The sequence below is a fragment of the Rana temporaria genome, chromosome 4 (genome assembly GCF_905171775.1).
Source record: "Rana temporaria chromosome 4, aRanTem1.1, whole genome shotgun sequence".
Lineage (NCBI taxonomy): Eukaryota > Metazoa > Chordata > Amphibia > Anura > Ranidae > Rana > Rana temporaria.
The window spans coordinates 11180972-11325150 of NC_053492.1; the positions used below are offsets into that span (position 1 = coordinate 11180972).

A 144179-nucleotide genomic window follows, 5' to 3' on the forward strand; every position below is an offset into this window, starting at 1 on the left:
GGAACTGGTGACACCACTTTCGTACATGGGGCTGCGACTTCCACTTGGCTGCACATATAAGTATTGCGAGATACAGTTATTTCAACACAAAACAGAGCTTATACGCTTAAATACAGTATTTGTAAATCTGACAGACTGTTTAAATGTGAAAATCAGAGGTGTTCTGTCACATTAGCAATAAACAGTCCGTCGAATTTCCAAACACTGTATTTAAGTACATAAGCTCCGTTTTATGTTGAGAAGAACTGTGAAATCTAAAACTCTGGTGGGTGTAACAAGATTTGTCTTTTTTTTTTTTTTGCTGATCCGAAAATGATCCGATCCGTGACTACTGATCCGAGGATCGATCCGATCCGTGAGTTTTTTGATCCGTTGCACCCCTACAAGACAGCGACCATGTGGCAACTATTACACTACACAGGCAGCAAATGGGCAACCATAACAATATGCAGCCAACACGGATGGAGTGCAGGGGTCAGGAGTATGGAGCATAGAGCCCCTTACATTGCTGGTCAGGAGGAAGAAAACATCCCCCAGCCTGTGATGAAGAATATGTTCCATCATTGGTGTCAGAGGGAGGAAAATACTGAAGGTTTGAGGGAAGTTGAGGGGCTGAGAGGGGTTAATAAAGCTGAGAGACTTTAGGGGCCTCTGAAGGGGTAATGTCACTGTAGGCCTCAGCTAGACTCTGAGGGACAGAGGGGTAGTATCTGGGTCTGTGATGGCCCTCCTACCCCACCAACGTTTATTTTTAAGACCTTACAGAACTGGCAAACGTAACCATCTTACCATCTCATTTGTTAACTGATTTATTTCAGAATACCAAGTAAAATGAAGAAGGACATTCCTCACTAATTGGAGTGCACTTGTTGTTAGAGGAGGTCGGTTTCTGAAGCAAAGCTGTTTAGAAACAACACCAACCCAACAGAGAAAAGGGAATATCTGATCCTGTAGGCAGAGAGTGTCCAAGGACCTCCAAGATGTAAGGAACACTAAATATATTCCCATGGGGGCAGTAGTTCTTAAATGTACAGCAACCCTCCTATTACCCCCCTCACATCCACATCCTATTATTGTGTGACCGATACCATCCAGATAATTCTTACTTTCATTTCCCAAAGTTATCCATCTACAAGGAGACCTGTATGGATCAAATGACAACACCAATGAAGATGGAGGAGGACCGGAGTCACATGACTGAGAAGATACTAAACTTCACCCTGGAGATCATCTACCTGCTGACCGGAGAGGTGAGGAGGATTCTGGGAGGTCACATGACATCACTCTTATCTCTATTAATAAAACACAGACCTGACCGGGGAGGTGAGGAGGATTCTGGGAATGTGACGTGATATTTCTGTTTTTGCTTGAATAGTATTTTCCTCCTGTGAAGTCTGGAGATCATATGACCGTCACAGTGCCTTCACCTCCCTCTCTGACATCTGACATAAACATCAAGAAGAAGATTCTAGAAGTCACCAAGAAGATGATGGAGCTGCTGACAGGAGAGGTGAGCGGTGCCGGGAATTCTGGGACATTATCCAGTAACAGAAAAGGGATGTGTCTGGATGGTGACTGTATCATTGTGTGTGTCAGGTTCCTATAAGGTGTCAGGATGTCACTGTCTATTTCTCCATGGAGGAGTGGGAGTATTTAGAAGGACACAAGGATCTCTACAAGGACGTCATGATGGACAATCAGCCGCCCCTCACATCACCGGGTAAGAGGAGACTTTATTGTAAAGGAGAGAGCAGTACGGAGGCTCCACCTAGATCCCCCATCATCTGATAAACACATAGAAACAATGTATTCAGTCAGTGTGTGTGTTTCCTACAGATGGATCCAGTAATGGGAACCCACCAGAGAGATGTCCCCGTCCTCTGTATTCCCGGGATTCCACACAGGTTAATATTAAAGAAGAGATACAAGAGGGGGAGGATGAGGCTGGTATAAAGGAGGAGTCAGAGTTTCCAAAAGGACACAAAGATCTGTACCCGGACACCATGGTAGACTCGTCCAGCTACAGAAACCCACCAGAGAGATGTCCCCGTCCTCTGTATTCCCGGGATTCCACACAGGAAGGTCACACCATCCCTCACCATCATCAGGTAGATGATTGGTAATTATTTGTAGTTATGATTTATACACAGCATGTATAATACAATTAAAGTTTATTTTATATTCAGAGTGGAAAACTCAGGGATAATAATATTGATGTAAAAAAAGAGGAGGATGAGGAGTATGGAGTGATGGAGGAAAGTTATGAAGGACAAAAGGATCTCTACAAGGACATTATGATGGAGTCACCTAATACCAGGAACCCACCAGAGAGATGTCCCCATCCTCTGTATTCCCGGGATTCCACACAGGAAGGTCACACCATCCCTCACCATCATCAGGTAGGTGGAGTTGAAGGTCGGGAACATAAAGTGATTGAACGCTCTGACATGTGGAGATGATGTGTGGACTCTACAAGATGATATTTGCTATGTGATCTCACATCATAAATACTTCTATTTTACAGATGTTATTTTCTGCCATTCTGTTGGTTTAGGGTGAAGATCTGATGATCATTAAAGTTGAGGGTGAAGTAGAAGAGACGTATGTGAGGGATGATCAGCAATATACGGAGGAGGATGGAATGATGAGGACATACAAAGAGGAGGACACTCCTACAGAGATCAGCACAGGTGAGCCAGAATATATTCTGTTATCTCCGCTCTGTTACTGCACACTGATTGGTCCAGAGTAGGGAGGGAGATGAGTGATATCAGCCAATAATAGGTTAGTATTAGTTACTGATACCCGTCCTGCATTTTCGATCTTCTCTCTCAGATAAGCCCCCTTCTCTGTGCTGCAGACACAATGTAAGTACTTAGACATGGTTTATGTAGATTCTGGGGTTCATTTGGCAGTATTAGTTTGTGTTTCTTTCCTAGTTTAGTATCACAGCTATAATAACACAGATTGTGCCTTTTCGAGGTTGGTCCCTATTCTTTGAAAAGACTCATAGCCACATTTTAACCACTTGAGCCCCGGACCTTAAGGCAGCTAAATGCCCAGGCCAGGTTTTGCGATTCGGCACTGCGTCGCTTTAACAGACAATTGCGCGGTCGTGCGACGTGGCTCCCAAACAAAATTGGCGTCCTTTTTTCCCCACAAATAGAGATTTCTTTTGGTGGTATTTGATCACCTCTGCGGTTTTTATTTTTTGCGCTATAAACAAAAATAGAGCGACAATTTTGAAAAAAATTCAATATTTTTTACTTTTTGCTATAATAAATATCCCCCAAAAACATTTCCTCATTTTAGGCCGATACTTACCTATTTACCTATTTTTGGTAAATAAAAAAATCGCAATAAGCGTTTATAGATTGGTTTGCGCAAAATTTATAGCGTTTACAAAATAGGGGATATTTTTATTGCATTTTTATTCATTTTTTTTTTTTTATACTAATGGCGGCGATCAGCGATTTTTTTCGTGACTGCGACATTATGGCGGACACTTCGGACAATTTTGACACATTTTTGGGACCATTGTCATTTTCACAGCAAAAAATGCATTTAAATTGCATTGTTTATTGTGAAAATGACAGTTTCCGTTTGGGAGTTAACCACGGGGGGCACTGTAGGAGTTAGGGTTCACCTAGTGTGTGTTTACAATTGTAGGGGGGTGTGGCTGTAGGTCTGATGTCATCGATTGTGTCTCCCCTATAAAGGGGATGACACGATCGATGCGCCGCCACAGTGAAGCACGGGGAAGCCGTGTTTACACACGGCTCTCCCCGTTCTTCAGCTCCGGGGAGCGATCGCGACGGAGCGGCTATAAACGAATAGCCGCGCCATCGTCCCGGATCGCTCCCCGAGGGAATCCGCCCGCCGCACGCAGCGGGGGGGGGGGGTCCCGATCGGACCCCCGACCCGCGCAAAGGCAAGGACGTATATATAAGCCCACCTGCCTGTCCGTGCCATTTTGTGGACGTAAATAGTCGTGCGGCGGGAGTTAAGTGGTTAATATACAATACTATTTACAGTCTTGCCAGGATGAGACATAAGTAGTAACATAAAAACTGAAACACTTATCTTTCCATGAGGAAATACTGCTGTAAACTTTCTCCATTGTTGTTATTGTTCTGTTTCAAATGCAACTTTATGCATTGACATACCACCTTACATTGTAGGTGAGGTTGAAAAAAAACACAAGTCCATCAAGTCCAACCTATGTGTGTGATTATATGTCAGTATTACATTGTATATCCCTGTATGTTGTGTTCGTTCAGGTGCTTATCTAATAGTTTTTTGAAACGATTGATGCTCCCCACTGAGACCACCACCTGTGGAAGGGAATTCCACATCCTTGCCGCTCTTTCAGTAAAGAACCCTCTACGTAGTTTAAGGCTAAACCTCTTTTCTTTAAATTTTAATGAGTGGCCACGTGTCTTATTAAACTCACTTCCGCAAAAAAGTTTTATCCCTATTGTGGGGTCACCAGTACGGTATTTTTAAACTGATATCATATCCTCTCTCAAGCGTCTCTTCTCCAGAGAGAATAAGTTCAGTGCTCACAACCTTTCCTCATAACTAATGTAGCGCTACCCCTGAAGGAGCCGCTGATTTGTTGTTGGGATCGGCATATTAAGTTACCTTGGTGTGGTCTAGGGGTGCAGTTGGGGAACAAAGTAGTGAGCGAAGTTCCAGACAGTGAATAGAGGTTTTCCAATGCTTTATTTCCAGGCCAACACTGCCAACATTAACTTCAATGGGAAGAGAAAGGTTGATGAAGAGAGGGAGAAAACTTTGCAGTATCAGGCCTGGATATGAACCGAGTATCAAATTATTGTTCGTCGCCACTCTAGCCAGAGTGGGTGAAGTGCCCCCGGACAGACCCCTATCTCAAGCCTGGCAGCCGAGGTGTTACTTTAGATTACTGGGAGGAACAGATCTCTCTCACAGGCCTGGCTCTAGGGCCTCTGCCATAGGCCTATTATTTTAAGCGAACTGAATAGATGAATGGAGCGAATCCTCCCAGTAGATTTCAACAAAGGTCACCGGAATGACAGCAGAACGTACCTGTCAGCATTCCGGGTAGTAGATTCCCGATTGGTTCATTCGAGCCCTATTGGACAACCTGCCTCCGGGTTCTTCTCAAGCCGACCCCCCCCATCGAAAGGCACCCAGCCTGGGATCCTCTTCAATAGAACTGAGGATCCAGTAAGTCACTGAAGTCCCCTTTTACCTCCGAATGAGGTTCTGTGTAGCTTGCAATTTTGGCCAGGTGGGCCGCGCTGGCGGGGTCCATGGATGCGCACACCCTGAAGGTGGATGCCGCACCTGGAACCGGCACCCCACGAAGATTTTTTAGCACATGACCCCTGTCATAGATATACTCTCCCCTATCATGCCCCGCGAGGGAAAACTCCTCTAATTGGCTGCTGGGGAAAACTTGCTCTGCCAGAACCCCTCTGGTGCCAACTGCTGGCCAGGGATGGCACCGCATCCCTGGAGTACAGGCTGACCCAGTGGACATTTCTGGAATGACAGAAAGTCCCAATTTAGTAAATTGTGAATGGGAGCAACCTAACTCTCCCACTCCCCACTAACTTTAGCGTAGTGCCCATACTGAAAGTAAGGGGGCGCTACATACTCCCCCCACTTAAAACGACACTGTCCCCAGTGTCCTAAAGCATTCGAGCCCGAATGCTAGCCTGATACCTGCTAACCAGACAGAAAAAAAAGGAAAAGAAGGAAGGATAGAATTCACACATTGTATTGCAATATTTAAATGGCATAAGACATACAACATACACAACCCTATCTATCTAGCTGCCCATTCTCCGCAGTGTTGATAGTAGGTGGGTCCAGAAAAAAAAAACCTTTATAGGAAAAAATGCAAAAAAAACCCATACAAAATACACATCCTAAGATATCAAAATATCCTGTTATTTATTTACAACCTCCAAAGTCAGGAGATATACACTCGAGCCCGAGCGCAAAGCTTCCTTCCCTTCAAATGTTTCAGTATAATAAGTGCTGTAAGGAAAAATACTCTGATGCAAGAAATATGAACATATTTATTTTTTTCTCTGCAAAGCAACAGTGCAGAACACTGCCCCTAGCCGTCAGTGCGCTGGTACTGCGGCAGTTCAAATTTAAAAGGTGAAGAAGTGGCAGCAAAGGGAAGTAAAAAAAAAAAGGGAAATAGTTATTTTCCTTGCTGAATTCTCTCCAAAGCTGTGGTAAAGAGGTTTACAAGGTCCAACTCTAACTGACTGAACCCAAACCCCTCCCAAGAGTCCTTTGCACGAAAGTCTATGTGGATCTGGAGGAGCAGGGGGGAAAGGGGAAACACTGAGAAAAGTTCAAAACAGAGTGGGGGCATACTTGTCCGTAACTTCCCTTCAGGTGAGTGCCTATGTCAGGCAACACAACAAAAAAACTCACTCGGCCACATAGGAGAAAGGGCCGGTAACACCGACATTGGGCGCCCGCATAGGACGGCATGTCCCGGGTTGGAGGAGCGGTGAGTGAAAGAAATCACACAACACAAACTCACCAGCTCCTCAAGGCAGACACGCAGTGCTCGGTCCACAAGAAGCACTCCGGGCAGGGCGCTTCTTCTTCTTTCTCCTCGTTGAGGCCCAAAATCCCCCAAAGCCCTGTTGTTCAGGAAACCGTGGCTCGAAGAGATGATCGGGCAGGTCATTACCATCTGTCTGTGATCCGCTTGACCAAAACTCGGGATCGGAGGAATCCTTCGCTCCAGCAGGGAGGTAGTTGAAGGCCTTAGTTGGGGCAGTGGCCGGATCAGGCCGATGAGATTTTCTCCACGCATCTAAATCAATTGGCCGGGGAGGCCTTTCTCCCATAGCGATACACCTGATGGAGGCTGCGCTGATGGAGACGGCCTCGCGGATGGCCTCGGTCTCCACGCATGCTGCACGGGCCACACAGTCACTGGCATTCCCTATCCCATCCAGCGGGCTTACGTTCTGAGGGTGGGAGAATAAGGCAGCCGGCAATGAAGTCTTAGTGGACGGGACAGTGGTACTTTCATCACTCGGGGCCTCCGACTCACGTTCTCCTCGGAGGGGAGAATTTCTGGTCATGGGGCCTCCACCTCCGCGGTGACCTCTCCCGGGTAACGATTCACCCGGGAATCTTTCGGGAGACCGACAGACGGGACGACATCGAATAGAAGTGCCTGGCACCCACGACACCGGGAAAAGGGCAGGAGGCGGACAGCCAACTCCTGGCACCGATGTCAGGCCAGGCCCAGCATTTCCGTCCCTTCGTAGGACAGTAACGCAAACTGTCCTTTAGTGGACCGCCGTATGCCCGTGTCTGTCACGGGTACTCCGTGCGGGACAATCACAGAGGGTATCCCTGGTGTGGTTATCGGGCGTCTCAGCCCAGCAGGGGCAGCAAGGTTTGTCCTTTCAGCAGACATCTCTTTCACAATCTGTCCTCCACTTAGGAAATGGTAATTCTGCCGAATTGGCGCAAAAATGGGCGTTTCCTGCTCTCTTGGCGCGAAATCCCACTGCACGTCTCACGCAGGGGAGGGTGGCTCCTCCCACTTGGAAGAACTTGTCCTGACACGTTGAAGGCGCGTGCCGTGCTGCACGTACGCCCAAGCTTAGCGATGCAGGGTTAACTCCCTCGCTGCCGGACAGTTCAAAAACACGATACCAAACACTTTTCGCTCTCCAATAAATTGTCACTCACTTTTCTTGTTGCCAACGGTAACAGCCGAATCCCCGATGAGCCCCCACATGTGGCGCTACCCCCGAAGGAGCCGCTGATTTGTTGTTGGGATCGGCATATTAAGTTACCTTGGTGTGGTCTAGGGGTGTAGTTGGAGAACAGAGTAGTGAGCGAAGGTCCAGAATAGAGAATAGAGGTCTTCCAATGCTTTATTTCCAGGCCAATACGGCCAACATCAACTTTAATGGGAAGAGAAAGGTTGATGAAGAGAGGGAGAAAACTTTGCAGTATCAGGCCTGGATATGAACCGAGCAATCCTGCTCGCAGTAGTATCAAATTATTGTTCGTCGCCACTCTAGCCAGATTGGGTGAAGTGCCCCCGGACAGACCCCTATCTCAAGCCTGGCAGCCGAGGTGTTACTTTAGATTACTGGGAGGAACAGATCTCTCTCACAGGCCTGGCTCTAGGGCCTCTGCCACAGGCCTATTACTTTAAGCAAACTGAATAGATGATTGGAGCGAATCCTCCCAGTAGATTTCAACAAAGGTCACCGGATGACAGCAGAACGTACCTGTCAGCATTCCGGTCACTAGATCCCCGATTGGTTCATTCAAGCCCTATTGGACAACCTGCCTCCGGGTTCTTCTCAAGCCGACCCCCCAATCAAACGGCACCCAGCCTGGGATCCTCTTAATAGAACTGGGGATCCAGTAAGTCAGCCTGCAATATTGGCCAGGTGGGCCGCGCTGGCGGGGTCCATGGATGCGCACACCCTGAAGGTGGATGCCGCACCTGGAAACGGGACCCTGCAAAGATTTTTTCAGCACATGACCCCTGTCACAGATATACTCTCCCCCAGCATGCCCCGTGAGGGGAAAACACCTCTAATTGGCTGCTGGGGAAAACTTGCTCTGCCAGAACCCCTCTGGTGCCAACTGCTGGCCATGGATAGCACCGCATCCCTGGAGTACAGGCTAACCCAGTGGACATTTCTGGAATGACAGAAAGTCCCAATTTATGGATGGGAGCAAAATAACTCTCCCATTCCCCACTAACTTTAGCGTAGTGCCCATACTGAAAGTAAGGGGGCGCTACACTAATATCCTCCAGACCCTTTATTGGCTTTGTTGCCCTTCTTTGTACTCTCTCCATTTCCAGTACATACTTCCTGTGGACTGGTGCCCAGAACTGGACATCATACTCCAGGTGCGACCGGACCAGAGTCTTGTAGAGCCGGAGAATTATCATTTCATCTCTGGAGTTGATCCCCTTTTTAATGCATCCCAATATTCTGTTTGCTTTGTTAGCAGCAGCTTGGCATTGCATGCCATTGATGAGCCTATCATCTTAGACCTAGTCTGTCTGGAAAGTATGGTCACCTTCTAACTTGGCACTATCCACAGGCAGCTTAATTCTTCAATAAAACACAGAATTTGAATCCAACACAATTTTACTTCAGCTAATTGCAATACAGAGGATGTTTTCCAGTTGTTTCAAAAGTTAAAAGACTCTGAGTTTCCTAAACGTAAAGTGCTAATACTAACTGAGGGAACATGGAAGAAATGGGAAGGGTCTAAATAGGACTAAACTAACTAGCACAAAATAGGAGGGGAGGATAGAGAAGCCAAAATGATATAGTAAAGTTGTTGTTTCCCAAAACTGCCACTAGGTGTCAGGATACTGCAAAACAACAATGCAGTTCAACACAACTCAGAATATTACATAAGAGTGAAGAGTTTTTATCACCAGAAGCCTAGACCTATGGCCACTTGTTCTACACTAGACAGTCTGCAAGTCTGAAGTTTATTATCAGAGACCACTTGACCCCAGTGTCAGTGCTTGTAGTTGGGTAAAGAGCACCTCCCATTCACCATTGGTTCCTGCTCTTCTGATAAGGCTGTGTAAATGTAGAAGTGATCTTAGAGGAGGAACAAAGGCCCTTTTACTGAAGAGGGGAAGTCACAGCTGGTTGGGACATCCACAGAGAACATCTGCTCACTAAAATCTACCTGATCCAGATGGAATCTTGATATAAGTGAATTAATCTTCTTGTATCTATTGATCATGTTGTTTTTATATTTTCCAGGACACACCTACGAGGAACCCTCAAAGGATCATCTCATTTTATCTCTAAACTGTAAAATGGAAGATGAGGACATCACAAGAGATTGTGCTGGAGAAAGGCCAATGAGCTCAGCTATGGATGGTGGACTTCACAGTGTGGATAGACCATCAAATCCCTCTGACTCTGAGCAACCTCTTACTGTGAGGGATGGTGCCGGAATTCAGGGGGAGGAGAAATTTTCCAGTCCTGAATGTGGGGAAAGTTTTAGCTCTGCATTAGGTCTTACTGTACATCAGAGATCTCACACGGGTGGAAAGCTACATTTCTGTTCTGAGTGCGGGAAATGTTTTACTCGGAAATCAGTCCTAGTTACACATCAGAGATCTCACACGGGGGAAAAGCCATATTCCTGCCCTGAGTGCGGGAAATGTTTTTCACAAAAATCAATACTTGTTAGACACCAGCAATCTCACACAGGGGATAAGCTGTATTCCTGTCCCAACTGCGGGAAATGTTTTTCACAGAAATCGGCTCTTGTTAAACATCAGAAATCTCACACAAGCGAGAGGCCATATTCCTGCCCAGAGTGTGGAAAGTGTTTTATCCATAAGTCACACCTTGTAAAACATCAGAAATCTCACACGGGGGAGAAACCGTATGTGTGTCCTGAGTGTGGGAAATGTTTTTCAGAAAAATCAGGCGTTGTTAGACATCAGAAATCGCACACGGGGGAGAAGCCGTATTCCTGTCTCCAGTGCGGAAAATGTTTTACACGGAAATCACACGTCGTAGTACATCAGAGAACTCATTGAGGGGTGTAGGGATGAGTTGAACATTCCTGTGTTCTGTTTTCAGGAGGTTCACTGAACTGCTCCAAGTTCTGAATGTTATTCCAAACCCCACTGAAGTCAATGGGAGCAGAAACTTTAAAACAATTCTGACGGGCGACATCAGCTGTTAGGATGACGGGCGACATCAGCTGTTAGGATGACAGGCGACAGCTATTCAGGCGACATCAGCTGTTAGGATGACGGGCGACATCAGCTGTTAGGATGACGGGCGACATCAGCTGTTAGGATGACGGGCGACATCAGCTGTTAGGATGACGGGCGACATCAGCTGTTAGGATGACGGGCGACATCAGCTGTTAGGATGACGGGCGACATCAGCTGTTAGGATGACGGGCGACATCAGCTGTTAGGATGAAAGGCGACAGCTATTCAGGCGACATCAGCTGTTAGGATGACGGGCGACATCAGCTGTTAGGATGACAGGCGACATCAGCTGTTAGGATGATAGGCGACATCAGCTGTTAGGCTGCATTCACACCTTGGCTTACAAAATCGCGGCGTTTTGTCCCACGAATTGCGGCGACAAATTGCAGCGTTTTGTACCGCGATTTGCGGCGACAAACCGCCGCGATTGTGAATGCAGCCTTACCCCCTCTATGGAGATGGTTCACATCTCCTACGCCAAAAGCCGCCTGAAAAAAAGGTCCGGGACTTGTTTTCAGGCGGCAGGCGTTCGGCGTTCAGCGTGGAGATGTGAACCATCTCCATAGAGGGCAATGTGTTCATCAGCTGTTAGGATGACAGGCGACATCAGCTGTTAGGTTGACAGGCGACATCAGCTGTTAGGATGCCAGTAGCCACACAGTCATTGGTTGTTATTAACCACTTCAATACAGGGCACTTTCACCCCCTTGCCAATTTTCAGCACGGTCACAATTTGAATGACAATTACTCAGTCATGCAACACTATACCCAAACCTAATTTTTTTATAATTTTTACACACAAATAGAGCTTTCTTTTCATGGTATTTAATCACTGCTGGGTTTTTTTTTTTGCTTAATAAATGTGAAAAGACTGAAAACGAAAAAAAAGAAATAAAAAATCTTTCTTCTTTCTTCATGAATTTAGGCCGCAATATGTATTCTGATACATCGCTTTGGTAATAATTACCCAAATCAATGTATATTATTTAGTGTGTGTGAAAGTTATCGAGTCCACAAAGTATGGGGTATATCTGAAAATTTATCAATCCTGATGCACTGACGGCTTATTTCATTTCTTAAGGCCCGAAAATGCCAGAACAGTATGAATACCCCCCCCAAATGACCCCTTTTTGGAAAGTAGACAGTCCAAGGTATATAGTAAGAAGCATGGCGAGTTTTTTGAAGTTGTAATTTTTTTTTGAAAATTAAGAAATACATTTTTTTTTATGTAAAAAGGGGGGAACTAATGTGCAAATCTACCTAACCACGGGCAACTAGGCTAAAATATAATAAAATAAAATACAACTAATAAGCAGCAGCCACGACTAATAGTGCTCACGCACTGACAATATATGAAACAGGGGTGGATGTAGTGGCGCTTACCAAAATAATTAATTAACAAATCCTGATAGTAAAAAAAGGTTATCCACACAGCAAATCTATGAATCCAAATGGCTAATAGGTCAAGCCACCACCTGCTGTGGGTGTGTAAATGTTCCACTCAAAATAACGTCAAGGAATACCACCCAACACCAAGAATTAGTGTGGAAGGTATTAAGAGTGGTGAATAATGAATCCCTAATAAGGTAACCAACTGTGCCAACCTCAGCACAATGAAGATGTACAATCACCATAAATGATGATAATAATACTGCAATCGAATGCGTGAAAATCCAAACAGTGCTTCATCCAATTTAAAGGTGCATAGTGCAAAATTAAGTATGATACTGAACAAATATTCCATAAATGCAAAAATGTGTAGAAAAAAATCCTAAAACATATTGAATTAATAAATATTAAAAATCAATATCCTGCGCAAATGGGCATGCCCAAAATTAAAAAGTGTAAATTTTTTTTTTTATATAAATAATGATTCCAAATAATCAATGGGAATCACAGTGCAGTGTTCAAAAGTGTCCGGTGCACAAACCGTGCAAAGATGATAAATATAAAGTCCAAAGAAATTCCAATCTATAATAATTCTAAAGTGAAAACAGTGCTCCAATCAATCCTTCAGTGCTTGATGCTGATCATGCATAGGTGCTTGTAAATAACACCGTCAAGGCTTCCCACAGTGTCTGGCAGATAGTGTGTTCCAGCCCCTTACCTTAGGAGGGCTTTTAGTAAAGCCTGTGTGTATATATGATCCCACAGCCAGCCTGCTGATTCACTCCCATACACCACGGCTTCATACGGGTTAGAACGATGTCTCTCCAATGAAAAATAAAGGAAGGGAAGCCTCCATAGCATAAAATCTTTATGATTTAATCAATAAAAAGCAAAATAACACTCACAAACAGCTGAGAGTAAACAGCGTGTAGTATCCTTGTGTCTCCGCTCTGCGGCCGCGAGCGGATGACGTCACCAGCAGCTCTCCACGTCCTCACGCGTATCGTGACAGCCAAACGTCACTTAATCCTATGAATCCTATGAATGTGCCATGAAAAAAAAATATTAAAAGCCAGCAGCTACAAATACTGCAGCTGCTGACGTTTAATATTAGGACACTTGCCTGTCCTGGAGTCCAGCGCCGTCCGCAGCAGAGGATGATCGATCGCTCGTCACTCTGCTGCTCTCCCGCCATCCTCAGCGAGGGAACCAGGAAGTGAAGCGCTCCGGCTTCACTACCCGGTTCCCTACGGCACATGCGCGAGTTGCACTGCGCCGCTGATTGGCTCCCGCTGTGCTCTGGGAGCCGAGTGTTCCCAGAGCACAACGGGGGGGGGGGGAGGACGGGAGGTGACGTCATGCCCGCAGTTTTTTCCGAAACTGTGTGGCCGGAAGTGGGTGCAAATACCTGTCTTTAGACAGGTATCTGCACCCCCCTCCCCCCTGAAAGGTGTCAAATGTGACACCCGAGGAGGGAGGGTTCCGATCAGCGTGAGTTCCACTTAAGGGTGGAGCTCCGCTTTAAGAAGTTTGAGGACCCCTGGGCTAGGCTGTGACCAGTGATGTGACTCATGACATAAGGAGAAGAGACCCTCTTTGAGTGGCCGGCATCTCCCCCAGGCCAGGAGCGGGGGTCTGAGACTGTGACGTCACCACCACCACCAGAAAAAGAAGAAGCAGCCAGCAGGGATTACACACTAGCAGGTATGATTGATGACCATGATTGATCATCATGTTGTGCATGTGTGTGTGTGCCACTGTGCCAGGCCCAAGCAGAAGCAAGCAGCCAGTTAAATGTTATAGTGTTAAATATGGATTATATATGCACAAATCACTTTATTACACTTTATTTATGATATCTATGGCTGCTTGTGCTATGCATATTTATATGATCCATATTGAGCACTATATTTGATTGGCTGCTTCTGCTTGGCACACATGCACAATCGCACATGATGATGACTTTAAGCGATTGTGAGTGTGTGCCAGGCCCAAGCAGAGGAAAGCAGCCAGATAAATATTATAGTGCTAAATATGGTTTATATAAATATGCATAGCAGCCATAGATGTCATAAATAAAGTGATTTGTGCAACAGGCTCATTAAAAGGGGTTGTAAAGGCAATTTTTTTATTTTTTAACAATAACAAACATGTTATACTTACCTCCACTGTGCAGCTCGTTTTGCACAGAGTGGCCCCAAAACCTGGTCTGGGGTCCCTCGGCGGTTGTCTCGGCTCCTCCTTGCAAGAACTAACCCCCTTCATGCGTGCTCTCTGGCGTATGGGTTAGTTCCTTGGGGCGCGCCCCCGTGATACAGGGCCTTGGGGCGGCACAGGGAGTAAATACGGGCCTGATCATAATTGATATCAGTGTGATTAAATGAGTATCATATTTGGTATCAGTGGGATGAAATGAGTATCATAATTGGTATCAGTGGGATGAAATTAGTATCATAATTGGTATCAGTGGGATGAAATGAGTATCAAAATTGGTATCAGTGGGATGAAATTAGTATCATAATTGGTATCAGTGGGATGAAATGAGTATCATAATTGGTATCAGTGGGATGAAATGGGTATCATAATTGGTATCAGTGGGATGAAATGGGTATCATAATTGGTATCAGTGGGATGAAATGAGTATCATAATTGGTATCAGTGGGATGAAATGAGTATCATAATTGGTATTGGTGGAAAAAAATAATTCCAGTCGTCAGTGTAAGTAGGATAAAATAAGTCTCATCTTTGGCATCGGTGAGATAAAATAAGCCCCATTGTTGGTGTTAGTGGGAAAAATTAAGTCCCATCATTGGTGTCAGTGAGAAGAAAGTCTAACCCCAGCCCAGCATTGGTGGTACTTACCTGATCACACACCCCCTCTGCCTCTCTGATGATGTCGGAGTTATACTTTCACTGGTATAATTGTAATGCCTGGTGACGGAACCCAGAAAGTGTTCCAAGAGTCAACACCTCACTGCCACTCTGCACAAAATCCCTTAACCGCTTCCCGACCGCCGCATGTAGATATACGTCGGCAGAATGGCACGTACAGGCACATTGGCGTACCTGTACGTCCATGCCTTTCCGCGGGTCGGCGGTCGGATTCCCGCGGGGAGCGATCCGGGACGACGGCGTGGCTATTCGTTTATAGCCGCTCCGTCGCAATCGCTCCCCGGAGCTAAAGAACGGGGAGAGCCGTATGTAAACACGACTTCCCCGTGCTTCACTGTGGCGGCTGCATCGATTGTGTGATCCCTTTTATAGGGAGACTCGATCGATGATGTCAGTCCTACAGCCACACCCCCCTACAGTTGTAAACACACACCAGGTGAACCCTAACTCCTACAGCGCTCCCTGTAGCTATCTCCCAAACTGCAACTGTCATTTTCAGAATAAACAATGCAATTTAAATGCATTTTTTGCTGTGAAAATGACAATGGTCCCAAAAATGTGTTAAAATTGTCCGAAGTGTCCGCCATAATGTCGCCGTCACGAAAAAAACGCTGATCGCCGCCATTAGTAGTAAAAAATAATAAAAATGCAATAAAACTATCCCCTATTTTGTAAACGCTACAAATTTTGCGCAAACCAACCGATAAACGCTTATTGCGATTTTTTTTTACCAAAAATAGGTAGAAGAATACGTATCGGCCTAAACTGAGGAAAAAAAATTATATATGTTTTTGGGGGATATTTATTATAGCAAAAAGTAAAAAATATATAGAATTTTTTTCAAAATTGTCGCTCTATTTTTGTTTATAGCGCAAAAAATAAAAACCGCAGAGGTGATCAAATACCACCAAAAGAAAGCTCTATTTGTGGGGAAAAAAGGACGCCAATTTTGTTTGGGAGCCACGTCGCACAATTGTCTGTTAAAGCGACGCAGTGCCAAATTGTAAAAACCCCTTGGGTCATTTAGCAGGTCCTTAAGTGGTTAATTGGTGAGATGAGGACGTACTAGCACAGTAGCCAAAATCCTGGGACTGTCCCATACCTCCCAACTTTTTGAGTAGGAAATGAGGGACACTTATCAGCAAAAGTATGCAGGTATAGGACACGCCCACTAAAGTAGAATTGTACAGAAAAATAAGATTGGTTAAACCCATGAGTGCTTTTTTTTTACCACTATTATTCCTTTATATTGGCTTTTGGAATTTACAAATGCAGCGATTTAGGAATTGGATAAAAGGTTTAGCACTGGGAAACACTTTTTGAAAGATAAAGAATGCGTTTTTTATATACAACTATATAGATCAGACCAAAATGAGGGACAAATGAGGAGGAATGAGGGACATGGCTCCAAATCAGGGACGGTTGGGAGCTATGCTGTCCTGCAACATTTAAGACAGTTGTAAACAATACAATCTGTGTTCGCACCATGAGATGTTTCTGCGGTTGCCATTTCTCCGAGCTCCATAAGGTGGTGAACTAAACTATAGTAAAGCAGGAAATCTGTAAGGAATACAGACAGGAAGTGATGTCAGGTACAGACAGGAAGTGATGTCAGGTACAGACAAGAAGTCCCGGGTGAGAGGTGAGTTGGGAGGAAGTAGTGAGAAGACATTGCTGGAAGGTGGCAGCAGAGGAGGTAATAAGATCTTATTTTCTATTTACACCCAGTAACCCCGTCATGTCCGTCCTCTCCTCCATAGTCACTGTGACGTCTTTTATCTCCAGCAGATGATGATATACACACATATATAGTGTGGAAACCTAGATTAACCCCTTCAGGGTCAGAACATTTCCCCACTTACAGGGCCGGAACATTCTCTTCATTTTAGAATCGCTGTAATATTTGCCAAGCAACAGCTATCTACAAATGCAGACGCTAGAGGGAAGCAACTCCCTATACATGTGCCAATTCCCACTGAGGGCAGCTCGCCTATTAATCCTTTACATCTCCAACCCTAATATTATACAACCAATAGAGTCCAAATAGTTCTCTGCTATCTGTCTACAGATATCACACGATCACATCAGTGAGGATGGAGGAGGACCAGAGTCACATGACTGAGAAGATACTAAATCTCACCCTGGAGATCATCTACCTGCTGACCGGAGAGGTGAGGAGGATTCTAATGCCCCGTACACACCATCACTTTATGTGATGAAAAAAAATGACGTTTTTAAAAACGTCACTTTAATTGACTGTGTGTGGGGAAAAACGTCGTTTTATGTCTTGTAAAAAACGACCAAAAAAAATTGAAGCATGCTTCAATTTTATGTGTCGTTTTTCAAAAGTGCACTTTTTACTTCACAGAAATTGACCGTGTGTAGCAAAAAACGTCGTTTTCTAAGACGTTTTTTCATCCGCGCATGCCCAGAAGCTAGCTTCAATGGTAAAACGTGGTGGAACGTAACCTCACTTTGCAAGAACATTGTGAGAAAAACGATGGTGTGTAGGCAACTTCGTCTTTGAAAATTGAAGTTTCAAAAACGTCATTTTTTACTTCACAGAAAGTGTCGTTTTTTTTCATCACATAAAGTGATGGTGTGTACGGGGCATTAGAGGTCACATGACATCACTCTCTATTAATAAAAAACAGACTTGAACAGAAAGGTGAGGAGGATTCTGGGAATGTGACATATTACTATTTTTTTTTTTAAATAGCAATTTTCTCCTCTTAAATCTGGAGATCATATGACCATCACAGTACCTCCATGTGACTCCCTAAAACCTGAGAGACACAACATGGAGAAGGTTCTAGAAGTCACCAAGAAGATGATGGAGCTGCTGACAGGAGAGGTGAGCGGTGCTGGGAATTCTGGGACATTATCCAGTAACAGACAAGGGATGTGTCTGGATGGTGACTGTATCATTGTGTGTGTCAGGTTCCTATAAGGTGTCAGGATGTCACTGTCTATTTCTCCATGGAGGAGTGGGAGTATTTAGAAGGACACAAGGATCTCTACAAGGACGTCATGATGGACAATCGGCCGTCCCTCACATCACCGGGTAAGAGGAGACTTTATTGTAAAGTAGAGAGCAGTACGGAGGCTCCACCTAGATCCCCCATCATCTCATAAACACATAGAAACATAGGTAGATTCACAAAGAGTTAGGCCGGCTTATCAGTAGCAGGGCTGTGGAGTCGGTAGATAAATGTTCCGACTCCGACTCCTCAGTTTTATGTACTTCCGACTCCGACTCCCCGACTCCGACTCCTCTGTATTAATATGCGAATGTATTTTATACATTCCTTGAGGGAAAGAAACGCAACCTACCACAGGACTACTGGCTGGGAAGCCAACAGTCTACTGTATTGCACAGTTTAAGCAAAAGACAAACACAATGAAAACAACGTTTTATAAAAAAAAAAATGTATTAATCAATCAAGTGGCTGGATAGTAGCAGCAGGCATAAACATCAGGAACAGGATTTTTACCAGTTCAAAAATACAAACCACATTATTTGGTTGTTTTAGAACAAAAACAAAGCTTATCTATAATGAACCAAAAACAAAATCTGTAAAACCTAGAAATGGTTTATATTAATCTTGAAATGTAGTTATAGGCTTAGCAAATGCAAATCAATTCAATGTAGAGTTCTAAGGAAGAGAATTGCCTCTGCCAGATCCTCTTTCATAGAGGCTCTTAAGTCAGACTTTATTATTTTTAGGGCTGAAAATAATCTTAGAGAGGTAGTTGGGCTGCTGCTCCTTTGTGTGCTTATCTGCTGCTGAAGATAGGGCAGTGGGAGGATCCAGGAAGGGGCATTTATTCTAAAACATGATTTTCCTAGGAGAATCCCATAGTCATGTTTAAAGTTTAAGCTAACAATCGGAGTTTACAAGTTTTTATAGCCTTAGCTAAATGACAGCAGTTTTTCCAATGGTTTACAGCTTCAGTCTTGAACTATTGGCCCTCCATTCCCTTCACTTATACAAATGTCTCACTCTCTAGTCCTGCAAAAAACATATTTATTTAATCCCTTATCAGTGAGAGGCTAGGTTACACATGGACGCTGCGTTCCCTGTAAAAGCAGAACACAACACTATGGAAAGTATAAGTATTGCAGCTCCTAATTGTGCGTTGCGTGCCATATAGTGAAGCACATGAAAAGCATGCTTCTTCACGGTCACTTAACGTGTTCGTTTTGCGGTTACGTGAGGCACTGCATGCATTGGTCTTTATTCTTACAGTAGAGGAGTCATTAATTATAACTTTTTGTGAATTGGGACATTTAAACTTTTTTTTTTTTTAATTCCAATCTAAATTTAGTAGGAGTCGGTGCATTGTTTGCCGACTCCGACTCCGACTCCAGGTACCCAAAATTTCCCCCGACTCCGACTCCACAGCCCTGATCAGTAGATAAGCCGACCTAACTCCGAATCTACGCCGCCGTATGTTTAAGCTTATGCTCAAACAGAGATACACTTAAACAAAGCTAAGATAGGACGGCTTGCGCCGTTTTTCGGATGGCCGCTAGGTGGCGCTTCCATTGCGGCCGGCGTAGATTATGTAAATGAGCTTGTACGCCGATTCCCGAACATACGCGTGCCCGCCGCAGTCGAATTACGTCGTTTCCGTAAGGCCTTAGGCGGCCTAAAGTTATTCCACCTATGAGGTGGAATAACAATGTTAAAGTATGGCCGCCGATCCCGCCGCGAGGTTCGAATTTTTAACGTCGTTTGCGTAAGTCGTCCGCGAATCGGGAGTTACGTCGTTTACGTCCACGTCGAAATCAATAGGCCCGTACAGCGTACTTAGCAATGCGCACTGGGAAATGTAGGCGCCCGGCAAAAAACGTCAAAAAACGTGAGGTCAAGCCTCATTTCCATACAACACGCCCCCCTCCAACCAATTTGAATTAGGCGCCCTTACGCCCGCTCGTAACACGCCCCCCTCCAACCAATTTGAATTAGGCGCCCTTACGCCCGCTCGTTTTAGGCTACGCCGCCGTAGATTAGCAGGTAAGTTGATTTAGAATCACTACTAGCCTAGCTAATTTACGGCGGCGTAGCCTAAACACACTAGGCTACGCCGCCGTAAATTTATTCCACTGTACGTGAATCTACCTATATGTATTCAGTCAGTGTGTGTGTTTCCTACAGATGAATCCAGTAATGGGAACCCACCAGAGACATGTCCCCACCTGTCCCCACTTGTTTAATGCTAAAGGCTCTTCAAGGCTGAACTTTAAAACTCTTGTTTACCCAGTGCCTAGACTTTAGGTTATGAAAAAAACATACACCTCCCAGCTCTTTTGACAAGGTTGTGTAAATGTAGAACTGATCTGGGTGGAGGAACAAAGGACTAAAGATGGGAAGTTGCAGCTAGTTGGTTAAGTGAACAAGTCTTCTTGTATCTATTGATTATGTTTTTATACTTGTCCAGGACATGCTATCGGGGAACCCTCAAGGGATCGTTTTACTTTATCTCCAGGTTGTAAAATGGAAGATGGGGACATCACAGGAGATGCAGAAGAAAAGACAATGGGCTCATCTGATGATAGAGTAGTTCACAGTGTGGATAGACCATCAAATCCTTCTGACTCTGAGCAACCTCATGCTGTGAGGGATGGTTCCGGAATTCAAGGGGAGGAACAATTTTCCTGTCCTGGATGCGGGGAAAGTTTTGCCTCTGAATCAAGTCTTACTGTACATCAGAGGTCTCACACTGGCGAGAAGCTTTATTCCTGTTCTGAGTGCGGGAAATGTTTCCTTCATAAATCAGAACTTGTCATACATTGCAGATCTCACATGGGCAAGAAGCAAAACTCCTGCTCTGAATGTGGAAAATGTTTTACACGGAAATCACATCTTGTTAGACATCAAAGGTCTCACACAGGGGAGAGGCCCTATCTCTGCCCTGAATGCGGGAAATGTTTTTTACATAAATCAATCCTTGTTGTACATCAGAGGATTCACACAGGGGAAAAGCCGTATTCCTGTCTCGAGTGTGGGAAATGTTTTGCACATAAGTCAGGCCTTTTTACTCATCAGAGATCTCACACAGGGGAGAAGCCGTATTCCTGCACCGAATGTGGGAAATGTTTTACATGGAAAAGACTTCTTGATAGACATCAGGTATCTCACACAGGGGAGAAGCTGTATTCCTGCACCGAGTGCGGGAAATGTTTTTCACTGAAATCAACTCTTGTTAGACATGAGAGATCACACACAGGTGAGAAGCCATATTCCTGCACCGAGTGCAGGAAATGTTTTTCGCTGAAGTCAGTTCTTGTTAGACATCAGAGATTGCACACAGGGAAGAAGCCATATTTTTGCCCGGAGTGCAGTAAATGTTTTCTACACAAATCAGGCCTTGCAATACATCAGAGATCTCACACAATGGAGAAGCCGTATTCCTGCTGTGAGTGCGGAAAATGTTTTGCATGGAAATCAAAACTTGTTTTACATCAGAAATTTCACACTGGAGAGAAACCATATTCCTGCTCCAAGTGTGGAAAAGGTTTTACACAGAGATCAGACCTTGTTAAACATCACAGATCTCACAGAGGGGTGTAGGGAGAGGTCGAATATTCCTGAGTTCCTTGCTCCTAAGTTTTGAATGCTAATCTGGATCCCATTGAAGTCAATGAAAGCAGAATCTTTGAAATCAATTTAGTCCATTTCTAAGACTAAAGGGCAAGACATTGTCAAAGGGCATGGGGAGCTTGGCACTGCCCTGGGGGATATGGAGATGTATAGCAGAAAACTACAGACCAGTCAGCCTAACATCAATAGAATGTAAGGTATTTCAGGGAATGGTAAGGGACTCTATACAGAAAATTTTCTGTGATAAAAGAATAATAAGTGACATCAGATGTAGATTTATGAAAGCCTGTTCTTGTCAGACCAACCAGTAATTATTCTTTGAAGAAGGAAGTGAGAAATGGTGGAAGTCCAGTGGACGGAGGTTATCTAGATGTTGTACCTCCATAAACATTTATTTTATAAAATTAAAATCTGTTGGAGTTAATGAAATTTATGTACACGGATTTAAAACTGTTTACATAAACGGGTCCTGAGAGTAGTGATAAATTACTCATTCTCTGGATGGTGGGCCCAGGAGTTCTGTCTTGGGGCCAATGCTCTACAATTCGTTTTTTAATGATATAGAAGTTAGCATCAAGAGCTCAATTTAGGTGATTGCTGATAATACCTGTTGGACCTCCGCTATGAGGATTGATTACAATTATTCACTCTGGAGAGGAGACTCTTAATCAGAAATATAGTTACATTGTACAAATTCATCAAAGGTGACTCTAGTAACTGTAATAAACTTTATTCCAAAGTCCATGAGGAGGACATGCAGCCATAATTTGAGGTTAGAAGAAAGGAGGTTTAACCTTAGATTGAGGAAAGGGTTCCTTACTGTTAAGCCCTGTACACCCGATCGGTTCGTCTGATGAAAATGGACCATTTTCATCGGATAAACCGATCGTGTGTGGGCCCCATCTGTTTTTTATCCATCGGTGAAAAAAATAGAACCTGTTTTAAATTTTTCTTATGGATAAAAAAACGATAGAAAAAAAACGATCGTCTGTGTGGAAGTCCATCTTTCAAAAATCAATGCATGCTCAGAATCAAATCGACGCATGCTCAGAAGCATTGAACTTCATTTTTCTCAGCACGTCGTAGTGTTTTACGTCACCGCGTTTGGACACAGTCAGATTTTTGACCGATACGCTTATTGGGATATTTTTTTTTTTTTACCAAAAACATGTAGCAGAATACATGTTGACTTAAATTGATGAAGAAATTTGATTTAATGTAGTTTTTTTTTATTGGGTGTGTTTTATAGCAGAAAGTTAAAAATACGGTCTTGTTTGTATAAGTGTTCCAATGTATGTACATTAGTGTTGAGGTTTCTGTATTACTATATGCCTTATCTAAATAAAGAATTGGAAAAAGAAAAAAAAATACTGTTTTTTTTTCCATAATTGCCGGTCTTTTTTGTTTATAGCGCAAAAAATAAACACCACAGAGGTAATCAAATACCACCAAAAGAAAGTTCTATTTGTGGGAAGAAAAGAACATCCATTTTATTTGGGTACAGAATCGCATGACTGCGCAATTTTCAGTTAACCAGTTACCGACCGCACTATAGCCGAATGACGGCTCGATAACTCTGGGCGTACATTGACGTACTCCTAGATTCACACACCCCCTGGGGAGTGCACACAGGAGTATCCGTGACCGCCAATGAGAGCGGCCGTTTACCACATGATCGCTCTGTCAAATGACGGAGCGATCACTTGTAAACAAACCGGTGTCATGTCTGGTTCCTCTCTCCCCTCTCTGTACCGATCTGTACAGTGTGAGCGGAGAGGGTAGAGATCGGATGTAGCAGCACTGTGGGCTGGATGTGTAGTGCCCACAGTGCTTCTTTGTGAAAATCCATCCATCCCTCTGTATTAGCCATCCATGCTCATCCATCCCGCCATCCATTATCATCAATCCATGTTCAGCCATCCCTCTGTCACACTTATCCACCCATCCATGCTCAGCCATCCATACTCGGCAATACTCATCCATTCATACTCTGCCGTCCATACCGTCATCCATACTCATCAATCCATGCTCAGCCATCCATACTCAGCAATACTCATCAATTCATACTCTGCCATCCATACTCATCAATCCATGCTCAGCCATCCATACTCCGCAATACTCATCAATTCATACTCTGCCATCCATACTCATCAATCCATGCTCAGCCATCCCTCTGTCATACTTATCCACCCATCCATGCTCAGCCATCCATACTCAGCAATACTCATCCATTCATACTCTGCCATCCATACCGTCATCCATACTCATCAATCAATGCTCAGCCATCCCTCTGTCATACTTATCCACCCATCCATACTCAGCAATACTCATCCATTCATACTCTGCCATCCATACCGTCATCCATACTCATCAATCCATGTTCAGCCATCCCTCTGTCATACTTATCCACCCATCCATACTCAGCAATACTCATCCATTCATACTCTGCCATCCATACCGTCATTCATACTCATCAATCCATGCTCAGCCATCCCTCTGTCATATTTATCCATGCTCGGCCATCCATACTCAGCAACACTCATCCATGCTCAGCCACCCCAGCCATTCTCGGCGATACCCAGCCATACTCAGCCGTACCCAGCCAGGCACAGCCATACTCGGCGATACCCAGCCATACCCGATCATACCCAGCCATGCTCAGTGATACCCAGCTGTACTCGGCCTCTGTATGTGGCCAGGCTGTGGAAAAGTCTCACACATGTGGTATTGCCGTACTCAGGAGGAGTAGGAGAATCGATTTTGGGGTGTCATGTTTGGTATGTACATGCTGTGTTAGAAATATTGTATAAATGCCAACTTTGGCCCAGATCCACAAAGAAGTTACGCTGGCGTATCTATTGATACGCCGCGTAACTGCTAGGTTACTCCGGCGTATCTTTGTTTTGTATCCACAAAACAAGATACGCCTGAAGCTGGGCTAGATCCGACTGGCGTACGTCTTAGTACGCCGTCGGATCTAAGGTGCATATTTACGCTGGCCGCTAGGTGGCGCTTCCGACGATTTCCGCGTCAAGTATGCAAATCAGCTAGATACGCCAATCCACAAACGTACGTCCGCCCGGCGCATTTTTTTACGTCGTTTCCGTAAGGCTTTTTTCGGCATAACGTTACCCCTGCTATATGAGGCGTACTCAATGTTAAGTATGGACGTCGGGCCAGCGTCAAATTTTCCGTCGTTTGCGTAAATCGTTCGCGAATAGGGCTTTGCGTAAATTACGTTCACGTCGTCTAGGCATTGAGCGGGCGTAATTTAATTTGAAAATTCAACGTGATACTGAGCATGCGCGCGCATGCGCCGTACGAAAAAAGCATCAGTTACGTGGGGTCAAGCTTATTTTACATAAAACACGCCCCCCCTGTTCATCATTTAAATTCCACGCCAGGAGATTTACGCTACGCCGCCGTAACTTTAGAGGCAAGAGCTTTGTGAATACAGCACTTGCCTCTCAAAGTAGCGGCGGCGTAGCGTAAAAACGATACGCTACATTTACCTAGCTATCTGTCTGTTAAAGCGGAGGTTCACCCTCAAATTTAACTTCATACGAATCATGTCTGCAGCCTTAATACATACCTCTATCGTTGTCTTTTTTTCTCCGATCCGAACACTTACCTGTCTTCAGCCTCACTTCCGGGTCTTCTTCCCTGCGGGGAGTGGGCGTGTCGCTCCTTTTCCCCGACGAGGCGTAATTGGATGCTGTGCGCAAGGTCTCCTGGGAGTGACGTTACAACACTCACAGGAGACCAGCTCAAGTGAAGCGGGAACCGGGTCACATGACACGCAAAGCGCATCATGTGACTAGGAATCCAGGAAGTGTTTGCTTGTGGGATTCAAATTGCCCACAAGCAAAATGGAAAAGGCCAGGACTATTTTTTAAAAGGTATCCTTTTTGGCAAAAACGGAGCGGACGGACGTAGGAGCGGCTAGCAGGTGAGTAGTACCTAGCTAGCTCTGTTACCAGGCTTTGGACATCTAAAAAAAAAAGCCGTGGAACCTCCACTTTAAGCAGAGCAACCAAAAACTATAATACATTAATCCTAGCACCTACCTAGTAGGGTGCTACAGGAACATAATGTGATTGAACTCTCTGACATGTGGAGACGATGTGTGGACTCTACAAGATGATATTTTCTATGTGATCTCACATCATAAATACTTCTATTTTACAGATGTTATTTTCTGCCATTCTGTTGGTTTAGGGTGAAGATCTGATGAACATGAAAGTTGAGGGTGAAGTAGAAGAGACGTATGTGAGGGATGATCAGCAATATACGGAGGAGGCTGGAATGACGAGGACATTCAAAGAGGAGGACACTCCTACAGAGATCAGCACAGGTGAGCCATCATATATTCTTCTGTTATCTCTGCTCTGTTACTGCACACTGATTGGTCCAGAGTAGGGAGGTAGATGAGTGATATCAGCCAATAATAAATTGATAATAGTCACTGATATAATCATACACATTATTGTTTCTTTTTTCTCGGATAAACCCCTTCTAATTGCTGCAGACACAATTTATGTACGCAGACATGATTTATGTCGATTCTGGGGTTCACCTGGCAGTATTAGGTTGTGTAGCACAGATTGTGCCTTTGTAGGTTGGTCCTTCTTCTTTGAGACGACATACTGTATACTGATCAGCCATGACTTTGTGACTGATGAGGATATGTAATATAACCACCCAGGTGTATTCTTAGGTAATGCAAAATTATACTTCAGTGACCCGTCAGATCTGAGAGAGAAACACAAATTAACACACATTAAAGAGTTAGGAAGTGTATCAGAGTTTATCTAGTTTATTGAACACAGAGGGCCAGATTCTCGTACGATCGCGTAACTTTGTGCGGGCGTAATGTATCTGATTTACGTTACGCCTCCGCAACTTAGACGGGCAAGTGCTGTATTCTCAAAGCACTTGCTCCGTAAGTTGCGGCGGCGTAGCGTACATCGGCCGGCGTAAGCCCGCCTAATTCAAATTTGGATCAGGGGGGCGTGTTTTATGTAAATCTTATGTGACCTGAGGTGATTGACGTTTTTCCCGAACGGCGCATGCGCTGTCCGTGGAATTTCCCAGTGTGCATTGCTCCAAAGTACGCCACAAGGACGTCATTGGTTTCGACGTGAACGTAAATGACGTCCAGCCCCATTTACGGACGACTTACGCAAACGACGTAACTTTTTCAAATTTCAACGCGGAACGACGGCCATACTTATCATTGTTACGCCGCACTTATGCCACCATATAGCAGGGGTAACTATACGCCGGGAAAAGCCTAACGTAAACGGCGTAACTTTACTGCGTCGGCTGGGCGTACGTTAGGGAATTCGCGTATCTAGCTGATTTACATATTTAGACGCGTAAATCAGCTTACAGGCCCCTAGCAGGCAGCGTAAAAATGCACTTAAGCTCCGACGGCGTAAGACACTTATGCCGGTCGGATAGAATAGAAATCAATGCGTAACTGATTCTAAGAATCAGGCGCATAGATACGACGGCTCGGGTTAGGACTTTCGACGGCGTAGCGCCATGTACGCCGTCGTAAGTCCTCTGAGAATCCGGGCCAGAGTACAATATTTAAACATTTTGTAAAAACAGGGGCATAGGAGGGACTTCCCTTATCAGGATTACACATACATCATCTATTTGGCAAGCATCTGCTTCCACCCTGACAATGCAAGTTCCTTTTTTATCTCAATGATGTATGTTACAGTCAGAACAGAAAATGTATTCTGGGCTTAAACCACAAGAATGCACAGCTACATATATGTAAAAAAACACAGATGTTTCCCGCAGATAAAGACATGCCACAGTCTATGTAGATGAGAAACAGATGTTGCCTACAGATAGAGATATTATAGTTTTACTTCTTAACAGAAACGGGAAGTTTCTTCATGGACATGGCTCAACCACAAAACTGTCAAACTCTTTAATTCTATGTAAACCAAAAATGAGTTTTGCTATGGCAAAACTCTACCCAACAATATACAAATATATATAGATATATATCTCATACATATGTGAATTTAGAAATAGGAAAATAATTGTTTTATACATTCTCTTACAGTGACCACCCACCTAATATTTAGTAGGTCCTCCTTTTGCCTCCAAAACAGCCCTGACCCATCAAGCTATGGGGACTCCACTAGACCTCTGAAGGTATACGTGGTATCTGGCACCAAGCCATCAGTAGCAGATCTTTTAAGTCCTGTAAGTTGTGAGGTGGGGCCTCCATGGATCAGAGCTGTTTTTTCCAGCACATCTCACAAATGCCCCAATTGTATTGAGAGTTTGGTGGCCAAGACAACACCAAAAACTTGTGTTCCTCAAACCATTCTTGAACCATTTTTGCAGTGTGGCAGGGCACATTATCCTGCTAAAAGAGGCCACTGCCATCAGGGAATACTGTTTCCATAACGGGGTGTACTTGGTCACTACAATGTTTAGGTAGGTGGTATTTGTCAAATTTTAATCGCTTGAATGGCAGGTTTCCAGCATATTGTTTCCCAAAGCATCACACTGCCTTTGATGGCTTGCCTTCTTCCCATACTGCATCCTGGTGCCATCTCTGCCCCAGGTAAGTGATGAATACATACCCGCCCATCCACATGATGTAAAAGAAAATGTGATTTATCAGGCCAGGCCACCTTTTCCATTGCTCCGTAGTCCAGTTCTTATGCTCACGTGCCCATTGCAGGTGCTTTTGGCTGTGGACACCCTTACCAGTCTGTGGCTGCGCAGCCCCATACACTACAAACTATGATGTGTGTTCTAACACCTTTCCATAAGAACCATCATTAACTTTTCTGTTATGTTCATGGATGGACACAGCATCTCTTCTTTATTCAAGACCAAACAGTGCCAGCTACAGGAGTAGGACACTAGTTTCTCTCCTGCCTGCTCCATCTGAGCCTGCCCCTCCTTCCTCCTTGCGGGTTCGGCTATCTGGGGCACCTCTTGGCTAGGGGAACTGTGTTGCTGCTTGGGGGGGGCACTGCCTGTGTTTTGCTTTTCCTCTGGGGTTCAGGTGGCTTAGTTGCAGCTGTCATGTGGCTTTGTACGGCCCGCAGCCATGTTTTTGGAGCCATGGTGGTCATTTTTCAAGTGATTCCGGTGGCCATCTTGGTGTTGGCAGGCACTGTGGCCATTTTGCCTGGGACCGGTGCCTATCTGTTTGTGTAGCCTTTGGTGGTGGTCAATTTCCTTCCCCAGTTGATCTGAGGGTGTAGGGGCGGTCTCAGGGATTCCTGGTGCATGTCTCTGTGCATGACCTGGCAGGCAGTGGCACATGGGTGCCTTCTGGCGTTCTGGTGGTGGGTCCTCCCTGGGGGTTCCCTCACTCTCTGCTGGACTAGCCTGGGGGTGGTTTATTTTGCGCTATTACCTTTTGGGGGTCCCTTTTTGCAGTAATGTCTACTTGGTTGTGCTGGTGCATATGGAATCTCAGGAGCGTGCTTTGCCTCCAGAGTCCCTCCCTGAGCTGGTGGGTCCTTTGGTTCTTTTGGATGTTCTCTCGGCTAACCTGGAGTCATTTGTCTACCTGTGTGGAGGTGGCATTCGGACGCAGGTGAACAAGAAGCGCCCCACACCATCGCCCTCATCCTCCGACTGTTCTGAGGCCAAGTCAGACTCCACCGCCGCAGGCTCCGTGTTTGCTGCGGATTCTGATGATGCATCCCCTGATTCCTCAGAGGAGGAGGATGGGTCCTCTGCTTCTGCGGTTGCACAGGATAAGGTGTTTGTCGTTGCTCTCATTGATTCTGTATGAGAGATGCTAAAAATTGAGGACTGCTGTGGGTCTGATGTAATACCTGTTCCTTTTGGTATGCAGAAGCTGACTCTGGCTGCAAAGGTTTTTCCTTACCCCCCCCACATATTTTGACAAATTTGTCTACAAGGACTGGGTAATCCAAAGCATCCCTTTGTATTTCCAAAGCGCTTTGTGGTATGTTACCCTTTTGAGGAGGCCCTTCTGAAGAAGTGGACTTCTCCCTTGTGATGGATTCCACCTATTTCCAGGCTTAACAAGGCCACAGTGATCCCGGTTGTGGAATCCCCCTACATTAATGAACCTGTGGCTGTCAGAAACCATGAATCAGACCGAGACAGAAGTACAGTTAAATCACACTTGTTTAATAATAATAATAAAAAGATAAACCGAGTAAACGTAGTCAAAACATAACCAGAGTTCAAGAACCGGATCGGATCGTCAGCCAAGCCAAATGTCAGAGAGCCAGAGATAAACGTAGCAGAACAGCAAGCAGGATCAGGAGCCAGAAGGAACGTCAGCCAAGCAAGTCTTCAACAGGAAAGCAGGAGATACTCTCTGTGATGTTGACACCGGCAGACCCCAGCATGCTCCAACCGAGAAATCGGCCATAATTTCCTTTCCTTTTAGGTAACAATCACATCCTTTTGCTTGTAGCCTTATAGTGATCACCTGCTGTTAGCTCCCCGCTTTAAGTATTTCTATAGAATTTCCAAACTATTTATATACTCCTGGAGTAAAAAAAAATTGAATATTATTTATGGTATTAAGGTTTGAATAAACTCACAGATACAGATTTAGCCACTCTGGATGGTCTGAGGAGTAGGATGACCACATTTCCAAACTACCATTCAGGGACACCCTCCCTTCCCAAAAATCTGCTTGTGCTGTAACGAATCACAGCACAGTGAGGCGGGATTTATGATTTCTCCAATCATAAGCAGGGGGCAGGATTGTGCTCCTCCAGGCATTCCCGGCCAGGACAAGTACTGTCGGTGAGTAAATCAGTGATGTGGCGGCCTTTTTTGGGGTCATCAGATTGGCCGGGGGGTGGCTGTGTCAGTTTCATTCCGGGACACTGTATTGTCCTGGAATTTATGTGCCCGGGACAGACCTGCAAAATGCGGGGCTGTCCCTGGCAATCCGGGACACGTGGTCACCCTACTGAGGAGGCCTGTAATGCTGCAGAGTGCTCTGGACGGTGGTTTGAGAAGACATGTAATGCTGCAGAGTGCTGGATGGTGGACTCAGGTCTGAGGCACATCCTGTAATGCATAGTGCTCTGGATGCCACAATGTTGGTGGTCACTGGTCAGAGGAGGCCTGTAATGCTGCACAGTGCTGGATGGTGGTCTCAGGTCTGAGGGATGGTCTGTAATGTACAGTGCCCTGGGTGCCACTCCCAGTGGTCAGAGGAGGCCTGAAATGCACAAAAAGTGCTCTGGACGGGCAGTGGTCTGAGGGGAAGCCTCAGGCCTGCTGTAATGTACTACACATTCACAGTCTGCTCTGCTCTTTGCGCCTGGCATCTCGTGAGTGCCTTGCAGACTAGGGAGTGGGACACAGGGACAGACTCGGTCTCATCTGGACTCGGGAGGCCTGGCTGGCCTGTAATGCACAGTGAATCTTGCTGGGAGCGGATTGCAGAAGCAGGCAGAGCTCTGTGAAAACTGGAGGTTGGTTCACAAAGGTAAACGTCCCTGCCTGACATTTTCATCCCGTTTTCGTTGGTTGACGAAAACTGATTTGATTTTCGTCATAGTTTTCGTCAGTGAACAAAAAAATGTGCTGTACTTTTTGTTTTGTTTCATTTCCGTCACTGTAAAAATGCCACTGATGAAAACTTTGACGAAAACGGTTTCGTTGACGAAATTAACACTGCTTTGAAATACTGTGTGTGCTGTGGCTGGAATGCTGAAAGTTATTCTTATAAGACTGGGTTGTACTGATGTAGCGCCCTGCTCCTGTTGATCAGGCGCTGCTTTAAATTTAATGGGGGTCTGAGCTGTTAATTGGCTCAGACAAGAGTGATTAAGGGCAATTTAGCCTCTGTTCGATCCGTAACTGTGCTGGGAGTATCCACCATATTTCGTCTGGGGGTGTCATTACCACCCCAGGCCAAGGGTGGCAGCAGCAAGGTCAAGGTGTATTGGGTATCCCCCTTGACAGCGAATCAGTGGGAGTGGTTGCTCGCTGTGCATGCTGGGGAGAGGTACTTAAAGCGGGAGTTCACCCAATTCGTTTTTTTTTTCTCTTTTCCCCTTAGCTTCATGTTCGTTTTGTCTAGGGGAATCGGCTATTTGTTTTAAAATATGAGCCGTACTTACCTTTTTCGAGATGCATCTTCTCCGTCGGCTTCCGGGTATGGGTCTTCGGGAGCGGGCGTTCCTTCTTGATTGACAGTCTTCCGAGAGGCTTCCGATGGTCGCATCCATCGCGTCACTCGTAGCCGAAAGAAGCCAAACGTCGGTGCGGCTCTATACTGCGCCTGCGCACCGACGTTCGGCTTCTTTCGGAAAATCGTGACGCGATGGATGCGACCGTCGGAAGCCTCTCGGAAGACTGTCAATCAAGAAGGAACACCCAGTCCCGCAGCCCATACCCGGAAGCGGCGGAGAAGATGCATTTCGTAAACGGGTAAGTACGGATCATATTTTAAAACAACTAGCCGATTCCCCTAGACAAAACGAGCAGGAATCTAAGGGGAAAATGTGTTCTCTATGGGTGAACCTCCGCTTTAAGGCACAGATGCCATTAGTGCGTGGTCTGTCGTCACACGCGCCTCGTGGCCCACCTGGCCTGAGGTGCAAGTCCCAAAGCCTGGTTCCGGGACCATGTTGGCCCAGGGATGTGACTTTGTTTGTGGGCCCAGTAGTCTGGCTGGGGCCTGCCTTGCAAAGGTGATCCTGTGCTGTCCGTCCTGCGGGAGGAAGCCACTTGATGAAGGAAGCCAGGGGAGGACCTATCCTGGCAGAGGATTCCAGACCAAAGTGTCTCCTCATAAAGGAAGGTCTGTGGCAGAGACTGTACTTTACGCACCATCCCGGCTGCTAGGCCAGTGAGAGGGACCTACCTGGGTGAGCAATACCCACTTTGGCTAGAGTGGCGACGAGAACTGTTTGCTGGAAGCAGGAGTGTTTCCCTATTTGTGGCTATGCACCTGAACCTACCTACCCTTCCACCCCTCATCCTTCTTTTCTACTGAAGTTCTGCAAAATAAACCCCAGAAAAATAAGTGCATTGTGTGGACATTGAAATTCTTTGTGCTCTCTTTTCACCCTGGACAGTGAGAATATAGAGGTAACGTGCCATCCAAAATTAACCAGCAGCTCCTCCGGGGGTAGTGCTACACTGATAAGATGATTTAACTGGTTTGTTTAAGCTGAATCTGAAGACAAAGCCTGTCACTTTCCTGTTTTCTGATTAATAAAACAAAATTTTAAATTTATTGAACTGTCTGACAGGAGTCTGTTTACCCCCTGATCCTGACAGCACGATGAGACGTTTCTCTGGGCTGCAGTTCCGCTGAGCTCCACAAGTTGGTGATGCCACTTCTACCCAGAAAGTAAGCCTCTATGGAACACAGACAGGAAGTGATGTCAGGTACACAGGAAGTTCCGGGTGAGAGGTGAGTCGGGAGGAAGTAGAGAGAAGACGTTGCTGGAAGTGGCAGCAGAGGAGGTAATAAGATCTTATTTTCTATTTACACCAGTAATCCCCCATCATGTCCGTCCTCTTCCTCCATAGTCACTGTGATGTCTTTTATCTCCACAAGATGATGATACACACATATATATGGGCATCACAGTGGTGTAGTGGTTAGCACTTACCTAGCAGCAAAAAAGGTTGCTGGTTCAAATCCCGACGCCATCTGCCTGGAGTTTGCATGTTCTCCCTGTGCCTGTGTGGGTTTCATCTGGGTACTCCAGTTTTCTCCCGCACTCTAATGACATACTGATAGGTTAGTTGGATCCTGTCTATAAAAAAAAATTGGCCCTAGTATAATATAATATAGTAGAATGTGTGTTAGGGACCTTAGGTTGTAAGCTCCTTGAGGGTAGGGACTGATGTGAATGGACAATGTATATGTAAAGTGCTATGTAAATTGATGGGGCTATATAAATAAATATATAGGCCCAGATTCACAGAGAGCGGCGCATCTTTAGACCAGCGTAGCGCATCTCATATGCGCTACGCCGACGTAAATCAGTGAGGCAAGAACAGTATTCACAAAGCACTCGCTCCCAACATTGCGCCGGCGTAACGTAAATACGTCGAATCACTGAACGCAACCTACGCCCAGCCCTATTCACGTAGTCCTACGTAAACGACGTAAAATACGACAGCTGTTCCGTCGTCCATACCTTTGCATGGGATGCGCCTCCTATAGATGGAATAACTTTACGCCGGACGTACGCCTTACGTAAATGGCGTATACTACTGCGACGGGCGCAAGTACGTTCGTGAATCGACGTATCTCGGTCATTTGCATATTCAACACGTAAATCAATGGAAGCGCCCCTTGCGGCCAGCGTAAATATGCGCCCAGGCTCCGACGGCGTAGGAAACTTACGTCGGTCGGATGAGGCCAAAATTCTTTAATATTTTATATGAATTTGAACACATTTATGGAATTTTAACAGTGGTATAAACATAATTTGTCACATTTAGGGTTAATTTACACTTACTTCGACTTTAACACATATTAAAGCGCCTACCGCTTCAACATGCTTTTTTGATGTGTTTTTGATGCTTCGATAATGCTTCAGTGGTGCTTTTTGAAGCTTTAATGAAGCTTGGCAGATGTCCTGTGGGTGTGTGTTAATTTCTCATACCTGCAATTTCTCCTAAACAAAGCTAAGCTAAAGCTGAGTTAAAGCCTCTCAAAAACTGTAGGTGCTTCAAGCGAGCTTTGTCATAGACTTCTATGGAGGCTTTGTAGACACTTTGAAGCACCAATAAAGCTACATGGGGTATAATTTTTTAAGCAAAGCTGAAGCAAAGCAAACACAAGGTGTAAACAGGACTGTAAGCTGACCATTTTATTTAGTGACAGGCGCTTTGACTGGTGTTTTTAGAGAGCTTTAACAAAGCCTTGTTTTGAAGCAAGTGTAAAACAACCCTATAGAGTCCCATATATGGTGGATTTTTGTTAATTATCCAGTAACAGACAAGGGATGTGTCTGGATGGTGACTGTATCATTGTGTATGTCAGGTTCCTATAAGGTGTCAGGATGTCACTGTCTATTTCTCCATGGAGGAGTGGGAGTATTTAGAAGGACACAAGGATCTCTACAAGGACGTCATGATGGACAATCAGCCGCCCCTCACATCACCGGGTAAGAGGAGACTTTATTGTAAAGGAGAGAGCAGTACGGAGGCTCCACCTAGATCCCCCATCATCTGATAAACACATAGAAACAATGTATTCAGTCAGTGTGTGTGTTTCCTACAGATGGATCCAGTAATGGGAACCCACCAGAGAGATGTCCCCGTCCTCTGTATTCCCGGGATTCCACACAGGAAGGTCACACCATCCCCCACCATCATCAGGTAGATGAAGAACAATCACTGATAGTATCATTAGGATCTGTACATTATCTGCATTGGTACAACTGATGTCATTTTTATTCTATATTCAGAGTGGAAACCTTGGGGATGATAATATTGATGTTAAAGAAGAGTATAAAGAGGAGGGTGAGGAGTATGGAGTGATGGAGGAGTTATCAGAAGGACACAAGGATATGATGGAGCCACCTAATACCAGGAACCCACCAGAGAGATGTCCCCGTCCTCTGTATTCCCAGGATTCCACACAGGAAGGTCACACCATCCCTCACCATCATCAGGTAGATGCTTGACAATTACTGGGAGTTCTGATTTATACACAGCATGTTTGTTACAATTAATGTTAATTATATATTCAGAGTGAAAACCTTGGGGATTATAATGTTGTTGTTAAAGAAGAGTATAAAGAGGAGGATGAGGAGTATGGAGTGATTACCGTGAAAGTTGAGGGTGAAGAAGAGGATGATCAGCAATATATGGAGAAGTCTGGAATGATGAGGACATTCAAAGAGGAGGACACTCCTACAGAGATCAGCACAGGTGAGCCATAATATGTTCTTCTGTTATCTCTGCTCTGTTACTGCACACTGATTGGTCCAGAGTAATGAGGGAGATTAGTGATATCAGCCAATAATAGGTTGATAATTGTCACCTCCCTGTATTGATACCTGTCCTGCATATTAGATCTTTTCTGGAAAGGGGTCCTGTGCTACTTTGGTGTTATTTATTTTTGCCTAGTTTTTAAGGTTGTTAAGGAACTGCACCTGCCAGACTCACAGTCTCATTGGTTGTTAAGGAGCCGACACTTGCTGGCGTCTTAACAACCGATGACTTATTCCTGCTGTCAGCCGAGGATTTTTAGCCAACAGCAGAATACAAAAAAAGCACAGAAAAATAAAGCATAAGGGGTCACCCTACAATCTATACCAGGCCCGGTCTCGTATGAATTTTAGGTGGGACCCCAGGCAAAAAAAAAAAAGTGGCCTGCCCCCCCAATCCATACCAGGCTGTCATCTGAGCATGCAGCCTAGAAGGCCAGGAAAGGCAGGGACAGGTGTGAGGCCATCTTCTTCTCATTCCAGGCTACATGCCCTCAACATGGGTGGGAGAGTACTTTGCCATGTTAAAAAGGAAAAGAGCCTCTTCCCTATAACCCTGGCCCAGAGGTTATGGGGGGGGGGGCTTATTAGAATCTTTAAGCCCCCTTTAACAATACGGGGGCCCCTAGATCCTGGCCCGCCATGTGAATGAGTAGGGGTACATAGTGGGACAATTGCGGCCCGGTTGTGAACGGCCGCCTGGTTCTCAGGTGTGCCGCGGGATCAGGGGAGAGAAGGGCTGTCAGATGAGCCCAATCTCCCGATTCCCCTGCCGAACTATACATCGGCACTGTGAGAAGCTTCGTCAGCCTCAAAAGTGAAAATGTAGGGGAGTGTGCTGTGCTCTCTGCTTCCCCCTAGAGTGCAGTACCTGGCTGAATGAGGAAACTGGAAAGGTACTTTATTAGAAGCTAGAATCGTTTTAAAAGTGCTTTATACATGTGTCTGTCTGTATATGTTTGTGTGCATGTGTGTGTTCGTGTGCATCAGTGTTGTCAACCGACAGTATTTTTACTGGCAGCCAGTAAGAAATGGGCACTTTTTTCCTGCCAGTAAATTCCAGTAAGAGGAAAAGGTTGCCAGTAAAAAATATGGCTGTGGCGCTCGGCTCCGTTGCTGACCGAGACTATCCAAGTGCCTGCTACAGTGTGTTTGGGCAGTGCCGGTGGGGGGCAGGCCTGGTGGAGGCGGTGTCTGAGCATGTTGAGTCAGAGAAGTGCTCTCCTTCGGGACATCCGCGCGGGTACACTCCCCAGTCCTGCTTTTGCGTATATTGACACAGAAAGCAAGACTCGGCCCTGCCCGGAAGAAAGGAGTCAGCACTCCAGGTGGATCTTGTAGACAATTAGGAACCTCGCAGGGGACCAAGGTGCTGGCAATGCACAAGGCAAATGAAGAACATTTTTGGGAGAAAATGGACAGCCGCACTCCAGAATAACTTCGGAAAGTTGTCTTTATTTGGTAAAAGTAAGCATACACAGCAACAGAAAGGGACAGCCGACATGTTTCGCACTACATTAGTGCTTAGTCATGGCCCTGTCCGCGTCATTGGTTTTGATTGGCAGCAGCGGGAGCCAATGTCTGCGCTACTATCAATCCATCCCATCAGGACCCGATTGGATGGTGTTCTTGTCCCCAGCGCGAGATAGAGGGGGTACAGGTAAATAAAACAGGGGCTCAGGGGGGAGCTGCAGCATTACAGGAGGTTTTTCACCTTAATAGATAGAATTGAGGTGAAAACCCCTTTAATATCTACCTTAAATCACATTTCTAATTGCATATTGTACTCATTTGAAGCCTAAATACTAAAATTTGAACTTAAAACTGTAATTTTATAACTTTTGTAAGAGCCAGTATATTTTGGGTGTCTTGTCAGTAAATTTCAATCTGGTAGGTTGGCGACACTGGTGTGCATGTGTCTGTATGTATGTGTCTGCATGGGTGTGTGTGTGTGTGTATGCATGTGTCTGTGTACGCACATGGGTGTGTGTGTGTGCCTGCATTTGTCTGTGTGTATGTGTCTGCATGTGTCTGTGTGTATGTATGTGTGTATGTATGTGTGTATGTTACTTTTAATCCGGCCCCCCCCCCCCCCATTCCTGTACCTTTTAGAACTGCTTTTGTAGGGCTTGTTTGTGATGGCAGCATGGACTGCTGCTCCTCTGAAAAGCAATCCATTCACAGATCGCTTTTCAGAGGCATTTGACAGACAGTTAAGAGGCATTGGGCCAGATTCACAAAGAGATACGACGGTGTATCTCCTGATACGCCGTCGTATCTCTGAGTTCTGCCGGACGGATCTATGTGCCTGATTCATAGAATCAGGTTCCGCATAGATCTCCCTAAGATCTGACAGGTGTAAGTGACTTGCACCGTCAGATCTTAGGCTGCAATCTCACGCTGTCCACTAGGTGGCGCTTCCGTTTGTATACTCGAGCAATATGCAAATGAGGAGTTACGCCGATTCAGAAACGAACGACCGCCCGGCGCTTTTTTTTTACGTCGTTTGCGTTCGGCTTTTTCCGGCGTATAGTTACCCCTGGGTCTATGAGGCGCAGCCAATGTTAAGTATGGGCGTCGTTCCCGCGACGAAATTTGAATTGTTTACATCGTTTGCGTAAGTCGTTCGCGAATATGGATGGACGTAATTTACGTAAATGTCGAAAACAATGACGTCCTTGCGATGTCATTTGGAGCAATGCACGCTGGGAAAATTTCCGGACGGCGCATGCGCTGTTCAATCGGCGCCGGGACGCGCCTGATTTGAATAGTACACTCCCCCTAGCCGCGGAATTTGAATTCCGCCGGGGGATTTACGATACGCCGCCGCAAGTTTTGAAGTAAGTGTTTTGTGAATAAAGCACTCGCCTCAAAAACTTGCGGCGGCGGATCGTAAATCAGATAGGTTAGCGGATCTTTAGAATCTGAATCTGGCCCAAAATGTTGCCTCTTCACCACCTGTTTTAAGCCTGTAAATGCAGCATCACTATACCGCAACAGTGCAATGCACACAGTTGCGGGATAGTTGCAGTGCAGCCCCATTCAGCCTGGGTATACCTCCAGCTGCAGCCACAGCATGTGTACGCCCCCCACTGCTGCCTCTATAGCGAAAGGTTGGGGGTGGTAAAAACAGCTCGACCATGTGGTTTTACTGTGCCTCCAACCTGACATGTGAACAAGCCGTTGGTTCACATCTGTGTGGCTGCGTGCTGCGTGTAGAGCAGCCCATTAATTTCAATGGGCTTCCCTACCCACAAAAATGCAGGGAAAGAAGTCCCCAACCTTTTTTTTTTAATTGCACTGCACCAAAAGCACCCCATGTTTTCCAATGTGTGGGGTATCATTAAGAATTAACGGTACCCCTAAAGAGCAGAGCATTCGTCTGTGTGTCAGGAACGAGCGACCAAGGCAAGAGAATTCTTGTTGGGCCATGTATTAGTGCTCCGTAAGTTACGGCGGCGTAGTCTATCTCTCGCGGTGTAACGGCGCCTAATTCAAATCGGCTAATAGGGGGGCGTGTTTTATTTAAATGAAGCGCGTCCCCGCGCCGAACGAACTGCGCATGCACCGTCCCTAAATTTCCCGCCGTGCATTGCGCTAAATGACGTCGCAAGGACGTCATTGTTTTGACGTGGATGTAAATTACATCCATCCCGATTCAAAGACGACTTACGCAAACTAAAAAAAAAAAATTCAAAATAAACGCGGTAACGACGGCCATACTTAACATAGCAGGTTTTAACTATACGCCACAAAACAGCAGCTGTAAATATACGCCGAAAAAAGCCGACTAGAGACGACGTAAAAAAAATTCTGACAGCCGCTCGTACGTTCGTGGATCGTCGGAAATAGCTAATTTGCATACTCGACGTGGAAAACGACGTGAACGCCACCCAGCGGACGCTGAAAAATTGCATCTTAGATCCGAAGGCGTACGAAGAGGTACGCCTGTCGGATCTAACCCAGATGCCGTCGTATCTTGTTTTGAGGATTCAAAACAAAGATACGCCGGCGTACTCGCTTTGTGGATCTGCCCCATAGACCGAATTTTAATGGTTCAAAGAATGTCGGGCAAAATGGTCGGCCCTTACGCATGTTCACTTTATCAAATCTGGCCCTCTTTGAAAAAAGTTTGGACACCCCTGTTCTATGCTAAAGGATGTGCAAGTCTCAACTTTGAACCTCTTTATTATCAGAGATCACTTGAGCCAGTGCCTAGGCTTGTAGTTGTGTTGGCTTCCTAAATGTAAAAGTGGTCTCTAAAGGAGGACCAAAAGTCCTTTGACTAAAGGGGAAAGGTTTTCCAGCTGTTCGTAAAATCTATAGAACATCTGCTCGCTCAAGTTTCCCTGATCTAGATGGAATCTTGATTTAAGTAAATGAGCCCTTTCATGTTTTTATATTTTCCAGGACATGCCATAGGGAAACCCTCAAAGGATCATCTCACTTTATCTTCAGGTTGTAAAATGGAAGATGAGGACATCACAAGAGATTGTGCAGGAGAAAAGACAATGAGCTCCGATATAGATGGAGGACCTCACAGTGTAGATAGACCACTGAATGCATCTGACTCTGAGAAGCTTCATTCCTGTTCTGAGTGCGGGAAATGTTTCCTTCATAAAACAGAACTTGTCATACATTGCAGATCTCATACGGGCAAAAGACCAATTTCCTGCCCTGATTGTGGGAAATGTTTTTCACGGCAATCAGACGTTGTTAGACATCAGAGATCTCACACAGGGGAGAAGCCGTATTCCTGCCCTGAGTGCGGAAAATCTTTTTCACAGAAATCGGGCCTTGTTATACATCAAAAATTGCATACATGGGAGAACCAAAATTCCTGCCCTGAATGTGGGAAATGTTTTACAAAAAAATTAGACCTTGTTATACATCAGAGATCTCACACTGGGGGGAATCTGTATTCATGCCCTGTGTGCGGGAAATGTTTTTTGCATAAATCACGCCTTGTTAAACATCAAAGAATTCACACAGGTGAGAAGCCGCATTCCTGTCCCGAGTGCGGAAAATGTTTTTCAGAAAAATCAGGCCTTGTTATACATCAGAGATATCACAGGGGGGAGAAGCCTTATTCCTGCTCTGAGTGTGGGAAATGCTTTTCACGGTTTTTCTGTCTTTGCGCACATCAGAAGACTCACACAGGTGAGAAGCCGTTTTCCTGCCCTGAGTGCGGGAAATGTTTTTTACTCAAATCAGGCCTTCTTATGCATGAGAGATCTCACACAGGTGAGAAGCCGTATTCTTGCCCTGAATGTGGGAAATGTTTTTCAAAGAAATCAGCCCTTGTTGTACATCAGAGGTCTCACACAGGGGAGAAACCACATTCCTGTCCCGAGTGTGGGAAATTTTTTTCACGCAAAACAAGCCTTGATAGACATCAGAGAATGCACACGGGGGAGAAGCCACATTCCTGCCCTGAATGTGGAAAATGTTTTACATGGAAATCACAATTTGATAGCCATAAGAGATCTCACACAGGAGAGAAGCCGTATTCTTGCCCTGAGTGCAAAAAATGTTTTTCGGATAAATCACACCTTATTAGACATCAAAGATTGCACACCGGGGAGAAGCCATATTCTTGCACTGAGTGCGGGAAATGTTATTCACGGAAATCAGACCTTGTTATGCATCAGAAATCTCACATAGGGGTGTAGGAATGAGTTGAACATTCTTGAGTTCAGTTCCTGGTAGGTTCGCTGAACTGCTCCTAATGCCATGTGCACACGACCGTTTTTCGGGTTCTAAAAAATTACATATTTTTTTGTCATTTAAAACGATTGTGTGTGGGCTTCAGAGCATTTTTCGGGTTCTAAAAAATGGGCAAAAAAAATTCGACCATGCTCTATTTTTTCACGACGTTTTTAACTTTGTCGTTTTTAAGGTTGTAAAAAATGGTCGTGTGTGGGCTTTAACGGCGTGAAAAATCTGTGCATGCTCAGAAGCAAGTTATGAGACTGGAGCGCTCGTTCTGGTAAAACTACCGTTCGTAATGGAGTAAGCACATTCATCACGCTGTAACAGATAGAAAAGCGCAAATCGTCTTTTACTAACACGAAATCGGCTAAAGCAGCCCAAAGGGTGGCGTCATCCGAATGGAACTTCCCCTTTATAGTGCCGTTGTACGTCACCGCGCTTTTCTAGAGCATTTTTTTTTCACGATCGTGTGTAGGCAAGGCAGTTTTAATGATCGGGTTGAAAAAAACATTGGGCCAGATTCACAAAGAGTTACGCCGACGTATCAGTAGATACACCGACGTAACTCGCAATCTAAGCCCGTCGCATGTTTAAGTGTATGCTCAAACTGAGATACACTTAAACCTACCTGCGCCGTCGTATCTTAGGGTGCAATATTTCCGCTGGCCGCTAGGTGGCGCTTCCATTGAGTTTGGCGTTAAATTTGCAAATTAGTAGATACGCCGATTCACGAACGTACGCTTGCCCGTCGCAGTAAAGATACGCTGTTTCCGTAAGAGCTATGCTGGCGTAAAGATAAAGCTGCCCCCTAGGTGGCGTATCCTATGTTAAGTATGGCCGTCGTTCCCGCGTCGAAATTTGGAAGTTTTACGTTGTTTGCGAAATTCGTCCGAGAATGGGGCTGGACGCCATTTACGTCCACGTCAAAACCAATGACGTCCTTGCGACGTCATTTAGAGCAATGCACGCCGGGATTTTTTAGGGACGGCGCATGCGCAGTCCGTTCGGCGCGGGGACGCGCTTCATTTAAATGAAACACGCCCCTACCCGCCGAATTTGAATTCCGCCGGGTGTTTTACGCTACGCCGCCGCAACTTTACAGGCAAGTGCTTTGTGAATAAAGCACTTGCCTGAAAAACTTGCGGCGGCGTAACGTAAATCAAATACGTTACGCCCGCCCAAAAGTACGCCCATCTACGTGAATCTGGCCCCCTGTTTTTTCTAGAACCTTAAAAACATAATTTTTTAGAACCCGAAAAACGGTCGTGTGTACGCGGCATAAGTTCTGAATGATAATCCAAAACCCACTAAAGTCAAGGGAGCTGAATTTTTCAAATCAATTCAGGCCATTTCTGTGGCTAATAAGCAAGAGATTGTCTAAGGGTATGGGGAGCTAGACGCTGATTTCACTGCCCCAGATATGGTCATGTCCACGTGCAGTCAGTGAGGTTACCCTGAATACCCCATCCTTACATTTGTGGCACGTTTTTGTTGGGAGCATAAAATCGGTGTGTTTTTTTGGTGAATTGGCAGGCATCGTTCATAGTTAGTGACATGGCTCGCTGGACAATGTGATTTATGAATTATTTACAATGAGTTTTTTAAATAAAGGACTTGCCAAAGTTGAGTGTGTGTGCGTTTGTAGCGAAGTGCTCCTTTTCCTGCCTTCTTCAGCAGTCAACACAGTGCCCTTTAATTGCTATTATCCAAAGTGTCCTGGGCTCCCATCATCCCCTTGACTCCTGGATATGTCCATGAAAATAAAATTTGCAGCTCTTTCCACCTTCTGGGTCTCTATGGGGCTGTGCCTGATGAAGAAGCCGACACTGGGCTGGCTAGCTGTAATCGTCGAGCAGGCCAATTGAAGGGCATGAGGACATGCAGCACATAAGTCCCAGTCACATTGGTGGACATTGTCTGGATAGATTTGCCAAGACAGCCATTCAAGTGGTGTGGCATTGCTCACAGCTCCTTGGACTGCTGTACCAGAGGCTTCTGCAGCAAAACCTATTTGCTGTGGGGTTCCAGTCCTCAACTGCCAGGGATATCCTCTGCAGCCAGTCCCCTGACAAAAGAGAGAGAGACTGTGTTCCCTCCCAGGGCACCACAAGTATTTTCCTTAATTTTCAGTACATGTTCTACATCAGGGGTAGGCAACCTTAAAGTGGAAGTAAACCCTCCTATCGTTTTCAGCCAAGGAAGCGGCCATCTTGACCTCTGTTTAATCTGCAACTGCCATGATGCTGTACATGTGACCTGTTATGAAACCAGCCATTGGATGGTTTGGCAGTTTGGTTGAGAGCACAAACAAATGTGACAGCTAGCATTTCCGGCATGCCGGGAATGTTAACTGTTTCTGTAACTATCAAATTGAAGGGTTTACTTCCACTTTAAGGAGGCGGTGATCTACCTGAACAACATGGGAGAAGTCAAAGATCACCAGGCCCAGTGTCACCTCCTCACACCAGATTTAAACCTCTAATTGCCGTACTACCCTTTCGCAATTGCGTGCATTGCACGGCAATTATGGGTTTATATCAGGTGGTGAGGAGACAACATATCGCCTTCTCACCACCTGTCAAATGCACTTGGATCGCTTTTCAGAGGAGTAGCAATGCCTGCTTCACTTGTGAATGAGCTCTTAGTTGCATTCGGCAGCAGCACCCTTAGGGCTCAATCACACGTAAAGTTGGGGGGGTGGTAAAACCCTGCAGTTGAGTCGTGGTTTTGGTTGGAGTTTAGGTGCACTTTCAGAAAGTGCACCAAATCCACAAGATAAAATAGATGCCCATGACTAAGCACAGTTAACCAGCAGGAAAGATGAAGGTACACTGCCCTGCACCCGTGGTGTGGATAAACTGCAGCACATCAGTGTGAAAGCATCCCTATACTATTCGGGACCTAATACTGACCTAAAGATCTCTTCTTTTGTGCTGCTGGCACCACTCTGGAGACCACTAGCCGGGATAAAAGGTGGAGCGCAGTTAGTATCACTCCGCATGGAAAAGGAGCCAGCACTACAGAGGAGACTCAGCTTAGGGGGCTCTTGCTCCCTACTATAGCTCCAACTTAGACAAGTAGTCCCTCTGCATTGCACTCTGATGTTCTGGAATGGTGGGTCAGCAAGCCCATACCGCGATCTACCAGTCACCTGTCCACGATCTACTGGTAGATCACGATATACAGGTTGATGACCCCCGTTCTACATAGTTTGTTTGCCAGGGGCTCTTTCTCTTTGCCATATAATTGTTTATCTCCACCTAGTGGACAAATGTAAGATTTGTTATTGGTATTCCTGTTCCCTTCTTCAGATGCAATTTCTTTATAACCCCCCCAGTTTAATATCGTGTTTCCCCAAAAATAAGACTGGGTCTTATATAAATTGTTGCTACAAAAAACACACTAGGGCTTATTTTCAGTGCACGTCTTATTTATTTACGGTATGTACAAGAAAACATTTCTCCCCCTGTCAGCTCGGGAGTCAGCATTGTGAAATTCGGTACTCCCAAAAATAAACCTTAGTTAAAACACTTTGTAAAATCATCTCATCTGTTCTGTAAAATGATTATATAATGTGCAGTTTGTCTCCTTGTGTAACTTTATTGTGGAAAATACCTTATTTGCAGCACCAATGGGCGCCCACGTGACCCTTTGGAGCTCTTCTTCCCTACTTTGAATACTGCAGAGGGAGAGGGCGAGATCCCCGCTGACATCAGTCCCGCTCTGAGCACTGCAGAGGGAGGGGCCGCTGACATCAGCTAGGAATAGAAGAGAATTGCTCCAGCGGGTCAGGTGAGCGCCCAGCGGCGCTGTAAATAAGATATTTTCCACAATAAAGTTACACAAGGAGACGCACTGCACATTATATAATCTTTTTACAGAACAGATTACATGATTTTACAAGTACTTTAACTAGGGCTTATTTTAGGGTAGGGCTTGTATTGCAGCCTTCCCAGAAACTCTTGCTAGGTCTTATTTTCGGGGGAGATAATGTACTAGTTATATCTTGTATGTTTCTGTTCTACATACTGTCTACTGTCAAGCTCTCTCGTCTCCTCCTCCCATGCTCGTCTCCAGGATTTCTCCAGAGCCTCTCCCATCCTCTGGAACTCACTACCTCAACCTGTCCGGCTATCCCCTACTCTTGCTACCTTCAGGCGATCCCTGAAAACTCACCTCTTCAGGGCAGCCTATCACGTCTCAAACTAATCTTTTACCATATTCATCAGCTCATTTCCCACAGTTACAACCTTTTGTACCACCTGCCCTACCCTATTAGATTGTAAGCTCTTCTGAGCAGGGCCCTCTTAATCCTCTTGTATTTTATTGTATTGTAACTGTATCATATATTGTATATTGTAAAGCGCTGCGTAAACTGTTGGCGCTATATAAATCCTGTATAATAATAATACATACAGTCAGTAAAGGTCTATTAAACATCAATAGATGGCCGGTCCTTTGCTGATACCGCTACACAACACTTGGCTTCTACAAAAAGGGTCAGCAAAGTCAGACAGCAGGGACAGAAATGGTGCAATGGGAGAGCCAATTGGTAACCCCCGGGGGTTATTGCCCCAACTTCTGTCTGAAGATTTGGGCCCAGGTCAGGATTTGGACAATTGGAACAGGACATGGAAGAGTCTGTTCAAATAATACAGGATTCCTCCAAGAGGATCTTATTGAAATAAAGCATCCATCACAGCAGAGCAATACAACGTCAGGGTGGTATCTCACACTAAACAAACATGGATATCATTGCCATATATTGAGGGGCACAGGAAATGTCAAACATCAGACACCATGAATAGGTAAATGAAAACTCTTATCCAAGATCACGGAGATAACCAAAGTAAATATAGCTCACACATGGATGGATACCTCAATTTTTTTATAAAGGGAACAGGAAAATAATAGAAAAGATGCCTACAAGCACCAGAAAGAGGGGAAGCAGATGGGGACGGGAAAGATAGACTGTTGGTGAGGACAGGGAGCTCTTACTGGAATTTGGGGGGACCCCACACTGTTGTTTTTTGCATTGGGTTCCCATTTAAAATCCATAGGGTCTGGTGTGGACTTTGGGTAAACCTTATTTTTATTTTTTTGCATAGCCGACCTCTTCAAAACCAGGTATAAAACTTTACAAGCAGTTTAAGGGCTTCCCCACAAGTTTGTTATTTAACCACCTGCCGCCCGTCGGCAAAGTGGTTGTAGAATCCTGACTGGACGTCATATGACGTCCTCAGGATTCTGAGCCGCTGCGCGCCCCTGGGGGCGTGCATCGCGGCGATCGTTGTTTTTGCTGGGTGTCACGGAGACTCTTAACCACGTGATCAGCCGTGTCCAGTCACGGCTGATCACGATGTAAATAGGAAAAGCCGGTAATCGGCTTTTCCTCACTCGCATCTGTCAGACGCGAGTAGAGGAGAGCCGATCGGCTGCTCCTCTGACAGAGGGGGGTTTGTGCTGATTGATCATCAGCACAGCCCCCCCGAGGATGCCCACTGGACCACCAGGGATGCCCACTGGACCACCAGGGATGGCCACCAGTGTAAAAAAAAAAAAAAAGGATGCCACCCTAGACCACCAGGGATGAGGAGGACACACAAAATGGATACCAATCAGTGCCGCAATGGATGCCAATCAGTGCCCACAATGGGCATCACTGATTGGCAGGCATTGTTTGGCACTGATTGGCATCCATTAGTACAACACATACAATAGTGCCCATCTGTGCCACCTATCAGTGCCCATCCATGCAGCCTATCAGTGCCCATCCGTGCCGCCTATCAGTGCCCATCTGTGCCGCCTATCAGTGCCCATCCGTGCCGCCTATCCGTGCCCGTCTGTGCCCATCTGTGCCACCTATCCATGCCGCCTATCAGTGCCCATCAGTGCCGCATATTAGTGCCCATCAATGCCACCACATCAGTGCCACCTTATCGGTGCCCATCAGTGCCGCCTTATCAGTGCCTGTCAGTGCAGTACCATCAGTGAAGGAGAAAACGTACTTATTTACAATGTTTTATAACAGAAACGAAAAAATACTTTTTTTTAAAAAAAAATCGGTCATTTTTTTTTTTTTTTTTTGCAGAAAATAAATATCCCAGAGGTGATCAAATACCACCAAAAGAAAGCTCTATTTGTGGGTACAAAATGATAAAAATTTAGTTTGAATACAGTGTAGCATGACCGCGCAATTGTCATTCAAAGTGCAACAGCGCTGAAAGCTAAAAATTGATCTGGGTGGGAAGGTGTATATGTGCCCTGTATGGAAGTGGTTAAATAATTTTGTATTTTTATCCTTCCAATTTTCCTTTATTTAATTTTAAACAGCAAAGCAAGAAATTTTACAATAACCTAAGAGGCATTCCTCTGGTTTCGTCCCTTCAATTCATATATAACAGACATCAATCTATCATTCCATCAAAAAAAAAAGAGGAAAAAAGAAAGGGAGAGAGCAAGACCTTTTCTCATCATATCCTTCCCCGTGTATGACCGGGGGAGGACATTAAAACCAAAATATGATTCAATTATTCTATATTATTCTGTCTTATCCCTCTTCCTTTACCCTCTCCCCCAAGATCCGCTCCGTTAACTAAGGTCATCCTTGCCTCAGTGCCACTTTTATCCCCGTCCCGCCGGGAACACATGTCCCGCCGTAGTTGGGGCATTTAATCTAGCTCCGCTTTGCCTCCCCTAAACCCCCCCCCCCCCCTCTATAACTTAACCCCCAAAAACAAACACGCAAAATAAAAAAAATAAAAAAACATGTCTCCCCCCGGGCCCCACCACGTTCCCCCTTCCTCAGTCTACATCTATCAGGGGCTTTCCCTCCTCCGAATATTTAATTACGTTCCACTCCGCCCAAGTTTCTAACTATAACTTCCGTTTCTGCCTTGAGGTCCATACCAAATCTTCCATTCTGTTTAGATCTTCCACTCTATTAAGCCACATCCCTATGGTTGGGGGCCGTGTCTGCTTCCAGTTCCCCGGGATACATGCCCGGGCCGCATTTAAGAGATGACACACTACTGTTTTTCTGTATCGCCTCACTGACATCTCCATATCCTGCAATATAAAGAAAGACCACTCGTCTGGGAGTGGCTCCCCACTGAATCTTTGTGTTATTTCCCGTACCTTGCCCCAATAGCCCAGGATCTTGGGGCAAGTCCAGAAAATATGCATTAAGGATCCTCCTCTCTTCCCGCACCTCCAACATCTGTCTATCATATCCGGATAGATAGGATTTTATAATTCATCTCTTGTGTCTTTACACACATGGATGATTCAAAAATATTCCGGATTATTTTGTTCTTTTGCTCATCTGTAAAAGGTCTTCCTAATTCGCGCTCCCACTTATAAAAAAAGGGTAACTGAGACATCTCTCCTGGGCTATTCAATAGTTCACTAGTCCTCGATAGGGAGTGTCGTAGGGTCCCCCCCTCGCTACAGAACCTCTCGAACCTAGTCAGTCTTCGACCGTATTTATCTGGTGAACTCAAAGTATAATTTTGTATTTTTAACTTGCCCTTTAAGTCTTAATAAATTAGCTGCTCCCTGCTGAATTGTATTTTTTTTGCATCGGTACATATTCCTGTGGGCACTACTCAGCTCACCATAACATTTGTTTGATTTTGAAGTAGTCCCTATTCCGTTTCCAAAAAAAAGGAAGCTGGCAAGCAAATGTTTTATTTTTTTAATCAAATTTCATTTAAAGTTTTTTCTAGAAGTTTGGGGTGAAGAAATTTGATTGGCCAGCACAGAATCCTGACCTCAACCCGATAACACACCTTTGGGATGAATTCGAGACTTCGAGCCAGGATTTTTTTCCTCATCCAATTTGCATGACAGGAGATTGTGACCGACTCTCAATCGAGTCGGTTCACATATCTCTGTGGGGAGACTGCGGAGCCTGTGCATCTTTGGCTCAGATTCAGGGCCAAAACTTAGGCAAATATTCTTCCCTGATTCGTCCATGAAACAGAGAACAGGGACGCACCAGACCCCTGCTGCAAGACGCATTCGTCTTAGATGTGAACCCAGATGTTTTTTCTGGGCTGCAGTTCCTCCGAGCTCCACAAGATGGTGATCTCATTAATTCAGAACCGGGATGTCTCTATGGAATACAGACAGGAAGTGATATCGGGTATAAATAGGAAGTTCCATGTGAGAGGTGAGTCGGGAGGAAGTAGAGAGGAGACATTGTTGTTGGAAGTGGCAACAGAGGAGGTAATAAGATCTTATTTTCTATTTACACCCAGTAACCCCCGTCATGTCCGTCCTCTTCCTCCATAGTCACTGTGACGTCTTTTATCTCCAGCAGATGATGATACACACATATATAATGTGGAAACCTAGATTAACCCCTTCAGGGGCAGGACTTTCTCCCCAATTACGGGGTCAGAAAATTCTCTTGATTTTGGAGATATGTCACCTTCTCACCTTAGCCCTCTCTTGTAACAAGGGATGAGATTCAGATTTGGATTGTACTGAAATTTGACCCCAAGGATTCCAGGATTTGGATTTTGGCTGAATTTGTGGTTGATTGATTTTGGTTTTCATCCATAGCGTCTCGTACAGTCTTTGTCCCTGATCAGCAGAAAATGAACAGTCAATAGTGAGAGGAATGTGTTTAACACTGCCCCTCACTATAAGAGGGAAGTCTGAGATCAGCCAATTATGGGGTAAGAAGGGTAATGGGGGTTGTAAAGGCGGAAGGTTTTTCATCCTAATACATTCTAGGCATTACCACTTAAGACTCGGACCAATATGCAGGTAAAGGACCAGGCCCCTTTTTGCGATTCGGCACTGTGTCGCTTTAACTGACAATTGCGTGGTCGTGCGACGTGGCTCCCAAAATTGGCGTCCTTTTTTTCGTTACAAATAGAGCTTTCTTTTGGTGGTATTTGATCACCTTTGCGGTTTTTATTTTTTGCGATTTAAACAAAAATATAGCGACAATTTTGAAAAAAAAATCAATATTTTTTACTTTTTGCTATAATAAATATCCCCCATAGCCCACGATCCGTAATGCCAAGATGTGAACGGAGCCTTAGGTGCACCCATAGTGTGGGGTTGGATAGGGACAGAAGAACCTCGCTTGTCAGGTAGAGAATAGGTGTAATGGCAGGGAAAGGAACCAGTTGAAGAGGGACAGTGTAGGTTTTCCTTGAAGGACAGCACCCTCAGTACGGGCTTCAGAAACTACCTCTCGCCACCAGATGGTAGAACTCTGCAGCAACAACAGTCCAGTCCTTTTCCCTCTTCATCTTAAAGCGGATCTCCACTCTAAAGTGGAGTCCCGCTGATCGGCACCCTCCCCCCCCTCCGGTGTCACATTTGACACCTTTCAGGGGGAGGGGGGTGCAGATACCTGTCTACAGACAGGTATCTGCACCCACTTCCGGCCCTACGATACGGGCAAAAGACGGGTTTTTTCCTCGCTTCCCGTCCGTCCTCCGTTGTATGCTGGGAACACTCGGCTCCCAGCACACAGCGGGAGCCAATCGGCGGGCGCAGCGCGACTCGCGCATGCGCCGTAGGGAACCGGGCAGTGAAGCCGGAGCGCTTCACTTCCTGGTTCCCTCACCGTGGATGGAGGGGGGGAGCAGCAGGGTGACGAGCGATCGGCTCGTCATCTGCTGCGATCACCGCTGGACTCCAGGACAGGTAAGTGTCCTTATATTAAAAGTCAGCAGCTGCAGTATTTGTAGCTGCTGGCTTTTAATATATTGTTTTAGTGGCACATCCGCTTTAAGTTGCTGCATCATACCCAGGCCTTTTTTTGGCAAAGAATAGGGGCCAAATTCACGTAGCTCAGCGGATCTATAGATCCGCTCGATCTACGTGAATTAAGATCCGCTCCCGCAAGTTTAGGAGAAAAGTGGCTAATTCACAAACCACTTACCTCCAAACTTGCGACGGCGGATCCTAAATCCCCCTGGCGGAATTCAAATTCCGCGGCTAGGGGAGTGTACTATTTAAATCAGGCGCGTTCCCGCGCCAATTTAAATGCGCATGCGCCGTCCGGGGAATTTCCCGGCGTGCATTGCTCCCACTGACGTCACTAGGACGTCAGTGGTTTCGACGTGAGCGGGACTTGCGACGCGCCTGTTCGTGAATCGGCGTACGACGTTGGAAAATTCAAATTCGACGCGGTAACGCCAGCTATACTTAACATTGGCTGCGCCTGCTAAAAACAGGGGTAAGTATACGACGGGAAAACCGCTACGGAAACGACGTAAGAACACTGCGACGGGTCCGCGTACGTTCGTGAATTTGCGTATCTCGCTGATTTACATATTATTTATCGTAAATCAGCGGGAACGCCCCCGGCGCCATTTTTAAATTGAAAAAAAGATCCGACAGTGTAACACAGTGTAACACTGTCAGATCTTAGCCCTATCTATGCGTATCTGATTCTATGAATCAGGCGCATAGATAGGACCAGTTTACGTCAGAGATACGATGGTGTATCTGTAGATACACCGTCGTATCTCTTTGTGAATCTGGCCCTAGGTGTAGAAACTCACACCGCCCCCACCCGTGGGGTGTGTGTCATAGCAAATGGTGGGTGTGGCCAAATTGCTGTGGGAGAGTTTAAATAGGAATTGTTTCGGAAGTGCATTATGCACAAGGTGCAGGGTTTGAGAGGGCATTACGCGCAGGGTTCAGGAGTGCTGCACAGGATGCAGTGTTTAGGAGTGTGCTGCACACAGGGTGCAAGGTTTAAGAGTACATTACCCAGATGGTCTTGTATGTGTCATTTTAACCCTTTTTTTTTTATTGTATACAACAAGAGTCTTTCTTTTACGTTCATTGATGAACACTGCTCTCCCAGTCTTGACCATAGGGGTTTATAGCACAACCTACAGGGATAGGACACTGGGCAGAAAAAGACAGCATCGCCTATGAACAGTCCTAGCTGGTATAAACCCCCTCTCTGCTATAGGCAAACCAGCCTGATATTTGACAAATATTTCACGAGGAAGGACCTACAGTGAGGGGGGAAAAAGCATTTGATCTCTTAAAGGGAGTGCTCCTAATGTCAGCTTTTTACCTGTATAAAAAACACCTGTCCACAGAAGCAATCAATCAGATTTCAAAAACTCCACCAAGAGCTGTCCCACGGACGACAGGGACAAGAGTGTAGATCTACACAAGTCTGGAATGAGCTACAAGACCATCGGCCAAGCAGCTTGGTGGGAGGGTGACAACAGTGAGTGTGATTATTTGCAAATGGAAGAAACACAAAATAACTGTCAATCTCCCTCAGTCTGGGGCTACATCCAAGATCTCACCCTGTGAAGTTTCAACGATCATGAGGAATCGGCTCAGAACTACACGGGAGAATCTTGTCAATGATCCCAAGACAGCTGGGACCATAGTCACCAAGAAAACTAAAAACAATTGGTAAGGCGCTACGCCGTGCAGGACTGAAATCCTGCAGTGCCCACAAGGTCCCACTGCCCAAGAAAGCACATGTACAGGCCTGTCTGAAGATTGCTAATGAACATCTGAATAATTCAGAGGAGATCTGTGTGAAAGTGTTATGATTAAATGAGACCAAAATCAAGCTCTTCAGCATCAACTTAACTTGCCATGTTTGGAGGAGGAGAAATGCTTCCGATGACCCCCAAGAACACCATCCCCAAACATGGCGGTGGAAATATTATTCTTTGGGGCAGCACATATGATGGGTGCCTGCACTTGGTGCCACAGTGCTACCCTGGCCGACTACCCCCTCATTTTGCCGGAGAGGAGGTTCTGTCCTAGAGCATCAGCCACAGCTCCGTTAGAGTAGTAAGTAGATGCCCCCCCTTACAACAAGCGTGTGCAGCTCAGAAAGAAAGCGGTGATCGCGGGTGACGTCAGCACATAGCTCCTCTCCCTGGTACGTTACATCCCATGGGCGGGACTTCATCAGCGTCGGGTGTGGAGATAGTGAAGACAACCCGCAGATACAAGCCTATATATCATGCAGGGGCGTTGTTATGGCAACCGCCAGAAACAATCAGGCTAATCAACAGAACAGCCTGTGAAGCAACCCACATAGTAAGCTTAATATTAACCAGTGCACAAGGGCCACAGCAAACCGGGCTCTATGGCGACTGGATTGATCAAGAAAAACACCCATCGATCAGGTCACAGATCGAACATGAGATACTTGAAAAATATAAAAAAAAAAAATAATAAAGGTAAGGGAGACAATAGTCCCATGATACACAAAATAGCATAGCTCATGCCAAATGCTGCGATCAACCGCTATAAAATATTGTATAAAATACAGTAACACACATACTAAAAGCATATATGAAAAAAGGTCATATATAAAAGACGTCATATATAGAAAAAAAACGTCAGCCGCGATCACCTTTTCTAAAAGCAAAAATACAACATATAATAAAAAATAATGAGAATACTACAATAAAATAAACCCTATTTAGAAACAGACACAAAATATGAAAATAAATTACCTTATTTATCGTGCTATAACGCGCCCTGGCGTATAGCGCGCACCCCCGAACTTGAAGGAAAATTCCTGAAAAAAATAAAATACTTAGTTTAAATACCCCTCGTCGGTGTCTTGCCCGTCGTCCATCGCGGCCTCGTCCGGTCCGGCGTCCTTCTGCGGCCATCGTGGTGTCCTCCCCGCTCGATCCCGCTTCCCGCGCTGTGTTTGAACCACTGCGCCGGCATATACTGAGCGCAGTACACTCGGGTATAGTCGGGCAGGCTCGGCTCCTCTCGCGTAAAGGACGCACAGGGCGCGTCCTGATTTTCAGGACAAAAAAGTGCGCGGTATACGCCGATAAATACGGTAAATACTAGAATTTATTACACATGTCATTTGGGAATTTTTATTTGAATTTATCCTTAGGCTGCTTTCACATTGCAGCGTCGAGCCGCGGTGACGGTATAGCAGCGCTATTTGTAGCGCGGCTATACCATCGTGTTTACCGCGATATTCGGGCGCTAGCGGTGAGGTTTTAACCCCCGCTAGCGGCCGAAAAAGGGTTAATACCGCCCACGTTATTACCGCGCTTTCCCATTGATTTCAATGGGAAGGCGCGGTATAGGAGCAGTGAACACACCGCTCCTATACCGCGGTAAAGATGCGGCTAGCAGGACTTTTGGAGCGTTCCTGCTAGCGCACCGCTTCACTGTGAAAGCCTTCGGGCTTTTACATTGAAGACTGCAGGGCATGATTTTTCATGAGGTATAGCAGCACTATTTTTAGCGATGTACCGCATGAAAAACGCCCCTATGTGAAAGGGGCCTTAGTGCTGGCTTGCATATTTTGTTTATTATTTTTTTTCCAGCGCTGAATAGTTTTCTATTTTTATTGAGCAACAATCATACCTGTGGAGAAATCTCCCTGCTTTAAGTATCCTTTGGACCGCAAGGCTAAATCGGTCTCCTGCACTAGGTTTACCATTGACGGTTCGGCTCTGCAGCCTGTTTTGGCCGAATGTGCCAAATGTCTACGAAAGGGTCTAAATATAGCACTGGTGTATGTGGAATGGGCAGAGCAGTTGGTCCAGAACTTGTAGTATGTTTGTGATGCACCTTTGGATGGAGCCCAGCTACTTTCCAAGATCTCCATCTCAGCAGTGGTGCTTCGGTGGGTATTTAGGCCTAAGTTGGTCCGCCGACCAGACATCTAAAAAGGCTTTGGCAGATTTACCCTTCCAGGAGGATCTTCTCTTTGGTGCTACATTGGACAATATCATCAAAAACCTTACGGGTAGCAAGAGTACCTTCCTCCCACAGGCCAACCTCTTTTTTTGGACAAGGGCTCCAAGCCCTTCAAGGCCCCTGTGGGTGGTGCCAAGTATTCTTGACCCCACAAAAACCCATGGACAAGTCCCTCTCAGCTTGAAGGTTTGCTCCCACCTGTCTCCTGGGTTGAGTTTCTCATCTGGTTCACAGGCCCTTGGACCTCCCTCGATCCTGACAAGTGGGTCCATGAATTAATTGTATTCAGTTAAAAAATAGAATTACTTTCTTGTTCTTCAGAGAAATTCTTTCCATCCAACCACCTTCTCCCTCTGGTCTGCCTGTACAGGGCAGTGCAGTAATTGCTCTTCCAACGATTGATTGTCCCGTTCCCAGAATCAAATTGTTTTTGGGGGATTCTACACAAATCAGTTTACGGTTCCAAAGAAGGATGGGGTCCATCCGCCCTTGGATCTCAAGACCCTGAACAGCCTTGTTCAGGGGTGGAAGTTCAAGATGGAATCCATACATTTGGTGGTGGTATCTCTTCATCAGGCAGATTTTCTGGCTTTCATATACATCAAGGATGTGTACTTGCATGTCCCCATTCACACAGGGCAGCAGAGCTTCTTGTGCTTTGTGGTCAGTGATGAACATTACCAATGTGTGGTGCTCCCCTACAGCTTGACCTCAGCTCCTCGAGTTTTTACCAAGGTGTTGGGCCCAGTTCTTGTGCTGCTGAGACAACGTGGGATTGCCATCATTAGTTACCTGGATTACATGCTCCTATGGGTGGAGACTCCTTACAAGCTGAAGGACAATGTGCACCCTACAGGACTTCGATAACTTGTTCCAGAGATGGTCTTCTCTGCTTTCTTGCATGCAGGCCTTGGGTATTATGGTGTCCATCTTTGGGGTGGTCCCATATGAGCAGTTTCATACGAGGGCCCTGCAGAGGGAAATCCAGATGAAATGGGACAAATCCTCCGCTACGGTGGACAATCAGATTTTTTTTTTTTTTTTTTTTTTTAAAGTGTATTTTGTGCGTGTACTCGAGAGAGGAGCCGGACTGCAGGAGTTGGGAGTAGGCAGGCCTCCCCCAGAGGCAATCTGCCACCTTTCTCCATGCCCCGGGTGGCAATGGTGGGTATGTGAGGGGGTCCTCCCACACAGCCCGCCCTACATGCTCCGCTTTGAAGCCCAACGGGGCAGAGGGACTCCCTATAAGGGAGTGAGAGGATTAGCCCGCTCAACCAGCCCCGTTAGTCCTTCGCCTCTCTTTTTAGAGACCGCGTGGTCAAAGTGCGTGATGTTAACCCAATTTCGAGTGCGTGTAAGTGTGGTGGTTTTTGTGGGAGGGGGGTGGGCATACTAAGCGCAGGCTTACCTCGCATAGCACACCCACCGGGAGCCGGGCTGAGACCACCAAACTCAATTCACATGTAGCCGAGACCGGGATCCGAACCCCTAGCTGAAGAGGTGAATGGCTTGTCAGCGCAGTGCCAATCGCGTTGAGCCACGGCAGCTCCACTGACAATCAGATTAATCTAGGTGGCTCAACAAGTCTCTCTACTATGGTGGCTTCAGTCTCTATTCCTACATGCAAGGAAGTCCAGTCACCCCCTCTTCTGGACGGTAGACACAATGGATGCCAGCCTATCTGGCTGGGGAGGGGGGGTCCTTGGATTGAGATCAGTTCAGAGTCATTGGATGTCGAAGGAGGCCCGGCTTCCCATCAATGTCCTGGAACTGAGGGCAGTCAGGCTCTGTTTGGAGTGGTGGACAGACCCTCTATGTAAATGACTGGTCAGGATCCAATAGAACAAAGCTATCGATGTGGCCTACGTCAACTACGAGGGTGGCATGAGAAGTGTGGAAGCGGTGCTAGAGGCATCACGTATTCGTGGGCAGAACTGCACATACCAGCTCTCATTGCTGTAAACATCCCAGCCGTTGAGACTTGGCAAGCAGATTACCTCAGTCATCAGATGCTGGATTAGTAGGAGTGGTCCCTACACCAGGCTGTTTCATCAGATCTGCCTACGCTGGGGGACCCCAGACATAGACCTCTTGCCTTAAAGCGGGGGTCCACCCGGAATTTTTTTTTTAACATTAGATTGAGGCAAATTTTACTAAGCAGAATCGGGTGTTTTAAAAAAAAATCAATGCAGTACTTACCGTTTTAGAGATAGATGTTCTCCGTGGCTTCCGGTTATGATCTTCGGGACTGGGCGTTCCTATTTGATTGACAGCCTTCCGACGGACGCATACAGCGCTTCACCAGTTGCCGAAAGAAGCCGAACGTCGGTGCGGCTCCATACGGCGCCTGCGCACCGACGTTCGGCTACTTTCGGAAACTCGTGACGTGCTGTATGCGACGGTCAGAAGAGCTGTCAATCAAATAGGAACGCCCAGTCCCGCAGCCCATACCCGGAAGACGCGGAGAACATCTATCTCTAAAACGGTAAGTACTGCATTGATTTTTTAAAAAACACCCGATTCTGCTTAGTAAAATTAGCCTCAATCTAATGTTAAAAATTGATTATTTGGGTGAACCTCCACTTTAAAAGGGAAATGCTTAGCTTCATGGCAAGAGATCCCCTAGCAGACACAAAAGATGCTCTGGTGTCCTGCGGGATCTGTATCACCTCATTTACATGTTTTTTCCTCTAAGGCCCCGTACACACGAGAGGATCCATCCGCTGGAATTGATCCGCGGACCGGCTCCAGCGGATAGATCCCCTGGTGTGTACAATCCAGCGGATCTGTTTCCGCGGATTTTTATCCCCTGGGATGGATTTCAAGCGGATAAAAATTTGAAGACATGCTTTAAAATCTATCCGCTTGAATCCATCCCAACGGATTGATCCGCTGGTCTGTACAGACTCACTGGATCAATCCGTCCGAAGGGATCCCCCGCATGCATCGTAATGATTCGACGCATGCGTGGAATTCCTTATATGACAGCGTCGCGCACGTCGCCGCGTCATCATCGCGGCGACGGCCCGACACGTCATCGCGATGGGATTTCGGCGCGGATTTCGATCCAATGGTGAGTACACTCCATCGGATCAAAATCCGCGGAAATCCTCGAGAGGATTTATCCGCGGATACGGTCCGGTGGACCGCATCCGCGGATAAATCCTCTCGTGTGTACTAGGCCTCAAGCTTCTTCCTTGTCTGCTGAGCAGGATAGAGACAGAAGTTATTCTGGTGGCTCCAGACTGGCCTTGTCGACTGTGGTATTGGTTTTTCGCAGACACTTACTGGTGGCTACCCCTTCAAGAGGTCCTCCTATTCCAAAGACCAATCTACCACCTCTGCTTTACCATCTCTGGCAATGACAGCGTGGCTTATGAAAGACAGGTTCTGAGAGATAGGGGGTTACTGGGTTTGGTGATCTACGGTGTTGAAGGCTACCTCTCAGAAGATTTATCAACACACCTGGAAGGCTTATATCGCCTGGTTGTCCATCCATGCTCCATTTCGGTAGCTCGGGTATGGCTTTTCTCCAAAGGGGCGTTGAACAAAATCTTGCCCTAAGTTATGGGCCAAGTTCCTGTCCTGGTGATTTTCTTTCAACTGTGTCAAATCCTATGTGGAGAAGCCTGTTTCCTCCAATTCTGCATGGACACATCGTTTTCATTTTGATGACACGCATTTGATGCTGTTTGTTTTATTTGTGTGTATCGTATTTTATAAAAATGTTCTTTGTTCATAGCAATTATTGCACATTATATCTAATATAGTGTCATTTGGACACTATGGGGTAGATCCACGTACCTGGGAGCATCTTCCCGCCGGGCGTAGCGTATCTAAGATACACTACGCCACCGCAACTTTTTTATTTTCCGAATCCACAAAGCGGCGTAGTGTATCTCTGGTGGCGTAAGGGCGCGCGGAATTCAAATGGATGTAATGGGGGCGTGTTTTATGTTAATACGTTGTGACCCGACGTAAACAACGTTTTTTTTTAACTGCGCATGTGCCGTCCCTGGGGGTATCCCAGTGCGCATGCTCGAAATTTGACCGGAAGAAGCCAATGCTTACGACGGTGACATCATTCTATGCAAATTCCTATTCGCGAACGACTTACGCAAACGACGTAAAAAAAACAAAATTGTACGCGGGAACGACGGCCATACTTAACATGAGTACGCCACCATATAGCACCTTTAACTATACGCCGGAAAAAGACGAACGAAAACGACGTAAAAAAAATGCGCCGGCCCGACGTACGTTCGTGGATCGCCGTAAATAGCTAATTTGCATACTCGACGCGGATTTCGACGGAAACGCCACCTAGCGGCCGCCGAAAAATTGCATCTAAGATCTGACGGCGTACTAAGACGTACGCCTGTCGGATCGATCCCAGATGCCGTCGTATCTTGTTTTGTGGATACAAAACAAAGATACGAAGCGGGAAATTTTAAATTACGCCGGCGTAATCCTTTTGTGGATCTGCCCCTACAGCGCTGCACAGCTTGTTAATTATGATTTTCTTTCAACGTCCCTTGGTCACCCTGATTCATACCTTCATCCAAGGGGTTTGCCTGTGCGTTACCCCGTTGCCACAGTGGGACCTTAACTTGGTTCTTTTGGTACTTCAGAAACCTACTTTAGAGTATTAAGGATATTCCCCTACTTATGCCGCGTACATACGATCATTTTTCAGCATGAAAAAAAAATTTTTTTTTCAGCATGTCGAAAAAAAACACTTTTTACCAACTTCATCATTAAAACGATGTTGCCCACACACCATCGTTTTTAAAAAATGATCTAGCAAAGTGCGGTGATGTACAACACGTACGACGGCACTATAAAGGGGAAGTTCCATTCTCCTTTGGGCTGCTTTAGCGGATTCCGTGTTAGTAAAAGACGATTTGCGCTTTTTTGTCTGTTACAGCGTGATGAATGTGCTTACTCCATTATGAACGGTAGTTTTACCAGAACGAGCGCTCCCGTCTCATAACTTGCTTCTGAGCATGCGCGGGTTTTTTACATTGTTTTAGCCCACACACGATCATTTTTTACAACCCGAAAAAACGACATGGTTTAAAACGACGTTAAAAAATGCAGCATGTTTTATTTTTTTATTTTCGTTTTTCAGAACCTGAAAAATGATGTGAAGCTCACACACGATCATTTTAAATGAAATTTTTGAAAAACTATGTTTTTTTTTCATGCCGAAAAATGATCGTGTGTACGCGGCATTACACTCTGGTTCTCTGTCTGCTCCCCTCTCTCCTTCCTAATGTGGTGTCATATTTCCAGCTGAATGAGGACATTGTCCTGCCCTCCGGGGGGCAGATTCATCAAAGAGATACGACGGCGGATCTCCTGATCCGCCGTCGTACCTCTGAGTCCAGCCGGTCGGATCTATGAGGCTGATTCATAGAATCAGATTCCGCATAGATCTCCCTTAGATCCGACTGGTGTAAGTGACTTACACCAGTCGAATCTTAGGCTGCAATCTACCGCCGGCCGCTAGGTGTCGTCGCTTTTTTTTAACGTCGTTTGCGTTCGGTCTTTTCCGCCGGATAGCCTCCCCTACTATATGAGGGGTAGCTAATGTTAAGTATGGCCGTCGTTCCCGCGCCGAGATTCAAATTTTTACGTTGTTTGCGTAAGTCGATCGGGAATATGGATGGCCGCAATTGTCGTAGCCGCCGCAAACAATGACATCCTAGCGACGTCATTTGGAGCATGCGCACTGGGAAATTTCGCCGGCGGCGCATGCGCAGTTAAATCGGCGCGGGAACGCGCCTGATTTAAATTGTACACTCCCCCTAGCCGTGGAATTTGCATTCCGCCAGGGGAGTTACGATCCGACGGTGCTATTTTCGAGGTAAGTGCTTTGTGAATACTGCACTAGCCTCGCTAAATTGCACCGGCGGATCGTAAAACACGTAGATCGAGCGGATCTAAAGATCCGCTGATCTACATGAATCGGGCCCCCTGTGTCCACAACTATTGCACCCTGAGGAGGTAGCGTTGCACTCCTTGGATGTGGTGGTTTGTGTGTATTTGTCTGCTATGGCCTCCTTTAATAGGTCAGATTCTGTTTGTGCTAACAGACGTCCCAAAAAAAGGTATGGCTGCATCCTCTGACATAATTCCTGTTGGATTCAGCAAACTTTTGTTTAGGTGTATGCAATTAAGCGCCAGGCTCCTCCCTTACCCTTTTCGGCAAACTGCACCAGGGCAATTGGTGTCTCTTGGGTGTTCAGACATCAGCTGTCTGTGTCGCAGGTTTGCAAGGTGGCAACTTAGTTGTCTGTGCACAGGTTTTGCAGGCCACTGTTTGAGGTTACTTGTTGTCCCTTGGTGGGTGGTTGGCACTTTTGCTGGGTTGCTTTGTTTGTTGTTGGCCCACCTACTTTTTGAGGCACTGCTTTGGGACATCCCTAGGGTCAAGAATGAAAAAGCTGTGTCTGCCAATGAAGGTTGGATATTTGGAGACCCACGAAACATATCATAAACATAGCTAAAATCCCCTCTGCAATCAACATCTAGAATCTTGTAAACGACTTGGTTTGAAAATACAGTAGGGTGGAAAGGTTAACGATATAATGTGGAATATGCTTAACCACTTCCATACCGGGCACTTACGCACTTTCCTGCCCAGGCCAATTTTCAGCTTTCAGCGCTGTCGCAATTTGAATGACAATTGCGCGGTCATGCTACACTGTACCCAAATGAAATTTTTATAATTTTGTTCCCACAAATAGAGCTTTCTTTTGGTGGTATTTGATCACCTCTGCGATTTTTTTATTTTTTGCGCAACAACTAAAAATATATATATATTTTTTTTGTTTATTGTTTTGTAAATAAGTAAGTTTTCTTCTTCAATTACGGGCATTGATATGGCGACACTGATGGGCACCGATGAGGTGGCACTGGGCACAGATGAGGTGGCACTGATGGGCACCAATGAGGCGGCACTGATGGTCACTGATGGGCAGCGCTGGTATGTGGCACTGATGGGCACTCATAGGCGGCACTGATGAGCACTCATAGGCGGCACTGTGCACTCACGGCCGGCACTTATGGGTGGCAATGATGGGTACTTATGGGTGGCAGAGATGGGCACTGATAGGTGGGCACTGGGCATAGATGGGTACTGAGAGGTGGCACCAATGGACACTGAGGGGTGGCACTGATGGCATTGCTGGGTATCACTGCAGTCAGTGCCCATGTTGCCAGTCAGTGCCCATTTTTTTTATTGTTTTTTATTGTTGGTTTTTTTTTTTGCCTATTATTTCTCTATTGGGCACCGGGGGGCCCTCCCTGGTGGTCCAGTGTGGGCATCCGAGGGGGGGGGCTGCGCTGATAAACAATCGGCGCGAACCCCCCCTGTCAGGAGAGCCGCCGTGCAGCTCTCCTCACGTCTGTCGGACGCGAGTGAGGAATAGCTGATCAAGGGTTCTTCCTGATTACATCGTGATCAGCCGTGATTGGACACGGCTGATCACGTGGTAAAGAGCCTCCGCCGGAGGCTCTTTACCGAGATCGGAGATGCAGGGTGTCAGACTGGCACCCTGCATCACCGATCGCCGTGCTGTGCGCCCCCACAGGCGCGCGCCGGCATGTAATCCTGCAGGACATCAATAGACGTCCAGTCAGGTTTAGGCCCCGTACAGACGAGGGGACATGTCCGATGAAAACGGTCCGCGGACCGTTTTCATCGGACATGTCCGCTCTGAGATTTCGGTCTGATGGTTGTACACACCATCAAACCAAAATCCCCGCAGACAGACAGCGCGGTGACGTGGCGGCACCGCCACGTCCGCAAACCAGGAAGTAAAATACTTCCACGCATGCGTCGAATCCATTTGACGCATGTGGGAGATTTCTGTCCGCTGGTTAGGTGTACTAACCAGCGGACATGTCGGACAGACGGGTTTCCAGCCGACAAGTTTTAAAGCATGCTTTAAAACTTTTTTGTCTGCTGGAAACCTGTCTGCTAGGCTGTACACACGGTCGGATCTGTCCGCTGAAACTGGTCTGTGGTCGTGTGTACGAGGCCTCACAGAACCACTTCCCGGACATCAATATAGTTAATAGAATATATTTTGAACTCCTAAAAGAAAGCCATGCTTGGTTAGATCATGTTGTATTTTTAATGTTTTATATTAATTTGAATAAATGTATTGAATTTAAACAGCTGTGCACATAAACATAATTTGGCACCATTAAAGTCCCATATATAGTGGATTTTTGTTAATTATCCAGTAACAGAGAAGGGATGTGTCTGGATGGTGACTGTATCATTGTGTGTGTCAGGTTCCTATAAGGTGTCAGGATGTCACTGTCTATTTCTCCATGGAGGAGTGGGAGTATTTAGAAGGACACAAGGATCTCTACAAGGACGTCATGATGGACAATCAGCCACCCCTCACATCACCGGGTAAGAGGAGACTTTATTGTAAAGGAGAGAGCAGTACGGAGGCTCCACCTAGATCCCCCATCATCTGATAAACACATAGAAACAATGTATTCAGTCAGTGTGTGTGTTTCCTACAGATGGATCCAGTAATGGGAACCCACCAGAGAGATGTCCCTGTCCTCTGTATTCCCGGGACTCCACACAGGAAGATCACACCATCCCCCACCATCATCAGGTAGATGAGGAACAATCACTGATAGTATCATTAGGATCTGTACATTATCTGCATTGTTACCATTTATGAAATGTTTATTTTTAATTCAGAGTGAAGACCTAAATAATTCTAAAGTTGATATTAAAAAAGAGGAGGATGAAAACGATGGGTTGATGGAGGAGTCCGAGTCTCTAAAAGGACACAAAGATCTGTACCAGAACACCATGGTGGAGTCATCCAGCTACAGAAACCCACCAGAGAGCTGTCCCCGTCCTCTGCATTCCCGGGATTCCACACAGGAAAGTCACACCATCCCCCACCATCATCAGGTAGATTATTAATAATTATTGGTAGCCATGATCAGTTATAATGAGCATGTTTGTTACAATGAGTGTTTATTATATATTCAGAGCGGAAGCCTCGGGGATTTTAATATTATTGTTAAAGAAGAGAATAAAGAGGAGGATGAGGAGTATGGAGTGATGGAGGAGCTTTCTGAAGAACACAAGGACATTATGATGGAGCCACCTAATACCAGGACCCCCCAAAAAAGATGTCCCCATCCTCTGTATTCCCGGGATTCCACACAGGAAGGTCACACCGTCCCTCACCATCATCAGGTAGGTGGAGTTGAGGGTCGGGAACATAAAGTGATTGAACACTCTGACATGTGGAGATGATGTGTGGACTCTACAAGATGATATTTTCTATGTGATCTCACATCATAAATACTTCTATTTTACAGATGACAAGGACATTGAAAGAGGAGGACACTCCTACAGAGATCAGCACAGGTGAGCCATAATATATTCGCCCTTAATCTATATCAAACCTTAAAGCGGTGTTCCAGCTTGAATTTTTTTTTTAAAGTCAGCAGCTACAAACACTGTAGCTGCTGACTTTTAATAAGGACACTTACCTCTCCAGGGAGCCTGTGACTTCGGCCCTCAGAGGCCGATCCGTCCATCGGATCGGGGTGCCAGTGCCACAATTCTATCTAAGGAAAACAGGAAGTGGAGCCTTGCGGCTTCACTGCCCATTTCCTACTGCGCATGCACAAGACGTGCGGCGCTTTGTGAATGACTGGTTGTCTTCTGGGACACATACATGTTTCAGAAGACAGCACGCCCAATTTCCCAGAATACCACATGAGGGATGAAGAGAAGAACAGCTCCGTGGTATAGGAAGTGGCAGATTAGGACGACTTTCTAGCAACAGCTATTTCTGGTAAGTAGAAACGTTTTTTTTTTTTTCAAATGTTTTTTAATATATTTTAAGTAGACTGTGAATGTAAATTTATTTTTTTTAGGGTGGACCTCCGCTTTAAAGCGGTATTAAACCCAAAATTTTATCTAGTGCAGATTACCAATCGTTGTTTGTGGCTGAATCAGTTTTCTTTATTAGTTTTTTCTCCTCTGTTTTCATCTGGTGGTCTGACCAGTACCACACAGTATTAGTGGGACACAACTCTGGATGAGTGAGGCAGGAGGCACAGCATATATAGCTGGTAAGATTGAATAAAGACACCAGTCCATCCAGTTCAACCTGTGTGGGTGTGTATTATGTCTCTATCACCTCTCATATCCCAGTATATATTTTTTTTAAATTCTATATTTTATTGTTTTTTAATCGATTTTATACAAACAAACACACTTCAATTGCATATGTATCACATATATAACATATCTCGAATCGATTCTGCAATAGAAGGAATTTACAGAGCATTTCACTTCTAAATTCTACCTCTCATATCCCAGTATATTGTGTTTAACAAGATGCCCATCTGAATTTTTTTAGATATTCACGACATTACCCGCTGAAATCACCGATTGTGGAGTTCCACATCTTTTACTGCTCTAACAGTAAAAAAAACCCTTATGCAGTTTAAGGTTGAACTGCTTCTCATCCAACTTCATTGAGTGGCCACGTGTCTTCGTGAGTGCCCTGAGACAGAGTACTTTCCTCCCTATGCTGGAAACACCATTATGATATTTGTATATCGCTATCATTTCCCCTCGTATGCGTCTTTTCTCCAGGGAGAATAAAATTAGGGTTTGTAAACTCCCCATAATTGAGGTCCTCCAGCCCCCTTATTAGTTTTGTTTCCCTTCTCTGGACCCTCCCCAGCTTGAGCACATCGTTCCTGAGGACTGGTGACCAGAACAGGATGGCATAATCAAGGTGTGGCTAAATCAGAGTTTTCAGTAAAGTGGTGGAGTTATAGATTTATGTCTGGAATAGATACCGTTTTTAACGCATGCTAATATTCTGCTGGGTGTGCTTACTGCAGCTTAACATTGCATGCTGTTTCTGGGGCCTGTCATCTACTAGGACCACCAGATTTTCTTCCATCCTGAATTCCCCCAGATGTTCTCCCCTAGCTAGTAACTTGCATTCCTATTTTTAGCCTCCAAGGGCATTGCTTTATATTTCCCTACATTAAACCTAATTTCCTATGTAGTTGGCCATGTCTCCATTTTACGTATCCGTGCTCCCAATGGTGTGGTTGGATATCTCTGTTGGTGATATGTGTAATGGAACCCCAAATGGGACAGGGGTTAAATCCGTTCACGATATTCCATTCCACCCAAGACAGCTTATCGACACTCCACAATCAGGCAAACGAACACGACCCATAAGAATTCCCCCCAGACACGAGACACACAGCTCTGTTCTGGTTTCAAATGCAAGACATCTTTAATGGTACATTCTCTGGGTTTTATACAGTTCAAGCATTAAAAAGGAACAAATAGACTCCCCCCTCATCAAGCACTGGGGCTTCAATACACCTGAGAAGTCACATTCCACATCTTAGACAGACGTTCTGTCTCCGCATACAGCTTGACAAGTTCCATTCCACATCTTATGTCAATAGAATTCACACAAAGCAGCATCACACAATGAGAGGTCTTTCAGAAGCAGACTCAATTAGCATGTCAACAGTCTACACAGAGGAATGAGTCACTATTGACCGGTTGGGTCAACATTAACCAACAACTTGCAATATCTCAAGATCCTGCAATATGAACTATTAGTAATGTCCCCTCTCATATAATTTCTAATTAATATTTCTCAGTCACCCTATGCCCAAAAGGGACACAGGGTGACCCTAGACACAAGAGTTATTAGTGACGCTGGCACAGGAGTACCCCTCATCCTTCCAAAGTCTGTTTGTCACGGGTCATTCTGTTACAATATGGATATCCGGGTTTCCAAACGTAGATGAGCCTCTCAACGAGCCTTCGAAATACAAAGGAGACATCACTGGAAGTGGCAGCAGAGAAGGAGGACTTTTGTTTTTGTTTTAACCCATACGTTGAGAGGCTCATCTATGTTTGGAAACCCGGATGTCCATATCACCACCGGAGATATCCAACCGCACCATTGGGAGCACGGATACGTGTGGAGACGGTCAGTTGCTGTTGCCCCGGATATCCAGGACATCTGAAAGGCTCAGTATACTCAGGCGTGAGGTAAGCACACTGTGAGCATTCACTATTACGGAAACCACCAACAGAAGAAATCTTTTTCACACAATTTGATGCATGAAGATTCACCACACTGAAATTATATTATTTTGGAAGGACTATATTTGTTCATTTGCACGTCTTTGATCTTAGTGTGGACTATTGCACATATCATATTTAATAGTTTTTTCTGTATTTAACTTCACTTTGGTAGTCGCGCTTATTATCATTATTTGGTTATAACCAGTTTTTAGTGCACATGTTAAACTTTTAGATTGAGCAGCGACCTCCACTATTTATTTATTCATCTATTTGTTTTTATTCATCTCATTCACGTGGTGGCGCGAGAGACTCTCCTTGCACATATCACTAGGTAGTGTTAAATGTATTAGAAGATTTAAATACACTAACTGGTTGAAGCCAAATATCAAAGAAGTGCCACCGATATAATCTAGCACCACATCCCAATTCGTCGCCATGAAATTCCCTGATCAGAATAGCAGTGCAGCTACAGTAACCAGCTACACACTGTGCAGATCATGGCTCTGTGTAAGGGAATCTGATTTCAGCTATGTGCTATGTGGGGAGGGGGAACTCTGGTGCCTGTGCGTAGGCTGTGTGCAGTGCAGGGATGGGAGAAGGCGCTCTGCTGAGTGCCCTGTCGGCATTGACTTCTGCCCTCTACCAGAAGTGACTCCTGTCATTTGTCCTTCCGGCAGTGACGCCTATTTTCTGCACCTGACACCTGTCCTCAGCTCTGCTGACCCCTATCCTTGGCCATACTGACCCATGTACACTGTCCTGCTGACCCCTATCCTCTGCCCTGCTGACCACTTTCTTCCACCCTACTGAACCCTGTCCTCAGCTCTGCTAACCCCTATCCTTGGCCCTGCTGACCCCTGTGCTCCACCCTGCAGACCTCTTTACACTGCCCTTCAAATGAATGGTCTCTGTTCACTGCCGTACAAACTGTTGACCCTACAGTTTGCCCTTCTGAACCCCTGGTCACTGCACTGCTGACCTCCCATCCTCTGCCCCCCTTACATTTTTTTTACTGCACCTCCACATCGGACAGGCTAGATCTAGCCCTGATCACATTTAAGAATTGGTAAGCTGCACTATAATAAATATTTGCTTTTTGGTTTAAGTCCTGGGTTCACACTTTTGAGATGACATTGCTATGCAAATCACATGCGATGTCTGTGCGATGCGTATTCAACCATACAGTTTGTATGGCTGAATTTGCATCGCTTTCGAACCAAAATGGTGCAGGACTTTTTTTTCCCAGGGCGTCTTTCAGGACAGCACCTCGAGATATTGGCTCCTCCCTCTCCACAGGAAACACCTTCAATCCAAGATCTTTAAAGGGAGGCTCCTCCCAGCACACATCAGTTTTTGTGTTTCCTCCGACCCGGAGGGAACACCTTCCAGAGGGGAGTAAATATTTTTTTGTGGTCCTGTGGGACCGCTTCCCTCTTACCTGTCAGGCATCTGCCTGTGAGACGTCCGCTCCCCGCGCTACCCGTTCGGTGGCGGTTAGTAGCCGGGCTCCCCCTTCCACGGTAGCGTGCTCAGTGGAGCCAACGAAAAGCTGGGAGGGCGTCCGGCGGCCGCGCGCGCGATTCGCGCCATTATTTTTCATACAGCGCGGTCGCTGGTGTGATGCGTCATTTCCGGCGCTTTCGGCTAGAGGAAGGGGCGGGGCGGGAGCTGGTGCTGATTTCCTTCTTCCGGTCCGGCGCAACGGCGCTTTTGGTCTCCGGAGAAGGGGTAACAAGCCACAGGGTGAAGCGCTGGCGTTCTGAGATGGAAACGGCAGAGAATCCAGCGGTGGGGACAGGCACAAGCACCAGCAAGACCTCAGCAGGAAGCAGCACAGTGAGTGTCCTTCCTTTTGATTTTTTCTGCCCTAAAGTTTTTTCTTAAGGTGGAGGGTCGGTCTCAACTTTTTTTCTCCCCCCCCCCAGTGGCTTTGGGGGGCCTGTCTGGGCACTAGTTTGGCTGCTGTCTTTTACTAGTGCACCTTTGCTAGGGGACCACATATGGGAACAGGGTTCTCACTAGGGTCCCCCTACTTTCTTCTGTGCTTTTTTTCAGGCTAAATCCGACACTAGAAGAAAATGCCCATCATGTAGATCAAAGATGAGCGATAGCTGGAAGAAAGTACTGTGTAAAGCTTGCATTGATGTTTTAATTCAGGAAGAATCAGCCGCCATGCGGGATGATCTGATCTCCTCAGCGAAAAAAGAACTATTGAGCACGTTCCAATCTATGCGTGATTCATTAGTTGCGCCTTCCACCCCTCAAGCATCCACTTCCCAATCTTCGCAGGAGTCAGGGATTGTACCTGAACTTGTTATGGTTGAGGATTCAGGTCCCGGGGACCAACACGGTAGCGAGGACTCAGAGGAGTCAGAGGGGGAGGTGATAGGACAACCCTCAAAGTTTAAATTATCCCTGGAGGAAGTGGAAGGCTTAATCAAGGCCATACAGGTTACTTTGGGCCTGACTGAGGAAAAAAGAGATTTAACCTTACATGACCGCATGTATGCGGGTCTAGGTGAACCTAAAGGGCGGGTCATTCCGGTTCATGCAGTAATTTCTGAGGCCATAGTTAGAGAATGGCAGGATCCAGAAAAGAAGCCCTTTTTTCCTAAATCTCATAAGAGGCGCTTTCCTTTTGAGGAAGATTCAGCAGCAGTCTGGAACAAAGTTCCTAGACTAGATGCGGCTTTTTCGCAGGTATCCAGGTCAACAGACTTGGCCTTTGAAGACATGGGGGTCCTTAAGGACCCCATGGATAAGCGTATGGATCTACTCTTAAAGAGGGCATGGCAATCAACCATGAATGGTCTAAAGCCTGCCATGGCTACTACATGTGTGGCCCGGAATCTGGAGTTCTGGATGAACCAGTTGAAAGCTCATATTTCAGCTGATTCATCGAAAGAAGAGATTCTGGATTCTTTTTCTACCTTAACCACAGCTGTAGCCTACATTGCAGATGCTTCAGCAGAGGCTATAAAGATGTCAGCTAGGTCCGCGGCTCTGGCAAATTCCGCCAGGAGAGCGTTATGGCTAAAAACCTGGCCAGGGGATGCGGCATCAAAGAATAAGTTGTGCGGCATTCCGTTTTCAGGAGACCTCTTGTTTGGTCCTGAGTTGGATAGCATCTTGGATAGGACCGCGGATAAGAAAAGATCTTTCCCCGTCAAGAGAAAGAGGCAACCTCCCAGACGGTTTTTTCGTCAGCAAAGAGGGCAAGACAAAAACAACAAACCCCAGGGGGATAGGAGAGGTTGGGCGGCCCAAAAGGGCAAGGAGAAAAAAGGAATCCTTTTCAATCCTCCTGCGCAGCCCCAGAAGTCTCAATGACTCGGTGACCCGGGTCGGCGGAAGATTGCAGAAATTTCTTCCGCAATGGTCAGAGATAACCACCAATGGTTACATTCTGAACACCTTGTCCCGGGGGTACGAGATAGAATTTTCGGAGACCCCACCACAAAGTTTCCGGGTAACAAACCTCCCAAAAGATCCACTAAAATCCCTGGCCATGAAATCCTCTTTAAAAGAGCTGATTCAGCAGGGAGTAATAGTGCAGGTGCCTCAGGCAGAACAAGGGTTGGGGTTTTACTCCCATGTGTTTCTAGTGAGGAAACCCACGGGAAAATTCAGGATGATCTTAAACTTAAAACCCTTGAACAAATCAGTCAAGTACAGGAGGTTCAAAATGGACTCTATTTTTTCGGTAAGGAATCTATTGACGCCAGGTTGCTTCATGGCGTCAATAGATTTAAGGGATGCCTACCTGCACATCCCAATCGCTCCGCAATCCCAGAGATACCTCAGACTAGCGGTAAGGAGAGGAGGGGTGGTCCAACACCTACAGTACAGGGCTCTCCCCTTCGGGCTCTCATCCTCACCACGGATATTTTCCAAGGTGATGGCAGAGGCCTTGGCCCCGCTTCGTTTACAGGGGGTGGCGGTAATCCCGTATTTAGACGACCTATTGATTTTTGCCCCGTCAAGGGAAAAACTACTGATGGATTTGTCCAAAGCTCAGAGTCACTTAGAATCTCTGGGATGGATTCTGAATCTTCAGAAATCATCTCTAGTACCCACTCAAGAAATTATCTTCCTGGGCTATCAGGTGAACTCTTTGAGCCAGAAAATGTTTCTACCCCTAGAAAAGAAAGTCAAGGTCCAGGAGACCATTTCTCGGCTCCAGTCCAACCAGCCCATAACTATAAGACAGGTAATGTCGGCTTTAGGGGTGTTAACCTCGACCATGCCGGCAGTACAGTGGGCGAGACTGCATGTCCGTTGCTTACAGAGTTTTCTTCTAAGATCTTGGGATCACAGTCTCAGCTCCCTGGACAATCTTGTAAAGATTCCATCCCGGGTAAAAAGATCCCTTTATTGGTGGAAGAACCAGCAGGTCCTCTCGAAGGGTCTGTTGTGGTCTTTCCCGGTGGAAAAAAGGTTAACAACAGATGCCAGTGCGTGGGGATGGGGAGCCCACTTAGAGAAGGATTTCATTCAGGGCTGCTGGTCAAAAGAGGAGTCGGTTCGGTCCTCAAATTGGAGAGAGTTAAGAGCGATCTCATTAGCTCTACAGAGGTTTGCCCCAGATCTAGTAGGCCACCATGTTCAGGTGTTGACAGACAATGTTACGGCTGTAGCGTATGTAAACAGACAGGGGGGCACCAGAAGCAAGCCCCTGCTGTTGTTGGCCGAAAGCACCTTACAGTGGGCAGAAAAGAACTTACTATCCCTCTCAGCGGTGCACCTGAGGGGATCACTGAACGTGGTGGCAGACTTTCTGAGCAGACATCAGGTTCGGGAGGCGGAGTGGTCATTGAGTCCAGAAGTCTTTCTAGAAATCTCCAACAGGTGGGGTCAACCGGAGGTGGACCTGTTTGCCTCGAAAGAGAATGCCCAGGTACCTCGGTTTTTTTTCCCTGGACAGGCGGGTCGGGTCCCTGGGGATAGATGCTCTGGCGCATCCATGGAGATTTCGCCTTTGCTTTGCTTTCCCCCCTTTCCAGATTCTCCCGCTAGTCTTAAGAAAGATTCAGAAGGAAGGGGTCCCAGTCATTTTGATCGCTCCTTACTGGCCCAAGAGAGCATGGTTCTCAGCAATCCTAGGGATGGCAACGGAACCATGTTGGCATCTTCCTCTCAGGTCAGATCTTCTGAGGCAGGGTCCAGTATTCCACCCGGACGTATCCAGACTCTCCCTTGCAGCTTGGTTTCTGAAAGGAAGATCTTAAAAGATAAAGGTTTTTCAGATCGGCTGATCTCTACCCTGTTAAATAGCAGGAAGAAAGTCACGAGAGCCATCTATGCTAAAGTTTGGAGAGTATATACGTCCTGGTGTAATGCTTCAGCCAGGGAGCCGAGCAGTCTTATTGCCATCCTAGAGTTCCTTCAAGATGGAGCGGACAAAGGATTAGCGGTCAGCACCCTAAAAGTGCAGGTGTCCGCCTTAGCAGTTTTCTTGGAAAGATCCATAGCCTCAGAGCCGTTGGTAGCCAGATTTTTTAGAGCCCTCACTAGGGCTAGGCCGCCACGGGTCAAGGGCTTCCCTAAGTGGGACCTATCGGTGGTTTTAAAGGCTTTAGCAGTGAAGCCTTTTGAGCCTTTGAGTGATGCGTCTCTTAGGGATGCTACCTTGAAGGTTCTTTTTCTGGTCGCGATAACCTCAGCTCGCAGGGTTAGCGAACTACAGGCCCTGTCAGTAAGGGAACCGTATTTTTCATTATTTTCTGATAGGGTTGTGCTTAGAACAGACCCAAAATTCTTACCTAAGGTAGCCTCAGCGAGCAATCGCTCTCAGGAGATTGTGCTACCCACTTTTTGTTCCAACCCCGTGGGGGAGAAAGAATCTTTTTTTCACATGTTGGATGTGAGAAGGGCTCTGCTATGCTATCTCAAAATAACAGAGCCTTTCAGATGTTCAGAATCGTTATTTATTTTATTTGGGGGCAAAAGAAAAGGCCACCCGGCCTCAAGGGGCACCATAGCCAGATGGTTAAAATTAGCTATCAGGGAGGCTTATTTGCATTCAGAGTTAGTGCCGCCAGAAGGGATTTGTGCTCATTCTACACGTGCACTTGCAACCTCATGGGCTGAGAGAGCTGGTGCCACCCCGGACCAAATATGCAAGGCGGCGACGTGGTCAAGTTTTAACACCTTTGTACGGCATTATAGGTTGGACCTTATTTCTGCCAAGGATCAAGCATTTGGCAGAAAGGTCCTACAAGCTGTTGTCCCGCCCTAGGGTGGTAAGTCTCTGGTATCCTCTCGAGGTGCTGTCCTGAAAGACGCCCTGGGAAAAAGCAAGTTAGTCTTACCGGTAACTTGTTTTCCAGAAGTCTTTCAGGACAGCAGCATCCCGCCCGTATATATGTAATTATTAATGTGCCACGCTGTGACTAACCTATGTGTTTATGTGTTCCAGCCGGGGCCGGAGGTTTCTCGGTAACAACTGATGTGTGCTGGGAGGAGCCTCCCTTTAAAGATCTTGGATTGAAGGTGTTTCCTGTGGAGAGGGAGGAGCCAATATCTCGAGGTGCTGTCCTGAAAGACTTCTGGAAAACAAGTTACCGGTAAGACTAACTTGCTTTTTTTTGGTCCGCACTTTTTTTTGGTCACACCCATGCGATCCGATTTCACAGTTCGCACTGTGAACCGATTTGTGGGTGTCATTAACTTTTCATGGACCCCTGCAGCGGTTCACAGAGGGAAGTGTGAACTGCCTGCAAGTGAGATGTGAAGCGGGGACCCGCACTGGTTCCTGCATCGCACAAGAGTGAATCAAGCTTGATACTGCTTTACTGATACTGACATTTGTGGGAACCCCACAAATTTATTAATATTATTATTTTTTACCGGTCAGTGGTGAATACTTGGCTGACCACTGAATGGGCCAGGATTGTTGGGACACTGGCAGCCGCTGGCTCCCAAACAACCAGCTTGAGTGGGAAGCTCTCGCATTTAGCATCAGTAGTAATACTGCTGCCAAATGTTTCACTTCCCACTTCAGCCAGAGGTTTGGCTCAGATAAACACCCATTTATATAGGCTGTTTGCCCAACCTCCGAATAGGCAACGTCTGGGAGCTCATCCCTGTTTATGTAGATTCTGGGGTTCATCTGCCGTATTAGGTTGTGTTTTTCTCCTAGTTACAGTAGCACAGATGTGCCTTGGTCCCTCTTCTTCGAGCAGACTTGTAGCTGAAGGATAACATAACTCTCTATTTACAGTTTTCTTGAGATTAAAATTAAGGAGGAACATAAAAAACTGAAACACATCTTTTAATTAGAAAATAAGCACCCTCCAGTGCTTTGTGTCAAAAAAGCCTAGGCCTTTGGTCATTTGTTTTATGCCAAGTCTGAACTTTTGAATCTTTTGATTATCAGAGATTATTTGAGTCAGTGCCTAGGCTTGTGGTTGTGTTGGCTGCTTAAATGTAGAAGTGATCTGGGAGCAGGACCAAAGGCCCTTTGAATAAAAAGGGAAAGGGTCCAAACTGGTTGCAAAATCCACAGATAACATCTGCTCAATTACACCTGAATTACACCTGATCCAGATATATATATATATATAATACCAGGGCTCAAAATTTCAAGTCCTGAGCTACTAGCCAGGCCTCAAGGCATACTCACCATCATTTGCCCCGCCTAACCCCTACCATGCCCCTAGACACGCCCTCATAAATCTCATGAAATGACACTTAAATGTTTTATGCAGAATTAAGTTATAAAAATAAATATTAACAACAACTTTATCCTTGCCCAAAAAAGGCAGCCTGCCCATGTCTACCAATGCAACATGTGTCCCCAGTGCGGCAAAATGTCCCCACAATTGCAGCCAGGAGTCCCCCCACATTACAGCCTACCTGTGCTGAGTAGGAGAGGACCTGGAGCCGCCGCCACATGTTCAAACCGTGGGGAACATTACAGCTTTCAAATCAATAGCTGCCGCACGCGTCATATACAGCCCCTCCCCCCTGTCCGGGAAACTTTGATAGACCGATCACCCATCCAATCCTGGGATGGGTGATCTGTCTATGAAAAAGCGCCCGGAAAAGGGGAAGGCGCTGTATATGACGCGCGCAGCGGAGAACACAGCTATTGAATTGAAAGCTGTAATGTTCCCCACGCTATGAACAACCAGGCGGCAGCGACAGCTGCAGCGGCGACACAACTCTCCTCTCCTTGCTCGCCCCCCTGCTCTCAGGCAGCCCACACTCGCCAGCCCTCAAAATTTACTCGCAAAATGCGGGCAGGCGAGTGTAAATTTTGAGGGCTGATAAATACATTGTATATGTGTGAGAACGATCATGTTTTTTTTATATTTTCCAGGACACGCCATCAAACCCTCAAAGGATCATCTCACTTTATCTCCTGGTTCTGAAATGGAAGATGGGGACATCACAAGAGATTGTGCAGGAGAAAAGACAATGAACTCAGCTATGGATGGAGGACTTCACAGTGTGGATAGACCATCAAATCCCTCTGACTCTGAGCAACCTCCTACTGTGAGGGATGGTGCTGGAAATAAATGGGAGGAATGGGAGGTATTTTCCTGTCCTGAAAATGGGGAAAGTTTTGCCTCTAAAGGAATTATTGTACATCAGATATCTCACACAGGCAAAAAGAAAAATTCATGCTCTGAGTGCGGGAAATGTTTTACACAGAAATCAAATCTTATTAGACATCTAAGATCTCACACAGGGGAGAAGCCTTTTTCCTGCCTTGATTGTGCAAAATGTTTTTCACAGAAATCAGATCTTGTTCGACATCAGAGATCTCACACGGGGGAGAAGCCGTTTCCCTGTCCTGAATGTGGGAAATACTTTAGAAAGAAATCAGACCTTGTTGTACATCAGAAAGCCCACAAAGGGGAGAAGCCTTATTCCTGCCCTGTTTGTGGGAAACGTTTTTTACACAAATCAGTCCTTGTTAAGCATCAAAGAACTCACACAGGGGAGAAGCCGTATTCCTGCCCAGAGTGTGGAAAAGTTTTCTCAGAAAAATCATGCCTTGTGATACATCAGAGATCTCACACAGGCGAGAAGCCGTATTCCTGCCCTGAGTGTGGGAAATGTTTTTCACGGTTGTTCTGTCTCTCCGCTCATCAGAAGATTCACACAGGCCAGAAGCCGTATTCCTGCCCTGAGTGCGGGAAATGTTTTTTACATAAATCAGACCTTGTTGTACATCAGAGATCTCACACGAGGGAGAAGCCATATTCCTGCCCTGAATGTGGAAAGTGTTATACAAAGAAATCAGACCTTGCTATACATCAGAGATCTCACAGGGGTGAGAAGCCGTATTCCTGTCCTGAGTGCGGGAAATGTTTTACACAGAAAACAAGCCATGATAGACATCAGAGAATGCACACGGGGGAGAAGCCACATTCCTGCCCTGAATGTGGGAAATGTTTTACATGGAAATCACAATTTGTTAGACATCAGCAATCTCATACTGGGGAGAAGCCGTTTTCTTGCTCTGAGTGTGGGAAATGTTTTTCAGATAAATCAGACCTTGTTATACATCTCACAGAGGGGTGTAGGGATGAGTCGAACATTCCTGGGTTCACTTCCCAGGCTTGCTGAACTGCTTCCCAGTTCTGAATGGTAATCTAAACCCCAATGAAGTCAATGGGAGCAGAATTTTTTAAATCAATTTGTTTTTAGGGCTAATAGGCAAGAGATTGTCAAAGGGCACGGGGAGCTGGGTACTGAACTTCCTGACCCAAATAAGTTCATGTCCATATGTAGTCAATGATGTCACCCTGACATCAAAAGAAAATGTGAGTTACCTTTGGGACCAGACACGTTGGTGGACTTTTTTTTTGGTGAATTAACGTTGTTGAGATTTTTCTTTTTTAATTAAAGGACTTAACAAAGTGTGTGTGTGTGCTCGTGTAGCTAAGTGTTCCTTTACCCACCTTCCCCAGCAGTCGGCAAAAGGCCCTTTAATGCTATTATCCAAACATTTCTGGGCTCCTATCATCCACTGGACTCCTGGACATGTCCAGGGAATACATTTGCAGCCCCTCTCACCTTCTGGGGCTCTATGGGGCCATTCTTAATTAAGCAGCTGTCACTGGGCTGGCTAACTGTGATTGGTTAGTGGGCCACCAAAGGGCATGAGAGCACGCAGCACTAACATAAGTCCCAGTCACATTGATGGACATTGTCTGAGTAGATTTGCCAATACAGCCATTCAAGTAGGCTTACATTGCTCTCAATTGACTGGACTGCTTTTCAAGAGACTTCTGCAGCCATACCTATTTTGAGTCTGCTGTGGGGTACCAGTCCTCAACTACCTGGGCTATCCTCTGCAGCCAGTCCCCCGAAAAAAAAAAAGAGAGAGTGACATGTTCTACATAGTTTGTTTGCCAGGGACTCTTTCACTTTGCCATAGCATTGTTTATTTCCACCTGGTGGGCAAATGTAAGAATTTGGTATTTCTGGTACCCTGTTTGGATGCTATTTTTTTAAATGGGTGGTGATACTAGTATGCAGCCTGCCTGAACCATACCAGAACACATGCCCTCCATATGGGGAGGGTACCTTGTCTGGGTGCTCCCTTGACAAAACACCTTGGGCCAGATTCAGATAGGTCAGCGGATCTTAGATCCGCGTAACCTATCTGATTTACGTTATGCCGCCGCAAGTTTTTGAGGCAAGTGCTTTATTCAGAAAGCACTTGCCTCTAAAGTTGTGGCGGCGTATCGCAAATCCCCCGGCGGAATTCAAATTCTGCGGCTAGAGGGCGTGTAAAATTTAAATCAGGCGCGTCCCCGCGCCGAACGAACGGCGCATGCGCCGTCCGTAAACTTTCCCTGCGTGCATTGCTCCAAATGACGTCGCAAGGACGTCATTGGTTTCGACGTCAGCTCTTTTCTGAATCGACTTACGCAAACGACGTAAAATTTCAAAACTCGGCGCGGGAACAACGGCCATACTTAATATAGGACACCCCTCACATAGCAGGGGTAACTATACGCTGGAAAAAGCCGAACGCAAAAAACATAAACAAAATACGCCAGGCGGTCGTTCGTTTCTGAATCGGCGGAAATCCTCATTTGCATATTCATCGCGTAAAAAAAACGAAACGCCACCTACCGGCCGGCCTGGAATTGCAGCCTAAGATGCGACTGTGTAAGTCACTTACACCTGTCGGATCTTAGGGATATCTATGCGGAACCTGATTGTATGAATCAGGCGCATAGATACGACCGACGGAACTCAGAGATACGCCGTCGTATCTCTATCTGAATCTGCCCCCTTGTCCCTATGTTGATAAGGACAAGGGACTCTTACCCGCATCACAGGCTGGTGGATGTGGGAATCTGAGGGTTGGTTACTTTCCAGAATCTGGAAGCCCCCTTAAAAAGAAAAATCTGTGCATGACTATGCAATTCTAATGGACTCCACATAGGGTTGCCACCACATCCCTTTAAAACCGAACACATATTAATTACACAGATTCTGTAGCTGATTAAGGTGGTAATTAAACTCACTTGTACCTTATCTGCATTATATTAGCCTCAGAACCTGTGTAATTCAACTGATAAGAGGCATGGAGGAGCTCAGCTATGAGGAAAGATTAGAGGAACTGAATTTATTCATTGACAAGAGGAGAATAAGGGGGGATATGATCAACATGTACAAATATACAAGGGGTCCATATAGTAAACTTGGTGTTGAGTTATTCACTTTACGGTCAACACAAAAGACAAGGCGGCACTCTTTACGTCTTGAGGAAAAGAGATTTCACCTCCAAATACGGAAAGGTTTCTTCACAGTAAGAGCGGTGAAAATGCGCAATAGACTCCCTCCAGATGTGGTTCGGGCCAGCTCAGTAGATTGCTTTATGAAAGGCCTGGATACTTTCCTAAATGTACATAATATAACTAAGTACTGACATTTATTGGTAAAGTTGATCCGGGGTAAATCCGATTGCCTCTCGGGGTATCAGGAAGGATTTTTTTCCCCTGCTGTAGCAAATTGGATCATGCTCTGCTGTTTTTTTTTTTTTTTGCCTTCCTCCTAGATCAACTGTGGGTATAGAATTGGGTATATGGGCTTGTACGATTTTTTTTTTTTTTTTTTTTATGGTTGAACTGGATGGACTTGTGTCTTTTTTTCAACCCGACTAACTATGTGTTCAAGTTTAGAGGGATGAGGTGGCAACCCTAACACAACTGAACCACCACGGACTGTGAGGCGGTAATAAGTGAAAATTACACCCTTCTCTACACACAGGCTTAGCACAGACAGGGAAGGAGACAGAGGATGAGGTAGTAGAAAGGACTTCACTCCATAGAGGGCTTCTTGTCTTTTCTAGTCACTGGCTCCCTCTGCCCTTCTGACCCACTATCAGCGTGCAACCTCTTGGGAAAGGTCCAGGCTGGAGCCACTGGCAGGCTCTGCCGAAACTACTCTCTTCAGTCAGGTGAAAGAAATTATAGGCAGACACATAGATGTAGCACCCTCCTAGGTAGGTGCTAGGATAGTTAAGTAAGTGTTAGTTTGTTTTTTTGATAGGTAAATTAAGTTAACACACTGTGTAGTTAGTGTGGCTGTGATTTTTTGGTGGAGGTAAAAGCACAGGGGTTGTATGGGTTTGTTTAAAAAAAAAAATAACAAACATGTTATACTTGCCTCCACTGTGCAGCTCGTTTTTCACAAAGTGGCCTCGATCCACGTCTTCTGGGGTCCCTTGACGGCTGTCTCGGTTCCTCCCCACATCACCTAAACCCCCTGGAAAGCACTTTCCCAAGAGGGTTACCTTGCAGGCGCTCTCTCGAGTACTGTATCCAGCATTCATAGGCGCCAACTATAGGACTCAGCCCCGCCCCCCAGATAATTGGAGTTGATTGACAGCAGCGCGATCCAATGGTTGTGCTGCCATAAATCTATCCAATGATGAGCAAAGAAGCAAGCGCGTTCTCGATGCAGGACTTTCAAGGGTAGTGGATGTCTTTTCACCTTAATGCATAGAATGCATTAAGGTGAAAAACATGGAGGTTTACAACCCCTTTTAGCTCACTGTACTCGGTGAGCTGCAATCATTTAGTCAGGACTGACCTGTGTGTTCTGCTATGCTGGATAGCTACCTCAGGATCCAGGTAACTTGAGAAGTCTCTGGATGATAGGTGTGGATCTACGCAGATAGCAGCATGAATATTGATACAGCCCCAGCCTATCCCAGAGAGGCAGGCTTTGAAGGCGGATTGGGAGACTGTATTTATTCTTAGAGCACACAGACAGGAAGTGATATCAGGTATAAATAGTGGTGGCCCACCCATTGGGGGCACATAGTGCCGCCCCCCAAAGCTAGTCACAAAAAAAGGTCCTTTAAGTTCAGTGTTCGGGCGCTGAATACAGTGCACTATGGGAAGTGTGATGCCAATGCCATCACGTGATTGCAGACAAGACGCTTCATTTTCGGGGTTTTGTGAGACTTTGTGGCGCAATGCAAAGCGCCTCTACACTCCCTTATGTGTCATTCTTCTTGGTGTCTTTCTGTTGATTGGCACCGCTGTAGGAAATGGGCGGTGCTTTCCCCGGGCAGCAGCCTCACTTCCGGTTTCTGTGCCAGTGGAAAATCAGCTCAGTTAATAAAGAAGCATTGCAACTGCAAGGTAATGTGATCTGACACTCTGTCAGTGTCTGTCCAGTGTTCACCCATTTACAGCTGTCCACCTTCTCATCCTGTGATCAGATTTAAGGTAGAGGGAGAGGGAGGGTGCCCTGCTTCTTCTCTGCCCCAGGAATCAACCTCCAGTCATTCACCCTACAATGTGCTGGAGCATTTCATCATTACACATCTCCTGTATACCATGAGGGGTCCCAGCACTATGTCCTGCAACAGCCATGGTTTACAGTATATCCTCACCTTCACCAGGTGTCGTTTGTCCGGATAATTACATTTCTACGTTGGTAGCAACAACAAGAGGAACTTCAACTTCCTGCACATCACTGATTTGTTCCGCCATTTACCAGTACATCAGACGGAATGTCTGAATCTGAAATAGTGGAGCACTCTTTGGCCGGGATGTAGTTGCGCTTGGCAAGCGCCTTAACGTTCACAACTATGGTATCCCCTTTAATGGCATCACCTCCCCAACAGGCACACCACTCTCACTTCTTGCTGGCTTACCCGGCTCTAGTATTTTCCTCCTGGGCATTTTGGACATCAAGGGGGAGGAGTTGGGCCCGACCACTGCCTCAGGGAGCGGACGGTGCACTGGGTCCTGGGGTAGTCACTGAGGCAGGGGTAGCAGCTTCCTACATGATTCTTGTGATAACCGACGGGCTCTGAACATCACTCCCAGCCGGAATAGCAACATTCTTATCCCAATCATTTTGTAGGAGCACTTCCTGATCCTCCTCTGCAGAGCGGGAACTCCTCCCCCTGCCAACAGGTTGGTGCAAATGTTCTCTGAGAAGTGTGGCGCCCGCCTTCTTCATGCTGCGGAGTCTGTATTAACCCTCACAGCGCTGATGGGAAGTGTCAAAAGACCAGGCTCATCCTCTCCCCTGAGCAGTGAGACTTGATGGTTCTTCACCACATTGATAATACACACAACAAAGTCCATTAGAAATGTAAAAGTTACTTGCCACCTTCTCACGGAGCCAGACGAAGTCCCAATGGAGCCGAAGCCAGATGCTGCAAGGAAAGTCTTAGACACATGATTGACGCCAAATGTACCAAAGTTTCCGGCCTCCTTCAGTCTGAAGAAAACCTCCAGGGCCAGAGATAGCTGACATCCTACTGTATGTGGTGGTGTGTGAGGCATAGCGGGTGCAAGATGGATAAAGTTATTGGGCACCAGACACTTCTTGGATGCAAAATAAGTTTTATTTCTCTTGACAGTCCTTTTTGTATTTTGGGGGGGAGAAAGGGTTAGGGCCAGTACACCCTTGAGTAGTTGCAAGTTTAATTAGCAGACTCCGAGATTTCAATAGGAGGACAGCCGCACAGGCAAAGGCTTCCAGCGAGAAGCCACATCTGCACGTGCAGGAATGCGGTCTCCTATGGCAACAGTCTTTAACAGTTCCTAACACAAAGCATAACAGTTATTTTTACCTTCACTACAACTTCTCCTTGTAGTTCTTCAGTACACTTAGCTCTCGGTCTATCACTAGACCCACTGATTCACTGTCACTGAATCCCTTGAGCTCCTCCAATTTTCACGTGGTATCTTCTCAAGCTTCACCCCCTGGCCTGCTCAGTCCCTGGTTTGGCACACAAGGCTGCTCTGCAAGTGTCACTTCCACTCACCCTCTCATCATAGGCAGAGACTCTGAGACCTCGTACACACGACCGACCAGTTTCCGCGGACATGTCCGACCGTGTGTACGGCCTAGCGGACAGGTTTCCTGGCCGAGCGGACAGGTTTCCAGCGGACAAAAGTTTCTTAGCATGCTGTCCGTCGGACAAGTCCGATGGTTAGTACGACTCATCAGACATGTCCGCTGGTTATGACGTATAACCAGCGGCCAGAAATCCCGCGCATGCGTCGAATTAATTCGACACATGCGTGGAAGCATTGCACTTCCGTGTTAGAGAACGTCGGTGACTTTGGTCTGATGGTGTGTACACACATCAGACCAAAAGATCCCAGCAGACATGTCCGATGAAAACGGTCCGCGGACCGTTTTCATCGGACATGTCTGCTCGTGTGTACAGGGCCTCAGAGCAGTTTTGTAATAGGAGCTGCTCTCTGCTACTCTATTTCAGCAACCTCCTTTGACAAAAGATTCAGGCTGCTTTTGTCTAAAAAGTAAAAAAATATGTCAGGAGTTCTCAGGGGAACCGTTCAGAAGAGAGCTATAAGACTTAACTCATTGAAAAGAGATAACAAAATACTACAGATATATGTGCCCAGCTCAAATTTCATGAATCGGGTTTACACCCACTATAAGTTAGCTTCGATCAGAACAATAAGTTAAATGGTCTCATCGCCTTGTAATTAACCCTAACTTCATAAAAACTGGTAGGTAGTGGATATTGTTAATAACTGAAGTAAGCCAACAGATTTATGTAAGTTAGGAAAGCTATTGGAATTTACAGTGCAGACAGGAAGTCAAATAGGAGGAAAATAAACCCCATTGTCAATATCAGTGAAAGGTAAAATAAGCCCCATTGTTGGTGTCTGTGGGATAGAAAAAGTCCCATCATTGGTGTCAGTGATAACAAAGTGTAATTCCAGCCCAGCATTGGGGGTACTTACCTGATTACACACTCCCGCTGCCTCTCTGTTTATGTTGGAGTTATACTTTTACCATCAGAAAGGAGATCACTGATCCCAACAGTCTGTTATAAATGCATACCTCCCAACTTTTTGAGATGGGAATGAGAGACACCTATCAGCAAAAGTATGCAGGTATAGGACGCGACCCTTTAAAGGAGAATTGTACAAAAAAACAAGGGGCCGGATTCAGGTAGGAGATACGACGCCGTATCTCCAGATACACCATCGTAGCTCTGAGTTGCAGCGTCGTATCTATGTGCCTGATTCATAGAATCAGTTACGCATAGATTTGACTAAGATCCGACCGGCGTAAGTCTCTTACGCCGTCGTATCTTAGTTGCAATTTTACGCTGGCCGCTAGGTGGCGCTTCCGTCGAATTACGCAAGGAATATGCTAATAATGTAGATACGCTGATTCACAAACGTACGTACGCCCGGCGCTATTTTGTTACGTTGTTTACGTTAGGCTTTTTCGGCGTAAGGTTGCTCCTGCTCTTATGAGGTGTACGCAATGTTAAGTATGGACTTCGTTCCCGCGTCGAATTTTGACATTTTTACGTCGTTTACGTAAGTCGTTCGCGAATAGGGCTGTACGTAAGTTACGTTCACGTCTAAAGCATTGACGATTTGCGGCGGAATTTCGAGCATGCGCACTGGGATTTTTTCACGAACGGCGCATGCGCCGTTCACAAAAAACGTAAAATACGTGGGGTCATGTTAAATTTAAATAAAACGCCCACAACATCCCCATTTGAATTAGGCCGGCTTACGCCAGCCCACAGACGTTACGCCGCCGTAACTTAGGGCGCAAGTTCTTTCTGAATACGGAACTTGTGCCCAAATTTACGGCGGAGTAACGTATCTGAGATACGTTACGCCAGCAGAAAGATCCGCTGATCTTTCTGAATCCAGCCCAGTATTGGTTAAACCCACAAGTGCTTTTTTTTACCACTACTATTCCTTTATATTGGCTTTTGAAAATTACAAATGCAGCAATTTAGAAATCAGATGAAAGGTTTAGCGCTGAAAAACACTTTTTGACAGATAAAACGTGCATTTTATATACAACTATATAGATCATACCAAAATGAGGGACAAATGAGGAGGAATGAGGGACATTTCTCCAAATCAGGGACAGTCCCTCAAAATCAGGGACAGTTGGTACAGTTGGTAGCTATGATAATTGCAGTGCCTTTTGATGGAACCCAGAGAGTGTTCCACCAGTGATCACCTCACTACTGTAGAACGTCCTGGAACCTGCGGGATGAGGACACGATGGGACAAAAATGACAAGTCCATATTCACACTGAGACATTTCTCAAGGCTACATTTCCTCTGCGTTCTACAAAATGGTGATCTCACTTCGACTGAGACAAGAAAACTCTATTGAAGATCAAGACAGACGGGAAGTGATGTCACATACAGACAGGAAGTTCCGGGTGAGAGGTGAGTCGGGAGGAAGTAGAAAGAAGACATTGTTGGAAGTGGCAGCAGAGGAGGTAATAAGATCTTATTTTCTATTTACACCCAGTAACCCCGTCATGTCCGTCTTCTTCCTCCATAGTCACTGTGACGTCTTTTATCTCCAGCAGATGATGATACACACATATATAGTGTGGAAACCTAGATTAACCCCTTCAGGGTCAGAACATTTCCCCACTTACGGGGCCAAAACATTCTCTTCATTTTGGAGACGTCTCACCTTGGCAGTCTCTTGTAACGAGGGACGAGATTCAGATTCGGGTTGTACTAAAATTTGACCTCAATTTCCAGGATTTGAATTTGAGTTAAATTTGTGAGGTATTCACTTTGGTTCTTACCGATAATACCCTGCACAGCTTTTTACCCTGGTCAGCAGACTCACAGCAACAAATAATGTGTGTGGGCCAGATTCAGAAAGAGATACGACGGCGCAGGGATTCATCCTCTGTCATTGAAGGCTTATGGTGTCTGTCGAATGTTCAAAAAAAAAAAAAGATTCGATAGAATCTTTAAAAAAATAAATAAATAATGTCGAATCTTCATGTCTCTCTATGTTGAATCTTCATGTCTCTCTATGTCGAATCTTCATGTCTCTCTATGTCGAATCTGTCATTGAAGGCTTATGGTGTCTGTCGAATGTTCTAAAAAAAGATTAAAAAATTAGACTCTTCATGTCTCTCAATGTCGAATCTTCATGTCTCTCTAGGTCGAATCTTTTCTCTCTATGTCAAATCTTTTCTCTCTATGTAGAACAATATTGGACTAATAAAGTTAAGGTTAGGCACATTCGACCACAACGAAAACGAAAATAAAGCATTTTTTCATGTCGGATCTTTCGGTTTTCGTTTTCTGTGCTTTCGTTATCGTTTGTTAAAACGATAACGAAAATACCTGAAATTCGGACGAAAATGCATTGGGACGAAAACAAATGCACATGTCTATTAATTAGGCAAAATGACTGCTTTATACACTATTAATTGCAACACAAAACAAAAAAAGAGTGAGAGTGCAGGTCTCTCTTAAAGGGCAGCACCATCAGCGAGAGCTCCATGAACTACCTTCCACAGTCTACACAACATATACTGGGAACTCAAAGCAACAAAGCAATTTTGGTATCCTCTCACTAGGAAAGAGCTCCTTGTGCACCCAGCAAGCCTTTCATCATATTGTTTTTGCCTCAGAAGTCCCTTGTTGTCAGCCTGTGCCTGTACATGACAGCGTCATTCCACTAATAAGTCATGTTCCTGTTTTGAATTTTACCACATATTCCGTAAAAGCTACGTTCAAGCCTCAACGCCTTGTCACCTGCTCCTATTTCCCAGAATTGTGGGTGGTGCTCCTTCATAAGCCTCACCCACAACCCTGCTCCTCATTAGAAGAGGCAGTCTGAGATCAGCCAATAACGGGAGAAGAGGTGGATAACCCCACCTCCTCACTATAAGAGGGAGTCTGGGATCAAACATTAATGGGAAAAGAGGTGGATAACCCTGCCCCTCACTCTAAGAAAGATAGGGGTTAGGAGGAAGATAACCCTATCCCCCACTAAAAACACAGTGCAAGACCAGCCAGTAATAGATGAGGAGTTTGATACGCCAATCCCCCACTATAAGAGGAGCCTGAGATCAGCCAATAATGAGGGGAGGAGGTTGATAACCCACATGCCTGACGAAGGGGTCCTGTGTGGCTCAGAAACTCTGCACTTTATCTTTTGTGATATGATCATTCTTCAAAAAAGCTTTTGGCTGACACTTGATGATCCATGGTATGCTGACAAATATGTACTTTGAGGTTGATAACCCCAAACCCTTACTATAAGAGGGGTCTGAGATTGGCTAATAATGGGGAGGGTTCATAACCCAACCCATATAAGAGGGTCTGAGATCAGCCAGTGTGGGAGGAGGTAACCATGTAGTAGCCAGTTGTAACAGGTTGTTCCTTTGGGACCATAGTTACAATTCTTCATGATGTCTCTAACAATGTATCCAGTGTGCCCAGACAGCCACAGTCACCCCAAGGCAGACAATCTTCCTCTTACATTTTGCATAGTCCTTGGCATCTGCTGCCTGTAGGTCATAGTATCCCTTTTAAAATGATATGAAATAAGTGTATATGCAGCGCCAACTCAAATAATAAAAATATCTTAAAATATAACAATCAAACCTCAAATATAACCTTCAGCGTAAAGTGCAAGTGCAATATATTTATCAAATCCAATAAAAAACACAATAGTCCATAATAAACAAAAGAATGTATGAGAAAAAAAAAAACACGTGCAAAGACAGCACTAATATAAAGTATTCAACGCCCAAAAAATTGCTTCAATGTCCAATAATGGACGTGCAACAAAATAAAGTTATTATGTATTAAAAAATCTCCTCCACCAACATCCGTGAATCTCGGTTTCGCTGATTTGTAAGTACGGGGCTCTTTGGGGCCTCTACTTGCAAAACATATTTTTGGTGACATATATTTTCATTTGATACTTTGGGCCGGATTCAGAAAGATGAGCGCATAACTTTGGGCGCAAGTTCCGTATGCAGAAAGAAATTGCGCCCTTAGTTACGGCGGCGTAACGTATGTGTGGCGGCGTAAGCCCGCCTAATTCAAATGGGGATGTTGTGGGCGTGTATTATTTAAATTTAGGATGCGCCGTTCGTGAAATATCCCAGTGTGCATTGCTCCAAAGTACCCCGCAAGGACGTATTGGATTCGACGTGTACGTAAATGACGTCTAGCCCTATTCGCGAACGACTTACGCAAACAACGTAAACATTTCAAAACTCGGTGCGGGAACGACGTCCATACTTAACATTAGCTACGCCTCATATAGCAGGGGTAACTATACGCCGAAAAAAGCCTAACGTAAACAACGTAAAAAAATGCGCCGGCGGGACGTACGTTTCTGAATCGGCGTAAATACCTAATTAGCATATTCCTCGCGGAACTATGCGGAAGCGCCACCTAGCGGCCAACGTGATTATGCAGCCTAAGATACGACGGTGTAAGACACTTACACCAGTCGGATCTTAGGGATATCTATGCGTAACTGACTCTCTGAATCAGGCGCATAGGTACGACTGCCCGCATTCAGAGATACGATGGCGTATCAGGAGATACGCCATCGTATCTTGTATCTGAATCCGGCCCTTTGTCTTTTTAGATATACTGCATACAAAGAACTACTCCTGAAGAAGCGAGCGGTGGCTCGCGAAATGCGATGAGTGTTAGATGCTTGTATAATTCCACCTATTTTATACAATAATATATGTGTATGTTTTTAAGCAATTTGTCACCATGCTACCCTTTAGCTTGGCTTTCATATATATGTACAGTACAGACCAAAAGTTTGGACACACCTTCTCATGCAAAGAGTTTTCTTTATTTTCATGACTATGAAAATTGTAGATTCACACGGAAGGCATCAAAACTATGAATGAACACATGTGTAATTATATATAACAAAAAAGTGTGAAACAACTGAAAATATGTTTCATATTCTAGGTTCTTCAAAGTAGCTACCGTTTGCTTTGATTACTGCTTGGCACACTCTTGGCATTCTCTTGATGAGCTTCAAGAGGTAGTCACCTGGCGCAGCACCCCATCACTCTCCTTCTTGGTCAAATAGCCCTTACACAGCCTGGAGGTGTGTTTGGGGTCATTGTCCTGTTGAAAAATAAATGATGGTCCAACTATACGCAAACCGGATGGAATAGCATGCCGCTGCAAGATGCTGTGGTAGCCATGCTGGTTCAGTATGCCTTCAATTTTGATTAAATCCACAACAGTGTCACCAGCAAAGCACCCCCACACCATCACATCTCCTCCTCCATGCTTCACAGTGGGAACCAGGCATGTAGAGTCCATCCGTTCACCTTTTCTGCGTCGCACAAAGACACGGGGGTTGGAACCAAAGATCTCAAGTTTGGACTCATCAGACCAAAGCACAGATTTCCACTGGTCTAATGTCCATCCCTTGTGTTCTTTAGCCCAAACAAGTCTCTTGTGCTTGTTGCCTTTCTTTAGCAGTGGTTTCCTAGCAGATATTCTACCATGAAGGCCTGATTCACACAGTCTCCTCTTAACACTTCTAGAGATGTGTCTGCTGCAAAAGGAAGAACCTGGAATATGAAATATATTTTCAGTTGTTTCACACTTATTTGTTATGTATAATTCCACATGTGTTCATTCATAGTTTTCATGCCTTCAGTGTGAATCTACAATTTTCATAGTCATGAAAATAAAGAAAACTCTTTGAATGAGAAGGTGTGTCCAAACTTTTTGTCTGTACTGTATATACTAAGGTTTCTAAATAAACCATGGGCCAGATCCACAAAAACCTGGCGCAACTTAAAAAATCCCATTTAAGTTACACTGCCTTAAAATTTCTACCTAAGTGCCCGATCCACAAAGCACTTATCTAGAAATTTCAGGCCGTGTAACTAAAATTCCGCCGGCGCAAGGCGTTCCTATTCAAATGGGGCGAGTCCCATTTAAATGAGGCGCGCTCCCGCGCCGGCCGTACTGCGCATGCGCGAAGTTACATTACGCCGAGTTTTGTGGATCGCGCCGGCTTAAAAAAGTTGCGTCGGGAAAAAAAAAAAAAAATTGACAGCGTCGCTCGGCATGCATTCCTGAGGGAGAACTCCATGTCAATTTTCAAAGAAAAAAACGGCATGGGTTCACCCCCCAGGAGCATACCAGTCCCTTAGGTCTGGTATGGGTTGTAAGGAGACCCCCCTACGCCGAAAAATCGACGTAGGGGGTCCCCCTACAATCCATACCAGACCCGTATCCAAAGCACGCTACCCGGCCGGTCAGGAAAGGGAGTGGGGACGAGCGAGCGCCCCCCCCCCTCCTGAGCCGTGCCAGGCCGCATGCCCTCAACATGGGGGGGTTGGGTGCTCTGGGGCAGGGGGGCGCACTGCGGGCCCCCCCACCCCAGAGCACCCTGTCCCCATGTTGATGAGGACAGGACCTCTTCCCGACAACCCTTGCCGTTGGTTGTCGGGGTCTGCGGGCGGGGGCTTATCGGAATCTGGGAGTCCCCTCAAATAAGGGGGCCCCCAGATACCGGCCCCCCACCCTAAGTGAATGGATATGGGGTACATCGTACCCCTACCCATTCACCTGGAGGCAAAAAGTAAAAGTTAGTAAACACACAACACAAGGGTTTTTAAAATAATTTATTATTCTGCTCCGGAGGCCCCCCCTGTCTTCTTTATTAGCTCTATTACCAGGGGGGCTTCTTCTTCCACTCTCCGGGGGTCTTCTTCCACTCTCCGGGGGTCTTCTTCCACTCCGGGGGAGGTTTCTTCTTCCGCTCTCCGGGGGGGGGCTTCTCCGCTCTCCGGGGGTCTTCTTCTATCTTCGCCGCTCTCCGCTGTTGACTCGGCGAACCCCGGTTCTTCTGCAGATGTCCGGTGCCTTCTTCTTCAGCGCTGGCTGCCTGCTATCTTTGTGTGTTAGCTCAATTACGAGCAGGCAGCCATCGCGGTCTTCTGTGACGTCAGATTCTTCTCTTCTGTTCTTCTCCCCTCTTCCAATGTTGCCTCGTCGCCTCTTGTCACTGTAATGATGGAAGCGCGCCTTGCATCCCATTTATATAGGCATCACCGTCCCATCATGCTCCGGTAGGTACCCACGTGGTGGGTGCACGTGGGTAGGCACCCACCACGTGGGTACCTGCCGGAGCATGATGGGACGGTGATGCCTATATAAATGGGATGCAAGGCGCGCTTCCATCATTACAGTGACAAGATGCGACGAGTCAACATCGGAAGAGGGGAGAAGAACAGAAGAGAAGAACCTGACGTCACAGAAGACCGCAATGGCTGACTGCTCGTAATTGAGCTAACACACGAAGATAGCAGGCAGCCAGCGCTGAAGAAGAAGGCATCGGACAGCTGGAGAAGAACCGGGGTGCGCCGAGTCAACAGCGGAGAGCGGCGAAGATAGAAGAAGACCCCCGGAGAGCGGAGAAGCCCCCCCCGGAGAGCGGAAGAAGAAACCCCCCCCGGAGAGTGGAAGAAGACCCCCGGAGAGCGGAAGAAGAAGCCCCCCCTGCTAATAGAGCTAATAAAGAAGACAGGGGGGGCATCCGGAGCAGAATAATACATTATTTTAAAAACCCTTGTGTTGTGTGTTTACTAACTTTTACTTTTTGCCTCCAGGTGAATGGGTAGGGGTACGATGTACCCCATATCCATTCACTTAGGGTGGGGGGCCGGTATCTGGGGGCCCCCTTATTTGAGGGGACTCCCAGATTCCGATAAGCCCCCGCCCGCAGACCCCGACAACCAACGGCAAGGGTTGTCGGGAAGAGGTCCTGTCCTCATCAACATGGGGACAGGGTGCTCTGGGGTGGGGGGGGCTCGCAGTGCGCCCCCCTGCCCCAGAGCACCCAACCCCCCCATGTTGAGGGCATGCGGCCTGGCACGGCTCAGGAGGGGGGGGGGCGCTCGCTCATCCCCACTCCCTTTCCTGACCGGCCGGGTAGCGTGCTTTGGATACGGGTCTGGTATGGATTGTAGGGGGACCCCCTACGTTGATTTTTCGGCGTAGGGGGGTCTCCTTACAACCCATACCAGACCTAAGGGCCTGGTATGCTCCTGGGGGGGAACCCATGCCGGTTTTGTTTTTACAAATTGCAGTGGAGTTCTCCCTCGGGAATGCATACCAAATGCCGTCGCTTGAATGGGCTTTTACATGGTGTTACTAGTTTACACTTTGTAACACCAGCCCTAGTTTTACACTTGCAAAATAAAACTTACGGCGAAAAAACGAGGCTGAAAAGCTTTGTGGATCGCCTTAAGTGCTAATTTGCAAACTAGAAGCGGCATTTCGACTCGAAATGCCCCCAGCGGCGGATGTGGTACTGCATCCTAAGATTCGGCAGTGTAATTCAATTACACATGCCGGATCTTCTGCCTAACTTTGGAAAACTGCTTCTGTGGATCAGTTCCAAAGTTAGGACAAGGGATACGATGGAGTAACAGCAGTTACTCCGTCGTATCTCTTTTGTGGATCTGGCCCCATGTTACTATGTTTATCCCATTTTGTTGGCTCCCATGCTCGCCTTATTTAATTATTTAAAGTCCCATGGGCTATTTTCTTCTTTTACGTTGCTCTATATAGGGATGGAGGTGTGTCATGCGTAGCATCAGACCTGTCTCTTCTTTTGTATCAAATTCTTATTAGGTAGTAAAAAATCTCCTCCACCAACATCCTTGATCCACCACAAGTGATCCCCAGCCTCTCCTATCCCCTTAAAGAAAGACCCCAATGCAGACCAGTAGAGATCCTCTCCTTGCAATGTCACATAAAGTTGCGTTATAAAGGAATGGCAATGGATAAAGATAAGCAATGTAATCCTTCTATACAAATGAATCTTCCTTAACCCCCTTGGCGGTAAACCCGAGCGTGACTCGGGGTTGATTTTTTATGCTAGGATCGGTAACCCCCGAGTCACGCTCGGGCTGGACGTGCAGAGTGTGCAGCGGCGCGGCTTACCTTCTCGCTGGATCCACAGGCAAGTTACTTACCTTGTCCCTGGATCCAGCGATGCCACCCCGCTGTGTGAGCGAGCGGGACCTCCTCGCTCGATTCACAGTGTCCCCGTGTGCCGCCGATCTCCGTTCCCTGCAACGTTACGACGCACGGGAGCGGAGAACGGCGCCAAATTCAAAAAAGTAAACAAACACATTACATACAGTATACTGTAATCTTATAGATTACAGTACTGTATGTAAAAAATACACACCACCCTTGTCCCTAGTGGTCTGCCCAGTGCCCTACATGTACTTTTATATAATAACATTTTTTCTTTCTGCCTAAAAACTGTAGATTGTCCAAAAGTGTCCCTTTATGTCAAAAATGGTTTTAGATCAGCTAGAAAACAGCGATAATAAATTATAATCACTTGCAGAATTGTGCGATAGCGATTTGTGGGGAAATTCGTCATAAAAAAAATAATAATAATGACAGCGACAATTCTGCAACTGAGCAAATTTCAGTGATTTTGAGTTGATTACATTATTGAATATTTTTTATTAGAATTATATTATTATTTGTTATAATTATTTATAATTATTTATTATATTATAATTTATAATTTTGTTTTAAAAAAAAAATCATACCCGGGATGCCTACAAGACTCTTGCTTGGTCAGATTTAAGTGAGTTATTTCTAAAAATTACAGGCCTACAGTATAAAACGCCAAATTTCCTTGCAAATAATGGTACCGCTTTTGGTACGTAATTCCAGACAGAATCATACCGCCAGGGAGGTTAAAGGGGCTGTAAAGGTACATGTTTTTTCACCTTAAAGCGGAGCTCCACCGTCCACCTCCACTCCCGCAAATCGGAACCCCCCCCCTCCGGTATCACATTTGACACCTTTCAGGGGGGTGCAGATACCTGTCTAAAGACAGGTATTTGCACCCACTTCCTGCCACACAGTCTGCGGGTAAAGTCACGACTCTGGCATGCGCCATAGGCTATGGACGCCGAATGCAAGACTTGGGAGCGCACCCGCAAGGTAACCCCCTTGGGAGAGCACCTCCCAGAGGGGGTTATCTGAAGCTGGGAGGAGCCAAGAGAGCTGCCAAAGGACCCCAGAAGAGGAGGATTGGGGCCACTCTTATATTGCGCTTGCACTTTACACTGAAGGTTACATTTGAAGTTTGATTGTTATATTTGAAGATTTTTTTTATTATTTGAGTTGGCGCCGCATATACACTAAATTTCATATCATTTTTTGTGGAGACACTTTTATCTATGTTGGCTGCCAACTTAATTGATTGGTTTGCGCATTCAGGCTACTCTTTATCCAAGTATCCCTTTTGTGGTTCCCCTGGTAGAAATGGGGGCAATGAGGATGGCCGACTGGTTACAAAGGCTTTGTTGTCATCATGAGTACTTTGTTTCTGTACGAAATGGCTTGCCCTTACCGTCACTGGGTTGTTGAGGTTGAAAACCACCTTCAACCTTTCTACTAAATGGCCACCTGGGTTTTGCTGAGACTCCAGTTGTAGCACCTGAGACGGCTGAGCCTGTGTCAACAAAGCCAAAGTCTCCTCATGGGGCCAATTGCCTTCCATAAAAGCCTGTTCCTGATGGGCCTGAACTTCCTCATGCCAGCGGAGGCATATAGTTGTGCCCGAATAGCCTCCTGCTGGACCACAATGGCCTAAACCATAGGGACAGTTCTGTCCCTACTTCCTGGAAATTACCATTTATACAGAAATCACAATTGAAGTTTTAGCCAGCTAGCAGATACAGGATGTACCTTTTATATACCACTTAACTCTGATATTTAATGCTTTTTAGAAATAAAAACATTAGAGAGAAGCAGCTTATGTACTTGCCAATTCCGAATACCGGCAGCCTGCCTATCAGTGCCTTACATCCCCATCCTAATATTGTACAACTAATACAGTCCAGATCATTTTCCATCTACAGAAAACCTACATAGATCACACGACCACATCAATGAGGATGGAGGAGGACCGGAGTCACGTGACTGAGAATATACTAAACTTCACCCTGGAGATCATCTACCTGCTGACCGGAGAGGTGAGGAGGATTCTGGGAGGTCACATGACGCCATTCTTATCTCTATTATTAAAATACAGACCTGACCAGAGAGGTGAGGAGGATTCTGGTAATTTAACATTATGTTTCTGTTTTTTTATTGCATACAGAGTTTTCCTCTTCTGAAGTCCGGAGATCGTATGACCATCACAGTGCCTCCATGTGACTCCCTAAAACCTGAGAGACACAACATGGAGAAGATTCTAGAAGTCACCAAGAAGATGATGGAGCTGCTGACAGGAGAGGTGAGCGGTGCCGGGAATTCTGGGACATTATCCAGTAACAGACAAGGGATGTGTCTGGATGGTGACTGTATCATTGTATGTGTCAGGTTCCTATAAGGTGTCATGATTTCACTGTTTATTTTTCCATGGAGGAGTGGGAGTATTTAGAAGGACACAAGGATCTCTACAAGGACGTCATGATGGACAATCAGCCGCCCCTCACATCACCGGGTAAGAGGAGACTTTATTGTAAAGGAGAGAGCAGTACAGAGGGTCCACCTAGATCCCCCATCATCTAATAAACACATAGAAACAATGGGCCAGATTCACATACCTCGGCGCATCTTTATGCGGGCGTAGCGTAACGAATATACGCTACGCCAACGCTGCGCAGCGAGGCGAGCACAGTATTCTCAAAACACATGCTCCCAACGTTGCGCCGGCACAACGTAAATTGGTAGGCGTAAGCCGGCCTAATTCAAAGTAGGTGGAAGTGGGCGTGATCCATTTAAATGAAGCGTGACCCCATGCAAATGATGGGCCGAACGAATGGCGCATGCGCCGTCTCGTGGACGCATCCCAGTGCGCATGCTCAGAATCACGTCAGAAATACTCCCTAAGATACGTCGAATCACTGCCTACGACGTGAAGGTAACCTACGCCCAGCCCTATTCACGTACTACTACGTAAGCAACGTAAAATACGATGGTCAATACCTTACCATGACTTACACCTGCTTTATGAGGCTTAACTTTACGCCGGACGTACGACTTACGTGAACCACGTATATTAATGCGCCGGGCGCAAGTACGTTCGTGAATCGGCATATCTCAGTCATTTGCATATTCTGGCCCGGATTCACAAAGACTTACGCCGACGTATCTAATGATACGCCGCGTAAGTCCACGGATGCGCCGTCGTATCTATGCGCCTAATTCACAGTAGAAGATACGCTTGAATTTTGGCTTCCTACGACCAATGTAAGTCTCCTACGCCATCGTATCTTGGGTGCATATTTACGCTGGCCGCTAGGGGCGCTTCCATTAATTTATGCGTTTAATATGTAAATGAGCAAAATACGCCGATTCACGAACGTACTTACGCCCGTCGCAGTAATCTACGCCGTTTACGTAAGGCGTACGTCCGGCGTAAGTTTACCCCTCATAAAGCAGGGGTAAGTCATGTTAAGGTATGGACGTCGGAAACGTCGGAACAGCCGTCGTATTTTACGTTGTTTACGTAAGTCTTACGTGAATGGGGCTGGGCGTAAGTTACGTTCACGTCGTACGCATTGAGCCGTCGTATCTTAGGGAGTTTATGCGACGTGATTCTGAGCATGCGCGCGCATGCGCCATTCGATCGGCTATGCATTTACATGGGGTCACGGTTAATTTCAATACATCACGCCCACTACCTGCCTACTTTGAATTAGGCGGGCTTACGTTACGCCGGCGCAAATATGGGAGCGAGTGCTTTGTGAATACTCGGCTTGCCTCTCAATGTTACGTCGGCGTAGCGCATATGAGATGCGCTACGCCGACTCAAAGATACGCCAATGTACCTGAATCTGGCCCTCTAATCGTAAATCAATGGGAGTGCCCCTTGCGGCCAGCGTAAATATGCGCCCACGATACGACGGCGTAGGAAACGTCAGTCGGATGATGCCTATTTTCAGGCGTATCTTGCTTTCAAAGTAAGGCGCATAGATACGACGGCGCACATTTACACTTACGCGGCGTATCTCTAGATACGTCGGCGTAAGTTCTACGTGAATCCGGGCCAATGTATTCAGTCAGTGTGTGTGTTTCCTACAGATGGATCCAGTAATGAGAACCCACCAGAGAGATGTCCCCGTCCTCTGTATTCCCGGGATTCCACACAGGAAGGCCACACCATCCCTCACCATCATCAGGTAGATGAGGAACAATCACTGATAGTATCATTAGAATCTGTACATTATCTGCATTGTTACAATTGATGTCATTTTTATTCTATATTCAGAGTGGAAACCTGAGAGATTCTAAAGTTGAGGTTAAAGAAGAGATAAAAGAGGAGGAGGATGATGAGGATGGGGTGATGGAGGAGTCAGAGTCTCTAAAAGTACACAAGGATCTGTACCAGGACACCATGAAGGAGACTTCCAGCTACAGAAACCGACCAGAGAGATGTCCCCGTCCTCTGTATTCCCGGGATTCCACACAGGAAGATCACACCATCCCTCACCATCATCAGGTGGGTGGAGTTGAGGGTCGGGAACATAAAGTGATTGAACGCTCTGACATGTGGAGATGATGTGTGGACTCTACAAGATGATATTTTCTATGTGATCTCACATCATAAATACTTCTATGTTACAGATGTTATTTTCTGCCATTCTGTTGGTTTAGGGTGAAGGTCTGATGATCATGAAAGTTGAAGATGAAGAAGAAGAGACGTATGTGAGGGATGATCAGCAATATACGGAGGATTCTGGAATGACGAGGACATTCAAAGTGGAGGAGGACACTCCTACAGAGATCAGCACAGGTGACCCATAATTTATTCTTCTGTTACCTCTGCTCTGTTACTGCAGACTGATTGGTCCAGAGTAGGTCCAGATGAGTGCTATCAGCCAATATTAACCACTTCAGCCCTGTAGGATTTGGCTGCCCAATGACAGGGCCATTTTTTGTGATTCGGCACTGCGTCACTTTAACTGACAATTGCGCAGTTGTGCAGCGTGGCTCCCAAACAAAATTGACGTCTTTTTTCCCCACAAATAGAGCTTTCTTTTGGTGGTATTTGATCACCTCTGTGGTTTTTATCTTTTGCGCTATAAACAAAAATAGAGCGACGATTTTGGAAAAAAAAAACAATATTTTTAACTTTTTGCTATAATAAATATCCCCAAAAATATTTCCTCAGTTTGTATGTATTCTTCTACATATTTTTGGTAAAAGTATTAATGCTAGTATTAGTAAGGCAACCAGGCAAAGCATTACAGAATCGTCAGGAAGAGCAAGTCCAAGAAGCAAGCCCAAATCAGTAACAGCCTGGCAAAGCAGTTCAGAATCAGCAGTTAAAGGAGAGTCCAGTAATCAGGCCGAGGTCAAAGGAAACCAGATGAGCAGGTTCTGAGAAAGCAGGTTCTGAGGCAAAGTCCAGAGATAAGCCGGGTGATACAAGGGTAGACGAATACAGGGGATCAGGTCTCAGAAACAAGCTGAAGACCATCCAGTAACTTCTCAAAGTGACAGATCAGATTGAATAGGCCGCCCTGGGCCAAGTGTGCACACTAATTGCTACGGGCGTGTGGTGAACGTCTGATATTGCCCTTTTGCGTAGACATATGAGCGAATGGGCAATGCGCACCCACATGAGCATAATTTCGCACTGGCTTTCTGATCCCTGGAATCTGGTTTAGTTTACATTGCCCAGTTTTCAAAAAAGCAACCACTGGGTGCTCATCCCTCTTTATGTAGATTCTGGGGTTCATCTGGCAGTATTAAGTTGCGTTTTTTCCTAGTTACAGTAGCACAGATATAGTAACACAGTTTGGCCCCTCTTCTTCGAGCAGACTTGTAGCTTAAAGCGGGGGTTCACCCTAAAAACGATTTTCTAACATTACATCCAGCTCACTCTCTACATCATGGGTCTTCAAACTACGGCCCTCCAGGTGTTCAGGAACTACAATTCCCATCATGCCTAGTCATGTCTGTGAATGTCAGTGTCTTGCAATGCCTCATGGGATGTGTAGTTCTACAACAGCTGGAGGGCCGTAGTTTGAGGATCCCTGCTCTACATTCACAGTATGCCGTTTTTTTTTTTTTGCTGTACATACCTCGTGCAGCTATTTTCTTCCCTGGCTTCCGGGTCGGGACTCCCGCGGGAGTGGGCGTTCCTATCCAGCAGGTGATTGACGTGATGACAAAAACAACCTCCCCCCGTCGCATAAGGAGCGTCACGAGTTGCCGAAAGAACCCGAAAAGCGAGTCGGCGCTATACGGCGAACCCCCGCTTTAAGGAGTGACATAAAAAACTGAAACACATTGTTGATTCAACATTTTGTTTTTTCATATCGGACATTTTTGAATTTCCAATGTCTGGTTATCAATAAATCATCTGGTCACTGCTGAAGGTCATCCTAAGAACCAGTAGAGAGGCATAAACAGTAGTTTTTTTTAAAACAGGAGGTTGTAAATAAGAAGTAATCACCTGGGAGAAGATTCACACATATTCCCTGGGGTGGTTTGTGGAGATAAGAAAGCAAACCCTGGACCTCCTCTTGGGATGAAGATGAGAATTCCTTATCACCAGAAGCCAAGGCCTATGGTCACTTCTATGCTAAAGGGTCTACAAGTCTGAACTTAAACATCTAAAATATCAGAGATCACTTGACCAGTACTTAGGTTTGTGGTTGTGTTAAGAGCATGTACCTCCCAGTCCTCATTGGTTCCTACTCTTCTGATAAGGCTGTGTAATTGTAGAAGTGATCTGGGAGGAACAAAGGCCCTTTACTGAAGAAGACAAGTCACAGCTGGTTGGAACATCCACAGAGAACATCTGCTCACTAAAATCTATTTGATCCAGATGGAATCTCGATAGAAGTGAATGAACCCTCTCATATATAATGATCATGTTTTTATATTTTCCAGGACACACCATTAAGGAACCTTCGGAGGATCATCTCACTTTACCTCCAGGTTTTAAAATGAAAGAGGAGGACATCACAAGAGACTGTGCAGGAGACAAGACAATGTGCTCAGCTGTAGACGGTGGACTTCACAGTGTATATATACTATCAAATCCCTCTGACCCTGAGCAACCTTTGAGTGTTGGTGTCGGAATTCAGGGGGAGGAGAAGTTTTCCTGTCCGGAATGTGGGGAATGTTTTAGCTCTGAATTAAGCCTTACTATACATCAGAGATCTCACATGGGTGAGAAGGTTCATTCCTGTTCTGAGTGCGGGGAATGTTTCCTTCTTAAATCAGAACTCATCATACATTTCAGAGCTCACATGGGCGAGAGGCCAAATTCTTGCTTTGAGTGCGGGAAATGTTTTACACGGAAATCAATTCTTGATAGACATCTAAGATCTCACACAGGGGAGAAGCCGTATCCTTGCCCTGAATGTGGGAAATGTTTTATACAGTTATCAAATCTATTTAGACATCAGAGATCTCACACAGGGGAGAAGCCGGATTCCTTCCCTGAGTGCACAAAATTTATTTTACAGAATAAAAGCCTTGTTAGACACCAGGGATTACATACAGGGGAGAAGCCACATTCTTGCCCTGACTGCGGGAAATGTTTTACATGGAATTCAAACCTTGTTAGACATCAGAGATGTCACACAAGGGAGAAGCCGTATTCTTGCCCTGAGTGTGGGAATCGCTATTCACAGAAAATACACCTTGTTCTACATGTGAGATCTCACACAGGAGAGAAGCCATATTCCTGCCCTGAGTGCGAGAAATGTTATGCACGAAAACAACACCTTGTTAGACACCTGAGATCTCACACTGGGGAAAAGCCGTACTCTTGCCCTGAGTGTGGGAAATGTTTTTCACGGAAAACTCATCTTGTTAGACATCAAAGATCTCACAGAGTTGTGTAGGGATGAGTTTAACATTTCTGGCTTCAGCTCCTGGGAGGTTCACCGAACTGCTCTTAAGTTCAGAATTTCAATCTGAACCCCATTAAAGTCAATAGGAGCAGAATTTTTCAAATCAGTTCAGGCCAATATGTGGGCTGGCTCCACTTTCACTGGCTTTAGGCCTACAGGGTTTCTGGGCTACGCCAGGCAGTAGGAGGGGGTCACTTGCCCTGCACAAGGGTACATTCTGTGTGTGCACGTACTCACCAATGCCCGGGACTGGGTGGAGGCCGCGTTCAGATAAAATCAACCTTAAGGCAGCCGCTGACTTAGAGATGAGCCATGCACAGTGTGCAGAATAAACTGTACTGAGTTCCTCTGTGACGTGCTGCATCCCATGTCACTATACTGTAACTGTTGCATTTAGGAGGAACTCTGCTGAGCCCATGTCCTCTCCACTCATGCAATGTACTTCTGTCAGCTCACTCCCAGTGACAGTATGGGGCCCCACCGAGCACCTTGCATGGACCCCATGCATGCTCTTCCTGGTTCTCTTTCTCTCTCCCATACCATGTTTTTAGGCTAAGGGTCTCCATAATGGGATGACGCTCTAGAGGTCGCAGACGAAGGAGAATCTTGTCTCCTGATACTGCTGGACCTAAGCGCGGCTTTTGACACTGTAGACCACGGACTACTACTGGCTAGGCTAACTGAAGTAGCCGGAGTCGCTGAAGGTGTTTTACCCTGGTTCTCCTCCTTCTTGGAAAACCGATCACAAATAGTGAAACTGGGGTCTTTCACTTCTGAAAAACGTACGGTGTCATGCGGAGTCCCTCAGGGATCTCCCTTATCGCCCGTATTGTTTAACCTCTTCCATACCGGGCAGTTATACACACTTCCATACCAGGCGTATTCTGGCACTTCTCTCCTACATGTACAAATCATAATTTTTTTGCTAGAAAATTACGCAGAACCCCCAAACATTATATATGTTTTTTTAGCAGACACCCTAGGGAATAAAACGACGGTCATTGAAACCTTTTATCTTGCACGGTATTTGCGCAATAATTTTTCAAACGCCTTTTTTTGGGAAAAAAATTGTTTCATGAATTAAAAAAATTTAAAAACAGTAAAGTTAGCCCAATTTTTTTGTAAAATATGAAATATGATGTTACACCGAGTAAATAGATACCTAACATGTCACGCTTTAAAATTGCGCACACTCATGGAATGGCGCCAAACTTCGGTACTTAAAAATCTCCATAGGCAACGATTTGAAATTTTTTACAGGTTACCAGTTTAGATTTACAGAGGAGATCTAGTGCTAGAATTGTTGCTGGCACTCTAACGCACGCGGCGATACCTCACATATGTGGTTTAAACGGCGTTTACATATGTCGGCGGGACTTGCGTGTGCGTTCGCTTCTGCGCGCAAGCTACCGGGGACAGGGGCGTTAAAAAAATTAATTTTTATTTCTTTTTTTTTTTTATATATTTATTTCTTTTTTTACACTTTTTTTTTTAATTTTTTTTTTTTTTTATCACTTTTATTCCTATTACAAGGAATGTAAACATCCCTTGTAATAGGAATGTGTGTGACAGGTACTCTTTATGGAGAGATGCGGGGTCAATAAGACCCCACATCTCTCCTCCAGGCTGGAAAGCATGAAATCGGTGAAAAAAAATTCACCGATCTCATGCTTGTGGTTGCTTAGCAGCCGCAATCGCGGCTCTGTTTACTTACGGGGACCCGGGCGTGACGTCATCACATCGCGCCCGGGTCCTCCGACGGTCATAGAGATGACTGGTGACCATCTGGTCACCAGTCATCTCTATGCTTCCTGCGAGCGCCGGACGATTCGTTCTCCGGGCCCCCGATGGCACGGGAGAGCCCGGAGAAGCACCGGATGGCGGCGGGAGGGGGGGGATGTCCCCTCCCGCCGCCTGTAAGAACGATCTAGCGGCGGAACCGCCGCTATGATCGTTCTTACGTTGTGCAGAATCGCCGGCAGTTTAGAAGGATATCTGAATGATGCCTCTAGCTGCAGGCATCATTCAGATAACCACCCGGAAAGCCCAGGACGTCACATGACGTCCACTCTGAACGGCAGAAGTTCTTTGTGGACGTCATTTTACTATGGGCCGGTAGGGAAGTGGTTAATATCTATCTTCGCCCTCTCTTTGAAATCATCAGTAACCAGAAGTTACTTTACCACTCCCATGCAGACGACACACAAGTGTATTTCCGCATCTGCAACAAAAAGGATCATTCTCTTGGACTAGAGAAATGCCTCACTCTAATAGATAACTGGATGACAAACAGTTATCTTAAACTCAATGGTTCGAAAACAGAACTTCTCCTGTTTCACGCTAACCGTAAAAATTACCCTGCGTCAACATGGACTCCCCCACCCATTCTGGGTAAAACTATCACCCCTAGCACCAAAGTCAAAAGTCTCGGAGTCATTTTCGATACCTACATGACAATGGATGCACAAATAGGGTCAGTAGTCAGCGGATCCCACCATCTGCTGCGCCTACTATGCAGACTCACGCCCTTTATCCCGAAAGAGGACATTGCAGTCGTGGTGGGAACAATCATCAATTCCAGACTCGACTACGCAAATGCCCTCTATCTAGGACTCCCCAAATACCAAATCACTCGTCTGCAAGTCGTTCAAAATACGGCCGCTCGACTAGTGACTGGGAAAAAACCATGGGAATCAATCTCACCTTCACTGAGATCCCTTCATTGGTTGCCAGTAAAAGAGAGAATCACTTTCAAGGCACTCTGTCTAATACATAAGTGTATTCAAGGCAACGCCCCCCAATATCTATGCGAAAAAATAAAAGCCCATAACCCCAATCGCATTCTGCGATCCACCAATCAAAACCTCCTCCAGATACCCAAGGCCAGATACAAGTCCAAAGGAGATCGAAGATTTGCAGTCCAGGGACCTCGCCTGTGGAATGCACTACCAACCACCATCCGACTGGAGTCGGACCACTTGGCCTTCAGGAGAAAGATTAAAACCCATCTCTTCTGAGGTCAAGGGGTTCCTTACCCATGAAATGGATACAGCGCCCAGAGGCGATTCAGTTCGCATTTGTTGCGCTTTACAAGTCTCTCTCTCTCTCTCATAATGCAGGTTCAGTCCTGGTTGCTATGGGAAACTGACCACTGGGGAGGGAGCCAGAACACTGACCCCTCGCTACCGGAGGACACCCCACGTCACCCAGGTACCACACTTATGACAGGATACTATTCACTCCACTCCAGTCCTTAGTTACCCTTGACAACTGCTTACTTCCTCCACTTGTCCTACAGAGTTAATCCTCTGTAATGGACTTGCTTCATACTTGGTATGTGCTTTAACTGACCTGAGTTCATTTATTTGCCTTTACCTTCATGCACCCCTTTAAAGTAACTAGGCTCATAGAACAGTTAACAAGCTTCACTGAAGGCTTCTACAGGATAACAATTTAGAGTGGAAAACACAGCTCAGAGAGTCCCATCCCTACCTAGCTTTATTACTTGGTGGCTGCCCAGGCATACCTTTTTAGGTGATAGTTCATTTCTGGTGAAAGTACATACCTTGGCAGTTCTCTGGGAAGTTCTTTGGGCAGACTGCAAGTCCCAGCAGTCCCCCTCTGCAAAGCAGTGTCACAGCATCTCAGCAATGGGAACCTGCAGAAGGCTTGTTTTTGGACCGTCTAGGCTCTGAGGAAAAGGGTACGCCCTTGAAATGCGTCAGCCATTTGGGGTACCATCTGATCCCCTCAACATCAGGTTCTGTCTGCAGGTGTCAAGGGATGCAGTCTGACCAATTGACAAGCCTTTTTCCATGCTTGTTTGTGAGTATAAATATTGCTTTTATGCTTTTAATAAGATATTTTACCTTTGGTAATGCACAAGGTCGCATCCTGTGCCCTCCTTTTTTCTTTTCTTTCCAGTTTCAAGAATACCCATTGTTCTGAGGAGGGCTGCAAGACTATAGGCTTTGCCTAAATCTAAAGAGTGGATCGCACCACCCGTTTATAGACTAAACACCAAAGCGCAGGAGATTTTCTTTGTTTTTTTTCCCCCTCGGGTACCCAGGGGCTAGGTCTCAAAAGCCCAGGAAACGGAAACAAACAAATTGAACCCCTTCCCCCAGCCTGGGACAGCCACTACCGACTAACTACTGAAGGCAACCTGCCTACAAATTGGTTATAGATTGTTAAAGGACATGGAGAGCTGGACACTGCCCTGGGTGATACTGAGATGTATACCAGGAAACTACAGACCAGCCTAACATCAATAGTATGTAAGATATTTGAGGGAATGGTAAAGGAACTCTATACAGAAACTTGTCTGTAATCAAGATATCATAAGTGTCAGACCAACCTGTTATTGGTCTATGAGTAACATAGGACATAGTTTATTTAGATCTTGTACCTCATTCATGTTTAATCTATTCTATAAGATATAGTCTGTTGGAGTGGATGAAATTGTCTGTACATGGATACGGTTACATGAACGGGTCCAGTAAGTGATAAATAACTCATTCTCTGAATGGTGGGCCTTGAGGTTCTATCTTGGGACCAATGCTGTTCATTTTGTTTTTTTAACCACTTGCCATCGGTAGGACGTCATATGATGTCTTTGGGTTTCAGTGCAGCTGAAGGTATCATCCTGGTATAAACATTTTCAGCCAGCAATTAACCACTTCCATACCAGGCACTTACGCACCTTCCAATTTTCAGCTTTCAGCACTGTCGCACTTTGAATGGCAATTGCGCGGTTGTGCGACGTGGCTCCCAAACAAAATTGGCATCCTTTTTTCCCCACAAATAGAGCTTTCTTTTGGTGGTATTTGATCACCTCTGCGATTTTTTTTTTTTGCGCAACAACTAAAAAAAGACTGAAAATTGCGTTTTTTTTTTTCTGTTAATTTTTTTGTAAATGAGTACGTTTTCTCTTTCAATTACGGGCACTGATATGGCGGCACTGATGGGCACCAATGAGATGGCACTGATGGACATCGATGAGGTAGTACTGACGGGCACAGATGAGGTGGCACTGATTGGCGGCGCTGGTATGCGGCACTGATGGGCACACATAGGCGCCACTGATGGGCACACATAGGCGCCACTGATGGGCACTCATGGGCGGCGCTGGGCACTCATAGGCGGCACACATGGGCACTCATGGGCGGCACTTATGGGTGGCACTGATGGATACTTATGGGTGGCACAGATGGGCACTGATAGGTGGGCACTGTGGGGTGGCACTGATGGACTTTTGGGGTGGCACTGATGGACATTGTGGGGCAGCACTGATCTACTTTTTTTTTGGTGGTCCAGTGTGGCGATCCGAGGGAGGGCTGCGCTGATAAACAATCAGCGCGAACCCCCCCTGTCAGGACAGCCGCCGATCGGCTCTCCTATACTCGCGTCTGTCAGACGCGAGTGAGGAAGAGCCATCAACGGCTCTTCCTGTTTACATCGTGATCAGCCGTGATTGGACACGGCTGATCACGTGGTAAAGAGTCTCCGCCGGAGGCTCTTTACCAAGATCGGAAATGCAGGGTGTCAGACTGACACCCCGCATCACCGATCGCCGCGCTGCGCGCCCCTACGGGCGCGCGGCATGAAATCCTGCAGGACGTCCATGGACGTCCTATCAGGATTTCACAACCACTTCCCGGACGTAAATCGGCCATAGGCCGGTCGGGAAGTGGTTAAGGAGGAACTACAGTCTGCTCACATAATTTGTAATTAAAACATCCTTGCCATTCTGAAGTTTTTTGGCAAGTACAGAATCACAGTATATATAAAATGATATGCAAAGTGGTTGGAGGGAAATTTCAAAATGGCAAAGATGTTTTTATTACAAATTATGCAAGCAGACTGCTGTTCCTCTTTAAGAGGTAATATGTACAAATATATCAAAGGTGTAACTGTGATAAACTGTTTACTCTAAGGTCCCTGAAGAGGACACATGGCCACAATTTGGGGTTAGAAAAATAGGTTGTTTAACGGAACTCCCTCCCCCAGGAAGTGATATATACACCGCTCAAAAATTAAAGGAATGCTTCTTAATCAGGGTATAGTATTAAGTCAATTAGGGCACTTTCACACTGGGGCGGGCGTTGACAGTAAAGCGCTGCTATTTTTAGCGGCGCCTTTACCGTCATATTTGCAATGCTTTTCCGGCGCTTCGGCATCCCTGCCCATTGATTTCAATGGGCAGGGGCGCTCCTAAAGTGCCTCAAAGATGCTGCTTGCAGGACTTTTTTGAGTGTCCTGCCAGCGAACCACTCCAGTGTGAAAGCAACTCGGGCTTTCACAATGGAGTGACAGGAGAGGAGCTATTTTTAGCGCTAAAGCGCCTCAGTGTGAAAGTAGCCTTAATCTCCTGGGATATTGATCTGGTCAGTTAAGTAGCAGAGAGGGTTGATAATCACGGTTTCAGCTGCTTTGGTGTTAATGAAATTAACAACAGGTGCACTAGATGGGCAACAATGAGTCAACCTCCAAATCAGGAATGGTTTTACAGGTGGAGGCCACTGATGTTCCCCCCTCCCCCCACCCATCTTATCTTTTCTGACGGTTTTTCACTAGTTTAGCATTTGGCTAGGGTCAGTGTCACTTCTGGTAGCATGAGGCGATACCTGGACCCTATAGACCTTGCACAGGTAGTCCAACTCCTCCATGATGGCCCATACATGCCATTGCCAGAAGGTTTGCTGTCTGTCAGCACAGTCTCAAACGCTTGGAGGAGATTCCAGGAGATACTCTAGGAGAGCTGGACAGGGCCGTAGAAGGTTCTTTACCCATCAGCAGGACCGGTATCTGCTCCTTTGTGCAAGGAGGAACAGGGTGAGCACTGCCAGAGCCCTACAAAATTATCTCCAGCAGGCCACTGGTGTAAATGTCTCTAACAAGACAGTTAGAGACAGACTTCATGAGGGTGGCCTGAGGGCCCAACGTCCTATAGTGGGCCCTGTGCTCACTGCCTGGCACTGTTGCGCTCAATTGGCATTTGCCATTGAACACCAGCATTGTCAGGTCCGCCACTGGCACCCTGTGCTTTTCACATATGAGAGCAGGTTCATCCTGAGCACATGTGACAGATGTAAAAGGGTCTGAAGAAGCCGTGGAGAACATTATGCTGCCTGTAACATCATTAAGCATGACCGGTTTGGTGGTGGGTCAGTGATGGTCTGGGGAGGCATATCCATGGAGGGATGCACAGACCTCTACAGGCTAGAAAATGGCACCCTGACTGCCATTAGGTATTGGGATTAAATCCTTGGACCCATTGTCAGACCCTACACTGGTTCAGTGGGTCCTGGGTTCCTTCTGGTGCACGATAATGCCCGGCCTCATGTGGCAAGAGTATGCAGCCAGTTCCTGGAGGATGAAAGAATTTATTAGACATGTGCAGACTGGAATATTTATTTTCGTTTGGAAAATAAATTTATTTAGTTACTCCCGAAAATCGTTTTGATTTATTTCGTTTTTCGTTGGGGAATAGCTTTCGTCTGAAAATCCAATAATACTTGGTTTCTGTCGAATGGTCAAAAGAATATTCGACGGAACGTCGAATCTTTGTTGGATTCTGTCTAATGGTCAAAAAAAATTCAACGGAACGTCGAATCTTTACGCCGAATCGTACATTTCCGTTTGAATATTCCGCCTACAAGAATTCTAATGTTGTATGACTAGTAATAATGTCGAATCTATTCTCTATAATGTCAAATCTATTTTCTCATAAATCGAAATCTATTCTCTGTAATGTCGAATCTATTATTTCTATAGTGTCGAATCTTTTCTCTATGATGTCGAATCTTTTCCCTATAATGTCGAATCTCTCTATATCAAATTTTTACCGCAACGAAAACGAAAATAAAGCATTTTTTATGTCGGATCTTTCGGTCTTCGTTTCTTGCACTTACGTTATCGTTTGTTAAAACGATAACGAAAAAAACAGATTTTCGGACGAAAATGCATTCTAACGAAAACGAATGCACATGTCTAGAATTTATACTATTGAATGTCCCCCACGCTCGCTTGACCTAAATCCAATAGAACACCTCTGGGACATTATGTGTCGGTCAATCCGACGCCACCAGGTTGCACCTCAGTCTGTTCAGGGGCTTAGTGATGCCCTGGTCCAGATCTGTGTGGAAATAGCCCAGGACACCATCTGTCGTCTCATCACAAGCATACCCCGACATTGTCAGACATGCATAAAAGCATGTGGGGGCCATACAAAGTACTGAGTACTTTGCCTAAGTAGACAAAAATCCTTGCACTGGCCCTGGTTCCAGCAATAATCACCTCACTGCCACTCTGCACAGAGTCCTGGAAACCTGCGGGATGAGGACATGATGGACATTAGCCGAATTACTGGGAAAGTCCTGCAAAATCTAAGACACTTGGAAACAATGACAAGGGCATGTTCACAGTATGATATTGTAATAGATCAGAGCTGCAATCGAGCTCAGGTTGAATGTCTGCTGCTGCTCCTAATTATAAAATGAGAATGTACGTGCATGTCGAAAGTAATCACACTGAGTCAGCTCAGTTCAATCACTTTATCATCTCTGGGGTGGATTCAGGTAGGGGCGCGCACTCTTACGGAGGCGCAGCGTACCGTTTTAACGCTGCGCCTCCGTAAATTACCTGCGCTACGCTTCATTCACGAAGCAGTAGCTCCGTAATTTGCGTGGGCGCTCCGTAAAAATGGCCGGCGTAAGCGCGCGTAATTTAAATGATCCCGTAGGGGGCGTGGATCATTTAAATTAGCCGCGTTCCCGCGCCGAACGTAGTGCACATGCTCCGTCGGGAAATTGCGGCAAATGACGTCGCAAGGACGTCATTTGCTTTAATGTGAACGTAAATGGCGTACAGCGCCATTCACGATTCACTTACACAAACAATGTAATTTTCATACATCGCGACGCGGGACCGACGGGTATACTTAGCATTGGCTGCCCCTGCTAATAGCAGGAGCAGCCTTACGCGGAACCCGACGAACGCAAACAACGTAAAATGCGTACGCAGGGCACGCGTACGGCTGTGAATCGGCGTGAGTATGCAATTTGCATACTCTACGCTGACCACTACGGGAACGCCACCTAGCAACCATCGTAAGAATGCAGCCTACGATACGACGGCATAAGAGCCTTATGCCAGTCATATCTTAGGCTGCAGTCGGCGTAACGAGCTTTCTGAATACAGAAAAGTCTTTACGCCGGCGCAACTAAGCAATTGCGCTGCGTAACTATGGATACGCAGACGCAATTGCTTACTGAATCCACCCCTCTGTTTTATACAGGGCGATGCCCAATCTTTTTATACACAAAGAACAATAGAGTATATGTCACTACTATGTAAATGTGGTCGTAGTCTAAAGGCACATCTTAATTGGCTGAAGCTTGCTCGTCATTTATCCTCTTTTTACTTCATTCCTTCAATATGTGGGCAGCAGGGTGTAGGCGCCATAGTTAGTTCCAAAGCAAAGCTGTATACTATATAATAAGTAAGGAGTTGCATAGAAACATGCATACACATAAGAAAATAGGCATTTTTATTATTATCATTATGTTCATTACATTCCTTCACAATATGAGACATTTCTCGGGACTGCAGTTCCTCTGAGTTCCACAAGGTGGTGATCTCACTAATTTCGAGTCAGATGTTCCGTCAGATTAGGCGACCCGTCATCTTGGTACACCCCACACTGGGCTGCGGTAAGCGGACATCTTTTTACACCCACCGAAGTCTTGCATTTCACACTTATTTTTAACAGTAAACCGAACTTATATAGTCAAATACAGTATTTAGAAATCCGTGACACTGTTTTGATGTTGAATTTTAAAAGCAGCGGCAAGCCTGCTGATCTCACGGGTTTGCTAATCTGACAGAACACCGCTGCTTTTAAAATTCAACATCAAAACAGTCAGACAGATTTCAAAATACTGTGTAGCGCCCTTCTCCCAAAGACAGGGGCGCTATTTTCAATTTAGGGGATATCTGGGCCAATAGTTGGGCCCAGATCTGTTGAATTATATGCAAATTTGCCTCTGTTCTGGCTGTGGTACTGCCTGGTAGTATTTTCCCTTGTTGCCTGTGGGTGGCGTTACCACTTCAGGCCCATGTTGGAAAGCAGGTGTACCATGGTGTATTGGGTGTCCCTCCTCGGCAGTGGTACAGTGGGAGTGGTGACCCTGCTGTGCATGCTGGGAGGGGATACTTAAGGGGCAGATGCCATTTTTCAGGGTCCTTTGCCTCGTGGCCCTCCTGGCGCGAGGTGGGTGTGTGTGATTTCAGTCTCGGGACCACGTTGGTCTGTGGCTGTGTTCCTGCCAAGTAGGCCCGGTAATCCTGGCTGGGGCCTACGCTTTGAAGGTGATCCTGTGCTGTCTGTCCTGCGGGAGGAAGCCACTCAATGAAGGAAGCCAGGGGAGGACCTGTCCCGGAAAGGACCAAGCGGAAGGCTGGTACTTTGGGAGAGGCCTGGTAACTTATTGAAGGATGCACCGTAACCTACAACACCTTACAGTCCACCGGATTGGCTTAAAGGCTCTCTGGCTGTAAGGCAGGAAGTTCAGGACTTTAAATCCTGTGGCAGAGGATTCCTGGCCATCCATTCTGTGTTCTCAGGTGGTCTGTGGCAGAGACTGTGGGCTAGATTCAGGTAGCCGGGCGCATTGTTACGGCGGCGTAGTGTATCGTATTTACGCTACGCCGCCGTAAATCAGAGAGGCAAGTGCTGTATTCACAAAGCACTTGCCTCCTAAGTTACAGCGGCGTAGCGTAAATGGGGCCGGCGTAAGCACGCCTAATTCAAATGAGTATGAGGGGGCGTGTTTTATGTAAATGGCTGGTGACCCGACGTGATTGACGTTTTTTCCGAACGGCGCATGCGCCGTCCGTGTACATATCCCAGTGTGCATTGCTCCAAAGTACGCCGCAAGGACGTATTGGTTTCGACGTGAACGTAAATTACGTCCAGCCCTATTCGCGAACGACTTACGCAAACGACGTAAAAAATTCAAAATTCGACGCGGGAACGACGTCCATACTTAACATTGCGTGCGCCTCATAGAAGCAGGAGCAACGTTACGCCGGAAAAGCCTTACGCAAACGACGTAAAAAAATTCAGCCAGGCGCACGTTTGTGAATCGTATTCAAGTTACGTCGGCGGAGGAAGCCTATTTTTTCAACGTATCTGCCTTTGAGAATCGGCGTAAAGATACGGCGGTGCAGATTTGAAATTACGGCGGCAATGTTGTTGCTGAATCTAGCCCTGTTTCTATACTGTCCGTGGCATCATTCCGGCTGCTAGGCCATGTGAGAGGGGCCTATCCTGGTGAGCAATACCCACTCAATAGTGAGTGGCGAATATTGGAACTTTGAATACTTTTGTGCATTCTGTACTGCGTACCTGAACCTTCCCCTTCTCTCTATTCTCTCTACTTCCTTCACAAGTTTATGCAGCGAAAATAAAGCCTACAGTCATCGTGTGTGGACATTCCAATTTCTACAGACTTTCTTCCCTAAACAACGAATTTAGAGGTAACGTGCAAAACCCTAAAATCTAAACCAGCAGCTCCTTCGGGGGTAGTGCTACAACTGTATTTCATTATATAAGCTGAGTTCACTGGTAAAAATAAGTGTGAAATGCCAGACTCCGATGGGTGTAAAAAAATGTACGCTTGCCGACTTCTGACTGTAGGCTTACTGCGGACGAATGCGGGGTGTACCAAGATGGCCGCGACGCAATGCCAATTCTGTTACAAAATCTGACGGGTCGCAGAATCTGACGGAACACAGGCAGTGTCTGCGGAAAACTGGAAGGAAGTGATGTCACGTACAGACAGGAAGTTCCGGGTGAGAGGTGAGTCGGGAGGAAGTAGAGAGAAGACATTGCTGGAACTGGCAGCAGAGGAGGTAATAAGATCTTATTTTCTATTTACACTCAGTAACCCCCATCATGTCCGTCCTCTTCCTCCATAGTCACTGTGACGTCTTTTATCTCCAGCAGATGATGATACACACATATATAGGGCCAGATCCACGGAGAAGTTACGCTGGTGTATCTATTGATACGCCGCGTAACTTCTAGGTTGCTCCGGCGTATCTTTGTTTTGTATCCACAAAAAAAGATACGCCTGAAGCTGGACTAGATCCGACTGACGTACGTCTTAGTACGCCGTCGGATCTAAGGTGCATATTTATGCTGGCCGCTAGGTGGCGCTTCCTTTGATTTCCGCGTCGAGTATGCAAATTAGCTAGATACGCCAATCCACAAACGTACGTTCGGCCGGCGCATTTTTTTACGTCGTTTCCATAAGGCTTTTTTCGGTGTAACGTTACCCCTGCTATATGAGGCGTACTCAATGTTAAGTATGGACGTGGTCGGGCCAGCATAGAATTTTACGTCGTTTGCATAAAACGTTTGCGAATAGGGCTTTGCGTAGAATTACGTTCACGTCGAAAGCATTGGCTTGTTACGGGTTAATTTGGAGCATGCACACTGGGATACCCCCACAGACGGCACATGCGCCATTAAAAAAAAAATTAATTTACGTTGGGTCAAGACGTATTAACATAAAACACGCCCACAACTTAGTGATTTGAATTGCGCGCCCTTATGCCGACACATTTACACTATGCCGCCGTAACTTACGGCGCAAATTCTTTGTGGATGCGGGAAATACGCTGTAAGTTACGGCGGCGTAGTGTATCTGACATACGCTACGCCGGACGTAAAAATGCGCGACGCTACGTGGATCTGGCCCATAGTGTGGAAACCTAGATTCACCCCATTCAGGGGCAGAACATTTCTCCATTTATGGGGACAGAACATTCTCTTTTTTTTTTGGAGATGTGTCACCCTCTCACCAAGGATGAGATGAACTGTCCTGGGTTCAGTCCAAGTGTTGTTCAGTGAACTTGGAAGATGCCAAACTCTATTAATATCAGTGGGAGCCGAATGGGTCAAATTTCCCGGCAAATAGTCAAAGGGCTATCAAAAAATAGTATGGAGGATGGGCACTGCCCTGGGGAACATGTCCCAATGCAAAATATATATATTTTAAACCTCTATTTGACCATATGTTTAAAGTGAAAAATTTCCAATTCCTTTAAATAACACGCCTGGGGGTGTGTCCTAATTTTGCCTGTGAAGGGGCATCTCTCTGATGTACAGAAAGTGTCAGCAAATTACATTTCCTTAACAGCTTCTTTGTCTTGAAGAGAAAAAAAAAATACCGTATTTTCCGGCGTATAAGATGACTTTCTAACTAGGGTTGTCCCGATACCACTTTTTTAGGACCGAGTACAAGTACCGATACTTTTTTTCAAGTAGTCGCCGATACCGAATACCGATACTTTTTTAAAATGTGTCCCCAAATGCAGCCATGTCCCCCCCATATGCAGCCATGTCCCCCACATATGCAGCCATGTCCCTCTAGCCATGTCCCTCACATATGCAGCCATGTCCCTCTAGCCATGTCCCTCACATATGCAGCCATGTCCCTCTAGCCATGTCCCTCACATATGCAGCCATGTCCCTCTAGCCATGTCCCTCACATATGCAGCCATGTCCCTCTAGCCATGTCCCTCACATATGCAGCCATGTCCCTCTAGCCATGTCCCTCACATATGCAGCCATGTCCCTCTAGCCATGTCCCTCACATATGCAGCCATGTCCCTCACATATGCAGCAATGTCCCTCTAGCCATGTCCCTCACATATGCAGCCATGTCCCTCTAGCCATGTCCCTCACATATGCAGCCATGTCCCTCACATATGCAGCAATGTCCCTCTAGCCATGTCCCTCACATATGCAGCAATGTCCCTCTAGCCATGTCCCTCGATGCGGCGGCGCGATGCGGCGGCAGTGGCGGGGGGGAAAGTATTCTATTTAGGTATCGGGGGTATTTGCGCGAGTACGAGTACTCCCGCAAATACTCGGTATCGGTCCCGATACCGATACTGGTATCGGTATCTGGACAACCCTATTTCTAACCCCTTAAAATCTTCTTAAAAGTCGGGGGTCGTCTTATACGCCGGTAACCTAACATCTTACCTTACCAGAATCGCGGCCGTACGATTTTTCAAAAGCCGCGCCTCCGACGTCTTCTGTTCCGTGATAGGCGGAAACAATCAGCTTCCCAGGAGGCACTGTGTTCAGTGTCCGCCTATCACGGAGGGCCTCTCGTCCTGTGTTTAGTGTCCGCCTATCACGGAGGCCCTCTCATCCTCGGACGAGAGGGCCTCCGTGATAGGCTGACACTGAACACAGTGCCTCCTGGGAAGCTGAATGTTCTGCCTATCACGGAACAGAAGACGTCGGAGGCGCGGCTTTTGAAAAATCGTACGGCCGCGATTCTGGTAAAGTAAGATGTTAGGTTACACGGCCGCGATTCGCATGGGATAAGGTACGGGCACGGTCTGGTCATGTAATGAGGCAGGTCTGGTCATGTAATGGGGCACGGTCTGGTCATGTAATGGGGCAGGTCTGGCATGTAATGGGGCACAGTCTGGTCATGTAATGGGGCAGGCCTGGCATGTAATGGGGCACGGTCTGGTCATGTAATGGGGCAGGTCTGGCATGTAATGGGGCACAGTCTGGTCATGTAATGGGGCAGGTCTGGCATGTAATGGGGCACAGTCTGGTCATGTAATGGGGCAGGTCTGGCATGTAATGGGGCACAGTCTGGTCATGTAATGGGGCAGGTCTGGCATGTAATGGGGCACAGTCTGGTCATGTAATGGGGCAGGTCTGGAATGTAATGGGGCACAGTCTGGTCATGTAATGGGGCAGGTCTGGCATGTAATGGGGCACAGTCTGGTCATGTAATGGGGCACAGTCTGGTCATGTAATGGGGCACAGTCTGGCATTTAATGGGGCACAGTCTGGCATGTAATGGGGCACAGTCTGGCATGTAGTGGCATAGTCTGGCATGTAATGGTGGCACCGTGAGGCGAGGCATGACTAGTAGGAAGGGGGTAGTCTTATATGGTGAGTATATCCCAAAACCAACATTTTGGCTGGAAAATTAGGGGGTCGTCTTATACGCCGAGTCGTCTTATACGCCGGAAAATACGGTATGTACTTTTGAAGGCCTTTATAGGGGGGTATGTGTTGCTTTTTTTTAAATTTTTTGTTCTAAGAATCAGGCACCGGCGTGTCATTTGCTGGCAATGTATGCTGTATCTTTTTTTTCCCCTTTGTAAGTGTTGCTGTAGCACATCGTATGACATGAATGAATTAAAAAAAAAAAAACAGTGTAGATTACCTTCCAAAACTCATACAAGATGGATTTTAAGTTGGTGCCTCACTGAATAAAAAAACGGAGAGGGTCCAGAGAAGGGCAACAAAGCTAATAAAAGGGTTGGATGACCTCAGTAATGAGAAATGGCTTCAAACATTAAACTTATTCTCCCTGCAGAAGAGACGCTAATGAGGGGATATGATCGCAATATACAAAAATAATCATGTGTGATTCTTGCATAGGGAGGAAGCTATTCAGTCTCGGGTCTCTTAAGAGAATACGAGGCCACTCAATGAAGTTGGACGAAAAGTGCTTTCATTTTTTTTTTTTTAAAGTCAGCAGCTACGAACACTGTAGCTGCTGACTTTTAACCAGTTAGCAACCGCCCTATAGACGAAATACGTCTACAAGGCGGTTGCTTAACTCTGGGAGGGCGTCAATGTACGTCCTCCCAGAATCGCGCTGCCGCGCGCCCTGTGGGGCGCGCACACGGGAATCTCTGTGACCGCCGGGTCCTCCGGACCCGGCTGATCACGGATCACGGTAAATCGCCGCTGATAGCGGCGGTTTACCACGTGATCGCTCCGTCCAATGACGGAGCGATCACTAGTAAACAAACCGGCGTCATGTGATGACGCCGGTTCCTCCCTCTCCTTTCTGTACCGAACGGTACAGTGTGAGAGAGGAGAGGGGAGAGAGCGCATGCAGCAGCAGCTGCGGGCTGGATCTGTGACACATGCAGTCACAGATCCAGCCAGCCATCCATCCCTCCCTGTGTATTGCCCCAGCAATACTCTGCAATGCCCCAGCAATACTCTGCAATGCCCAAGCAATACTCTGCAATGCCCCAGCAATACTCTGCAATGCCCCAGCAATACTCGGCAATGCACTGCAATGCCCCAGCAATACTCTGCAATGCCCAAGCAATACTCTGCAATGCCCCAGCAATACTTTGCAATGCCCCAGCAATACTCGGCAATGCACTGCAATGCCCCGGCAATACTCTGCAATGCCTCGTCAATACTCTGCAATACCCCGGCAATACTCTGCAATGCCCCGGCAATACTCTGCAATGTCCCAGCAATACTCTGCAATGCCCCAGCAATACTCTGCAATGCCCCAGCAATACTCTGCAATACCCCAAAATACTCTGCTGCAATACCCCAAAATACCCCACAATACCCCACAATACCCTGCAACGTTGCCTATGGGGATTCTTAGGTAGCGAAGTTTGGCGCCATTCCACGAGCGTGTGCAATTTTGAAGGGTGACATGTTGGGTATCTATTTACTTGGCGTAACTTCATCTTCCACATTTATGCAAAAGAATGAAGAAAAAATACAAAATTGACAAAATTTTTATAACAGAAACAAAGAAAAATTATTTTTTTTTACAGAATTTTCAGTCTTTTTTCTCTTATAGTGCAAAAAATAAAAAACCCAACGGTGATTAAATACCACCAAAAGAAAGCTCTATTTGTGTGAAAAAAAGGACGAAAATTTAATTTGGGTACAGTGTTGTATGACTGAGTAATTGTCATTCACTAAGGGAAACAGGCAGCGGAGCCTTGCAACTTTACTGCCCGTTTCCTAGTGCGCATGCGCGAGTCTCGAGGCGCTGTATGAATGGGCGGCTGCTCTCTGGGATACACACAGTTCCCAGAAAGCAGAGCGCACCATTCCTCAGAAGACAACCCGAGGATGAAGACCAGCCGTTGACTAGGAAGAGGCAGATTAGGAAGATCTGCATAGCAACCGCAATTTCTGGTAAGTAACATTTCTTTTTTTTCTATTTTTTTGCTGTATTTTTTTTTTTAGGGTGGGCCTCCACTTTAACCGTAAACTATGTGAGGGGTTCTTTACTGTCAGAGTGTTAAGGATATGGAACTCCCCTCCTCTGAGACCAGAAGGGACAAAAGTAAACTAAGTTGGCAGAAGCTTCATATAAACTCTGATTTAATAAAGAGGTTCACCTAATAATAAACTGCAAGGTGACCACTACACACATACAATAGCACAGGCCTAGCTATCTGACACTGGTCATGTGAGATAATAACAATAGGACAGAGACACTTCTGTCACCAGACTTTAGATACACACAGACCTGCAATATAAAAAGTATTAGAAGACAGGAACACTTACCTAATAGTCTGTTTCTGTTATGCATGAAATACAGCAGCAGTGCTTATATGGAAGGTCATGTGGTCCAATTCTGTTTCTTTTTGCTGGAAATTCCCTGTTCTTCAGTCTGGGGTTTCTGATACCTCTAGCAGGGACAGAAAGTACCTGTCTATAACCAATTATCTCTGTAATATTTACCAAGCAACAGCTATTTACAAATACAGACACAAGAGAAAAGCAGCTCCATACATATGTACCAATTGTCACTGAGGTCAGCTCGCCTATTAACCCCTTATTTTCTCATCCAAATATTATACAAATTAATACAGTACTCACAATTCTTCATTTACAGTGATCACATGACCACATCAATGAGGATGGAGGAGGACCGTAGTCACATGACTGAGAGGATACTAAACCTCACCCTGGAGATCATCTACCTGCTGACCGGAGAGGTGAGGAGGATTCTGGGAGGTCACATGACATCACTCTTATCTCTATTAATAAAACACAGACCTGACCAGAGAGGTGAGGAGGATTCTGGGAATGTGACATCATTTTGTTTTTTCTTGCATACAGAGTTTTCCTCTTATGAAGTCCGGAGATCATATGGCCATCACAGTGCCTCCACCTCACTCCCTGACACCTGAGATAAACATCAAAAAGAAGATTCTAGAAGTCACCAAGAAGATGATGGAGCTGCTGACAGGAGAGGTGAGCGGTGCCGGGAATTCTGGGACATTATCCAGTAACAGACAAGGGATGTGTCTGGATGGTGACTGTATCATTGTGTGTGTCAGGTTCCTATAAGGTGTCAGGATGTCACTGTCTATTTCTCCATGGAGGAGTGGGAGTATTTAGAAGGACACAAGGATCTCTACAAGGACGTCATGATGGACAATCAGCCGCCCCTCACATCACCGGGTAAGAGGAGACTTTATTGTAAAGGAGAGAGCAGTACAGAGGCTCCACCTAGATCCCCCATCATCTGATAAACACATAGAAACAATGTATTCAGTCAGTGTGTGTGTTTCCTACAGATGGATCCAGTAATGGGAACCCACCAGAGAGATGTCCCCGTCCTCTGTATTCCCGGGATTCCACACAGGAAGGTCACACCATCCCCCACCATCATCAGGTAGACGAGTGACAATTATTGGTAGTTCTGATTTATACACAGCATGTTTGTTTTGCAATGATTGTTTTATTATATATTCAGAGTGAAAACCTCGGGGATTATAATATAGTTATTAAAGAAGAGTATAAAGAGGAGGATGAGGAGTATGGAGTGATGGAGGAGATTTCAGAAGCACACAATGATTTCTTCAAGGACATTATGATGGAGCCACTTCATACAAGCAACCCACCAGAGAGATGTCCCCGTCCTCTGTATTCCCGGGATTCCACACAGGAAGGTCACACCATCCCCCACCATCATCAGGTAGGTGGAGTTGAGGGTCGGGAATATAAAGTGATTGAACTCTCTGACATGTGGAGATGATGTGTGGACTCTACAAGATGATATTTTCTATGTGATCTCACATCATAAATACTTCTATGTTACAGATGTTATTTTCTGCCATTCTGTTGGTTTAGGGTGAAGATCTGATGATCATTAAAGTTGAGGGTGAAGTAGAAGAGACGTATGTGAGGGATGATCAGCAATATACGGAGGAGGAGGCTGGAATGACAAAGTCATTCAAAGAAGAGAAGGACATTCCTACAGAGATCAGCACAGGTGAGCCATATACATATATATATATAGCTATATATTCTTCTGTTATCTCTGCTCTGTTACGGCATACTGATTGGTCCAGAGTAGGGAGGGAGATGAGTGATATCAGCCAATAATAGGTTGATAATAATCACTGATACCCATCCTCAGGGCCAGTGCTATCCCTAGGAAAACCAGGCAGTCGTCTAGGGTGCGGGTGCAGTCACTGGTTTCCCTACTCTCCACCCGCTTCCCAACACTCTTCTGCGTATCATGGGGAGAGGGCAGCTGTGGGCAGAGCATTTGCCCTTTGAGCTGCTTGTTTTTCTGTGGTAGCAGAAGTGGGGCAGCAAACAGCAAAGTCCTTGGGGTGTGGATATCTATCACACGGCAAGCAAGAGGCCTTGGTAAAGTGGCCGTGAGGAAGGCAAACAGAGAGGACAGCTAGGCCTGAAAACCCAGAAAGGAGACGAGCTCCACGGCTTCCCAGACCCCCGAAGAGATGGGCACAGCATCTCTGGCACAGTGGCGCCTCCCAGAGCCTGGATTTCTTCTCCTCTCCACTCCAACATCAACATTGACACGGCCTGGAGGACAGGCTGACTGGGGGCCCGAAGGACAGTAGGGAGCCACAGACAGCCAGTGACAGCGACAGGGGAGGAATGAGTGCACTCCAAGCCTTACTCTGAAATCAGAACTTCCGGTCAGAGCAGGAAAGAGGTGGAGCAGGTACAGCGCGACCTGGAACAGACGGAGGGGATGCCGGACCCGCATTGGCTGCGGGAAGGTGGACGGGTAAATCTGACTTCTTTCAATTTCTGAGAGCTCAGAGTGGTGGGCGAAGCTTTAAAAGCCTTCAAAAGTACTATTGTAGGTAAAGAAATTCAGATTTGCACAGAAATCTTACCTGAACTATCAAGGGGGAACCAGATCCAAACCCCTCCTAGACCTAGCAAAGGAGATCTTGGGCTGGGTGAAGGCAGGGTAGTCTCCTTATCAGCAGTCCATATGAAGGGGACGAACAATCAGGAATCAGAATTTCTCAGCTGCCAACCAATCAGACAGGGAAAATGGGAGTTAAACCCAAAGGTATTTCAGGCAATAGTCTAGAAGTTTGGCTGCCTGATCTCTTTGCCAGTTTTAGGAACAGGAAGATAAGGAAGTTCTTCTTCCTCTCTTCGGAAAGAGAATCAGAGGACTTGGATGCTTTAGCCCAGAGCTGGAAGTTCCAGTTGGCTTGTGCCTTCCCCCCTCTAGCACAAATTCCTCAAGTCATTCAAAATCTCAGCCAGTCCTCGAACCTCCTCTTCCTGATTGCGCCATGGTGGCCAAGGAGGGCTTGGTTTGCAACCTTGAAGGTGCTGTCAGTAGCGCCTTACTGGAAGCTCCTCGACCCTCCAGACCTACTCTCTCAGGGTCCAGTGTTGCACTCCAGACCAGTGTTTCTCAACTCCAGTCCTCAAGGCGCCCCAACAGGTCATGTTTTTAGGCTTTCCATTATTTTGCACAGGTGATTTGATCAGTTTCACTGCCCTTGTAATTACCACAGCCATTTCTTCTAAGGGAAATCCTGAAAACATGACCTTTTAGGGCGCCTTGAGGACTGGAGAAACCCTGCTCCAGACCGTAGTTTTTCCATCTGATGGCCTGGTCAGTGAGATCATTAGGGTTAAAGGCTGCTCAGACAGAGTGATAGACACTCTCCTCTAGAGCAGGAAGCTGGTAACGAGAAATATATACTCTAAAGTATGAAAAACCTTTTGTACTTGCAAGTTGTTTCCACCTCTGTTCCTGTAATCCTAGAATTTCTTCAGGATGAGGTAGAGAAGGGTGTGGTAGTCAACACTCTTTTGAGTACAAGCGGCAGCACTTTCTGTTTTTCCTGACGCTCGGTTAGCGAAAGAACCTTTTAGTTAAAAGATTTTTGGTGGCCTGAGATAGAGATTCTAACCAAACACCAAAAATCCATGATAGGTTTAAAAGTATGGGATATCGAGTCAATCCCCAACAGCCTGCCTGTTGCAGAATTGTACAAACGGTTATGTCAACAAGAGACGACCTAGCCTTCAGTTGAAAAGTGCTACAGTCAGTGTTCCCTCCTTAAGGTAGGCCTGTGATTACTTGTTGTTGCTGTCCTGGAAGGTGAGAGGAGAAAACCACACGGTCGGACATCCAACAAAATTTCCCTTGGATTTTTGTCCTAATTGATTTGTCCGATCACACCCATAGCATACACACGCTCTGACTTTTCTGCAAACTTTTCTAACACTTTCCCAACATCACATGGTTTTTCTGCTCTTTACCGCCACCCTTTGGTTAACTTCTGCTATTGTTGAGTTTAACATTGGTTCTGAGCATGCGCATTTGTACTTTGTCCAAAAGTCCGATGGTTTGCTGTACACACGGTCGGACAAGGCACCATCGGACTTTTGTTGCCGGAAAGTTGGTCCATTCGCAGACCCAACTTTTTGTCCGATGAAACCCAAAAAAGTTGGTCCGATGGAACGTACACACAGTCGGACAAATTCGTTGCAGATTTTGAAGTTGGTTGGCCAAAAGTCCGACCGTGTGTACGGGGCTTTAGACTTACAGGTAACAGTGTTTCTACGAACCTTTAAGGATGGCAGGCCTACTTTCGACTCAGTTAAGGGGGGAGAAAATAATGTAAACAGTAGGTGGTGAGTACCTAAGTGATTGTATACCCCTTGTGGACCGGTTGGGAGATTTACTTTTTTTACGACTAAGGGACAAGAAGAATGGTGGGCCTTTTAAGCAGCTGTAAACTGACTGTGTTTCATGTAGGGAGGAGCCTCTCATCTCTCTGGTGTTGCCATCCTGTAAGGTTCATAAAAAATAATTTCCCGGTAAGTCTAACCGTTTTTTTTAGACATTTCTGGATTCGGTAATGTCTGGTTATCAATAAATCATCTGGTCATTGCTGAAGGTCATCCTCAAAATCATTAGAGAGGCGTACACAGCTGGGTGTTTATAATAAGAGTTTGTAAATAAGGAGTCATCACCTGGGAGAAGGTTCACACATATTCAGGGGTGGTGGTGTCACGGAAGCATGAATCAGACGTACAACAACAGATAAATGAAATAGGAAGGCTTTATTAAAAACCAAACAGCAAGGTTAAAGTCCAAACGGATGATCAAACAGTGAGCAGAGTCTTCCACCGGAGCCAGGGTCGATAGCCAGGAATGGGAGTCAGCCAGCCGTAGTCCGTAGTCAGAGAGAGGTGGTGGAACGAAGCCGGGGATCAGGAGCCAGAAGGATCGTCCGTGGAAGCCGGGTCGGTGACCAAGAGCAGCAGCACAATCACAGGAGAGTGTAGACGAGAGGCCCAAGCAAGGACATGCTGCAGCTGCCCTCATATATATATATGCTGAGCATCCAGCTCCTCCCAGTGGGAAGGAGGAGCCGCAGGGTGTGGTAAGTTATAAGAACCCCAAGAAGCAAGATGGCTGCCAGCACATGTCAGTGATAAGAAGCCTGCAAGGAGGCAAGACCATGACAGGTGGGTTGTTTGGATAAAAGAGCAAACTCCAGACCTCCTCTTGAGACGAAGATGAGATTACCTGATCTGCTTTCTTATAACTGAAAGATGAAAGAGCAAGCTGGTGCCGAAATGTTGACCTGGGTCAAGGAATTTACCCACAGCGTGACAATACCATCTGGTGGAGTATATCAAGGATAATGGCATAATCCCTGACATTTTCTGATATTTTGCTGATTGGACAGAGGACTATCGGGGGACGTGTGGGGACGGTGATGTGGGTGGTGGTTGTGTGTGTTTGTAAAATGCAGAGTCGGACCCTCTAGTGCTGTGTGTTACCAGAAGCCTGGGCCTATGGTCACTTGTTCTACTAGTCTGAACTTGAACCTCTTGATTATCAGAGATCACTTGACCAGTGCGTAGACTTGTGGTTATGTAAAGAGCATGTACCTTTCAGTCCCCATTGCTTCCTGCCATGAAGGCTGCTTAAATGTAGATGTGATCTGGGAGGAGGACCATAGGCCCTTTGACTGAAGGGAGGGGAAGGCTCTCGCCCGGTTGGAACATCCACAGAGAACATTGGCTCAAGTCTATCTGATCCAGGTTGATTTTTGATTTTCGTGAATGAACCCTCTCATATATAATGATCATGTTTTTATATTTTCCAGGACCAACCATCAAGGAACCATCAAAGTATCATCTCCCTTTATCCATAGGTTGTAAAATGGAAGATGAGGACATCACAAGAGATTGTGCAGGAGAAAAGACAATGAGCTCAGCTATGAATGGTTTACCTCACAGTGTGGATAGATGTTTGAATACCGCTAACTCTGAGCAACCTCGTACTTTAAGGGATGGTGCCGGACTTCAGGGGGAGGAGACATTTTTTCGTCCTGAACACGAGGAAAGTTTTAGCTCTGAGTTGAATCTTACTGTTCATCAAAGATCTCACACAGGTGAGACGCTTCATTCCTGTTCTGAGTGCGGGGAATGTTTCCTTCTTAAATCGGAACTCATCATACATTTCAGAGCTCACATGAGCGAGAGGCCATATTCTTGCTCCGAGTGCGGGAAATGTTTTACACGGAAATCAATTCTTGTTAGACATCTAAGATCTCACACGGGGGAGAAGCCGTATTCCTGCCCTGAGTGCGGGAAATGTTGTTTGCAGAAATCAGATCTTGTTAAACATCAAAGATCTCACACAGGGGAGAAGCCGTATCCTTGCCCTGAATGTGGGAAATGTTTTGCACGGAAACAACACCTTGTTAGACATCTGAGGTCTCACACTGGGGAGAAGCCGTACTCTTGCCCTGAGTGTGGGAAATGTTTTTCACGGAATACTCATCTTGTTAGACATCAAAGATCTCACAGAGTTGTGTAGGGATGAGTTGAACGTTTCTGGCTTCAGCTCCTGGGATGTTCAATGAACTGCTCTTAAGTTCAGAATGTCAATCTGAACCCCATTGAAGTCAATGGGAGCAGAATTTTTCAAATCAGTTCAGGCAATTTTTAAGGCTAATATGGGGGCCGGCTCCACTTTCACTGGTTTTAAGCCCACGGGGTTCCTGGGCTATGCCAGGCAGTAGGAGGGGCCACTTGCCCTGCACAAAGGTACCTTCTGTGTGTGCACACACTCACCAATGCCCGGGACTGGGTGGAGGCCGTGTTCAGATAAAATCAATCTTAAGGCGGCCGCTGACTTAGAGATGAGCCATGCACAGTGTCCAGAAATAAACTGTACTGACTTCCTCTGCAACATGCTACATCCCATGTCACTACACATCTTACTGTAACTGTTGCATTTAGGAGGAAATCTGCTGAGCCCATGTCCTCTCCACTCATGCAGTGTACCTCTGTCACCTTACTCCCAGTGACAGTACGGTGCCCCGCCGAGCACCTTGCACAGACCTCATGCATGCTCTTCCTTAATTCCTGGTTCTCTTTCTCTCTCCCATACCATGTTGTTAGGCTGAGGGTCTCCATAATGCAGGTTTAGTCCTGGTTGCTATGGGAAGCTGATCACTGGGGAGGGAGCCAGAACACTGACCCCTCCCTACTGGAGGACACCCCATGTCACCCAGGTACCATACTTACGACAGGCTGCTATTTACTCCACTCTAATCCTTGGTTTACCTGGACAACTGCTTACTTTCTCCACTCCTCCTGCTGAGTTAATCCTCTGTAATGGACTTGCTTCATATCCCGTTTGTGCTTTAACTGACCGAGATTCATTTACTTGCCTTTACCTTCATGCATCCCTTTAAAGTAACTTCAAACTAGGCTCATAGAACAGTTAACAAGCTTTACTGAAGGCTTATGCAGGATAACAATTTTAGAGTGCATAACACAGCTCAGAGAGTCCCATCCCTACCTAGCTGTATTACTTGGTGGCTGCCCAGGCATACCTTTTTAAGGTAATAGTCCATTTCTGGTAAAAGTACATACCTTGGCAGTTCTCTGGTAAGTTCTTTGGGTGGACTGCAAGTCCCAGCAGTCCCCCTTCGCAAAGCAGTGTCACAGCATCTCAGCACTGGGAACCTGCAGAAGGCTTGTTTTTCCCCTCTGGTACCCGGCCTTCCCTCCTTATACTAAACACACAGGGCAAGGAGGCTGGGTCCCAAAAGCCCAGGAAACTGAAACAAACAAATTTAACCCCTTCCCCCGGCCTAGGACAGCCACTACCGACTAACTACTGAAGGCAACCTGCCTACAAATAGGCTATAGATTGTTAAAGGACATGGGGAGCTGGACACTGCCGTGGGTGATACTGAAATGTATACCAGGAAACTACAGACCAGCCTAACATCAATAGTATATAAGATATTTGAGGGAATGGTAAGGGTCTCTATACAGAAATGTGTCTGTAATCAAGACATTTCATATCTTCATGTCTTTTTCATGTCGTTTTTGTCAGACCAACCTGTTATTGTTCTATGAGGAAGAAGTGGCAAGTTGGATGGTGGAAGTTCATCGGACATAGTTTATCTAGATTTTGTACCTCATAAATGTTTAATCTAGTCTAAAAAATAAAGTCTGTTGGTGTTGATAAAATTGTGTGTACATGGATAGGAAACCGGTTACATGAACGGGTCCAGAGAGTAGTGATAAATAACTCATTCTCTGAATGGTGGGCCTCGGGGGGTTCTATCTTGGGGCCAATGATGTTAATTTTGTTTTTTAACCACTTGCAATCTGTAGGATGTCTTATGATGTCCTTGGGTTTCAGTGCAGCTGAAGGTATCATCCTGGTATCAACATTTTCAGCCAGCAATTAAAGCGAAGGTCCACCTTAAAGTGGAACTTCCGCTCACCGGAATCCTCCCCCCCTCCGGTGTCACATTTGACACCTTTCAGGGGGGTGCAGATACCTGTCTAAAGACAGGTATTTGCACCCACTTCCGGCCACACAGTCTGCGTGTAGACTGCGGGCAGGACGTCAGATCCTATCCCCCCGTTGTGTTCTGGGAAACACACGGCTCCCAGAACATACACGTCATTTACATCCACGTCGAAAACAATAGGCCCATGCGGCGTACGTTGCCGCAATGCACACTGGGATATGTAGGCGGACGGCGCATGCGCCGTTCCAAAAAAACGTCAATCACGTCAGGTCAAGCCCTATTAACATAAAACACGCCCTCTCAGCTAAATTTGAATTAGGCGCCATTACGCACGCCCGATTTACGATACGCCGCCGTAACTTAGCAGGCAAGTACTTTGTGAATCATGTACTTGCCTCGCTAACTTACGGCGGCGTAGTGTAAACGATACACTACGCCGCCGCAAAGTTAGGGCGGGCTACCTGAATCTAGCTAGGTATATCCAAATAATATGCCTGAGCTCATCTCTTCACAACACACAGCCACAAAGGCAAGATAATTCTTGTTGGGCAGTGTATTAGTGCTTGAACTAACACACTTAGACCGAATTTTAATGGTTCACAGAATGTCAGGCAAAATGGTCGGCCCTCACGCATGTTCACTTCATCAAATCTGGCCCTCTTTGAAAAAAGTTTGGACACCCCTGCCCTATGCTCACACGCAAGTGCGAACACATACGTAGGCCCTGCACACATATGTAAATGGTGATCACTCCAGATCTCCTGTGTAACTAAACTGTTATTCTGTAAAGGCTCTTAAAACTTTTAAAGTCCAAATGCAGCGCTGAAGGTAGGAGATAAAATGAGGAGACGGTGGGTATAGATCAGGGGTCTCAAACTGGCGGCCCTCTAGCTGTTGCGAAACTACAAGTTACATGAGGCATTGCAATGCTGACAGTTACAAGCATGACAGGCAGAGGCATTATGGGACTTGTAGTTTTGCAACAGCTGGAGGGCTGCCAGTTTGAGACCCCTGGTATAGATGGACGTAGGGATGAAACACCTCAAACCAACTTCAAAGCGTAATAGAACAGACAAAAATATCTTCTTACCAAAGATCAGATAAAATCAAGCTTTGGTGTATAAGACACATCCAATAACTCCAGCAGGGAGCATCATCATTAGCTTTCGCATAGGAAGCAAAATGGAAGCTCTGGGGGGTATTAAGATCTAAATTAAATATGAATACAAGCATGTAAATCAAAAAAGAGTACCGTGGTAGCGTCCTCACATCATCACCTGATGCATTGCTGCCTATTGGCCATTGTCAATGGTGTGATGAGGAGGACGCAGACATTGCCCATGGAGATTTTTAAGTACAGGCAGTCCCATAGTTACAAATAACATAGGGTCTGTAGGTTTGTTCTTGAGAATCTTTTTGTCATGAGGGCTTCCTCGTTCCTGCGTCCCACAGGTTGGCTCACTACGGAGAACTTGTTCTCAGGCCAGGCCCCACTCAATAGACCGCTGGAGGGTCAACCAACTATCTCACTTTCTCAGTTCACTGCCTGTCATGGACCTTGAGATATTAAAGTGTTTCTACTTGACATCTGTTACACAGGAGAGGGACATTCAATGCAAGGACACCGGCTTTTAAGATGCTAAGTAAGCTGAATTGTGAAAGACATTTCCATTATGTGATAACCCTGGTTTAAAGCCTTTTGATTAGCAGGTGTGGGTATCTTCTGTTAGTAGAGACAGACCGTCTGTCTAAAGATGTGGAATGACATACCATGTTCTATTGTGTGATGCCAATACTGTGTTGTAACTGATTAAGTCAAAAGGGTCTCTGCCCTGTCTTAAGGCTAACTCACTCTCCAGACGGTCCCATTGTTCTGTGGCTGGCTATTGTGTACATTGATTACCCCCTGGGGCTTCTGTCTGACACATAAGCCTTTCTATCCAAGCTATTGGGCCAATCCCTGTTGACTATTTCAAGTCCTCATTTGCATGGTCAAGGAGGACCTGAGTGAGAACTGCATATACTTTACAATTGACCAATAGGAAAGCGGTTGTTGGGAATGGGATGTTCCAAATTCTGTATAAAAGTGTGCTGTGTACTTGAAAATAAAGAGTCCTGCTTGAACATACATACAGCCTGCCTGGTGCACACTGCCCAAGTCAGCCTATTTCCTCAGAAGGCTTCACCCTTTTGATGAACTCTGTACAGGTGAGGGTCCGATCCGGAGGTCCTTATCTACCTCCTACAAATCCTTGTTAGATTTCAACGCCAATGAAGACCCCCCGTTCTTAGCTAAATGGCAAAGAGATTTGCATGTCACCTTCACAGAACCCCAAAAAGACTGCATACTCTTTTTCGCACAGAAATCTCCTTTATGCAGCAAATATCACATATAAAATAGTGACACGTTGGTACAGGACTCTTCTGTATTGGCTCGGATATTTCCTCTACAATCTGACTGATGCTGGCGTTGCGGCCTACACCCAGGCACGCTACTGCATATTTTTTGGGACTGCCCGGTGCTCCAAACTTTTTGGCAATCGGTACAGAAACTCACGTATGTCCCCCTTCAGGATAACCCTTCTGCGGTTCTCCTTAACCTTACAGAGGAAAAGTTATCGAGGAAAAGTTACCATAAATCCCTCCTCAAACATCTCCTTAATGCTGCCCGGGCCAGCATTCCACCTCTCTGGAAACAACAGTCTGCGCCCACGGTGGCCCAGTGGTTTGCAAGGGTGAGGGACAGAGGCGATTCAGTTCGCATGTGTTGCGCTATATAAGTTTCTCACTCACTCACTCATTGAGAAAATGGAAGATCTGACCTCTGCGTTGCAGGACAAGTCAGAGGAACATAGGTCCAGATGGATTCACTGGAACCTCTTTCGCTTCTCTGGTGAATTCACCCAATACATGGCTGGATCCACTGTATAGGATCCCCAGCGCCAGTTCAGCGTTAACAATCTGGGCTCCCGGGGGGTAATTGCCCCTCCCCTCCTGTCACCCCCTCCTTTCTTTTTTTTTTCTTTTTCTTTTTCTCTCTCTCTCTCTCTTCTTTTCTTTCTTTTCCTCTTTCTTCCTTATAGTTTCTCTCAATGCAAAAAAGAAACAAAATGCGATGAGCACGGATGTTTAGATTTACCCTGTATTAAACTTCAGCGAGTAGTAGGACTCTGACTGAATGGTGATTCTTACCCACATGCAACGGTTTTGTATGGTCATTATTTCTCATATGTTCATTGCAATTTATCGGTAATGTGACGTTGCTTTTATACCTGTTTCTGTGTCTTATCTTTAAATTAAAAAAAAAAGAATCTGTTTGTAAGTCGGAACAGGTTCATTTTTTAAGTGTAGCTCCAGCCCAAAAAAACTATTATTAAGCTTTTTGGATAGCATAGGGAAGAGTTAACACCCCTGTAATGTTTGTTTTGCTGTCTGTGTTCCTGTTCAGAAGATTTCACATCACTTTCTGTACTAATAACAATTGGATTTAGAAAATGTTGGGTTGTTGTGGAAACAAACCTTGGTGATAAAGCATCAGTGAAGACACATTCTTCCCAATAACTCTTACAGGTGTGAATTTTCCTTCCTAGGGGTATATTTCCTCTCACTTCCTGTTGTCTCCCTCCAATTGTAAGTAGGAGTCGTTTGTAAGTTGGATGTTTGTAACTAGGGGACCACCTTGTACCATTGTTTGGTGCCCTTCCACGAGCGTACACAATTTTAAAGCATGGCATGTTTTCTATTGATTTACTGGAAGCTTAAAAAAAATATATAGGCCCGGATTCACAAACAGCGGCGCACATTTATGCCGCCGTAGCGTATCTCCTTTACGCTACGCCAACGCAGCGCAGAGAGGCAAGCACTGAATTCACAAAGCCAGTGCTGCCAAAACTGTGCTGGGTTTCCTAGGCGTAAGCCGGCGTAGGTGGAAGTGGGCGTGAGCCATGCAAATGAGGCGTGACCCCATGTAAATGATGGGTCGAGCGCCAGACAGAATCACGTCGGAACAACTCCCTAAGATACGTTGGATCACTGCCTACAGCGTGAACGTAACCTACGCCTAGTCATATTCACGTCCTACGTAAAATACGTCGGCTTGTGTTCCCTGGTGCAGCCCTTTGCATGGATGCTGCTGAGTTACACCTTCTTTATGGGGCATAACTTTATGCCGGACGTATGACTTTACGCGCACTGCGTCGGGCGCACGTACGTTTGTGAATCGGCGTATCTCCCTCATTTGCATATGTGAAAAGGAAATGAATGGGAGCGCCAAATGCGTCCAGCGTAAATATGCGCCCACTCTACGTCGGCGTAGGCAAGTTAGGTTGGTCGGATGAAGCCTGTTTTTAGGCGTATCTTGGTTTGTGGGCCCGGCACACAGATACGACGGTGCATATTTGCACTTACTCAGCGTATCTGGAGATACGTCGGCGTAAGTGCTTTGTGAATCCGGGCCATAATGTTTGGGGGTTCTAAGTAATTTTATAGCAAACAAAATGTAGATTTTTACATGTATGGGAGAAATGTCAGAATTGGCCTGGGTGACAAGTAGTTAAAGTGGTTGTTAAAGGGGTTATAAAGGGGGGAAAAAAATGTTCATAATAAGTATCCTTTACCTGCAGACATTCCTCTTTTCACTTCCTCATTGTTCGTTTTTGCTCAGAAGTTGCTCTATTTCTTCTCTGTTCTGTTCACTTCCTGCTTGTCTGATTTTACTGACCACAGTGAAGGGAGGCTTTACTGCGGTGGTCAGTAACATGCTCACCCCCTCCTGGGAACTACATCTGTGTGGCAGGACGCTCTCTACATGTTAGAGAATTCAAGGAGGTGTGAATTACTGGGCGTGCCGATATTCATACTGGGAAATGTAGTTCTTACATGAACGAGCGCCGCAAACCAGACATTGCAGACATTGGCCCAGATTCAGGTAGAATTTGCCCCTTTTTTACGGAGGCACAGGGCAGCGTTTTTGCCCTGCGCCCCCGCAAATTTACTGCGCTGCGTGCGATTCACGGAGCTGGAGCTCCGTAAATTGCGTGTGCGCTCTTTAAAATTGCCCTGCGTAAGGGCGCCTAATGTAAATGATCCCGTAGGGGGCGGGAATCATTTAAATTAGGCGCGCCGAGCGTAGAGCGCATGCTCCGTCTGGAAACTTTCCCGACGTGCATTGCGGCAAATGACGTCGCAAGGACGTCATTTGCTTCCAAGTGAACGTGAATGGCGTCCAGCGCCATTCACGAATCACTTACGCAAACGACGTGAATTTCAAATTTCACGACGCGGGAACGGCGGGTATACTTTAGCATTGGCTGCCCCTACTATTAGAAGGGGCAGCCTTACGCTAAAGACGCCGTACGGAAACTCTGTAACTTGCGTACGCAGGGCCCGTGCAACATTGTGAATCGGTGTTAGTATGCAATTTGCATACTATACACTGAGCACAATGGGAGCGCCCCCTAGCAGTCATCGCAAGAATGCAGCCTAAAATCTGCGTGGCACAAGAGCCTTATGCCACGCAGATTTTAGGCTGCAGTCGGCGTTACGATGTTCCTGAATCAGGAGCATTCGTAACGCCGGAGCAAGTCAGCAATTGCGCTGCGTAACTATGGTTACGCAGGCGCAATTGCTCTCTGAATCTGGGCTAGTAATTTTAGGCAAAAAATGTTTTTCCTTTACAACTCCTTTAAGCCACTCTAACCTGTATACACCATCAGCACTGCCTCCTATTGTAGTATCCCCCTCTGTGCGTGATTTATAAAAATAAATGCTGAAAATACCTATTTTCACAGCCGAGATTGCGATCACATGACTGGATAGCTTTCTCCTTTCCTCCTCTGAGAGATGCAGTGGGCGGGGCTGAGATTCCCCTGCTGATGTCAATTTGGAGGAGAGAGCTGGCTGGTCATGTGATCGCAATCTCAGATCTTAAATGAGGCATTTACAGCATTTATATTTATAAATCACTCACAGAGGGGGACACTGCAATAGGAGGCAGTACTGATGGTGTATACAGGTTAGTGTTATGAGAGTAGCAGGAGGGGGAGGGGCGGCTCACACACAGAGAGGGGAGGGGGGGGACACAGGAGCAGAGAGGAGAGCAGATAACAGGCTGCTGATGACAGAAACACATAAACTGATCACGGTGTCAGGGCTCAGCAGCCATGATACACCATGGTCAGTTTATAGAGGTTGGAATCAAGAGCTCATTTGCAGTGTTTCCTGATTCAAAATTATGCCAGAAAATGATTTTGGCACAGCATGTAGTATCATTACAGGAAGACCTTGAAAAAAGTAGGGGGTTGGGCAGCTACATGGTAGATGAGGTTTAAAAATGAGAAATTTAAAGTTATGCACTTGGGTGCCAAAAATGCACATTAGGGGCTCCTCTGGGGGAATCAGTGATGGAAAAGGATCTGGGGGTGCTTGTAGGTCACAGACTTGGCAATGACATGTAATATCAAGCCACGGCTAACAAATCCAGATGACTACTCTCATGCAGTAAAAGGATATACGTTCCAGAGATGGTTTTACAGGTGGAGGCTGCTAAAAAAAAATTCCCTACTCATCTTTTCTGATGTTTTTTTTACTAGTTTTGCATTTGGCTAGGGTCAGTGTCATTACTGGTAGCATGAGGCGATACCTGGACCCTATAAAGGTTGCACAGGTAGGCCAACTCCTCCAGGATGACACATCAATACGTGTCATTGCCGCAAGGTTTGCCATGTCTTCCAGCACAGTCTCTGGAGGAGAATCCAAGAGACAGGCAGTTACTCTAGGAGAGCTGGACAGAGCCGTAGAAGGATCTTTACCCATCAGCATTACCGGTATCTTCTCCTTTGTGCAAGGAGGAACAGGATGAGCACTGCCAGAGCCCTACAAAATGATATCCAGCAGGCCACTGGTGTGAATGTCTCTGACAAAACAATCGGAGACAGACTTCATGAGGGTGGTCTGAGGGCCCGACGTCCTCTAGTGGGCCCTGTGCTCATTGCCTGGCACTGTTGAGCTTGATTGGCATTTGCCATTGAACACCAGAATTGGCAGGTCCGCCATTGGCGTCCTGTGCTTTTCACAGATGAGAGCAGGTTCACCCTGAGCATATGTGACAGATGTAAAGGGTCTTGAGAACATTATGCTGCCTGTAACATCATTAAGCATGACCAGTTTGGTGGTGGGTCAGTGATGGTCTGGGGAGGCATATCCATGGAGGGACGCACAGACCTCTACAGGCTATACAATGGCACCCTGACTGCCATTAGGTATCGGGATAAATTACTTGGACCCATTGTCAGACTGGTGCAGTGGGTCCTGGGTTCCTCCTGGTGCATGATAATGCCTGGCCTCATGTGGTAAGAGTATGCAACCAGTTCCTGGAGGATGAAGGAATTGATACCATTGAATGTCCCCCACGCTCGCTTGACCTAAATCTTATAGAACACCTCTGGGGCGTTATGTGTTGGTCCATCAGACGCCACCAGGTTGCACCTCAGTCTGTTCAGGGGCTCACTGATGCCTTGGTCCAGATCTGGGAGGAATACCCCAGGACACCATCTGTCGTCTCATTACGAGCATGCCCTGATGTTGTCAGGCATGCATACAGGCATGTGGGGGCCATACACAGTACTGAGTACTTCGCCTAAGTAGACAAAAATCCTTGCACCGTCCCTGGTTCCAGCAATCCCACCCACTCTGCACAGAGTCCTGGAAACCTGCCGGATGAGGACATGGTCGACAGTAGCCAAAATCCTGGGAAAGTCCTGCAAAATCTAAGACACTTGGAAACAATGACAAAGGCATGTTCACAGTATGACGAAAAAAGGGGGAAGAATGTTCTCCCAAGAGGGCCAAAGATAGGACACTGCGATTGATTTAGTAGATTGGCTATCTAACCAGTCTCTTTTTCATTATATTGTTATTTTTTTCTGCTAATTAAATCAATCACGGTATCCTACGTTTGGCCCTCTTGGGAGAAATTTTGTTCCCCCTTTTTTTGTATGCGATTTTGGGGTCGCCAGGACTGCATCTTCTGGTTATCCATTTGATGAAAGATTGATACATTTTTGATAAATTCTAGAGTACTTAACGGTTTGATCCAGGCATTCAATTTTGTTTTTTCACATGTTCACTCTATGAGACATTTCTCAGGACTACAGTTCCTCTGAGCTCCACAAGGTGGTGATCTCACTAACACCGAGACAGGTGTTCCGTCAGATTAGTCGATCCCTTCATTTTTTGCAACGGAAGTGACATTCCGTCACCACCATCTTGGTACACCCCGCACTGGGCCGCAGTAAGGATACAGTAAGAAGGTGGTGTCCTGCCGAGAATTGTCCCCCCGCTCTGTTCTGCGCAGGCGCAGCGAACATCCTGCTCTGTCCTGCGGACCTCCGAAAATTGCCGAACCTCAACACACCTCTCAATCAGCTGGACACGGCGCATGCGCATTGAGCACAATATTGTGCCACACGCTGATGCACGCTGCCGATGCTCGCTCCACTCTGCAAGGGGGGCGGGTGTATTACAATGATATCGTGTAAGGGGCGGATGCCGCAAAACTCACCCTTTTCATACACCTGCCCCCCCTGCAGACGATCTAATAGTAATACACACGCCACGCCTCTTGTGGCCTGTTTATTACTATTATATCGTCTGATAGGGGGGCTGGTGTATGAAAAGAAGGGCAAGTTTTGCACTGTTGATGGGCGACTTTGTGGCCCCTTACACAATATAGTTGAAATATACACCCCCCCCTTGCAGAGTGGAGCGAGCATCAGCAGCGTGCGGCGACGACTGTCACTATGCCCTGTTCATTGTGCAGGCACAGTCTACAGCTCATGCGCAGCTCTTCATGTTTGATCATTTTTGGAGCTAGAGTGCTGTGCCTGCGCAGTCTAGGGTGGGCATTATCCGCCAGGGGGACACATCTCGGCAGAACAGCGGCAAGTGGACATCTTTTTACACCCACCAAAGTCTTGCATTTCACACTTATTTTTAACAGTAAACTGAGCTTATATAGTCAAATACAGTATTCAGAAATCCGTGACACTGTTTTGATGTTGAATTTTAAAAGCAGCGGCAAGCCTGCTGATCTCACAGGTTTGCTAATCTTACATGTAGCGCCCCCTTACTTTCAGTAAAGGCGCTACGCTAAAGTTAGTGGGAGAATGAGAGAGATAATTTGCTCTCATTCTGAATTATGTCAAATTTGGCTGTCGCCAAATCTGGATTGTTGTGTGCTAGACTGTGTTCTAGGGATGAGGCACCATCCCTGGGCGGCAGGTGGCGCCAGAGAGGTCCAGGCGGAGCCGCTTTTCCCTAGCAGCCAAGTAGAGGAGTTTTCCCTCGCGGGGCATGCTGGGGAGGAGTATTTCTGTGGCGGAAGCCGTTGTTCTTGGTTCTTCGCGGGTTCCTGGTTCCAGGTGCGGCACCCACCTTTAGGGTGTGCGCACATCACGGGCCCCACCACTATAGCCTACCTGGCCTGGGGTCGCGCGCAACGCAGAGTTCCTGACTCTGGGCCCTCATGGCCTGGAGCAACTGATGCTATCAGGGGCCCCAGTGACTTACTGGGTCCCCAGCTCTACTGAAGAGATCCTAAGCTACGTGCTGTGCGGTGGGGGATCGGCTCAAGGAGAACCCAGGGGCAGGTTGTCTGAGAAGCTTGAACAAACCATCGGGGATCTGGGTGACCGAAGACTGACAGATAACCTTAGAACTGTCAGTCGATGACCCCAATGAGAAAAGACTGGGAGGATCTGCTCTGCTGTTCACCATTGTCAGCATCGAGCCTGTGGCAGAGGCCTCATCTGGCATCCTATTTAAAATCAGAGCCAAGTCAGTGGCAGTGACTTGTCCTTCCCAGCAACTTTAAAGTGACACTTCGGCTGCCAGGCTCGTGGCAGGAGTCTGTCCGGGGGCACTCTACCCACTCTGGCTAGAGTGGCAACGAACTGTATCTACTACTACTGAGAGCAGGATTGCTCTTCTTCTATCCAGGCCTGATACTGCAAAGTTCTCTTGCTTCATCAACCTTTTCTGTCTACCTCATGTTGATGTTGGTCGTGTTGGGCCGAGAAATAAAGCATTCAGGAAATCTCATTCGCTGATAGGACATTCGTTTACTGCTCTACTCACTAAAATCACCCTAGACAACGATTAGAGGTAACTTAATACGCCGATCCTAGAAACAACCAGCAGCTCCTGAGGGGGTAGCGCTACACACAGAACACCGTTACTTTTAAATTTCAACAGTAAAATAGTCAGAAGGATTTCAAAAAGTTAATGTATTTCACTATATAAGCTGAGTTCACTGATAAAAATAAGTGTGAAATTCCAGACTCCAATACGTGTAAAAAGATTTGTCCGCTTGTCGACTTCTGACTGTAGGCTTACTGTGAACGAGTGCGGGGTGTACCAAGATGGGTTCCAACGCAATGTCACTTCCTTTACAAAATCTGACAGGTCGCCGAATCTGACGGAACACAGGCAGCGTCTGTGGGAAAACTGACAGGAAGTGATGTCAGGTACGGACAGGAAGTCCCCGGTGAGAGGTGAGTCGGGAGGAAGTAGAGAGAAGACATTGCTGGAAGTGGCAGCAGAGGAGGTAATAAGATCTTATTTTCTATTTACACCCAGTAACCCCGTCATGTCCGTCCTCTTCCTCCATAGTCACTGTGACGTCTTTTATCTCCAGCAGATGATGATACACACATATATAGTGTGGAAACCTAGATTAACCCCTTCAGGGGCAGAACATTTCCTTCATTTTGGAGATGTGTCACCTTATCACTAGGGATAAGATGAACTGTCCTGGGTTCAGTCCAATAGCCGGATTCAGGTAGGGGCGCGTATCTTTAAGGCGGCGCAGCGTATCGTATTTACGCTACGCCGCCTTAAGTCAGAGAGGCAAGTACTGTAGTCACAAAGCACTTGCCTCCTAACTTACGGCGGCGTAGCGTAAATGAGGCCGGCGTAAGCGCGCCTAATTCAAATGAGGATGAGGGGGCGTGTTTAATGTTAATGGGGGGGTGACCCGACGTGATTGACGTTTTTTACGAATGGCGCATGCGCCGTCCGTGTACATATCCCAGTGTGCATTGCTTCAAAGTACGCCGCAAGGACGTATTGGTTTCGACGTGAACGTAAATTAAGTCCAGCCCTATTCACGGACGACTTACGCAAACGACGTAAAATTTCCAAATTTCGACGCGGGAATGGCGGGCATACTTAACATTGACTACGCCTCCTAGGGGGCAGCTTTATCTTTACGCGGCGTATCTCTTACGGAAACGGCGTATCTTTACTGCGACGGGCGCACGTACATTCGTGAATCGGCGTATCTAGTCATTTACATATTCTACGCCGAACTCAACGGAAGCGCCACCTAGCGGCCAGCCTAAAAATTACACTTTAAGATACGACGGCGTAGGAGACTTAAGCCACTCGTATCTTAGCCTAATTTAAGCGTATCTGGTTTCCAGAATACGCTTAATCAACGCCGGCGTAGATTCAGAGTTACGACGGCGTATCTACTGATACACCGGCGTAACTCTCTATGAATCTGGCTACAAGTGTTGTTCAGTGAACTTGGAAGATGCCAAACCCAAACCCTATTAATATCAGTGGGAGCCGAATGTGTCAAATTTCTGAGATAATAGTCAAAGGGCTGTCAAAAAATAGTATGGGGGGTGGGCATTGCCAGGAAGAACATGTACCAAGGCAAAATATATTTTTTAAACTTCTAATTGACCACGAGTAGCAATTTTTTTTAAATGTTTAAAGTGAAAAATGTCCAATTCCTTTAACCACTTAAGCCCCGGACCTTTAGGCAGCTAAATGCCCAGGCCAGGTTTTGCGATTCGGCACTGCGTCGCTTTAACAGACAATTGCGCGGTCGTGCGACGTGGCTCCCAAACAAAATTGGCGTCCTTTTTTCCCCACAAATAGAGCTTTCTTTTGGTGGTATTTGATCACCTCTGCGGTTTTTATTTTTTGCGCTATAAACAAAAATAGAGCAACAATTTTGAAAAAAATTCAATATTTTTTACTTTTTGCTATAATAAATATCCCCCAAAAACATATATAATTTTTTTTTCCTCAGTTTAGGCCGATACGTATTCTTCTACCTATTTTTGGTAAAAAAAAACGCAATAAGCGTTTATCGATTGGTTTGCGCAAAATTTATAGCGTTTACAAAATAGGGGATATTTTTATTCGATTTTTATTAATTTTTTTTTTTTTTACTACTAATGGCGGCGATCAGCGATTTTTTTTCGTGACTGCGACATTATGGCGGACACTTCGGACAATTTTGACACATTTTTGGGACCATTGTCATTTTCACAGCAAAAAATGCATTTAAATTGCATTCTTTATTGTGAAAATGACAGTTGCAGTTTGGGAGTTAACCACAGGGGGCGCTGTAGGAGTTAGGCTTCACCTAGTGTGTGTTTACAACAGTAGGGGGGTGTGGCTGTAGGTCTGACGTCATCGATCGAGTCTCCCTATAAAAGGGATGACACGATCGATGCGCTGCCACAGTGAAGCACGGGGAAGCCGTGTTTACACACGGCTCTCCCCGTTCTTCAGCTCCAGGGAGCGATCGCGACAGAGCAGCTATAAACGAATAGCCCCGCCGTCGTCCCGGATCGCTCCCCGAGGTAAGCCGCCCGCCGCATGTAGCGGGGGGGGGGGGGGGGGTCCCGATCGGACCTCCGACCCGCGGAAAGGCAAGGACGTATATATACGCCCATCTGCCTGTCCGTGCCATTTTGCGGACGTAAATAGTCGTGCGGCGGGCGTTAAGTGGTTAAATAACACGCCTGGGTGGTGTCCTAAGTCTGCCCGTGAAGGGGCATCTCTCTGATGTACAGAAAGTGCTGCAGCAGCGCAGACATTTCAAAAGATAAATGTGTTAAAAATTGTCGGCAAATGACATTTCCTTGACAGCTTCTTTGTCTTGAAGAGAAAAAAAATCACACAGACGCCTCCAAGGGTTTGCTATGTATTTTTGAAAACCTGTATAGGGTATATGTGTATATATATATATATATATATATATATATATATATATATATATATATATAACATGCCGGCATGTTATATGCTGGCAATGTATGCTATATCATTTTTTTTCCTTTGTAAATGTTGCTGTAGCACATTGTATGGCAAGAACGAATTAAAAAAACAGTGTAGATTCCCTCCCAAAATTCATTCAAGATGGATTTTAAGGGGGTACCTAAAAAAAAAAATTGCTGAGGTTCCCCTTGAAAAACCTAATGTAAATAAGACTCCAGGACCAATTGACTAAGGCCTCATACACACGCACGGTTTTCTCTGCAAGAAAGCGTCTGGGAGAGCTTTTTGCCGAGAAAACTGTCGGCCGGATTCAGGAAGAGATACGACGGCGTATTCCTGATACGCCGTCGTATCTCTGAGTCCGGCCGGTCGTATCTATGCGACTGATTCAGAGAATCTTATACCGTCGGATCTTAGGCTGCAATTTCAAGCTGGCCGCTAGGTGGCGCATCCGTATGTTTTACGCAAGGAATATGCAAATTAGGATTTACGCCGATTCAGAAACGAACGACCGCCCGGCGCTTTTTTTTTATGTCGTTTGCGTTCGGCTTTTTCCGGCGTATAGTTACCCCTGCTATATGAGGGGTAGCTAATGTTAAGTATGGCCGTCGTTCCCGCGCCGAGTTTTGAAATCGTTCCTGAATACGGCTGGACGTAATTTACGTTCACGTCGAAAGCAATGATGTCCTTGCGACGTCATTTAGAGCAATGCACACTGGGATATTTTACGGACGGCGCATGCGCCGTTCAAATAAAACGTAAAAAAACGCGGGGTCAACACAAATTTGAATAAAACACGCCCCCTACATCCCCATTTGAATTACGCGGCCTTACGCTGCAACACATACGTTACGCCGCCGTAACTAAGGGCGCAAGTTCTTTCTGAGTAAAGAACTCGCGCCCAAAGTTAGAGCGGCGTAACGTATCTCTAGTACGTTACGCCAATGTATCTGACTCCAGCCCCGTGTGTATGGTTTCTCGTTGGGAAAACTGCCGGGAATCTTGACGAGAAAAATAGAGAACCTGCTCTCTATTTTGTTGTCGGGATTCTCAGCAGTGTTTTCCTGCTGAGAAAACTTGAGTATGTGTATATGCTTACCTGGCCCCGGTAAGCACGCACATGCTCGATGAGACTATGACGCATGCGCGGTAGCTTACAAGGGCAGTGTAGGGTGTAGCAAGATGGCGGTGACTGCATCGAATGTGACGAGCGCATGCTCGTCGTAGTCGATGACGTCACCGCGTTCTTGCCATTCAAAAGAACGGCGGTTCTTTTGAATGGTGTGTGTGTACACTCGGCGAGCAAGAAAGCTTGCCATGAATCTCGTCAGAAATACCAAAGTTTTTTTTCCTCAGGAGATTCCCGGCCATGTGTACATAGCCGCTCTCTATTTTTCTCGTCTGGATTTTCCTGCCGAGAAATCTGGCCGTGTGTATGCTTACCTGGCCCCGGTATGCCCGCACATGCTCGATGAGACTTTGACGCATGCGCGGTAGCTTACAAGGCATAGTGTAGGGTATAGCAAGATGGCGGCGACGACATTGAATGTGACGAGCACATGCTCGTCGTAGTCGATGGCGTCACTGCGTTTTTGCCATTTAAAAGAACAGCGGTTCTTTTGAATGGTGTGTGTACACTCGGCGAGCAAGAAAGCTTGCCAGGAATCTTTTTTTTCCTGACGAGATTCCCGGCCGTGTGTACAGGGCTTTACACCCTAGAGTCCGCAAAGCATTTACCCAGGTAATAGCAATTGCATTATTCCTAACTTTTAAAGACAGCTTAACATAGTTACATATAGTTAGTCAGGTTGAAAAAAGACACAAATCCATCAAGTTCAACCATAAAAAATAAAATAATAATATCATACAATCACATATACCCAATTCTATACCCACAGTTGATCCAGAGGAAGGGAAAAAAAACAGCAGAGCACCATCCAATTTGCTACAGCAGGGGAAAAAATTCCTTCCTGATCCCCCATGAGGCAATCGGATGTTCCCCGGATCAACTTTACCTATAAATGTTAGTACTCAGTTATCTTATGTTCATTTAGGAAAGTATTCAGGCCTTTCTTAAATCACTCTACTGAGCTGGCCAGAACCACCTCTGGAGGGAGTCTGTTCCATATTTTCACAGCTCTTACTGTGAAGAAACCTTTCCGTATTTGGAGGTGAAATCTCTTTTCCTCTAGATGTAAAGAGTGTCCGGTTGTCCTCAGTGTTGACCGTAAAGTGAATAACTCAACACCAAAAGCTTAAGGACTGGAATGGTATCAACTGATTGGCAGAAAGCCAACATGGTAACAATATTTAAGAAAGGGCCGAGATACATACCTGTGAACTACAGACCAGTCAGTCTAACATCAATAGTATGTAAAATATTGGAAAGGATGATAAGGGACTATATGCAAAAATTTGCTTATTAATACAATATCATTAGCGGTAATCAGCAAAGATTTATGAAGGATCGTTCTTGCCAGACCAATCTGTTAACATTCTACAAGGAAGTGAGCTGCCATCTAGATAAGAGAAGGCCTATGGGCGTTGTTTATATGGATTTTGCTAAAGCATACTAAAAAGATTCCCATAACTACTTAACTTACAAACTGAGCTCTGTATGCATGGACGATAGTGTATGTACCTGGATAGAAAATTGGTTACAGGGGCTCATCCAAAAGGTGGTAATAAATAACGTGTACTCACACTGGTCCGGAGTGCTAAGTGGGGTACCCCAAGGCTCTGTCCTGGGACCAATTCTGTTTTATTTATTCATCAACGATACAGAGGTTGGTATAAATAGCTCAATTTCAGTGTTTGCTGATGATACAAAGCTAAGTGGGGCAATAACTTCACAATGGGATATAGAAAGTTTACAAGAAGACCTCAATGAAATAAAGGGGTGGGAAACTGCATGGCAAATGAGCTTTAATGTTAAAAAAATGTAAAGTAATACATTTGGGAGCCAAAACTGTGAATGCAAGTTACTCACCAGGGACAGATCTAGCCTGCCTGATCTGGGGGTACAGTAAAAAATAGTGGAGGGGCCGTGCCTTTTAAACTAAAAACATGTGACATTGTTAATGTAATTTCAACAAAGACAATGAGCTAGGTGACATTAACCACTTAAGGACCGGACCAATATGCAGCTAAATGACCCAAGGGGTTTTTACAATTCGGCACTGCGTCGCTTTAACAGACAATTGCGCGGTCGTGCGACATGGCTCCCAAACAAAATTGGCGTCCTTTTTTCCCCACAAATAGAGCTTTCTTTTGGTGGTATTTGATCACCTCTGCGGTTTTTATTTTTTGCACTATAAACAAAAATAGAGCGACAATTTTGAAAAAAATGCAATATTTTTTACTTTTTGCTATAATAAATATCCCCCAAAAACATATCTAAAAAATTTTTAAAAATGTTTTTTTCCTCAGTTTAGGCCGATACGTATTCTTCTACATATTTTTGGTAAAAAAATCGCAATAAGCGTTTATTGATTGGTTTGCGCAAAATTTATAGCGTTTACAAAATAGGAGATAGTTTTATTGCATTTTTATTATTTTTTTTTTTTTACTACTAATGGCGGCGATCAGCGACTTTTTTCGTGACTGCGACATTATGGTGGACACTTCGGACAATTTTTATACATTTTTGGGACCATTGTCATTTTCACAGCAAAAAATGCATTTAAATTGCATTGTTTATTGTGAAAATGACAGTTGCAGTTTGGGAGTTAACCACAGGGGGCGCTGTAGGAGTTAGTGTTCACTTTGTGTGTGTTTACAACTGTAGGAGGTGTGGCTGTAGGACTGACGTAATCGATCGAGTCTCCCTTATATAAGGGATCACTCGATCGATGCAGCCGCCACAGTGAAGCACGGGGAAGCCGTGTTTACATACGGCTCTCCCCGTTCTTCAGCTCCGTCGTCCCGGATCGCTCCCCGAGGGAACCCGACCGCCGCAAGTACGGGGGGGGGGGGGGGTCCCGATCGGACCCACGTCTAGGCAGGCACGTACAGGTACGTTGATGTGCCTGTCCGTGCCATTCTGCCGACGTATATGTACATGAGGCGGTCGGAAAGTGGTTAACTAAACAATGTACACCACACAGACTTTGCTGTATTACACACCACAGATAAAGTAAGTAGATCTATGGAGATTACCCCATTTTTTCTGTCTCTCCAGCTCCCCCATGGACTGCGCTACAAAAAAAAAAAATACTAGGCCATGTATTACATACTCCTGACCACTGCACACTGTAAGCTGTGCCATACATTACATACTTCTAACTGCAGGACTCTGTATACAGTAGTGTACTTTACACACACTTGATTACTGCACCTCGTAATACACAGAGTGCAGGGCTGAAGAATATGTAACATGCACCACATTGTAATTAGTGCAACTGTCAAGAGTATAGTCCAGCCTAGGGCTGCATCTAACGATTATTTTCATAATCGATTAGTTGGCCGATTATTGTTTCGATTAATCGGTTAATAACGTTAAAAAAAAAAAAGTAATTTTGCGGTGATTTGCATTTATTTTTTATTTTTTTGGGGCCAATTTGTTGTTGGGCAGATTAAAAAACACAAATTGCCGCAAAAACACATTTCATGCTTTTCTGCAGCTTCTCCATTGAAGTATATTGAAACAAAAAAACAAAATAGGACCATTTTGCATTAAAAAAAGTCCTTGCCCTTTCCCAATAGGCAGCAGCTGAAAAAAATCATGGATGTAAAAAGTGTCCCATAGGAAACCATGTAAATGAACTGTAGTGTGTTTCTGCAAAAATCACCAAAAAACACAGTTGTGACCCCAGGCCTGAGATGTTTAGTAACATAATGGGGGTTAAAAAAACAAAAATTAGTACAAAAAGAGCAAATAATTGTTACTGTA

General features: G+C 45.9%; 4 protein-coding genes across 4 annotated transcripts; all 4 read left to right on the forward strand.

Annotated features, from left to right (window-relative positions):
* The first annotated feature begins 1854 nt into the window (after positions 1-1854).
* Positions 1855-77022, forward strand: LOC120935516 (zinc finger protein 271-like). The gene is made up of 7 exons (XM_040347566.1): positions 1855-2108; positions 25873-25970; positions 35510-35547; positions 40017-41272; positions 64231-64260; positions 64386-64434; positions 75473-77022. The coding sequence occupies exons 1-7, from the start codon at positions 2004-2006 to the stop codon at positions 76726-76728; spliced, it is 2832 nt and encodes a 943-aa protein (XP_040203500.1). The 5' UTR covers positions 1855-2003; the 3' UTR covers positions 76729-77022.
* LOC120935892 (gastrula zinc finger protein XlCGF17.1-like) lies at positions 20329-22316 on the forward strand. Its single transcript, XM_040347926.1, has one exon. It carries the CDS (start codon positions 20548-20550, stop codon positions 21622-21624), a length of 1077 nt encoding a protein of 358 aa, XP_040203860.1. The 5' UTR covers positions 20329-20547; the 3' UTR covers positions 21625-22316.
* A 20155-nt stretch (positions 77023-97177) lies between the features above and the next one.
* On the forward strand, positions 97178-100900 carry LOC120935894 (oocyte zinc finger protein XlCOF6.1-like). Its single transcript, XM_040347927.1, has 2 exons — positions 97178-97209; positions 99318-100900. Exon 2 carries the CDS (start codon positions 99374-99376, stop codon positions 100277-100279), a length of 906 nt encoding a protein of 301 aa, XP_040203861.1. The 5' UTR covers positions 97178-97209; positions 99318-99373; the 3' UTR covers positions 100280-100900.
* A 17180-nt stretch (positions 100901-118080) lies between these two features.
* Positions 118081-125927, forward strand: LOC120935895 (oocyte zinc finger protein XlCOF6.1-like). Its single transcript, XM_040347928.1, has 4 exons — positions 118081-118111; positions 118236-118370; positions 119253-119394; positions 123536-125927. The coding sequence occupies exons 2-4, from the start codon at positions 118248-118250 to the stop codon at positions 124249-124251; spliced, it is 981 nt and encodes a 326-aa protein (XP_040203862.1). The 5' UTR covers positions 118081-118111; positions 118236-118247; the 3' UTR covers positions 124252-125927.
* The last annotated feature ends 18252 nt before the right edge of the window (positions 125928-144179 follow it).

Coding starts and splice junctions, on each gene's coding strand:
- LOC120935895 (XM_040347928.1), top strand. CDS start 118,248: ATGAAGTCCGGAGATCATATGGCCATCACAGTGCCTCCACCTCACTCC. Junction 118,371..119,252: donor TGGAGCTGCTGACAGGAGAG/GTGAGCGGTGCC, acceptor CTGTTGGTTTAG/GGTGAAGATCTGATGATCAT. Junction 119,395..123,535: donor TCCTACAGAGATCAGCACAG/GTGAGCCATATA, acceptor TATATTTTCCAG/GACCAACCATCAAGGAACCA.
- LOC120935516 (XM_040347566.1), top strand. CDS start 2,004: ATGGTAGACTCGTCCAGCTACAGAAACCCACCAGAGAGATGTCCCCGT. Junction 25,971..35,509: donor GAGGCTGGAATGACGAGGAC/ATTCAAAGAGGA, acceptor AATGATGAGGAC/ATTCAAAGAGGAGGACACTC. Junction 64,435..75,472: donor TCCTACAGAGATCAGCACAG/GTGAGCCATAAT, acceptor TATATTTTCCAG/GACACGCCATCAAACCCTCA.
- LOC120935894 (XM_040347927.1), top strand. CDS start 99,374: ATGAAAGAGGAGGACATCACAAGAGACTGTGCAGGAGACAAGACAATG.
- LOC120935892 (XM_040347926.1), top strand. CDS start 20,548: ATGGAAGATGGGGACATCACAGGAGATGCAGAAGAAAAGACAATGGGC.